This window comes from Coffea eugenioides, chromosome 2 (genome assembly GCF_003713205.1).
Source record: "Coffea eugenioides isolate CCC68of chromosome 2, Ceug_1.0, whole genome shotgun sequence".
In the NCBI taxonomy this organism is placed as follows: Eukaryota; Viridiplantae; Streptophyta; class Magnoliopsida; order Gentianales; family Rubiaceae; genus Coffea; species Coffea eugenioides.
The window spans coordinates 1,610,534-1,750,188 of NC_040036.1; the positions used below are offsets into that span (position 1 = coordinate 1,610,534).

Sequence of the window (139,655 nt, forward strand, 5' to 3'; positions counted from 1 at the left end):
TTGAGGTGGCTGGTTTTTGTGGCTGACATTTTGAGTCAATTTCCATTTTGCTTCTTTTGCTTTACTGAACCCCTCCAATCATTAGGATCTCCATCGTCTTTCTCATCACCCCATGGGTCATCTGCCGATGTTGATTATGATATCACATTATGTGTCTTCGTTTGACTTGTCTTATTTGATGTGTATTATGCGCGTTAATACATAATACATGAGATGGTAATCTAATTAATATTTTTTAGCTGTCAAATGGTAATGTAATTTATAGGAATACCATAAATAAGAACTTTGGCGTTGTTTGTTTTACCATTTTTCTTCAAAAATTTTTACGTTTTCCGGGAACAATCGCTTTTTTATCTTACATATATCGAGTCGCTATCGTAATTTTTCTTTTACAAAACTCCTAAAAATAACAATACAAATAGGGTTTTTATTATCACTCGGTATCTCTAAGATATTTGAAAATAAAGAAAAATACCAACTAGTTGAATAAGTACTTTTCCAAAGAAAAAAAAAAGTACTCTCCAAGAGTATATGTGGACATCAAGATTTTCTTTTTCTTTTAATTTTTTGGGAAAATTACATCTAATCCACAAATAGTGAACAGAATATTACAATTGACAATTCAACAATAGCATAATTGTGGTGGTAGCATAATTGTGGTACCACCACAATTAAGTCTTTGGTAACACAATTGTGATGGGTTGTTGGGACCACCAAAACATTTTAAGTCTTCATGGGGTGGGAGGTCAAGTGTTCAACCCGTCGATTTTTTCTTCATTTACATTAAGTTAAAATATGTTATACAAATGTTATTGTTGCGATAAAAAGAAAAAAATTAAACCAACTCGCCAATTGTGGGAGGTAGTAACAATAGTCCTTAAGTAGTAACAACAGATAAACTCTCCGAGTCCTTAGATTTCAAACTTGACCCCTACTAGATTTGGCTGGCCCGAGAGTGATATTTCTTGTACCTTTGAAACTTTGAAAGTAGCTTTCACTTTTTAATGCATAAAGCAGTACAAATGATTTTTTTTTTTTCGAGACACGATAAACCTACACTTACTTTATATTAAGGAGAGGGGGACCTGAAAAGACTCAAAGAGAACTCGAAAGGGACTGAACTATCACCGTCGTCTCAGATGCTGACAATATTTTCAGAAAAATCTAAATTTTATAACGTAGGTAAGAATATTTGATCGTTTAACTTACATCCAAATAAAACTTTAAAACTTTTTTTATGGTGGCCAGAAGTTGGTTTAGTACAAATGATTGTGTGGTGGTGGTAATGTTTACTTTTCTTTTGGCTTTTAGAATCAAATTGATTTTATTGGCCACCAGTCAACAACGTTTGAGTCATAAGTTTAAAAAAAAAAAAAAAAAACGAGAGATCTTGGGCCTCCGCAACTCCATAATTCATATAAAAAAAAATTAAATCACTGTTCTAGGGTCAGATTCGTATAAGGATTTAAAAGATCGTTACTTTAATTTAACCGTCTCTATCCCAAAAAATATCCTTAATAGAAGATAAAACCTCTCTTAGCTTTTTAAATTTTAATCGCACAAGCCACCAAATCTTCTCAACGCTCTTCCTTTTTCCGTGGGACAATGGTTGGGGTCACTGACACCTGTAACTTTTGAAAAAGTTACCGACGACTGTTCTCCAAATTTCCTCAATATTCACTAATCACAGAACGCGCCAGTATAACAAAACAAACCACGTTACGCGAACCTTGCCTGGCCTCCCTTCGACTGCCCCCCACCTTGCATGGTCTCCCCACTTTTAATTCAACCTCTGCCTTCATCTTTTGTCCACTTTGATGCTTTGTCATCAATCTTGCAATCTCTCTCTCTCTCTCTCTCTCTCTCTTCACATATTCCCTTCATCCTCTAGCCCCTATTAGCCACTGATGGAATTAAACTAATCTGGACTACCGACTTTTCTTTTGAAGTGTTCAATTTTTTCATGTTTCTTTATTGGCTGCAAAATTTCCTGTTGTCTCCATCGAAGAAAGGAGAAAGAATGCCAAAAAGAAAACGCCAAACGTGAATAAGCTAGTCGTCGTCTCCACGGCAGGGATCCCATGGGATTTGGACAGACTATGGCGGAGATCAGATGATTTGTGTCGGCGACTTAAGGAATCAAAATTGCATTTTTTAATATTTTAAGAATTATTAGGAGAATTAACAGGACAAGCTGGTTGACTATCTTTCCTGAAAGGCATGCATGTGTGGTCTAGAATTGTCCGTAACTCCAAAATGAGTTATGGACTGTAATAATAGTTGTATTTTCCTTTTTCATATTTTGTATCATTACTGAACATAATTTTAAAAGAATAAATTTTATATATACTGTCAGTATCAGTACATATATTATCATAATTGAATAGATGATAAATGAGTAAATTTTAAATTTTAAATTATATATATGTTATATATCTAATAATGATAGTATATTTACCAACAATGTATATATAATTAATTTATTGTAAAACATTGTAGCGATGATAAATTTTACATAAAAATATATTTTTTTGAGAACAAACTCAAGTCTCAAACCCGCATGGTATTCTCAAGAGGTAGTGGCTGGCACTCACTCTGGCTAGTCCGTACGAGCGCCACCATCTCTGACTTATGACTGATCCAAGTCCGGTTGCTCCTCGCGTCCCTATCGTTTGTGTGGCTGCTGGTTAGTGCACCAAGACGTGACTACTCAGATTGACAAAAAAATTGGGTTAATCCGGTCTACGATCCCATCTGTGGACCGAGTGGCTCGGCAATTGCCGCATCAGCTGACCGGTAAAATTCCTAACAAACAACCAATTTCATCGTAACCAATCTTCTATTTCACCTTTGTATCACTTTTTGCTTCGCCTTTTATTATATCACTGTTTTTCCTTCGTAAATATTATATTATATATATTTTTTATTTTCTTAAGATCAAAAAATTATTAATTGAGTAATATATAAAATTTAACAAACTCAAAAAATAAAAATGCATAAAAATGAGATTTTTAATGAATTTTTTGCAGTATTTTTAAATTTTTATTATATATTACTTTTTTTGAGGTTATTTTATTTATTTTTAATCAATTAATAGTTCTTAAATTTTAAAAAATAAAATAGAAATATAATATAATATTTATAAATAAAAAATAATAATATAATAAAAAGTGAAACAGATAATAGAAAGTGAAATGGAAGATTGCGAATTTCATCCGTCCCAAGCGTGCGAAACACTTGGAGAAATTCTTTCTAGGCAGAAAAACCCCCACCTTCAATCAAGAAACTCCCACTTAACAAAGCAGTGCAATTCTGATAGTGATATCATACATCAAAAGTGATGGATACCCGGACATGGGCTCATGACTTGCTAATGGGGTGTCGATTTGCCCCGGGGTATAAGGGAAGGAAAGGAATTGGTGAATTTTTTGGGGAGAATGTCAGGAAACGGTGTTGACATAAAGGTGGCGGAGGAGTTGAGTCAAAATTTGTGGAGCCGCTGGGGTAGTCAGAGGTTGTGGACTGTTTGAGGGTGAGGATGAAAAACGTTGACGTGACAAGTTTTGTACCATTCGGTCTACATGTGAGCCAGTAGACCGAGTCTACACAAGTTTTTGCCATGTTGCTGTTGTCAAGGGCTAAAAAGGAGTACTCCGGATCCACTAGTTGCTAAACTAGAAGTCTGGAGCACGGGTCATCTGTTCCCAGTTCCAACCAATGTCGGCCATCAAGAACCCACGACGCCAGACTCGAGTTTGCAGTTTCCGTCGTCTTTTCTGGCGTGCGTTTGTTCATTTCAAACAGACGAGCATATTGATCTTACGTTTTGTTCCCTCAGTTTCTTAAAACGTCCTACAACCCTTTTAAACGAAGGAGAATGTGCCCTGATGCCTGATGTTCTTCTTGCCAGCCACTGTAGTACATGGACGTAACATTAAGGGTTTTAAATCCAAGAGAGCCGACAATTATACCGTGTCAACCACGTCACGGGCGTCTAAATTTGTGGGCTTCCTACTTACGATCGAGTTAAACAATTAATGGCCGGAGCATGTTATTCAGCTAATTATTCAGAATATCGTTGAAAAAAAAAAAAAAATCGGACGTTTATGAATCTGACAAGGGTGTACTGTAAATTTATGGCCGTTCGGGCAGGCGAATCTTTTTTTTTTTTTACTCTGACATTGCTGTCAGTCCGGCAGCGGAATTTTTTTTTTTTTTTTTTTTTGTATAAAGTTGCCGGCTCTGCATCAAGCTGGCTGTCCGGCTGACAAGGCCCGGCAGCTCGCAGAATTCTGCAAAATAGGTTAAGACAAAAGCGACTTCACATAATTTGTCCGGACCATCGCCCAACCATTCATTTACAAAATACCAAAATTTTAATTGCTCCAAATGAGAAGAATGGAGAAAATGGAGGCGTCAGTCCCAGCACAGGTCTCCGTCTTAAATCGAATCGACATATACATATTTATGTTTCCATCACTTGATAATCAAACAAATTATTTTTTGTTTTTATTCTACATAAAATCGATTTTTTCTTAATTTTTTTTCTTTATGGAAGGTTAGGTCCATTTAGCTTCCCTTGGTGGACCTTTTCTTGTTTGTTTTATAATTCATTGACGCGCATTTGTTTATTTCTTTAATAACCAATTTTCAGCATGCATCTCCTGTGGATATTACTACTCGGAAGGATTTTTGCCAAATTTTGTCCAAAATCATATTTGGTTCCTTAAGTTTTATCACAATATCAATCGTACAAAAACTCAATGCACGTGAGAAAGGGTTTTCCATTGTAAATAAATTTTCCCCTCCCTTTGATTACCATTACTAAACACATTTATTCAATTTGCATCTAAATTTATTAAATAGGGAATAAAATCAAAAAAGGCTTTTTTTCACCTTAATCATTCTCCTTCATAAAGCTGCGCTTAAAGAAGGGTAATCTTCTACACGTAAATCATAACTCAATATTCAAATAAACTTTTCTTTTGTTGCCATCCTACATAAGATCATTTTATTCTTAATTTTTTATTATAGAAAGTTATGTCCATTTTGGCTATATTGGTGGACCTTTTCTTGTTTGATTTATAAGTCATTAATGATATATTTATTTGTTTCCTTAATAATAACTAATTTTCAATATACATGTATATATTGTATTTTTGGTAGGATTTTTTTTTTGGTCTTTGTTAGTATTGGTACAATAATGCCTGAATAGTACTTGTTTCCTTTTTTTTTCATATTTGCATTTCCAAATTTAATTGAATAAAAACAACCTAAGTTTGGAAATAATGAGACATAATAAATGGATGTCTTTTAAACCAAGCTGCCCGACATCATATCCATAGTAGTGTATATTCTGTTTGGAAATTTTTTTTTTTTTAAAATTGGACTGGCTGCCGGGCTGACAAGGCCCAGCAGCCGGCATTTTGCAGACTTTTGTCGGCTGCCAGGCCAGCGACTTTTTTAAAAAAAAAAAAAATTTCCACTGACACAGCCCGGCAGCGGTGTCAAAGTTAAAAAAAAAAAAAGGATTCGCCTTTTTTGTTGCCGGGTTGACACAGCCCGGCAGCCATAGATTTGCAGCGACCCCCTGTCAGACCTATAAACGTCCGACTTTTTTTTTTCTCAACGATATTCTGAGTAATTAGCCATGTTATTCAGGGTCAAATTGATAAGTATTTTTTTTATATAAATCTCAAAAAATAGTAATTTAAATGTAATCATCTTTTTATTTCACGTAAATGAAATTGCAACAGTATATTTTTGTATAAAAATTTCAAAAAATAGCAATTCAAACGCAACCTAATAAGATGTTCTCAATGGATCACTTATGAGTTATCATTCATCAAAATAGTCGCAGAATTTTTTTACAAAACTTTAAAAAAAAGTAATCCAAACATAACCTAATAATACGTTCTCAATGGATCACTTACGAGTTATCAATATGAGCATGTTAAAGTCAAATAAATAAGGTTCGCTGGCATAGCATGAAGGTCCGTGTAATATTAGAAAGTATACTGAGCGGAGGGAGAGGTGTACAGTCTACGCAACTGATTATTCCATGAAATTACAGTTCTTTGATTTTATTTTTTATTTTTTGGTTACGGTCTCATAGTATTTGAAAAAGTGGAGGTTTTAAAAAAGTGAAATCATGAAAATCTTTTTTTTTTTAAAAAAAAAAAATCATGAAAATCTTTAAATGCAGGAAGACAATAGATGTTAAGTATATACATTTCCGGGTATTGATCGAATTGCGCAGTTCTACATACAGGTGCTGTTGACATAGTTGAATCTATATATTATTGGGATAAGGTCAAAATATTTTTTGCCAAGTTGCCTAATGCACAGTCCAACATTCTTGCTAAAAAGGTTGAGTTCATGCAACCCAAAACATTGGGACTCCGCGTAAAAAAAAAAAACTCCATTTTTGAATCAGCAATTAAATTAGGTAGTGGAAGTAAAGTTGTAAAAAATCTCCACGTTTGTTGGAAAAAATAAGGTAGTGGAAGTAAAGTTGTAATACGGCTCTGTTGTCCGTCTAACTTGCTATAAAACGGAAGATAAGTGGAACTGAGAGGAGATGGCGAAAGATGGGCCGTACGGGAAAAAGGAAACGACAAATGTTGTGAGACGTGAGCCATGACGCCCTTCTGCCTCCCTCTCTTCCATAATATTAATAGGAGGGCTCTCGTAAGTAACACACGGTTACTAGAATTAAGGATAGCTGCAGCGGCCGGCATTACCCCTTTCCGGCAAGAAAACGAGCCCACAACCATTATTACTGCACCCATGTAAACATACCACGTTAATTAACCGCCAGCATCTCAAACTCTACTGTTTGTCACCAGAGTCTTCGTGCTGACAGACAACAGTCTAAACCTTAAAGAAACACAAAAAGATTCCTAAAATAATTTGGTCGGCGATATCTTCGGGTCTTGCAGGTTGTTTTGGTAGACTGTTCTTCTTTATAAAATCAATACTAACAGCATCTCTGCCGTACTAAGTGTAATTTCTACTTATGTCCTTTGAAGTGTGTCTTCTCCTTGCTAAATATAGCCTTTCTAAAGTGCATTGGGATCTCAGTGTCGTTTTTTTTTTTGGTCAAAAATAATCTGCACCTGCATTGCATGTGCCCATGTTGAGACGGCGGGGCGATAATGTGAGAAACGGGAAGAAGCGGAGAAATACGAGTAGGATTTGGATTCTATTTTCGACACATGCTTAAATAAATAAACACAAAGAAAACCGACGCACACCCCTCTGCCTCTCTTGGGAACCTGTTTCCTTTTTCATGGTTTTTTTTTTTAATTTCGAGTTGATCCAACAAATTGTACTATGCCCGAGCTATTTTATTTGTGTTAGTATTGGTTTATGATCCCCATCGTCATTTCTTTGTGTATAGGAAAGACGAAGCCCTGGAGGGTTGGTAATAGTACTCTGTTATTTGCAATCTGGAGGATTTGAGAGTTTTGAGGGCGAACGCCTTTGCCAATCCAAGGTATGTTGTCGTTGTCATGCTTGCATTTTTGCTTGTTAGTACCAATTATTTAGCAAGATTGAGATGGGTACGAGTACAATGAGATGGATGCCAACCAATAGACCATGCAGTTTTTGATCAAACGAACTCTGCCTGCAGTGACTAATTTGTCCCATTTTCTTGTCTTCAAGCAGTCCAAAGAATTTTTTGCTGATCATGTTTTTTGATGTGTTGCATAATTTATCTTGCAAGTGCATGGTCTATTGGTTGGCTCTATCTCCACATTCTTTAAGCAATAAGCTGTGCTTCTCTTGATCCTTCCACTTCCTTGATGAATTCAGAAGGATCAGAACCTCTTCTTTTTTTTTTTCCGGTGCGTCGCCTGTTTGAATGGTGTGGTAATCATTTTCTCCTGTTTATCAAACTTCAGAATCAACAGGGCAAAGACGGTTTAAGGACGAGATGGTGGATCTTTGGAGTATGTTTTGCGGGGCATCTGATTGTACTGACAGCAGTAGGAAGTTTTGCGGTGCTAATTTAGTCTCTGCAGCACTCTCCTCCTCGTGTATTAATCATGCCTTGATCACTTCCTTCGATGTTTTGCTCTTAATTGTGTTCCTAGCCATTTTTTTCTCCAGACCCTCGTCAAAATTCCCATGGACGCATGCGCAAACTCGTCGTATTTCAGGATTGCAGTTGATATCTGCCACTTTCAATGGTCTTCTTGGACTTTCATATTTGTGTGCGGGGATTTGGGTGTTGGTAAGAGAGTTACGGAAAACCCACAGTGCATTGCCTCTCCATTGGTGGTTGCTGCTAACTTTCCATGGGTTGACGTGCTTATTAGTGGGTTTAACTGTGAGCCTTAGGGGAAAGGTTTTTTCACAAGCACCTTTGAGGCTGTTGTCCATTCTTGTATTCTTGTTTTCGGGAATTGCATGTGGATTCTCTCTTGTGACTGCCATTCTCGATAAAGAGGTGTCAGTTAGGATGGGGTTATACATATTGTCTTTGATAGGAGCATGTTTACTGTTGTTGTGCACCTACAAAGGTTACAAATATGAGGATAGCACTGAAAATGATCTTAGTGCCCCCTTAAATGGCGTGGCCAGTGGAAAAGGCAAACTTGATTCTGTTGGCAGTGTCACTCCATTTGAGAAAGCTGGATTTATCAGTAAAATGTCATTTTGGTGGTTGAATCCATTGATGAAAAGGGGAAAGGAGAAGACTCTGGAGGATGAAGACATACCCAACTTGCGTGAGGAAGATCGAGCACAGTCCTGTTACTTGCTGTTTGTGGATATATATAACAAACGGAAACAAGTTGAGCCACTAGCCCAACCATCAGTGTTGAAGACAATCTTGATATGCCACTGGAGGGAGATCTTCATATCAGGGTTTTTCGCATTTCTGAAAATAGTGACCGTCTCTGCTGGTCCTCTTCTACTAAAAGCCTTCATTCAGGTTGCAGAAGGAAAAGAGAGTTTTGAATATGAAGGTTATGTCTTGGCTGTTTTGCTTTTTATCTCAAAGAACTTGGAATCTTTGTCCCAAAGACAGTGGTATTTCAGGAGCAGAGTAGTAGGTGTGAAAGTAAGGTCCTTGTTAACGGCAGCCACTTATAAGAAGCAACTAAGACTATCCAATACTGCCAAGTTGATGCACTCAAGCGGTGAGATAATGAACTATGTTACAGTGGATGCCTACCGGATTGGAGAATTTCCTTTCTGGTTTCATCAGACCTGGACAACGAGTCTCCAGCTCATCTTTGCACTTTTAATTCTCTACAGTGCTGTCGGGCTTGCTACAATTGCATCGTTGGTGGTAATAGTTCTTACCGTTCTTTGTAATACTCCCCTTGCAAAATTACAGCACAAATTCCAATCTAAGCTTATGGTGGCACAAGATGACAGGCTAAAGGCTATTTCAGAGGCACTTGTCAGTATGAAGGTTTTGAAATTATATGCCTGGGAAAGCCATTTCAAGAAGGTTATTGAGAATCTAAGGCAGGTTGAAGAAAAATGGTTGTCAGCTGTTCAGCTGCGTAAAGCATATAATAGCTTTCTTTTTTGGTCATCCCCTGTACTTGTCTCTGCTACAACATTTGGGGCTTGCTATTTCCTTGGTATTCCACTATATGCAAGCAACGTTTTCACATTTGTAGCAACATTACGACTGGTTCAGGACCCTATTAGATCTATTCCTGATGTTATTGGAGTAGTCATTCAAGCTAAGGTTTCTTTTAAGAGGATTGTGAAGTTTCTTGAGGCACCTGAATTGGATGTAGCAAATGTGAGGCAGAAATGCCTTGGAGAAAACGCAAGTCGAAACATTATTATAAGATCTGCTTGCCTCTCGTGGGAAGAGAATTCATTGAAACCCTCTCTTAGAAACATTAATCTCGAGGTTAGACGTGGTGAGAAGGTTGCTATATGTGGGGAGGTGGGCTCGGGTAAGTCAACACTTCTAGCTGCAATTCTTGGAGAGGTTCCAGTTACCTGTGGAACTGTAAGTTAATTTCTTGTTCCTTTGACGTACTTCTATTGAACTGATTTTGTCTATGCCTATGAAACTCCCTAACAATTTTTGTCATATATGGGATTCTTGTAGAAGGCTTAAACATGACCTGATCATCTCTTATATGATAAATTTATCTTCATTCTACAGGTTCGAGTGCATGGAACTATTGCCTATGTTTCCCAATCAGCATGGATTCAGACTGGAAGTATTCGAGACAATATTTTATTTGGGTCTCCAATGGATTACCAGAGATACCAACAAACATTAGAAAAATGTTCATTGGTAAAGGATTTTGAGTTGCTTCCGCATGGTGATCTCACTGAAATTGGTGAAAGGGGAGTTAATCTCAGCGGTGGACAGAAGCAACGGATTCAACTTGCACGGGCTTTATATCAGAATGCTGACATATATCTATTGGATGATCCCTTCAGTGCTGTTGATGCACACACTGCCACGAGCTTATTCAATGTTAGTACTTTCTCATCTTCTTATTTTCTGGTAGTCTGGAATCTGGGAGGGGGCATTGATTGCACGACCTCATAATTCTGAGGCTTGCTTTACATCGATTGACCTCCTCCTATTGTGGAACATGCTTAGTAACACTCTTTTGTGATGATGTACAAACTCACACCATTCTTGGCAGGATTATGTCATGGGAGCTCTGACTGGGAAGACTGTCTTACTTGTAACCCATCAAGTTGATTTTCTTCCTGCATTTGATTGTGTTCTGGTGAGTTTACCCCTGGGAAATTTTTACGCTGTAACTGTTTGTTGTTTTCATTTGCTTTGTACCTTTAGGCATTTTTTCTGGTAACTTGATTCCACTTCCTGTGATAAAGCCTGAGAAATATGTCTTTTTAGATGACTTTTCAGTTAAATTTAGGATTAACCCCCCCCCCCCCCCCCACAAACAACACAACAAAGGGAAAACCTCTTTCTACTAGATGCTATGATGTCTGAAAATCTTTGTTTTGCATTATGATTTTATTCTGCTTTCATAGGTCAATTGATTACTTGTTTTCAGATTGATCACATTTTCCTAGCAATAAAAAGTTGTTTAGCGTTGGAGGTGTTGCATATAGCCATCTATATTACTAAAAATTTGGATATCAAGATATTCACGCAGTGAGTGCTCAATTAACTTGAGCCATTAGTGGAAAGCAAAAGAGCTGGTTTCGTTACCCTGAATATTACTCCCAAGGAAACTGCCACACTAAATCTACTTGACAACAATATACTTACTTCTACCTTGTTTGACAGTTTATGTCAGATGGCGAGATTCTCAATGCAGCTCCCTATCATCAGTTACTAGCCTTTAGTAAAGAATTTCAGAGTTTGGTTGATGCACACAAAGAGACTGCAGGTTCTGAGAGGATTTCAGAAGTTACTTCCTCCCCGAGTCCTAAAGCTCCTAACAAAGAAATCCGCAAGACATACAGTGAGAAAGGTTCTAAAGCATCAGCAGGTGATCAGTTGATCAAGCAAGAAGAGAGAGAAGTCGGGGACACTGGCTTTAGGCCTTACATTCAGTATTTAAATCAGAACAAAGGCTTCTTGTTCTTTTCTTTGGCTGCTTTCTCTCATCTTACTTTCGTGATTGGTCAGATATCACAGAACTCTTGGATGGCTGCAAATGTTGACAATCCTGAAGTTAGCACGCTGAAACTGATTGTAGTCTACTTGGTGATTGGGTTTTCGTCAACATTTCTTCTGCTCAGTAGATCTCTGAGCACAGTTGTTTTGGGTCTGCAATCTTCAAAGTCATTATTTCTTCAGCTATTGAATTCTCTTTTCCGCGCGCCTATGGCATTTTATGACTCAACGCCTTTGGGAAGGATATTAAGCCGGGTAAGGATAGTAAGAGTTTCACGTATGCCAAGTTCAGTACACATCTACAGGCTTGGAACTAAAAGTAACGCCTATTGATTTTTACTTGAGCAGGTCTCGGTTGATCTGAGCATTGTTGATCTCGATGTTCCATTCAACTTGATTTTTTCTGTTGGATCAACTATAAATTTTTACTCTAGTCTTGTGGTGCTAACTGTAGTCACCTGGCAAATTTTGGTTGTCTCGATACCACTGGTCTATTTGGCTATTCGATTACAGGTAACATGCTGGCCGGCTTGTTTCATAGAAACTTTTGCTTATCAATTTAATGACAAGAAAAGATTATAGAAACTTTTGCTGTACTAATACCATCGTGGGTTTTCCTTTCAACAGAGATACTACTTTGCCTCTGCTAAAGAGTTGATGCGTATTAACGGCACAACCAAGTCTTTTGTTGCAAATCATCTTGCTGAATCTTTGGCAGGGTGCATGACAATCAGAGCTTTCGAACAAGAAGAGCGTTTCTTTGTTAAGAACCTAGAACTTGTTGACACAAATGCCAGCCCTTTCTTCCACAATTTTGCAGCTAATGAGTGGTTGATTCAACGATTGGAGACAGTCAGTGCCACAGTTCTTGCCTCCTCAGCTCTCTGCATGGTTTTACTTCCTCCTGGAACTTTTAGCTCCGGTCCGTGGTGCTCTAGTAATTGATGCTAGCAAAAATATAGATTCTTATTAACCAGGCATTTGTCCACCATACTGCTAAAGTTTGAGAATGAAAATTTTCTCTTCTAATCATTGTCCCCTGTCATTGCAGGATTTATCGGAATGGCTTTGTCCTATGGTCTTTCATTAAATATGTCCCTTGTGTTTTCCATCCAAAACCAGTGTACTCTGGCAAATTATATAATTTCTGTGGAGAGGCTTTACCAATACATGCACATACCAAGTGAAGCTCCTGAAGTCATAGAATGTAATCGACCGCCAACCAATTGGCCAATAGTGGGTAAAGTAGAGATTCAAGATTTGCAGGTACATCTATTTGACTACTTTTATATTGTATTCGATCTTTGTTTCAACCCGCTGACACCAGTTCAATTACAGATCAAGTATCGTTCTGATGGCCCGCTTGTTCTTCGTGGGATCAGCTGTACATTCGAAGGAGGGCATAAAATTGGTATTGTTGGGCGAACTGGTAGTGGGAAGACTACTCTGATTGGTGCGCTCTTTCGTCTGGTGGAGCCAGTTGGTGGAAGAATCTTAGTGGATGGAATCGACATCTGTACAATTGGACTCCATGACTTGAGGTCACGTTTTGGGATTATACCACAGGATCCTACTCTTTTCAATGGAACTGTGAGATACAACTTAGATCCTTTGGGGCAACACACTGATCCGGAAATATGGGAGGTACTTAAAATCTTGGCATATCAAAGCATGAATTTGGCATTTGCAGCTTATGTTTGGTTAAATGTCCAGCATTCCTATTGCCAGTGGCTATTGCATTTGAGAAAATTGCTTTTTTTCCTTTTTCAACTTTCAAAACAGCGTTGCTTTAACCGCTTGATAAGAACTTTTTTTCTGTTTCGAGAAGGTTCTTGAGAAGTGTCAACTCAAAGACGCTATTCGGGAGAAAGAAGAAGGCCTCGACTCCTTGGGTAAGCTGGTCCAGTTCTACCGTAGTGATGAATGATGTGCAGCTGCAGCTGCTGGTAAGATTTACTAACCTATCTCTTTCAATTTCAGTTGTGGAAGACGGATCAAACTGGAGCATGGGGCAGAGGCAATTGTTCTGTCTTGGCCGTGCTCTGCTGAGAAGAAGCAAGATATTGGTTCTTGATGAAGCAACTGCATCAATAGACAATGCTACTGACTTGATTTTACAGAAAACTATCAGGGCAGAATTTGCTGATTGCACGGTGATTACGGTGGCTCACAGAATACCAACAGTGATGGACTGCACTAAGGTTTTGGCTATTAGTGAGGGTGAGCTTCATGTCTTGAGCATTTGTTTATGCTGAACTAGTCTCTTGACCATAATCATTACGCTAAAAATTTGTCTGACAAATATGATAGGGAAACTTGTGGAGTATGATGAACCAATGGAGTTGATGAAAAGAGAAGGTTCACTGTTTGGCAAGCTCGTGAAGGAATATTGGTCTCATTATCGCTCTGCAGAATTACAGTGAAGTTAAACCGCAGAGCCATTTTGTGATCCTTTCCCCCTTTAGTGCACAGGCAGCTTACAGGACAACTGCTCAAATAGCTGACAGAAAGCCGGGATGCTTCAGCATCGGTTTGGCACTTTGTTTTCTAGTTCACCGTGGTGGCATATATACAAAATGGAAGTGTGGCTTCCAGAGCCAAATGAAGATGGAATCTCACTAGTAATGCACGGAATTGTGTCATAGCAGTACAATCAGTGAAGAAGATTCTTTGGCCATTTTGACGATGCCCCTTTGGATTGCTAATAATCATAGGGGACTTGAGTTGCTTTGGGGTTGCAAAAATATAGAGCTTCTTGATAAATGAGACGTTGCTGTATTATGAGGGATAACAGAAGAAACCCAGGCTAGAAAAATTGATCTCCAGGAATGACGCTGGCTGTAGCACTTATCGATCCGAAATGCAGCTAAATTTTTTTAAATAATATTTTGCTTGTATTTTTCAATACACTTTTTTATATTTTCAATCACATTTTTATTTCACATGTATCACATCATAAAAAAGTGTTACAATAATTGTTTCAAACAATACTCTATCCCAACACACTTTATATTTGTGAAACAAAAGCTATTTTGTATAAATCAAAAGTTCCTGAATCTAATCTCGTACCAAGGGCAACATTGCTGTACCAAACTCCGAAAATTAAGGAATATTCTAAAATCTGTTCCGAGCTCCTCACTACGAGCCTATTTACGTTTTTACATGCACTTATTTTTCCATTCAAGGAAAAATATTTTAAAAAAAAAAAACCCCCCCCAAAGGGTTGTACAAAACACAGGAAAATTATTTGACCACACCTAGTGTAAAAAAAATTAAAAAAATCAAATTATTGCATCATCAATCCTGAGAAAAAATTCTTCAACTACTGGTCAATCTGGATCCTCTAACCCTCTGAATGTGGTACAGACGGTAAAACTGGATCTGCATTTTCTCATCCTTATGGCCCTCCAAGTATGGCATTCTCAATATCCTCTCTACATAGTGCATAACTGAATCTCCTTTCAACATCTTTTTCTAAATTTCCTGGTCCACTCTTTAGGTACCTGCACTTTTACAGAAGAATCAGCGTCTGCACTTTTTTTTTTGGGTTGTTTTGGTTTGGCGGCGTTTGGGGGGGTGGGCGTTGGAAAACTGAACAAAGAAAGCGGAGGCAGTTTATACATTTAAGTGAGACAAGATATGTTGTAATGAACTTCCAGATTAAAATTCAACTCGAAAGTGAAATTCCGAATAAAGAACTCAAATTATATGATGATTTCCTAAAATCTACCAAGATATATATAATCAACCCGATTTACTTCTGTTTAAAATGCAAATGCAGCTATAATTTGCTCTCGTCTTGCCTGCTGTTGATTCGGCTGATTCCAAATCTAACACCACAAGACTAGTTTGGACACGGGAACATTCACATATTTCTCGATTCTACAACTAGAACCCGATTAAACAACTAATATAAAGGATCCAATCCTTATTAATTCCTAACCAAAAAAATACAATATTCAATGTGCCCAACGTAATTTACTTTACTGCAGTCAAATAACAAGAACAAATATATAGAGTCTCAAGAGGGATTACAGAAACCAGAACATTAACATAGCTACCTATCAAGTTGGTTACATTTCTTAAAAGTTGCAGATGAAAAATGCAATGTTGATAGGCTTTAAGCTCAAGCAAATGCACTTGCACATGGAAATGGGAATATTTTACTTTACAAACTTCCTTTCAAAAATAGATATCTTGTTTTCATCAAGGATACCAGCCCTGTGTTGACTACACTTAATAAGCCAATATATTTGAAGAGAATGAACACCTTTAGGCCTTTCTTCAGTTTCCAGTTCTTCACATATTAATGTATATGATGAGCCTTTCTAGACCAAAGTATGTTAATTATACTCAAACCAGGGTTACGCCTTCTGAAAACTGTTAAAACAATTTGCATACAAATTCGGTCACTTATGAAAACTCAACCTGAAATACAGAGAAACAAAAGCCTTAGTACACATCTAGTCATCAACGGCAGCAATAAACCGAAACAAACCCCTTTCTCTTTCATCTGTTTTTGGATACATAGAGGAAAAGGGTAGCAAGCTTCAAACCTTGCTCCTTGCACTAAAGGGTAAGGGATGTTACCATGGGAGCATTTCGCAGTACTGGCAACCCAAACTTCTTTCCCCGTAGTGAATGACAAGCAGAGTATAATTTCTTAAGTAATACTAGTACCATATTCTTATCACAAAGTCAACTGAAAAGCTTAAGTGAATCTTGCAATCAAGCAACCATCAAAATCCCAACTTTCTTCCTCAATAATGACGGGCATCACACTTGTCATTCAATACAGGCACAAACACCGAGTTCCTCCCGACCATCATTTATGACAATCAACTATAACAAATTAAGAAGAGATTCAGCTTGTAATTATTGAACAGCATGGAAAGAAAATATTCATAGAAAACAATCACTAATACAATGCCTAGGAATAACGGGGTTCTGCAGAAAATTGCTAGCTATTTGGTTATATGTTCCTGACTCTACTACAATCAGGTGAAACCAATCGCACGAAAAAGTAATGCTTAGTCAAAAAAGGGGGTTGGCAGAAATGGACCTAATGTAGAGGTCCGTGACATCAAGGGAGAGCTGGGCATGCCAATCAGGATTCTCCACAAACCAAACAGCTCTATCCTCTTTGCTCTGATGAAACCCTAAGCTCCTCAACCATGCCTCCACGCAAGGCAAGCTATGAGAGTACAAGGGCTTTTTCTTATCCGGCAGTCTCTGTAACCACTCGTCCACTTGTGTTCCACCAGAGGATACCTCTTCTTCTTCTTCTTCAGATGACTTGGAACAAACTAGGGTTCGTCTCCTCGACGGCGAGGAAGAAGACAAGGGTGGTCGACGACATGGTATTGGTGGGAACTTATTAAATAGTACAGGATGCCTCAATGAAAACGAAAACGTCGTATATGTTGCGAAAGAGGACGACGACGGGGTTGGAGAAATTAAGCAAACCCCATAATCTCTACTTATTAGCCTAGAGCTACAAACCAAAGACATTTGCCCAAGTGTATATGCGGACCAGAGGAGCTCTCAACGCCGTCGTTTGTGTTGATACAGAACGAGAGGAGAAGACGACTAGACAAGTACCAGCAAAAGTTCCAGCTGCAGAAAAAATGAAAATCGCGGAAGAAGCAGATAGGGTGCTCAACGACGTCGTGTGATAGCTGAAAATCGCCACTGGTGGATGTCACGTGGTTTTCGATCATGATCACGTGATATGATTAAAATGTTGCAGCTGCGGCCGGCGGCGCATTTTAGCAGCTCTTGCGGCTTCCTTTTTAAATCTGATTTTGAAAAGCGAATCTGACCGCCATTTCAGTTTTCCCGCCAAAACCAGTGAGCCATCTTCTTCTTCTTCTTCTACTACCGCTTTGGATTTGATTGAATTTTCAACCCAGGTATACGTGTACGCGTAGGTGAGCCTCCTACAGCTTCCTCGCCACCAAAAATTCACTCCAGTCCCCGGAATCACAACGGGGGCAGGTGCCTAACTATCATTCCACGGCGTTTACAACACATATATTCCGGTATCAAGCCGACATTCCCCTCGGCCAACAGGAGAAGACACAGATACATAGAGGGTAAATTATCACGCTTCCCGTGTCCACGATGACGGAGCCCTTAGATTTCTCAAAGACAGAACGCATCGTATTGCTCATAGATCTTCACCCACTCTTCTGTCTTGAAAACCCTAACCCCTACCTCACCGCCACTGTTGCATCCGTCACACGCCTCCTCAATTTTCCGCCTCTCTTCAAATCTCTCTTAGCCTACAAGCTCTTTTTCTCTTCTCTTTCCCCGCTTCGGTCCGCCTCTGCCGTCCACCGCTTGCTTCCCAACTCTTCCCTAACTTCTCTCTCCTTCAATGACCCCTCCCACACCCTAGCTTCTCTCTCGACTGCCCTCAATTCTCTCTCGCAGTCACCAATTGCGACCGAATTATCAAATGCCAGACCTCTAGCTTCCCATACAGCTGCCTCATTGCTTCAGTTGGTACATGATTACGCGTGGGAGTCTGAACTGGAAACTGTTGTAGGAAAAGGTAATCAGCATTTTCCTCTAGTTCGATCGAATTTGGTTCTTTTGTTTTCCTCTGTTTGTTGCTCAATTTCCAGCTTATCTGATTATTTGGATGTGGGTGTGGGTTCTCGAGTTTTGTGTGAATTGGATGAATTCTCGGTTAATTTTTGCCATCTGTTTGGTGCTGTGCATGATGCATTTGCTGGGAGGGATATTCATTTGAGTTGGATTAATGTCAAGTATGAATCACAAGGTAATTACAATGAAGTCAAAGAAAATATATTTGGAAAAGAATTAGGACTATTTGATGAAGGGATCAGAAATTTGGGTTGGGGATTTTGTTCAACTGACTCAATTATTCTGGGATCTGCTATTCTTCCTTTTAGATTGATATACCCGAAAATTGGTGTTTCATTGAACTTTGCCAATTCAAGTTGGTCATGTAAACGTAGTGACGTGCAATTATATCTTGAGATCTTCGATGTCAATGGTAAACCTTTGGAATGCAACTGTTGTCATCTTGAACTGCTGAATTTGAAGACCTTATCTGGGAAAAAATCTGATGATAGCTGGGGTTCCTTGGAGTTAAGAGACTCACAAAGCGAAAAGCTTGATAGTCGTGAAGCTTTTTGGCATCGCTTCGGTGATGGAATGATAAAGCTGAGCTTTAAGGCTGTGCAGAAGTATAATGAGGAAGAGAAGATTGAAGGGTGTTTATCTGACTGCATCCTGGTGAAAGAGTTGTCAAGAGAATCTAAGAAACAGAAAAGGAATTCTACTGATGATTTTTTTGCTGATAGGGTCCTTGACATACTATCTAGAGAAATAAATGAGGCCTGCAGTTGTAATACAATGCCCATCTGGCAGATTCTTCTGAGTTTCTTGTCTGGTGAAGGTTATTTGGCCCTGGTCTCCCTTTCAAACAAAAATGGAGATACAATTCTTGGTGTTCTCAAGCCTTTCACTGCACATTCGGCTCTTCTCTCAGTAGTAGATAGTGATTTTCTTGGGGATCATTGCCGCAGTGTATCAAATTTGGGCAGGGGGCGGTGTGAGACTTACAATTCTTATACTGATATAAGCAACTCAAATGGGTTTATTGGTTCTCAAATTGAGACTTCAACTTCTGGGGATTGTGATCCTTTTGGAGGTGGAAAGATGAAAAAACACAAAAAGCATTTGCACCAGGACCTCACATGGAGCTCCTTTTGCAAGGCAGCCTCTGAATGTTCTGATTTTGACTTGGCAGCAATTTACTTTTCTAGAAAGTTTGATAAACCGAAGAAGCTTAAGTTCTTGAAATGCTGGTTAAAACAGATTGGGAACCATAGCCAAAACTACGTAAAATCTTTTCATGTATCCAACTCCACAGAGGAATCAACCCCATCACTTAGCTTTTCATCTGAACAATCTGGAAAGCAGGAGGAAGCTGTGATATCTTCATGTCCAGAGACCTCAGAAGCCTTCTTTGGTAGTCTTAAAAAGAGAATCCAACAAGGACTTGAATCAGGAATGCACTTGCAGACATTGGCTGAACGACTTGTAAAGTCATCCATTTATTGGTTACTTAGAAGTTACAAAACATACGAAAATGCAGAAGGTCAAAATCCAATACAATTAGATGGTTCTTGCCAATCACTTGGTGCAAAACTGATTGACTTATTATTAACAGACCCCAAGGAAATGAATGATATGAGAAATTGCAGCAATCCATCCTCCAATTCTTGTGATCCAAATCCTGCCTCAGATTTAACAGTTAGAAAGTATCCTTTTCAACACTTCACTGAATGAATATATTCTACAAATCTGTGCTTTTGTTACAAGTTCTTTGAAATTGTGAAAGCTAGCTCTCATTATACATGTCATTTCCTTTACTCGCACTAGATATGAATTGCAGGTTTTACTGCGGATGGAGATTTTTCGGTCAGATATTTCAGTGAATAAGGAGCAGCCATTAAAGCAGAAGCTTTTGAAGCAGATTTGCTCCCTTTTAGACATCATTCAGTATCTCATCGATGGAGGCATCCATGGTAATGTTAGCCTGTATGAATATGTTGAGCGTACCATCAAAATGAGGTAATAACTCAATAAAGGACTCAAAGCTAGTAACATCAAATATGGTAGCTCATCTGGAAAGCAATTGATTTAAAATTGGAAAATGTGAATAGGGAGATCCGAAAATTCATAAGAAGGGTATAGGTTGTAGGAAATTTGTAGTTGTGGTGTGGGTAACCGATCACAATATATAAGAAAATTAATATTGCAGGCAAAATCATGAAATTACCCTTATGTGCAAATACTAGCACTGGATGGGCACATATTTCATATGTGCACATTTGAGTATACATATGTGTGCATGTATTGATTTTGATATGTGCACATTCTGATATATGTACACATTCGCCAAAGTGCAAAATTTTATTCATTAAGGTGGACATTGTTAAGATTTTTTCCCCACATTGTTAAGAGTTAACGAAGGGTGATTCAGTCAACTAGAAATAAATTTATTTGAACAGTAACTCATATCCCGATCACAAATAAACGAAAAGTTTCACCCAACGTATGAATTGTAAATCTTCTTATTCCCATCTTTCAAATTTTCCCTTAGTCTTATGTTCTACTGAGCCTAGCAGAGTATTACTTTCACTTCATTATCTCAGTTGCATCTAATTAAGTATCCGTCTTTTGCCTCCCTTTAGTAAATTGGCAGTAAATCTAAAAGCTATATCAACTCGATGATCATGGACTTCATGCCTTGTGCTGAGAGCATTGTATTCTACCTGCACATTGTTGTTTCCAGCTTTTGCTTTACTTCTTCATTAGCCATGCTATGATCCTTAAAGCAAGATATCTATATAATTTCGGAGCTGATTTTCCTTGTTTAGCAACATATGATGTTCAAGAGACAACTATTGAAGACCATTTATGTGGTTTTACTAGATGCAGGCTGGCACATGTGCCTCTGCTTATATTGTTCAAGCATGAATCTGGTTATATCTTTTTGGATCTAAAATGAGTATATCTTCTCGCACAGTAGAACTCCTCTCTTTTGCCCTTCACTGCCATATTTACGTGTCAGAGATTAACGTGTTGAGAAGCAGCAATTTTGCAAGCTAATACATGATGCCTGTACTTTTCAGATATTGTAACGTACTCGACGATATTGTGAAGGATCTCTACACTCAAATGGATTTGTTGCCCTTCGGTGACGAGGATGAGACCCAAGCTCTTCTCTTCAACAGTGAGGATAGTGGTCAATCTTGGAGGGATAACAAAGACACGTATGAGAAGGCTGAAAGTCACGACGTATATCAATCAGTCTCGGTAGAGGAGGAGACGTACCAGCAACAGGAGAATGTTGATGAGAGTCCTGAAGGAATTAGAAAAGATGAACAAGCACGCAAGTTAAGTGAAGCTCGTGAGAGGAGAGAGAGGGCAAGAAGATTTGTGTCTTTTACAAGTTGGATGCCTGATCTTCAAAGAGTTTGGGCACCAAAGCCACTTAAGGCAATGAATGGAAGGTCTGATTCTATGAATAAGGACTCCAAGAGGAAGGATAAAGAAAGAGCTGGTCATAGTGTTGTCTGTGAGACCCCAATGACAGAAGCGAAACGTCCGTGCTCTAGGAATACAAGTGAAGGAGATGACGAATGCAAGGATCCTGAGAACTACTCTTCTTCTGTATCCAAGGCTTTATTCCAAGATGATTGATGACTGGCATTGCTTTAGCTGCCGCAGCAAGGCCCCTGCATGGCAAATGAGGGAAGGATTTGTGTTTGAACTTTACTTTTTTTTTTTAATTTTAATGGTAAGAAGGAGGCTACCGCGTAATCATCGCTGTGTTTACACTTTGTACCATCTTAAAAATAGCTCAAATCGAAGTTCAGCAAAAGAAAATAAAAGATGGAGAAGCAAAGAGTTTGTTTGGAAAGACAAAATTTGCAAGATTTATTTCAGATTTTGTTTTGCTTGCATCATACACACAATTCCCAATCACCTTTTTATCTCACATACATCACATCACAAAAAGTACTACAGTAACTGGATCAAATAAATCATCCAAATAAATTCTTATCCAAAGACTCGCCAAACATCCGTCTGAACTGTGGTTCTTTCTGTAGATTTAGGTTGTCTCCTCTTAAAGATTATAATATATTATTGTACCATTAATTATATGTCTGGGTGCTCTTCTTGGCATCATGTGACGTGTTTTCACCCTTGCAAGACAAAGGAATGGGTAACAACTTTAACTTCCTTGGGGATGTTGACGTGCGATAACATTCTGTATCATCCTGTACTTTTATCGGGTTCTCATTCAAAGTCTCTGGCCGTTCATTCTGATAAGGCTTAATTACATATTAGTCCCTGTAATTAAAGATTGATTTCAGTTCACCAATCATATTCACGAAATATCTCTTGAATTTCAATTCCTGAAGTGATTAATTCCGCATTAAAAACTAAGGACAAATTTATTGAAGTGATTAATCCCACATTAAAATCTAAGGACAAGTTTGCCCTTATAATCGCAGGGAGCCAACATCCCCATTTTTAAGTGGTTGCTAGGGTTTAATTGTATATATAAAAGAAATAACTTGTCGTTCCTTCCTTCTCAACCTAAAAACAATTCGCTCAACTCCTCTTAAAAATTAAGCTGCTACAAAACTAATCCAATAAAAAATAAAGAAAAAAATCATTTAAAACGTCCTTCACATTTCGTTAAATGAATTTTTCCATCTTCCACTTCTAAAATATTAATTTTACGACCTTTAAAAATTCAAGTTTGCAAATTTTGGTCTCAACTTTATTTTTCAATCATTTTTTAATTTGAAATCACCACGTGACTTATATGCATTAATTTTTATATACAAAAAAGCCAGATTCCACTTTTTTAGGAGAAAAAATGAATATAATTCTAGTCAAATATTACTTTTTTAGGAATAATAATGAATATAGATCCGATCGGACCATTTGTTTAACCACAATTGGAATCTAACCTTTTTGCCTTGATAAAAATGACCATGTGTCAGTCATGTGATAAATTCGGGATGAAAAGTTGTCGAAAATTTAAATTGGAACCAAATTTTATCTACTTGATTTTGTAAATGGCAAGTAAATGACATAAAATTATCATTTTAAAAGTGATGGACGAAAAGATTCATTTAAAGTATGTAAATGAACGATTTTCCAATAAAAAATTACATCTGAAACATTTAAAACCCAAGATAGAGCAAGAAAGGCAAATAAGTAATATTTCTATGGTGAGGAAATAAGATATCAGATAACACCTCTAAACATAGATGATACAGGTTAGGCCCATTAACAATAGCCATTTTAGATTGAACCACAATCTAAGAGGCAGAGAAAATGACTTTATTTTATTTTTTTTATCGGTATTTTTTGTTCGTTTTACATTTACGTCTCTTTACTTACTTTTTGCACATAACAATATATCTCCAATGAGAGGGTAAACTTGGTATATTAATTTATCTATTGGCATCAAAACGCTAAAATCGCCAAAGGCTAAATATTTTTAATGATGTAATTATCTTTTAATAAATGAAAAAACGAACAGAATTTATTAATTTACGCTCAATAAGAATTGCACTTGTTCTATTTCGTCAACACGGGAGAGGGGGGGGGGGGGGGGTTGAACTGAAACCAATCTGTGATTATAGAGGGCAAGATGTATTTAAACCTTCTAATAATGCAATTTAACAAAGTTTTCTATCGGCTTATGGACTAAATTATTTTCTTTATTTTTTTGAATGTTAATGTAAGCGAGCATTTGTTCACTGTTTAAAAAGTTAACATTATTAATCTGGTATTTTTTTATTTTTTATTTTTTGAAGAAAGCTTCCTTGTCCCGAATGTACTGTTGATTACTTTATCTGCTGTTAATTACTGGAGTATTAATTTACTATTCCTAGTTTCAAACATCAAATTGCATTCGATTGTAGTATTTGCCCTTTTTACAACACAATATTCATCCCTGGACCCTGGCAATTGCAAATAGATGGCCGTAATCGAACTTCTTCCTAGGAGGAAGTAATTTGCATCCATGCACCGATGCACGCTTTAATTCATGAAATCCATTCCCCTTCATGTTTCCCGCCAGTTTTCAACTGCCTGTCAAAAAGCACTACTCCTGCCCACTGCCACGGTCCCTTCGGAGGCCGCTTCTTACAGTCAAGTCTTAGACAAATGGCCAGATATCAGAACCTTGAAAAAAATCCACTCCAGGATCATCTTACATCTGAACCTCAGCTCCTGCATTTCCTTTGGCATCAAGTTGATGCGGGCCTATGCTGCTCGTGGCCAAACCAGTATTACCCGCCAGATATTCGATAGAATTCCCGAGAGAAATGTCGTGATTTTTAATGTTATGATTAGAAGCTACGTCAACAACCATCTTTATCATGATGCTCTCTTCATGTTTAAGAGCATGAATTCGAGTAACACGAACCCTGATTATTATACATTCCCCTGCATTCTAAAAGCTTGCTCTGCCTCTATGGATCTGCGGGTTGGCTTGCAAGTTCATACCCAAGTTTTGAAGATGAATCTTGATGGAAATTTATATGTCGGGAATGGTTTAATAGCCATGTATGGGAAATGTGGGAGTTTGACGGGTGCTCGTTCTGTCCTAGACGAGATGCCCAGGAGGGATGTTGTCTCTTGGAACTCAATGGTCGTTGGGTATGCACAAAATGGAGCGTTTAATGATGCTTTGGAAGTTTGTAGGGAAATGCAAACGTTTGGTCTGAACCCTGATGCTGGCACCCTGGCAAGCCTGCTGCCTGCCGTTACTAATACGTCTTCCGAGAATGTTGCGTTTGTCGAGGATATGTTCATGAAGGTTAGAAGAGACGAGTTGGTTCCGTGGAATGTGATGATAGCAATATATGTGAATAATTCTATGCCTAACAAGGCGGTCGAACTTTATATGGAGATGGAAGAGAGCGGGATAGAACCAGATGCTATAACTATTTCTAGTATTCTCCCAGCTTGTGGGGATCTTTCAGCCATAATGATGGGACAGCGAATTCATAAATATGTCGAGAGGAAGCGAATTTGGCCTAATTTGTCTGTTGAGAATGCCTTAATTGATATGTATGCCAAGTGTGGATGTTTACAAGAGGCTAAGGAAGTGTTTGATAAGATGCATTTGAGGGATGTTGTGTCATGGACCTCGGTTATCTCTGCTTATGGTAAGAGTGGGAAAGGTGCCAAAGTTGTTGCACTGTTCTCAGAAATGCAGGAGTCAATTACCCCCGATGCTATAGCATTTGTCTCAATTCTCTCAGCTTGCAGCCATGCTGGTTTGTTGGAGGAAGGTCGACATTTCTATGAGTTAATGACAAAAGAATACAAGATAGTACCTAGGTTAGAACATTTCGCATGCATGGTTGATTTGCTAGGACGTGCAGGACGAGTACGTGAGGCTTATGACTTTATCAAGCAGATGCCGTTGGAGCCAAATGAGACAGTTTGGGGAGCTTTTCTGAGTGCTTGTCACGTTCACAAGGACATGGATATTGCCCTTGAAGCTGCAGATCATCTTTTCCAATTAGCTCCAAAGGTATCTGGTTATTATGTTCTCTTATCGAACATATACGCAAAGTCTGGGAGATGGAAGGAAGTGGCATCCATTAGGTCAATCATGAAGTGCAGAGGAATAAAGAAACTGCCTGGTATCAGCAATGTTGAGCTGAATAATCAGGTGCACACTTTCCTTGCTGGTGACCAGTCACATCCCCAATCAACGGAGATCTACGAGGAGTTGGATGCATTAATTGGAAAGATGAAGGATGCAGGTTATGTCCCAGAAACAGAGGATGCCCTTCATGACGTTGAGGATGAAGATAAGGAAAATCATCTGGTAGTTCACAGTGAGAAGTTGGCTATTGTGTTTGCCATGATAAACACCAAACCAGGGACCCTGATTAGGATTACTAAGAATCTACGGGTCTGCAGGGACTGCCACATTGCTGCCAAGCTCATCTCCAAGATTACTGAGCGCCAAATCATTATACGGGATGCAAACCGCTTTCATCACTTTGAGAATGGATTTTGCTCATGCGGTGATTATTGGTGAATCCACATAGGTCAGCAATACAGAATGGTATTCTTATCGTAACATTTTTGCTCTGATGTTTCTGTTCGGTCATTCGTACGAGGGATTGATCAAAGGTTTTCGAACCAAAATTTCTATTCTGTTGGCGACCTCAGAACCGACGGCGTACTGTTACATGCCTTGAGTTAATGTTGGTGGTGCGTGCAGAATCAGGGTCCTCTTTGAGCTATGGCCGAGCTTACATCTATATATGAGGGGCGTGCAGCCATGTTGAGACTGGAAGACGTAAAGAATGATGCAGCCATATCTCCAAATTTGTGGAAGGTGCTTCTTTTTCCTTAAGGAGATCGTTACATCTAAGCAAATTCGTTGTGATATCAGCCCCCTTCAGCTTAAATAATAAAAGTTTCTCAAAATTCTAAGTTATTTGAACTTCTTTTCTTGCAGCAGTCATGATCCTTGTCCACCTCTGAAGTTAAGCGCTGGTTTGTTAATTAAAATTGTTACAAATATGTCAAATGAGTGTTAACACTTGAGATCAGATATCAGCAATTGACTGGTGGTGCCTGCAAATGAGAAGATTTGTCGACGACTGCAGTTATTATATATTTTTTGTGTAGAAAGCTTAAAAGTACCACATTTGCTGCACGGACTCTTAAAATTAGTAGTAGTGAATTTTTGACGATACTAATCTGAAAGGGTTTTTCAAATCCTGTTTGGTAATTAGAACAAGGATGTGCGAGTTTTTATGTGAGAATTGGTGTGGCAAATTGGATTGGATTGAGTTTGTACGTGTGTGTGTATTTTTGTTTCTCTTCAATTGAAGTGAACCGTGTTATGTTTTCACGTCATGTAAATCGTGGAAAGGTCAAATGCAACCCTAGCTTTAACGGAATCAAAATCTCTAACAACTTAGACCCAACTGTAAACAAGAGAAGATTATTTTTTTTATTAAAAAAAAAAAAAAGGAGTGAGCAGCAGGGCAATGGCTAGTTTTCCATTCTCTCTCTGACACAACATGCTCAAACTTGTCAACAATTCCATCTCAGTAATAAAAAATGAACGGAAGTTTCCTTCCGCCTCCCTACGTCATTAAAGCCACAGTAAATTCCAAACAATTTTGCACAGCGAATTCGAGATGAAAATATGGTCACAAAATCAAATCTCATAATAATTCACCAAATTCTTGGGGTTCTTTCCTGGAACTCTTCATTTATGGGTCATCCGATGGCTAACAGACTTCCCGGTTGTTCATTGAAAGGGCTGTGTACTCACAGACTTGCCGTAGTCAAGACTCAACATGGACTGATTGGATTTAAGGCAGTCAAGACAAAACAAGCGAGACAGAGACGGATGGATCACGAACTCGAGTCTTCAACATGGACCCAGGTTGGGAGAAGGTTTACCATATCATATATGTGGCACTTGCGACTTCGTTCCTATAGATGATTATTAGGTTGTGTTTGGATTGCATTTTTTAGAATTTTTTTTTTAAAAAAAATTATTGTTGCGATTTAATATATGTCAGAAAAAAAAATAGAATAATATGATCACGGAAAACGGTGTAATTTTTCGACAAAAAATGACTGTTCAAACGAGGCGTTAGATTATCGAGTCAAGTCTAGACGGGCGTGAACAAAACATTTCTAGAGGTCTAATCTTCCTCGTAGTCTTCCATTTCATCTTTTCTTCTTCTTCCATCGTCCAAACTAGGCACGTCCTTGCTTGCATAACACATGTTGCATTCTCGCGTCTCCACGGCACATGGATGTCGGAAATTAGTTACAAGCAGGAACGTTACGTACTTTTCAAGCATGTCATTGTCCAACACTTCACACTCAGTCAATCGCTGTTGAATATTCTAAAGCAACGAATTTGGACCAGTTCAGTTGTGGCAAGGCAATCGTATGCTCGCTCTTTCAACGTCCTGTTGTCGGTACCAGAACAGTCAAAACACGCATGTTTGCATTTTTCTCATCACATCACCTGTCTGGGATTGCATTGCACGAGCACGGCCTTAAACCTATATAAGTGGATGGATCTCTAGGGCAACACAATCGACCAAGAGACGCATTCTCAAAACCTAGTAGATAGATAGATACAAACACAGTAACTGAAAACATGGCGGGTTTAACATGGTTATTATTGCCACTCTTGTCATCCTCACTGTTGATGGTATCCTTGTTCCAGTCCGCACAAGCTGCCGGAATTGCCGTCTACTGGGGTCAACACGGCGATGAAGGAAGCTTGGCCGACACATGCGCCAGTGGAAACTACCAGTTTGTGAACCTGGCATTTCTGACGACCTTCGGCGGTGGAAAAACACCAGTGTTGAACTTAGCCGGCCACTGCGACCCCCCCTCGGGCACTTGCGCCTCCTTGAGTGCTGAAATAAAAGGTTGCCAGAACCGAAACATCAAAGTGCTGCTTTCCCTCGGAGGTCAGATTGGAAACTACGGCCTTACTTCTGCCGACGATGCAGGGCAAGTCGCCAATTACCTCTGGAACACCTTCTTGGGCGGTCAATCAGGTTCCCGCCCGCTGGGAGATGCTGTTTTAGACGGTATAGACTTTGATATCGAAACCGGGACAGGCCTGTATTGGGACGATCTGGCCAGGGCGCTCTCCCGATTCAGCTCGCAGAAAAAGGTCTACTTATCCGCCGCTCCGCAATGCCCATTCCCTGATGGTCATCTAAGCACGGCTATCGGCACTGGCCTTTTCGATTACGTCTGGATACAATTTTACAACAACGGGCAGTGTCAGTATGGGGCTAATGCTGATAACCTGATAGCGAGATGGAATCAGTGGACTTCAGTTCCGTCCAATCAGATCTTCCTAGGCGTACCAGCATCCGCAGATGCTGCCGGCAGTGGTGGGTATATTCCACCTAATGTCCTCACTTCTCAGGTTCTACCATCCATCAAGTCGTCGTCTCCCAAGTACGCCGGGGTCATGATCTGGAACAAATATTTTGACCGCGGATATAGTTCAGCTATCAAGGGCAGCGTCTGAATTAGTCGCCCTTATCTTATGTCCATCCAGATTGATTCCAGAATAACACGTCTCAGAGGAGACAGTCTTCTCTTCAGGAGTAGCTATAGGATATATGCACTTCCGTCCAAATAATATCCATTGTACTTGTACCTCATCATCATCTAGAAATAAATAAATGTTTTTCGGGATCATATATATGTCAGGCCACTAATAAATAATAGTATACATGCGAACAGGGAACAAGTGAAAGTAAACTGCTACAGCTAAATTTCTAGTAATTTATTTGTCCGCCGGACTGGCTGTTGTGAGATTGTGATTAAACTGAACAACCTTAATTTAACTTCCTTCCTGCCTCCTCCATATTGCGGCAATCAGTGCCGCCATATTAGCTCCATCCATAAATCTACTTTCTGATGATCCTGTTATAAACTCCACTACTACTATAATCAAGAGCTTTTTTTCTTTTTTTTTGGGTCCACATAATTTTTTTGCCGTAACCAATCACTCACCTAAAACCATAATGTTACTACCAACAATAATTATCTGTACTTATGTCATTGTTCCGATTTAAATTTATAAATTCAAGTAACTAACAAAAAATCATTTGATTTTTGCTCCCTTTTTCTTATTGAAAAAACTACTATAACAACTCTTCATAGTATAAATTTGCTTGTCAGCAGTATGATTTACGAGAATTTATCCCCACCCTTTTTTTTTTAGATTTTTCATTTTGTCATGATATTAACTACTTTTGTTTCATTATTCTTATTAGTTGTTGGTTTTATTTTATCATTTTATTTTCTCTTAGTTTGTTAACTTGCTAATTTTTCAGTATTACTAATTTATGACAAGTTTTAGTCTCTTTTCCTACCTTTCCAAAACGAAATTTTAAATTTACACACAAAAAAATGTTAGGGGTTCAAAATTTTTGAATTAAGTTTTTATGTTAACTTTTATAGTGCTTAATTCAAATTTTTATATTCTTATTGTTCAATTATTAAATAGTATGGATAGAAAAAAAATTAGTAATTAGGCTTATTGAACATTATAAGTAAATATTTAAAACTAATGATAGGTGCAAATGGTGGTGTAAATTGATAACTTAATTTGCAACAGTGAATTTAAAAGAGTTTACAAAAAGTTAAAATAAATAGATTATAAATGGGTAATTGAGTTACTCAATTCATTTATTGACTTACCCATTTATACCTATATAATTAAATGAATATAAATAGATTGACTCATTTATACTCATTATCCATTTTAACTAATCCAAACCCGTCAAAGTCATCCATTTTGACACCTCGGATTTATACTAACGAAAATAATGGAAAGATTGGGATTATAATATGTTGATACTCGGCACCTCCTTTCTTTTCTCTTGTCTCATGGGACCCTTTTTATGGATACTACAATCAAAGTCCACAGTTTGGGGTGAGATGTACAGGGGGGCATTGGGCTGAGAATTCTGCCGGCCCAGAACAATCAATGATTGGGATGGTCATTGCAAGTAAAATATTTAGTATTTAGTACCAGTAGAAAAAAAAATTAAATAATAAATTGTTAGGCTCTCCTTGGTTGGATTTTCAAACTCTTTCTTTGCTCTTCCTTCTTTTACGCTTTTACAATTAAGTCTCTCTTAAATTGAAAAAAAAAATTATTTGTTTGCAAATGCTTCATCCCACTAAAATGACGTTGTACCAATCCATTTTCCATTTGCAATAGGTTCAGCATTATTTTATTCGTTGCAGTATGTGTTGGTTTCTAATTTTTCCTTTTTTAGTTATTTTATTAATTCCTTTTTTATAATAATTGAGACTCAAAATTTGAGTAAACGCCGCCTGGCCAACTCTAATGGACAACAAGATTGATGTGATGACAAAGGTATGTTTTTCAATTTCGCAATAGTGAAATGAAATGAACATAGAAGGGAACTCTTCCTTGCCTTTTTAATTGAACATCCAATAACTGATTACCACACCAATGAAAATTCTCTCTCTCTCTCTCTCTCTCTCTCTCTCTCTCTCTCTCTCTCTCTCCTAAGTAGATAATTAATATCAAATGAGTAGTTATGCCTTGTCTAGATTGCAAAATCTCTTAGAAATATCCTCTCGGCACATTTTTTAATTATTTTTTGAGTTAATTTTCTATATACTGATAATGTATACACTATCATGATTGGATGTATAACATATATGCAAATTTTACAGTTCAAATTCAAATTCAAATTATGTGTCATATATCCAATGGTGAAAGTGTATACATTATTCGTATATAGAAGATTAATCCTTATTTTTTTACTTCAATCCTTTTTATTCTTTAAAAACTTCAAAAACTTGAAATCTACAATCTGGGGCATTCATAAACCCCTACGGTCATCTAAAGCAAAAGAATCCTCCTGCATCATGGCTGCTTTCTTTTTAAGGTAACTTACGGACTTATTGCCTTCCCACAGAGATGTGCATTAAGAGCGGTGGCTCGGGACAAAGCCCAACAAGATCCTACAATCAGACGCAATGGAAAAGAATTCGTGAGATTTAGTGTCCAGTTTGGCAATCAAATCAATAACAAACTGAGCATCAAGTTCAATTTCCACGAGAGATATTCGGTGTGAAACAGCAAATTTGAGACCATTCCTTCAAGGCGAATGTTAGTGGCCGTCCAACCCAAGTTTCTACAAAAAGCCACCGACCAGAGTGAGAGAATTCACATACCAGTCAACTCCATCAAAAAGTTGCGGTATGATTTAGTCTTCAGCCGAGAAGCAAACACAAATAGAAAAAGATAAGATGAGGATCTTACGAGTGTGTGCAACGAATATTACGACCAGTTTACATATGCTCTTCCTTTCTTTCAGAAACTAGTATTTTGCTCGTCACTTAACATAGTTTATTTTTTAAAACTTTATTGTAATTTTATGCAAGCACAAATAATTTAAATTTTAAAAAATTAACAACACTATTATATGTTCCTTCATATTTAATTTTTAAAAATTGATGTAATCTAAATGTTTAATTATTATACTAATTTTTAAAAAACTTCTTTACATACTTTTACTATAATATACTAGCATTCATCGAATACTTAATTAAGCACAAAAAAAAAAATCCACCGAGTTTTTTTACATCAACAAATATTCAGTTTGCAGCAATATTGTAACTGTTAAAATTTTTTATATGCTAAGTTAATTCGTAAGGAGAAAATAATTATAAATATTTATCAAAAAATATGATATTGTTAGAGGAGACAAAAGCCATAAACACAAATAATTCAAATATCTAAAAAGATAAAGCTATTAAAAATAGATAAACTAAAAAAAAACTAATTATAAAAGAGTTCAACAATAAAATCCAAGAATTTAAATAACTCATTAATTTTTCTCAATTAAGCATATTATCGAGGAGAGAAAATATTGGTCTTAAAATAACAACTTCCATGTATGTGTATATATATTTTTCGTTGGGGCTCTACCGAACACATTATGGTCATCCTCTTTCCAATATTCTAGATGAAATATGAAAAATCTCTATTTATCTTTCATCCATTTCATCTCTCCTTAAATAGGAGTAGTAATAATCTTTAATAGTACAAAAAATGAAAGATTTTATTTCGAGCACTTTGTTGACCTGCCAAAACCGGCAAAAGAATCCTAAGGCCCAATTTGATAAATCAATTCAGCACTTTTAATAAATTCAAATCTTAATATGTTTAGTTGCGTTTGATAACAAAAATAAAATATTTGAATTAATTAAGTGTACTAAATTTTCTAGACCAAATTTAGTCAAAAAATAAGTGATAAGCTATTCACTTATCACTTAATATGATATACACTCAAATGTATCGAAATTAGTATTTAACTATTCAATAACTTGACGAATTCATATTTCAATTTTCAGTTATCAAACTTCAATTTTATCAAACGCGCCCTAAGCATTGTTTGGAAGGCTTAATGGGAAAAGGAAAGAGAAAATGATAGAAATATTCTTTTTTCATTGTGGATTAGATAGGAGTTCCTTATAGATTACGAGTAAGTTATATTTTGCAACATATTTAACTTTTTTTTTTCCTTTTTATGGGATCGAAAGAGCCTTCAAGTATTGTCTTTAATAAATGTTCTTAACACCTTTTTCCCTTTCTAGATTCAAGCAAAGTTCTATATCTTATAAAGAAGGACGGATAAAGAGGGGATTTGATGATTAAATCAAAGATTTCGTCATTCGCTCACCAATGTTTCTTCTAATTGAGATACGAATTTGGTACAAAAGAGAAGCTTTCGAGGGAAAATTTTTATCTTTGGAGCAAAGACAAATCGAGATAGAATGACACATCAGCGTAAATGTTGCATTAGATAAATGAGGTTGATTTAAGATGAATGATACGCGAGTTCAAACTAGTTTTGAAATGAATGTATTAAAAATATTGAAGAAGAATAAAAAAAAAATAACTTTTTCTTGAGCCATATAGTAAAAGAAATAATTTCTTTCTAAACAAGTCAATAGTTTTTCCCTATTGCTCTTTTTACATTGACGTAACGCCTTTTATGCTAAGTTTGGGAAGAGACTTTATCTGTCATTCCTATTTAGGTTCAAATTATCCCAATCTAGGGATAATTTCAGAAACCTCCCCTGAGGTTTTTGACATTTACACTTACCTCCCATGTGGTTTGAACAATTACACTGACCTCCCCTGAGGTTACTAATCCTTTACAAATTCAGTCCAAATGATTAAAATATTATTTTAGAGAGTGAAATTAGAATTTTGTACCTGATTTGTCCTTTGTACCACATGTCCAATGAATGGCAAAGTATTACAAATTAATTAACAATTAATAAACTTTAACGAGCGTAGTTTATAGGCAAATACGTATTGTCTATTTAAAGTACCAGCTCTTTACATGAATTTTATTTTCAAACATTTATTTTATCACAAATATTTATTCTCAAATACAGATTTGTATTTACTCTCAAATATTTAATTTTTGTTAAATACAAAACCTACCAGTTTTTCTTCCGTAGAAATGTTAATATAACATTTTCTCAATTTCAGTTACAAATATTTATTTATTTAACATAAATTAAATGATTCAGAATAAAATACTCATAAAGAACTAATACTTTACTCATGTAATTGATGAAAGCCATAAAAAATTAACATTTTATAGGCCATTTCTTTTTTTAAAAAAATTTTAATTTATATTAAATAGATAACCTATCAATTTTCTTTTTACAAGAATATTATTGTAACACCTTTTAATTTTTAATTACAAATATTGATATATTTATTGTAAATTAAATATTTAAAAATAAAATACCTGTAAAGAGCCGGTATTTTAAATAAGTTATGCGTATTTGCCTATAAACTACACTCCTTACTTAAATCAATAAACTACACTCCTTAACTTAAATCAATAAACTATACTCCTTACTTTAAATAGTGTAGTTTATAGGCAAATACGTATATCCTATTTAAAGTATCGGCTCTTTACAGATATTTTATTTTCAAATATTTAATTTATGATAAATATATTAACATTTGTAATTAAAAATTAAAAAGTGTTAAAGTAATATTCTTGCAAAAAAAATCAGTAGGTTATCTATTTAATATAAATTAAATATTTTTTAAAAAATAAATGGCCTCATAAACTATTAATTTTTTATGACTTTCATCCATTACATGAGTAAAGTATTGGCTCTTTATAGATATTTTATCCTGAATCATTTAATTTATGTTAAATACATAAATATTTATAACTAAAATTGAAAAAGTGTTATATTAATATTTCTACGGAAGAAAAATTGGTAGGTTTTGTGTTTAACAAAAATTAAATATTTGAGAGTAAATACAAATCTGTATTTGAGAATAAATATTTGTGATAAAGTAAATGTTTGAAAGTAAAATACATGTAAAGAGCTGGTACTTTAAATAGGCAATACGTATTTGCCTATAAACTACGCTCGTTAAAGTTTATTAATTGTTAATTAATTTGTAATACTTTGTCATTCATTAGACATGTGGCACAAAGGACAAATCAGGTACAAAATTCTAATTTCACTCTCTAAAATAATATTTTAATCATTTGGACTGAATTTGTAAAGGATGAGTAACCTCAGGGGAGGTCAGTGTAATTGTTCAAACCACAGGGGAGGTAAGTGTAAATGTCAGAAACTTCAGGGAAGGTTTCTGAAATTATCCCTTAAATCTAAGCAGAGTCTATCATGCACAATGCATAAAAACGGTAAACAAAATGAACTGTAAAATAATGCCACGTAATTTCGTCAATGCGTTTATCCTCAATAATGGGAAAACGTGTCACTCACTTGCTCAAAAAGTGGACGGTTAGAAAACCATCCTCATCAATAATCAATTGTTACAAATCCCAATTGACACATCAGTCTTCCTTGTCGGCATCATATATCGTACACATATTTTCAGATTTCAGAGTACGTCGCCTTGCCCAAATTTATCTTTTTGATACTATATGGTACTACGAAAAAAAACTTGAACTCCCACGTAGTTGACTAATGCGACGAAGTTGAGTCCATTACTCCCGTCCCAAACGCGGCGTTCGGTTGCCTCGTGTGCGCTCGGAGCAATAACTATCTGCCACTTGTCGGGTGCATTTGTCTTCTGTTCTTTATCTCTGTGTTGGGGGCGTTATTGTACCCAGGCCTAATTCTAGGTCAGATACATGATTGCCTCCAATCAAGTGGTGGCCTTCTAGAATGATTTTTTTTTTTTTGGCCTTTTTGTTTTTGGTGTAACATAAACTAATTAATACTCCATATCGTCGATTTTAGCCCATCGTCGTAATTTGGAGAACCTAATTCTACAAATTGGCAATGGAAAAAGTAATCTAGAGCCTTAGTGAAATGATAAAGGCGCAACTGAAACAGCTATGATCCAAAGCGCCTTCAGTGTCTTTACGCTTCAACCCGTTATTTTCCAAAGCTGCGAATGAACCACGCCTTCCAATTTTAAGGCAGTCGAATAAGATAACGACAAATTAAACTCGGCCGCCGGACTCTGCAAAGTGACCCCTTTTTGTGCCTCCAAACTGGGCCCAGGAGTAAGGCAGAAACAGGTGGGCCGCGTACGGGGGCAACACTGACGGTTGCGAGCTGCTGCCTACGTAGAGCCTTACGTCATTGATGACGTCGTCAAATCGGGTATCGTTCTTTCGGTACAAAAACTGACCGAGGGAAGATCTGATCCCGACGATTCCGTCTAACTTGTTTGCTTGGATTGGCAGTAATCACATTGATTCACGTTCCTATTGCCCGTCGTTGAACGCGGCCCAGCGATCACCGCACTCAACTAATCACTGAATAATACTAGTAGACCAATGCCTGTTATATAAGTAAAGTTTGAAAATTGAAAGTTAAATAAATTATACTCTCTCATACTTTTGAGTGCATATCAGATTCATTGATAGCTAAATAGCACTTAGAATGAGTTTAAATCTTTCCTACACTGACGGTGTATACACTATCATCATTGAATTCATGACATGTGTATAAAAATTAAATTTTAAATTTAAATTTTGTCTAGTTGTCATTCATCCAACGCTGATAGTGTATACACTGTCAGTGTAGAAAAGATTAATTCTTAATTAAAATTGAAATCTAAAAACTAAAATTTGAAATTTGAATATGTTAAGTTATTAAATTGTCAAGTTTTAAATATAACATATTTGAGTGTATATCGCCTTAAATAATAAGTAAGTAATTTATCACTTATTTTTTAAAGTAAATTTTGTCTAGAAAATTTAATGTCACTTAATTAATTCAAATATTTAATTTTTATTTATCAAACGCGTCTAAACATATTAAGATCTGAATCCATTAAATTTAAGTATTAAATTGGGTTATTAAATAGAGCCTTGGTTTTAGAAGTAAGTTTTGTCTAGAAAATTAAGTATCACTAAATTAACGGATGATCTTTTTTTTTCATCAAACTTTTATGAACATATTAAGGTCTGAATCCATTGAATCATCAAATAAGGCCTTAAATTTAATAGATTCACATATTAACATATTCAGACATTTTTGATAACCAAAAATATAACATATGTTAATTAAATGGTACTATATTTATTTGGTAAAACTCGCTCTAAAAAAAATGTTAAGTTATTCATTTATCACTTAATATTATATATATTGACATATATTTGATTTAGTACTTAATAATTCAGTAATTTAATGAGTTCAAATTTCAGATTTTATATTTTATATTTTAAATTTCAAATGTATCAAACGCATCTTAACTAATACCAATCCTATTCATTTACTTCACTCTTTTCTTGCTAGCAGTAAAGAGATAAATCTTATATACACTGATAGTTTATATACTATCACAGTTTGATGCATGACACATGAGTAAAATTTGAACTTAAAATCCAAGATCGCTAAATTTTGAATATGATCCTGTTCATTTACTTGCAATATGCCGAATTTGACAAATCTCCGTGTTGAGGGAAAAAAATTCTAATTTTATTACCTAATATTATCTTAGTTTTAATCATTTTTCCATTCAAAATGAGTTGATCAAGTACTTATTCAATATGTCAAAAAAAGAAGTGCATGCTTAAATAACTAGCAAGAATACCTTATTTTTATGTTACTATGATAGATTAATGTATTTGCAGTTAGTAAAATATTTTTTTATTTTTTTAGGCATATGATACGTAAATGAGTTTTTTAAGATGCAAATTGGAAACTTTGCATGTTAATTCCTGTTATTATGAGATTTGATATCACAATAATGAAACGTCAAATCAATGTTTGCATGAAAGATACAGCAAGTAAATACCCTGTGGGGTTTTCTATCCCACATCGGTTGGGGGGGTTGGGGTGTTTGGGTAGATAAGTCCCTCGCAGGACTTCAAAAGTTGCCGGCTTTTGAAGTTACTGTGGGAATTATGTTTATTTGCAAAAATATGCTTACTTTCTGGAAGACAATGTAATGGAACAAGTAAATACATTGACATATATCGCAACCACAAAAGTTAACACTAATGGCTTTGTATGCGCACGATGAGGGGCTTCATCATCTCCTGGCGCGAAGAAGTTACTTATCGCGTAGCTACCTTCAAGTTTAAATTAAGACTAATTATTACACATCAAAACCTAACATTATATACTGTAAGAAAAGTTCGCAATATTTCCGTAATCGAAGAAGTATCTATAAATCAGGGGTGAGAATATCTAAAAGATAAAAATAAAAACATAAGATAATAATGAACTTAAAAGAATTGATAGTTGAGAGTGATATGTAATTAACAGAATTACAATGTTGTAATTATCAAAATTACAATTAAACAGTCTATCGTCTTCATATTTTTTTTTCCATAACACATATTTCTATTTGAACTATTTTTAGTCCATAAACTATTTTTTTTTAAGTCTAAGTAGTCTCTAAACCATTTTTTATGGGCCAATTTAGTCCCTCGGTTTTTTTTTCTTAAGCCGAAATGGTCTGTCACCTATGTTCACGTGGATAGTTTTAGTATTTGGCGGATCCACCAAATTTATCAACATTTGGCACTGACAACCAAGAGCATAATAGGAAATTCAACCACACTCCTTTATTAAAATAATAAAAAACTGATAATTGCTAAAAAAAAAAATGGACAACACAATTGAATCGTATGCAAAGCCAAAAAAAAGAAGAAGCTATTTTCAGCTTTATTTCTCGAAGGAGTAATAATAATAATAGCACATTTTTTCCCAAATTTTAACATATTCTTATTGTGTTATTTTCCCTTTTCCCCATTTAAATAATAGCACAATTTACATATTCTTATTGAGTTAGATCCGTGTAAAATCTTAGGCATTGGCTCTTTTTTTTTTTTTTTCCCTCCATAAGAAACTCTCTATATACGCTTTTTTGGCTCTCTATATGATTCAAGTTTGTTTTCAATTTTTTTGACAAATATCCATTTTTATATCGTTTTAAAAAAGGTAATGATTGTCTAGTTATTTTATTGAATCATAATTTCAGTCCATAAAGTGGGCGGAAACATATGGAAGTGCAACTAAATTTGATTGAAATAATTTAAAATTAACTCTCAGATCTTTCTCTTCTTCATGTCAAACAAACATTCAATATTTCCATACTTACTTCAAACAAAATGGCTGAAAATTGCTTTCCTGCACTTAACTGAGTGTGTTTGGATTGTTAAATTATCTCAAATAATATTTCATTATATCATAAATACATTTCCAAATCCATCTTTTTATATTCACAACTATTTTTTTTACCTCACATACATCACGTCACAAAAAAATATTACAGTAATTATTCTAAATAATATTTTATCCAAACACTCCTATCTTGCATTGGTATCGTTTCCTTTCCCTTTCCTTCCTTTCCTTCAATCCAATCCAAACGGTACCTTAACGTGTGCCAGTGTTGGAATCCATTAAATTTTCTTACACATTTCCCCTTCCCTCCTTTTCTCCACACACTCCACAACCCCTCCTCCCCCCCTTCTCTCCGTCTGTGTCTTTATCTTCGTAGGATTTGCTGGCACCGCAAAACCCTAGTTATTTCATCAAAGCTGTGTCGGCTTATTCGATGCAATCCTGCACCGCCAAACCCCCAATCAATCTTAAGGTAATTCTGAACTTCGAATTTTCATTAAACTGTATGCTTTTAATTGAAATATAATCTTAAATTTGCCAGTTGCTAGCAGAAATCAACTTGAGGGAGGTTTTAATTACTTTGGGTGCTCTGCAAGAGCTTTTCAGTCGCGAAACTGGGTGCAATAAATTGGGAAAAAAAACAGCTGTTTTGGTTGACGCATAATAGCTATTTTAGTATCCGTCGTCTTGATTATTATCATTTATGATTCATCTAATTATTTGGCGGATGCCTAGTACGCGTTTGCTTAATTGAATTTTCCTGGTAATCTGTGGAAAATTATTTGGCTTTTTGTTCGCTACCACCTGAACATAAGTTTTCTTGCTAAAACTTTTTTTTTATTGGAAAGTTTTCTTACTTTTACGCCCTTTCCTGGTGTTGCTTGTCCTTTTCCATTTCTTGATATGGGCTCGGATTTTATGCATGATTCCTCATTTGTGGGTTTTTGTACACTAATATTGCGTGCAGAAGGCATCTTTTCTTATTTAGGCCCTGTTTTAGTCTCCCTGGCTTCATGCTTAGTTCTAGATTACTATTATTAAAATAATGTTTGCAAAATTGTGATTATCAGAAGTATGTTTACCTTATACCAATGCATTTGTCTTTTTTTATGTAACTTTTCAGAGTGTTAAAAGTAACGAGTTTGTGTAAGATGTTTCAATATGGAAGTGCTTAAATGTTCGTTTGTGATTTTTATTTTTTTATTTTTTTGGTGGACCTGAAGTTATTGTACTTTCTTTACTTTGGTACACTAACCGTGTAAATTGGGTGTGTCTTTTTGGAACAGGATGATTTGTGATCAAGAAACAAAAGCGTTTCTCAACCTATAGTTTTACAGAGGTTTTGATTAGGTCAAGTTTTATTTGAATTTTTGCAATGGATCGCCGGGACACATCAGGTTTTGTCAGCGGTGGACTATGGTCATTTCGGCAGTTTTAAAGTGACCATTTTTCTTTTCCAATTTTTTTCAGCTATTCTTTTCCATTTGTTTTAGACCCTTATAAGTCTGTAAATCCATTGCTTTGTAAATTTAAGTTGGTTTGGGCTATCTAACCGTGTGTTCATACTACATGGACAAGGCCCCTGTACATTGTAGTGCTAATTTAGCCGAAGTGTCAACTGATCTGAACAAATTTGTTAATGTTCAATCAAGTGACTTTGCAAGACCTGTATTAGGGTTGGATTCCTATGGTGTTGCAAACTCTTATTTTTCCAGGGGAAGCAAGAGAAAATGGGGAATGGTTGATGGATCTTCTTTGTTTCTTGGTTTGGGCCACTCGTCAAGTTCTTGCACTACAATGTCACCTGGGAGAGAAATGGAAGAGGATTCTTCTATTCATCTTGGTCTAAGTATTGATCTTCAGCTCGGAAATCATAGGGCAAATTATGCAAATCAGCTTCCCTATATCACTGCAAAAGCATATGAAGCGAGGAGGCCTGAAGTAGATCTGGAGTTGAGTTTGTCAACTGGACCTGCTGAATCAGATGTTACTACCATTACACAAGGATCCAGTCCTCATAAGAATAAAATAGAACCTCCAGCTTCGGTGGCTACAGTTCAACTTGTGGATGAAGGATCAACATCATCTCGATGGAAATGCGGGCCACTTGTGCCTCCTGTGCAGAGTTTGGGGACCTTTGCTCTGGGTGACCAACTCAACAGCTGTAATAATCCAACTCCGCTCACAACAAACATCTCATCTGCCTCACTGGCAACTCCTAGAAACTCAGTTTCCTGTGCTTCTGGGGCAATTCCTCAGCCACAGCGACGCATCAATGTGAAAACTTGTAGGTTTGAAGGTTGCGTAAGAGGAGCAAGAGGTGCTTCTGGCCTTTGTATTGCCCATGGGGGTGGCAGGAGGTGTCAGAGAGCTGGATGTCAGAAGGGTGCTGAAGGCAGGACTGTATTCTGTAAGGCCCATGGCGGAGGTCGGCGCTGCCAACATCTTGGATGTACTAAGAGTGCTGAGGGGCGTACTGACTTTTGCATTGGTCATGGTGGTGGTAGACGCTGCAATCATGGTGGCTGCACTCGTGCTGCAAGAGGTAAATCCGGTTTATGCATTCGTCATGGGGGTGGCAAAAGGTGCAAAATGGAAAATTGTACCAAGAGTGCTGAGGGGATTTCTGGCCTCTGCATCTCCCACGGTGGTGGCCGTCGTTGCCAGTATCCTACCTGTGCAAAAGGTGCTCAGGGCAGCACAGTGTTCTGTAAAGCACATGGTGGCGGGAAAAGGTGTACCTATTTGGGATGCACAAAAGGTGCAGAAGGGAGTACACCTTTATGTAAAGGACATGGTGGGGGTAAGAGGTGTACATTTGAAGGGTGTACCAAGAGTGTGCATGGGGGTACATTATTTTGTGTAAGTCATGGTGGGGGCAAGAGGTGTTCCATGGCTGGTTGCACAAAGAGTGCACGGGGACGCACAAACTTCTGTGTTCGTCATGGTGGTGGAAAAAGGTGTAAACATGAAGGATGTACTAAGAGTGCCCAAGGAAGCACCGACTTCTGCAAGGCACATGGGGGAGGCAAACGATGCTCCTGGGAACAAGTGGGATCTGAGTTTGGTGGTCAAGCTACTGTTCCGTGTGATAAGTTTGCTCGGGGAAAATCTGGCCTTTGTGCTGCCCACACTGCCCAGGTGCAAGAAAAACTTGTTCATGGTGATGGTGTTTTGATGGTTCCCATACTTGAAAACCGGCTTTTCAGCAAAATGGAAAGGATGAAAGGGGTATTTGCGGTTTCCAGTGGCACAGATTCTACAAATAGGGGAGCAATTTCAGTTGGCATGAGTAGTCATGGACATAAAGACGCATGCTGCCGGATGCCACCACAAGATAATTTAGATGAATTTTCTCTTCCGGAGAGTAGGGTACACGGAGGAAGCCTAATGGCCATGCTCAGAGGTGGCACATCCTTTCAAACTGGCAACAGTACTGTGCATGGTGATGAAGTGGGGAGGCGAAAAACTTATCCAATATCTGACAGCTGAGTGAAAGCAAAATTTAGCTTCCGTTATGTTCAGTATTTGCTTGAGGAAATGTTTTGTGTCATTCTTCTGCATGTCGACCTGTTACTGTGGAAGTAGATCATAATTATGTAGTACATGATGATCTTTTGAGTGGTTGTTTGTAACATGGGTAAAGTCCTTATGACCTAAGCTCAGTCGTCCGGTAGTGGGGGGTTTACAGGGTTAAGTTTATAGTACACTTTTCAAGCATGGTGGCAGTTTTAGCTTCTAGGTGTATCCTGTAAATACTCATTGTTAAACAGTAATATTGTGAATATTGTTTATATTTACTTAGTTGCATTTACTGCATGTGTGTGTCTGCTGTTTGCTCGACTTTAAAATAGCTTGTTTCCTTGTCTGGATGTTTGAGCTATGGAACTTTTTGGCCATAGCATGTTCGGGTAAAGAGAATGACCTGCTTTAGAGTGAAAAGGGGGAGGATACAAAATTGAATAGGAGAAGATAGCAGCATGTACGTACTGTGGCGCATTTCGACAAAGATGTTCTATAGCTTTCATAATTATAAGGGCATTTTCCCCTTAAACGAGCTGAATATGGTTGAATTGAAAACCATGTCAACCAAGTTATGAGTAGACGAACCTGGAAATTATATTCTTGGAATTAGATATACAATGCTATTTAAACTTATTTAACTCTATACTAATTCTGGATTTAAATTCTGGATCTGACACTTGGGGATGGGAAGGGTTGGCAGGAGGGATAGGAAGATTTGAAAAAAAAAAAGCAACAACAAATCATCGAATTCCATTGTTTAGAATCAACATCAAATTCCTGATGTAGCTGGCTATTGGTAGATGTTTTATCAGGAGCAGTTGCAGGTACAACTTGAGAAGCTGGATTTGATTGCAGAAGGGGAAACATTTTTCAAACAAATTCATCTAAAAGAATGAATCTAAACAATTTTAAGTCTCCGAAAGGTTTACTGAATTTGTGTTTCTATATGCTTTGTTTTTGTTTTGATGACTTTCATCGTTTGACAATTAACTTGATTGAATTACAGGGTTATCCAAACCCTTTCAAAGTTCTGTATTGAATTACAGGGTAAAGTCGAAGGGTAAGATACGAAACAGAAATTAAAACAAGGAGGAGGCCGGAAATGGAAGTTACAAAGTTGGTTTAAATCACGCATTCAATTTTTTATCCTTTATCTGTTATTATTTCTATACAAAACCGGATTTTTGTCCTCCTGAGTATTTTGTGATGTTTGATGTGAGGGAAGATTTCCAAGATGTTACCAATACATTCAACCGTGATTGAATAAGAAAGATCAGAAGCTTACATGGATGGATCAGAATACCCAAACACAGCATAGTTGGCTGCACCAATATTCACAGTTGCCAGTAATTTGCAATTTGTCAAAGTCAAATCAACATAGTTGGTTCTTCCTCTTGAACTGTGTGAGCACAGGGTATATGTTGTCGAAGGCTTTATAAGTGTCATCCCTCACCTTTGCTCCCGTGAGGATGATCTTCCCGGACGCAAAGATGAGAAGCGCCACATTGGGATGCTTCATCCTGTATATCAAGCCAGGAAACACTTCTGGATCATAGGTTACAAAGGCCGCATGGGCACAAGCCAAATGTTCAAGTCCGATAGGAAATTTCATATCAGTAGATCCAACAATGTTCTGGATCTTGAAATCTTTAAACTGGACTCCTTTGACCCCACACTTTTCAATGATCTTCGTGTATCTCCTGGCTGCAAGCTTAGACTGTGCTTCACTCTTGGCCCCGGTGCAGACAATCTTTCCGGTGGCAAAAATCAATGCCGTGGTTTTGGGCTCCCTAATCCTCATGATAACAGCTGCAAAGCGTCTTGGATTGTACTCTGCATTACGAGCATGCATGGCAATAGCTTTTAGGTCCAACATGCAGTTCAAGTTGACTGTTGAAACTATGTTTTGTATGGTCGGTTTAGGAATCGTCCCAGATGAGTTCTCAATGAATCCAAAATCAGCCATTCTTGATTGCCCAGTGTTCATATCACACGCAGAAAAGAAGAGAGGAGAGAGGAAAAAGAAGGGCGGCGCCGTGCATATATACATAGAGCCCAGAATCCTGAAAGCCAAGCCGTCCTACACTCCTACTGGGAATGGCGGGGAACGAACAAGAAGTCTCGTGTGTATGGCTTTGATCGAGACACTTAAAAGAGACAGGACTGTAACGAAATCGACATGCGATAATAGCTTCCCGAGTCACAAAGGGCGCATGACTACTGGTTCTGGTTCCAGGGGATCTCTTCTAAGTGAAGCGAGGTACGAAGCTATTCGTTCTCTAGAACAATTTATAGAATTCCAGTTTGGAAAAGTTTTTTTGTTTTTTTTGACTATTTTGGAAGTGCACTGCCAACCCCCGAGGGGAGGGGACCCAAATCCATGCTATGATTGGGTCAGAAGAACTTCTCAAAATTATACTACTAGAACTAGTGTACTACTAATCTTGTGAAGAACCTACTCCTTTTAAGCCTAACTTTCGTATTCTATAAAGCTTAAAAATCTCCTTTTTATGAGTCACGCAGCAGCAGAGCAAATAAATATTAAAGAAGAAAAACAAGAAAAAATCCTGGCCATGGCTTTGCTTTACCAAGACGTCGTGCTAAGGGAGCCAGATTATATCTTGAGGGAGCCTTACCTCGACATTCAGATTAGGGGTTTTCTACTTTCCCTATTTCACCATCCTATTCTGCTCCGCCAATAGCTTCTTCTTGCTCCAACCTTTGTTGTCATTCTGGCTTGCTAATGCGTACAAGTCGCCATGACAGCGGGGGAGATCGACTTCAGTAACTACCCTGCCATGATGCTCCAAGTTCCGACTGCTGCTGTTCCCAGCTTCAGTAGAATGGAGAACTCGAACTCCACCGCCGGGCACTACGATTGTAAGGATGATAATTGGCTCTGTTAAAAATGCAAGAGAAAATGTTTTTGACTCCTCAGCATCAGTACTCGGATAAGAGTCCATTATGCGGCCTGAAGTGATCGAATCCATTAAAGATCTTAGGGACTGAATCCATTTGCTCCAGTCTCACATGTACGTCTTCCAGTTGGCTGAAGAACACGGTAAGTAATTTTTCAGCACATAGCCCCTCAAGCATCGCATCACTTTGAATACTGTTTCACAGATTTAATCCGTTGAGATACATTTTATGTTCGTCCGTAAGATAATCCTAGTCGCAACAAAATCCTTCATAGGAAATGCAAGTTAATGTAGTATTACATTGGCTTCACAGATGCTAAATGCTGTGATTCACGAAATCTCCCGAGTTTTAAGAAGCGATTGTCAAACTCTCTGTCTCCCCGCTAGCCCCTCGCTCCCTCCCTCCCTCCCAAGAAAAGACTAAGTTGGGAGAGGGGGCTTCAAAACAATCACTCACTACCATAAACGCTAGTAGAAATTAACTAAGTAAACTCGGAAAAAAAATATTTCATGGATTAAAAAGTTCATAGCATCCATCTTAAATCTATAAATCCATTACAAGCTTGAAGAAACTTGCTAACAACAGATTACAAGCAACCATTTGGGGGTTCTTTATAGAGGAATCGGCAAGGACTGGTAAAAGGAAACGGAAAAATACAAGGGGCAGGAGAAGAGAAAAATATAAGTAACAAATAAAAGGAGTCTAATGCACATTTAGAACAAAGTTACGGCGCCAGCAGATGATGACTGGTACATCGCAATCTTCCCTAAGTGAAGTCATGCTTCTCGTACGAGTCATCCCATGATATCTCCTTTATCCAATCTAAACTTTCCTGACCTGAATGTTATGAGTGGAATGCAACCGCCAGATTGGTTGCGTACCACTCTGTACAAGAGCTACTTGTTCTCCTGCCTTCACCATTCCTTGTTTCTGTAAATTGACAGTGGATAGGGTGTAAATACACAAGATCATCTCCATGCATGCACATACACACGCGGGCACCCAGCACACACACACACGCGGGCACCCAGCACACACACAAATGAAGGACATTTTAACTATATGGAAACCCACAATAACATTCTACGGTTATTATATGGCTTAGGACTATTGATTGTTTCAAACCAATAAGCAAATGGAAGTTCAGATAAAGTCAAGATGAGTGGTCTGTAGAAACATGATATTGGAAGACATGGGGAATTAGGTTACACATTAACAAAAACCAATGAAAGATAAGTCTCACCTGCAACAAAGTCAATGCATTAGAGAAGGTCGTCTCAGCTTCATCCATGAACTCCATGTAAATGGGACAAACACCTTGGTACAAAGCCAACCTCTGTTGTACTCTCTTCCTGTACTCCAATTGCATGATTTGGTAAATCAACTCAACAAATGCTTTTTGAACCATATGAGCTTAACTCATTTATAAAGCTTGCACATTTGTTAATGAATACAAGTGGAAGAACATAGAAGTTGAAGCCTGCCTACAAATGTCGACAGTTGAGCATCAACCATGTTCTCTCACCCACTTAGCTCATAAAGTTCTATTCTACAAGTTTAATATCGAAAAAATGAGACTTACTCATTCGTAAACGCAAATATGGTGCCAGAAGGCCGGTAATGGCTTAGAAGGATAGCCATGAAACCAGTCCTGGTAAAGACAACGATTGAGGTTCCGAGGGTGTTGGACATCATTGTTGCATGGAATGCAAACATTTCACTCATGTGTTTCTGTTCAGAGTGGGTGTTTTAAAAAAACAATCAAATTGAGCCCAAATTAAAGCTTGATAAACTTATCAAGAGTGGCAAGCTCATGAGCATGGAAGTAGACTAACTTATGTATACAAAGTCAAACTAACCTTGAAAGCTTGACCCAGATTATGCGGTCTTTCTCCACCAACCATGGTTGCTTCAGTGCGCAATGAAACAGTGTGCATGACCTTTACTGCTTTCAAAGGAAACCTTTCATGGAAGTAAAATCATATAGGGTTTCAGGCAATGAAAGATTGCTATATAAACAGCCTAATTGGGTAAAATCAAAATATTTAGTCTCAATTGATCTGGATGCAAAACTTGTATCAGCAAACTTAAAAGGTTCACTGCTCTGCAGTAAACCCCTCGACTACATTTTACCTTGTGTGACATTCAATTTTTGTGTTAAAGCAAATTTAGTTTTCTTACTTTCCATGAGCTGTTTCTCCAGAGAGCATAACTGCATCGGCACCCTCTCTAACAGCAATGGCAATATCTGATACCTCAGCTCGGGTAGGTGTCGGGTGAACAATCATGCTTTCAAGCATATTTGTTGCCACGATAACAGCTTTCCCCATACTACGGCATATCCTGATTATTTCTTCCTGTAATGAAAAGCTTTCAGAAGCTTACCGACAAATATGTTAAAAGCTAGTAGTCTTGGAAACTTATAATTACCTGCAACAGGGGAACCTCCTCAATTGGCAACTCAGCACCGAGATCTCCTCTTGCAACCATTGCCTGAGATAAGATAAGCAGGTCTGGTAATAAAGACAATGTCCGCTTTCAATGGAAGAGACAGGAAAAAAAAAAGAGGAAAAAAAGAGAATGGGGAAGGAATGCCACCTACATGCCAAGACAAGGCACAGGGTGCAAGAGTTAAATAATACATTAGGAAAAACTCATAGTAAACTCCACATTCAACAAAACAAACCCCATCCTTGGCAAACAGGGTAGGGTTCCTTTCATTTACATGACATAGCTTCATGACATGACTCTTTTTGTAAATCTAGCAGTTGTATCCCCCAAAAAGGGCAAAAAAATCTAGCGGTAGATATACAAGACGACTATGACTATAGTCAAACATAATGACAAGGCATAATTATTTACTACATGTGAGTGCCCAAACCCAAGACCAATTTCTGCTTGCTCAAGAGCTAATATCATATTTGTTGAATCAAAAAAGGGCAAAAAACAGAGCAGAGACTTGGGTAATTACCCCATCAGATGCAGTAATAATTGAGTGCAAGTTTGGTATAGAGTCAGCACTTTCAATCTTTACAATCACGTGAATATCTGCACCAGAGCCTGGAGAGCCCAAAAGAAGATTATCAAGTATACAAATGAATGTGGAACATATTAATTACAACTTATCTTTACCAATTCTTTATCTATTTTTCTAGCACTACTCAAAGATAATATATGTAGTGTTACTTTGGAGATAATTCTTCAATTCATGGACCACTGCAGCATCCTTGACAAAGGAGACAGCATAGAAATCTACTTTATTGTCTACTCCAAACTTGATGTCATCCCAGTCCTTTTCTGCAGCAAATTACAGGACCAGATTACTTTCTTTGCAAAAGAATAACTTTCAACTCTTCTAGCAGAGATTATAATCCTGCACATCGCATATGCGGCAGCACAGACCCCCAGAAATGTGTCAAGAAAATGATTACTGGGTCTTACCAGTAATTGATGGAAGTGTAGCACTTTTTCCCCGAACGTTTAGATGCCGCCTGGATTTAAGCTCTCCACCATCAACAACTTCACATTTCACTGAATCTTCTGTCTTGGATGTTACCAGCAGTGACATCATGCCCCCTATAAATAAAGAATATTAACAAGCTGCAATTGAATCCTCCAAGATTTACGGACAGAAGTTAATACAGATGATGTGTATCATTCTGTTTAATCTTTTTGCACATAGTTCAGCGCAGTAACTGCTGCAAATAATGCACATCCCTAAGGATTTCAGGACAGTAATTGCAAGATCACTCGCATTCAATAAGATCTTTCTTAAAACCAACAGTTTGCATACCTAGAAGCATAATACAATGTAAATTGAAAACAAAGCTTCACTATTTCACATTCATTTCTTCCTTTCGGGTATGAGGCCAAAACTATTTCATTATTCTTTTGGTATTGTGGATTTCATTATTCTTTACATTCATCACTTTTTTTAGTAAATAATTCTTTGCTTCAACTTAATGACTACGTTCTTTACGGAGAGCAAAAAATTGACGAAAATAAAACATTTCTATTTACCATTTTGGACTTTTCACACTTATCTCGCTAATTGAAATTTGTGGTGAAAGATTGAAAAATTTTACTTAATAGCCAGCAGAGTGAGGTCTGCGTGTGTATAGCTTTATTTACATTATATCAATAGTAAAACAAGTTAAAGTAGAAAAAGAAAAGCTGGCATACCATCAACAAGAAGCATGTCCCCTACTTCAACGTCATTGACAAAATCGTCGTAGTTAACACTAACACAATCAGCAGTTCCCACCCCTCTCTTGATTGTAAAGGTGAACTCCTGTCCAGGTTGTAACATGATTGGCTGGGGCAAATCACCACTCCTAACCTCTGGACCCTGCCACATGTTAATCCAATTGAGCACAGGGATATCTGTAGGTGGTCAAATACATATGTCTTTTACTTCTAAACTTATAGGACCAGTTTCTTGTTCTTCTGACATTGAAAAAGTATAAGCACAAATTTCACGGTTAATAACAACAAATTATACACATATAATGGGAAAAAGATGCATGCCTGTATGCAGACATGGACTTGACAAGGATATACTTGCCTTAGTATCAAGCATAATGGCAATGACGTTGTCCTTTGCTTGGGCATTGTATTCTTTAACCAAGTCAATTACTTTTTGATGAGATGCATGGTCTCCGTGGGACATGTTCAGACGAGCAACATTCATCCCAGCCTCAGCCAACTTCCATATCATTTCCCTAGTGTTGGTGGAGGGACCAATTGTGCAAACAATTTTTGTCTTGCGTCTTACTATAGGCTTAGACCACATGCCAAGTGATGTGTCACCAAATTGCTGAATCTCATGCAAGGGTTGAATATGCTCTTCTGTCTGATAGCAACAACATATTTAAACCACAAAAAATAAAAAAACGTAAGAGAAATGGTATTTAAAGTAATGATATATTTGTAATCATCACAACAATGCAGTCAGAGGCCTAAACAGTCTATGACTTCCTCCCCAAAATCCCCAGCCCCCTGAAAAAGAAAGACAAAAATTTCCTTTCCTTTTTGATGCTTTGCATTGGCTCTAGTATCCAACCTTGTTGTTTTTAATATTTACAAATTATTGCACCTAAAGATTCCAACGGATATACATCGTGTCTCATAAAAGGATAAATCAAGGAATTTCCTCCGACAGAATTCAGGAGCACATAAGAAGTTGATAGAGCTTTTTTGGCAGAAGAAACCAGTAGATGGACAATGGTCGCTGAATGCAATTAAAATCCCTCAGAAGGCGATGCCGCAAAACTGGCAGTGTAAATTAGGTTAACCAAGAGAAAACACTAGGAAGGAAAGCATTAAAAATTGGGTTTTTTTAGTCAAGTAATTTTCTGCAGATCACGAAATTATTCTCCCACCTGACAAATGCGGTTGATATATACTAGTACTATATGTCAGGAAATACCTTTCAAATTTAAGGTACCGCCACTTGGGAATTGGAATCCAAACTTTAATTATTGGCATAATATAAAACAGGAGAAAAGCAAACGAAATTCAAGCACGTTAGCATGGACATTGCCAGCCAGGAACTCGAGGGGGGTAGAAAAGGATTACAGATTGAAGCCAAGTAAGAAATAGAAAGTAGTCAGTGAGTTTGTATGAGACCTTGTGGGAGTCTTCGGGAGTGAAGGGAAGGACTTGAGAGTCGAGGCCTGCAGATCTTCTGGCAATGACGGGGATAGCAATAGTGCGGGCGGCTGGGCGGCTGTCCCTTTGAACACGGGGCAGCAGTTTCGCAGGAAAGGCAGAGGGGGGCTTGAGCTTCTCCACTTGGGTTTGCAGAGATCCAGAGGTAGGGTTGGCCAACGAACTCTGAATTGGCTGGGTCGCCACCACATGAGCCATTCTACTGTTTCGATCGCTGTTCAGTGAACCAAAAAACAAACGAGTGTTCGAGAGAAAGAATGATGAGATTACAAGGACGAATAGAAGGCGTTGGAAGGAAAATGGTTATAGTCCGTCCAGCGATGTAAGTATAAAGCGTTGGGGAGATCGCCCTTGTATTTGGCGGAAGTTTAGAGGAGGAGGACGCAAGTACGTGAGAGATGAAAATGAGAGAAACGGAGAAAAGAAAGAATGAATGAAAGAAAGAGTCTATGGAAGCTAGCAGGCTGGCGGCTTCGTTTGTATCGAAATTGCAGTATGAAGTACTACCCTATATATGTATATGTGTATATATATATATATATATAGGTGGCGGATGGTGAGAAATAAGAGTACTACTAGTCTTACCATACGTACAAATTGTCGTATTTTGTTGGAGTAACTTCAACGTCTTCTTCTTCGAAGAGTGCAGCTACGTTGTTTTGCCTGGCACCGCAAACGAATCGAGTTGATATTTGGTCAAATCAAAATTCGACGTCGAGGTCAAATCGAGGCACGTTGAATTCATTCGAGTTTGTTAAAATAAAAAAATATATTATTATTATTATTTTTTTAAATGAATAAAATAGTGATTTTTTTGAAAAAAATAAAATGTTAAATTATATATATTCAAACAAAAAAATTATATATATAGCAAATTATTCGGATAGTCATTAAACTTTTCGAATAATCGAGTTTTGACTACTCAACAATTAATAATATATTTGTACCTACCAAACTATCAAAAATATAAATTTTGAATAATTCTGTTTTATTTCACTATTAATTTTGCCAATCTAACTATTAATCTTATGTCTCGTAAGTCATGCAAACCCTTAAATCTGGCAAAGTTAACGGTTAAATTAGATGGAATGACCTAAAATTTATACTTTTAATAATTCAGTGGGTAAAAATATATTATTAATAATTGAATAGCCAAATCTTGATCATTTAAAAAGTTTAGTGACTATTTAGGTAATTTGTTCATATATATGTATGTGTGTGTGTATGAATATATAATTGATCCAATTCGCGAGTTAACAAGTTAAATTTCTCTATATTTGAGTTCGAATTGAGCTTGATATCGATCAAACTTGAGTCGAACTTAATCGAGCTGGTTCGCTGGTGTTTGCAAGCAGCTTGCTTGATTTTTTTGCAGATCTAGTTTCATCTCAATTTTTTTTTGAAATGTTTTGGCAGACTGTGAGGCTGAGGCCCAAATCTACTGTCTTCACCAGCATTTTTTGTCCACCCATCCAAGAAGAGACTTGTCACTAAGCTGACTCAGTGTACTGGTAGTGACCGGGGGGTGCAGTTGAAGGTGTAAGATGGGATGTTTTGAAGTTGGACCGTTTGAGGAAGGAAACTAAATATTGGTGTGTTGATCGACCCAAAAACCGATAGCCCAACCCAGCAACAACCCAAATGCCATGGAGGTTGCAAGATCGCGTAATTCACGACCCCCGGCCCCCGCCCCCAAAAAAAAAAAAAGAAAAAAAAAGCGCGGGAAAATGCGAAAGACGATTAGTTTTTGCCGCCACAAACCCCAAATGCTGAACTTAAAAAAAAACAAACGGGGGTTCTCCAGTCGAGATCCAACTACCAATCTCTCGGGTCGGCCCTTGAATTGGCCTCGATTTGTCACCTCCTCCTTTGAGAACCCCTTCATTTCTGAAACCTCAACATATCCTCAACTAAGGAGGATCATGGAAGGACTATCAACTATTTGTGCTGGTATAGGAATCCTCGAAGAAGACGACCACGGCAATCGAATCGGCTACTCCAAGAGCCAGTATTGCCTAGGTATTTCTCATTATTTTTAATAATAGTTACTTATAGTAAGCAAATACTGTAACAGAATGTAATTTTCTTTATTACTTACTATCCGGCGTTAATTTTCATCTCATGGTGCAATTTATGGGTAGATAATTTGAAGGATTTGTTGAGGTTTATGAGGCGAGATGATCCACAGACGAGAGAGGTTTTTAAACAAGTTTGTAAATGGAATACCGTGGGGAAAGATTTGATACCTATTATGGAGTATTGCCAAGATGACCGTAATTTAGTGTTAAATGCAGGTAACATTTTTTTTAAACATTAGTGTTCAATGGTTAATATATATGTTTGTCTTTGGAACTTGTTTAGGGGTTGTTGGATTATTTTTTCAGTGAAGGTTCTTGTGTTTCTCACGATGCCAATTGACCCAACATCCGATGATATACCACAGCAAATAGAGTATCTTTGGGGCGTAAAATCTTCTGTAACCTTTAGTCAGATTGTTCCCGTGATACTGTCTCTTTTGGAGAAGCCGTTGGAGAATTTGGAAAGGTGAATGATTTTTTTTTTCCGCTGCTGTCTTCTACTGGACGTCATATTTTATTCTGTATTGTTCCAGGGGTTGGGTGATTAATTCAAGATTTGATTTTAGAACAAGAACTTTTTGCAGTAGTCAAATAGGAATATATTGTCAGCTCTTGTAAAGGTGGCTTTGTATGTCGCTCTGCTGGCAAAGGTGTTTATTTGTAGTTAACATGTTTTAGCATGAGATTAAGATACATTGGCTTGTTAGAACTCCTTGTGCAAGGGGCATTCTTGTTTAAGTTGCATGTTATTAGGAAACTCAGTAAGAAGCATATAAATTAGGCTTTGACATCTCCACCTGGAGCTTCTGATATTGTCAGCTTGCCATTAACAATAACCTAACTGAAAGGGTGTGAAATTAATTTCCCTATTGGCAAGATTATCCTATTCTTCTGTAGAGTCAACTGGAACATGACTATAGAAGACATGAATGTCTGGGACACTTGTTCATTTTTTTTTTCAATTAAAAACTGATATCACTAGTCTCATAGATTAATATTAGCAACTTTATATTTAATTTATATTTGAATAGAAGTTCAAAATAATAGCGTTAGTGTCGTAGGTTGATACAACCAACTTTATTATTATTATTATTAATACTTTGGCTTCATTAGGCAAATTATGGTGGAATTCCTACAAATTGAACTTGTAGTTTTATTCTTTTCTGCACAAATCCTGGTCCACCTCTCTTCTGCTTCCCTATTCTGTCAGCAAGAATTTTTCTATCTTGATTGTCTGGCATTGAACAAATTTCTAACTATGTGGTATATGAGCATAACTTCATAATTTGGCGATGGACTCTGAATATTGGAAATATGCTGGTTTTCCTGCAAATGCAGAATGGGTAAAGTGTCTCAAGCACATTTGACTCAATGGTTGTTTGACTTGGATGGCTTTCTTTTCTTTCCTATTTCACATCATTTTTGTTTTTCATACTTCTCAGTTGCTGTATGTTCATGCAATTCTCATGAAATGATTCAGCTCTTTTGCTTTTTGATGTTTGATATTTGCCTTTATCTCAATCCATTTACTAATTCCCTGTTAACCAGTGAAATGTTCATGGAAGATGACTGGAAGTTGGTTCAGCTGGTGCTTACGCTATTTAGGAACCTTCTAGCTATTCAAGAAATATCAACCCAGCAAAAAGTGGGTGGATCAGCCACACAATTTCTATCTCTCAGAGACAGGTTCTTAGAGTTGTTATTTCAAGAAAACATGATGGAAATAATACTAGTACTATCACAGCATGTTGGTGGTTCTTGTGGCTACTTGCGTCAAGACAACTTGCTTTTACTGGAAACTTTTTATTACATATTTATGAGTCAAGAGCCAGAGTTGATTGCTAAAGCCTATTTAGAAAACTCAAAGGTTTGTTTATCTTCATTGCCTCCAGTAATAGGCCTTGCATCTTTATGTTTCATGCTTTGTGTAGCAGTGTAATGTCTGAAAGTTACCATAAAAATAGAACAGTGGTCAAAACTTATATAGAAATTGGAAATTCAAATGATTTTGTTATGGTAGGCTGAGCACTTCATTTTCAATCTTTTCTGAATTCACTTCAAAGAAGAAAGTAATATGTTGGAAGCATTTTTTTTTAAAAGCTACCATTGCAGAAACTTAACCTTTTATTTTGAGTTGCTGAGCATCTTGAAGTCAAGCATCAGACAAAAGGATAGCAGTTATTCTGAAACCAGTAAACACTGACAATTATAGGGCAACTAAATTCAAACTCATCAAATTTGGCTTATGGCAATGAGACAGCTGTAATTTTCACCAAAAGCAAACACAATCAAAAGTGCTTTTGTAAGTTTTTAACAATTTGCTCTTTTACCAGTTTTTTTGCTTCATTTTCCCAGAAGGGCCTCAGACAAAATGGCTTTGTTTCCCTGAAGCTTTCTCTCTAATTTGACAAAGGGTACATTAGGACAATTATGGATATATCTATACCAAATGGAAACCTTTTTTTTCCCTTTTATGGACAACACATATCTGATGATACATAACCCTCTACAGCTTGTTATCCAGGGGGCCTGACCTTGACTAGTTAAAACTAATTGGTAAACTTGATCACCTGGAAATGATATTAGTTGCATGGTTGTGTTGCTATTGATTTTACACTTAATTCTTTTTCAATCATGTTTATGCTTTGTTTCCCCAGTGTCTGTGCTATATACACATATATGCTAACATACACAACTTTGTCTATTCATATGATTTTGATTCCTAGGAGGATGAAAATGTTGAATCCTCACTCAAGGGTCTTAGCTGCATCATGCAAGCTGAAAAAGAGAAAAGGAAGCTGAATAAGCTGCATAACTTGGGTGGTTATTCACAGTTTAGCGGAACATTTACTCGCCTCACCATGGTATGAGGTTTACTCTGCCATTTGATCCTTTTGGGTTATGCACTCCGTTAGTAACTGAACAAGTTGTTTGCAACAGGATGGTTCTAAAACGTTATTTAAGGGAAATCCCTGTTCTGCTTCTCATGATGCTTTACTGAAAGCTCACAAAAATCATCGCGGTCCATCTAAAAGAACAGTATGGGACCATGGAAAACTTCCATCAACAAAAACCAAAATTTTGCAGTTGCTTCATGATTTTATTGACCAATTTCTATCAGGGGGATATAATGGTACGCAAGCTTAATGGAGTTTTGGATCTGTTTGAATCCTCCTTGTTATGCAATTCTGCAATAGTTCTCACCATCGGAAAATTCTCGCCAGTTTTGATGCAGTCAATTCGTGAAGATATTGATAAAGAATGTCATGCAATTCAAAACAACGATGTTGTCACTTTCTTTCAGGTTGCTTGGTTTGTTACTTCGTTCCAATATCACAAGTTCCTGAATTCAAAGGTAAAATATATTTGGGGAACTGAAAATTTTGTCTTAGTGTCCATTATATAAGTGATTTTGGTATGTACTAAAAATAAAATATTTTCCTTGCCATATATTTATTATATAGATGGTTGAAGTACAAAGAGAATTTTTTTTTGGCAGCACATTGGTTTTGTATTTGGTTGCTAGAATCTTCCTTGTTAATTTTTGCTGCTTTGTGGTTGGCTGAATTGCAAATGTATTGGCAAGTTTCTGTTATCAATAAATTGAGTATTGAAATTTTGAGCATGTTGATATCATTCCATTGTTTTATTTAAAGGTAATTTTGTTGTCTCATATTTAGAGTTGTAGAACTCTTTATGCAATTTCTTTTAAATGTTTGAATGCTTTAGTCTGATTAAAGAGCATATCACATGAACAAAACTGAATGGTGTCATCTGTCTGCATTTGCCTTGTCTGTTAGTAGACTTAATATCAGGTCAATTTTTATACTTAATGGCCAGATACTGATGGACTTTATTGCTTCAAGGGAAATAATTTTAGCAGTTTTGTTATGTTGGGTATGCACATTTCTTGGGCTATGTAGTGCTTTACCTGAATTTTATTTACAGTTAAACTTGTGTTGTAGATTATACAGATTTGAAAGATATTACTTTTTGAAAGATTATACAGATTTGAAAGATATTAATTTTTGATAGATGCATAATGCCACTCTTGGTTGGATTAGCATTGACGCCTTAAAATGATTTATCTTGGTAAGATAGTAAATTTGGTTTCATGCTTCAAGTCCTTGACTTCTTATTTAGAAAATCTTGAGAGGGGATTCAAGATGAATTAGTAAACTCTAAAAAATATCAAAAGAGTCTTCAGTTGCTGCATATCTCTAGCTTCATTTTCTTTGCTAACTATTGGTTAGTGTTTTATATAATTCTTGTGTCCTTTTGGTTTTTATGCCTCGACAGCCTTGTGTTCAAGTTGACGGCAAATCATCCATTGATCAGAATGCTGATAAAACTCTATTTGGGGGTACTATGTGTGGACCAATTGCTGAATCATTAAACGAGTCCATGTTTCTAGTTCTCATTTCTAAGTGGCGCTTTGCATTTGATGGCTTGAAGGAGACAAATGACTACAAAATGCTTTCTGCAGCTGGATCTCTATTAAAAATTATGGTGACTCGTCCTTTGCTTAATTTTTTACTGTTTTAGTAGCTTACAGTCTGTGGAAATGGATATGTTATGCTTTGTCCAGTACTTTGTTCCTTCATATGCCTGCAGATGTAGTGCATTCATGTTAAATTACCTTAAGCCCTGGACAATTTTGGGACATCATCTTGCACATGTATTTGAATTTTCTAATTTGTTTATCAACTCTTTTGCATGATCCATGGCTTGAATTTTGCTTTCTAACAGATCAGTTTTGATTTTGGACAGATCCGTATACTGGATTTGGTGCTCAAGCAGTCCCTGGAAGATTCAACAGAACCTAAAACAGCACGCATCCTTCTTTACAAGTTGTTCTATAACCAAACTGAAGAAGGAATGACTCAGTTTCTCCTCAACATGATCAAATTGTTTGATACACACAAACAAGCTAAAAGGTTTTCTTTTTCAAAGTCTATGAAGTCACATAAACTTTTTGACTTGAATCTGTCATTCCAAATTGAGTGTTATCATGGAATGTCTTGAATAGAAAGACAGATCTCCTAGATTTTGTTTACTTATCCCATTTAGGATTACCTATGCAACATAGACTACAATAAGGACAAAACTTGATGAGGAAATTTCTGTTGTTGATAAGAAACATCTGTGAGATCAGTTATATGCACATTGTATTAGATAACATATTAGTTTGGGCTGCATTTACATCTGTGCTTACCTTTTTCTTGAGATGGTAGGAGAAAGCGAGTGGTGGGCGATTTAAAGTTCAGGCCTTTCTTCTCCTTTATATATGCATATACTGGAAGTACCAGTACATTAACATGTAGAAAGCTCTATTCTTAGTATAAAGGTGGAATTCAAGTACAAAGACCATAGCAATGCCTTATCACTGTTCTTCCTGAATCTTCAAAGATGATTTATTTTTAAGCTTAATTTACCTAGAACAACATAATTGGGAATTGTCTTGTTTATGTCATTAAGGTATCACTAAGGTATTTTTCCTTGGAAGTCATTGCTTGGCTTATATGGCATTAATTTTTGAGAAATCTGTAGTTATGAATGCATTTTGGTATTCAAATAGTCAAATGGAATAAAAAGCTGAAATTACTAAGTCTAATTTGCTCATTAGGTAGTCTACAGAGAAAAAGTTATTATCTTCTATGGTTGAAAAATTTTAAAGCCGTGCCTTATTTTCTTTACTTGGCAAGTTCACAGAGTGCCAAGTTGCTATTTAAATGGTTTTCCTTTTCAGCTTTTGTTAATGTTCCATTTTGTTGCTAATAATCCAACTTCTTTGTTCTTTCCAGTGATTTTGCCGATTTGGTGGAAACTTTATATGTAATTATACGGCTCCTGGAAAACCTCCAAACACGCGGCACATTGAGGGTATGTTATGGTGTACATATAATCTTGGCTGGTTCTCCTAGCTAGGACTGATGTCAAATTTCTTTTTCAAAGGGAATAGTTCAGAATTTTTCAACAGAAATTTATTTCTTGTAAACAGCTGAGCTGCTGTTTGATCTTCTGGAGGTTAATTTGCTGTTTCACTGTGCTTTCTACCTGTCACTGTAATATAACTATTTAGATTTCTAGGGCTGACGATATGATTAGTTCGATGATGTCCATGTATTCTGGTCAACCAAAATCTTAAGGACATACTGTATTTTTCATCATAAACTGATGATCAACTTAATCTTATCATGCAAAATTTATGTTGATGTTCAACTTAGTGTTGCATGTTAAATTTAAGTAGCATTTTTACTTTTATGTTTCAGATTAAGTCTTTCTGAAGTTGCTTGCCTAGAATGACATTTCACATTCCAAAGAAGCTGAAAGTTATCTGAAAATATGAAAATATTCTGTGATGGACGCTGAAATTTTACTTGTATTACAATTAAGACTTTCAAAATTTTAATGATAAAAAAATGCCATTGAGCATGCAATTCTCTGTTACAAGGAACTTCATTTCTAGAGTCAAGGAGAATATGCGGATTCTGTTCTCAGACAGAGAGCTTGAATACATAGAGTATTTTCCATTTAACTTTAAAATAGGCTGTTTCTAAATGGTTTATGCAATAATCAGCTTCTTATTAACTTTGACTTGACTTATTTTTTCTGGAATTTGTTTCATGCCAAAGGTCTCAAAAAGATCCAGAAAAAGGAAAGTGAAAAAGGATCTATTTAATGAATCAGTTGAAAAGGATGTTACTGCTCAGAATGAAGTTATTGGCCCCAGTTATGAACAATCTGAAGCTGTTGGCATTTTAGGAAAGGAAAAGGCAGTGGTTCATGATTCTGTAGGGACTACAAATGAAGATCTTAGTCAGGTTAGTCCGCATACAGAATTTGGAGCAGAGATAGTAAATTCTAAAAGCAAGCCAGAGGTGGAACAAAATGTTTGTCACGAGACTTATCAAGGAATAGATGATTCTTCTGGTGATGAGCAGCCAGTAACAGATGAAGTTGATTTTAACATATCCACTGTAGTCTCTGCTCTCAGTAACCAGACCATCATAAAAAATTTGTGTTGGTTGCTGAAATTCTATAAAAGCAATTCCCTTGGTACCAATCACTACATAATAAGCTTATTACGCAGAGTTTGTGAAGATCTGGAACTCTCTCCAATGCTATACCAGGTATCAACTAAAGATTTTGTTCTTGAATGTTGAAATGCATTTTTGTTTATTAATTTGAGACTAAGAGTGAAAATTAAGGCAATTTCATGATATTGTTTCTCTGAACATTGTTACAGTTATCATTGCTCACTACATTCTACGATATTCTGGAAGAGCAGAAGTCAAGGCCATGCAAAGAACATGAGAATATTGTTCTTTTTTTGACAAATTTAGTTAGGAGAATGCTGAGAAAAATGAAGACCCGCCCACTTCTTTTTGTTGAAGTTCTCTTTTGGAAAACACGAGGAGAATGCCACCTTATTAATGCTGAATGCATGCTGAAAGTGGTTGGCAATTTGAGAAAAGAAATTAGAAAAGGTGGATTGAATGAAGAAACTGGCTTGCCTTACGGGCAAGGATGGGTTCGGAGAAGTATAGCTGATGCACTTGGTGATGATGAGGCTGATATTATGACCTTTCATGAGGAGGTTGACGAGAAGTGAGTCATTTTTCTTGTTCACATTATGCAGCTAGTGTATTCTTATCTTTTTTTTAAATAGTGCATTCTTATCTGTTGATTCATCTTCCTCATTTCTAATTCCTTCACCATAAGAGGTATTATTTTCTTCTAAAAAATTTTAGTGCATATTTAAGAGGAATTTAAATTATTTTTCCAAATACTCTTAAGTTATACTGGGTACCTTTTAACTGCATGGACTGGCTGTATATGGAATGCGATTGCATTCGAATTTAAGTGGTGTACAGAATTCAAATTTGCATGGAATTATGAAATTTCTTGTGAAGCTAACATGAACTACAGGGACAGAAGCAAAAGAAGGTTTGCTGATGGGAAAGAAAGTATTGTTTCATTTTCAAACTATGAGGCTAGCGAGAAAGAACATGATAGCAGGTATTGATTCCACTGAGACTCTCTTTTTGTCCTTTTGATTGTTATGATCCTGTATAATTTCTAATTGTGCATTGGCTTAGGGATGGTCATTCTTTTGAGAAAGTGTCCAAAGGCTTGCAGAGAAGAAGAAAACCTCTCGTTCTTAATGATGAACTGGAAGGGAAATTTAGGGATCTTTATGAGAAGTAAGTTCACCAATGCCTATTTTTACACATACCAGAAAGTTTATTTTGGAAACATTCAAAACTGACTAATTTATTTATGCTGTATAATGTCAATTAGAAGTAGCTGATTACTCATCAGTTATTTTCTCTGGTAGGTCAAACTTACTGTTGCCCTCTGTATGTGCAATTTATTGTGAAAGACTACTAATCCTATAGCATTAATATCTGAAATATGGTCATGATAACATGAAGTCGTTACTTCCCTTTGGATTCTACTTTCTCGTTTGTTTATCTAACAAGGCTTTCTTTCTGTTTGATCTAAAACTGTTTATTTTCATCAATACTTTTCAGATATAAAAATCATGAAAATTGCTATCATCTGATTGCAAATGCCCTTGATGAATATGGGGCAAGAATCTCACCAATTCAAGTTCCTCGGACTCTTAAGAAACTAGGTTTACAACTCTTAAGAAAGAGAAGGATGTCAGTAGCCAGTTCTGCTGATGAACTTAGAGATGGTGAAATTACTCATCTGAGTGGGGATGGCAGTTCTTCATTGAGAAAACCACTGTGAGTCATTCTCCAACTTTGCGAAATTTCTGTTCACTCTTCCAGCTTTCAGCAGCTTGTGGACTGGAAGACTTGCCTTTTAGATAACTTGATATGAGATTATCTGCAAAATGTATACAAATAGGAAGATCATAATTAGGACGGGCTTTTTCTGGGCCACATGTTTAGTTGAATTTCTATTTACAAATAGGAAGAACATATGAATGCTTGAAAAATAAAAACATGTCTTCATCTTTCTCAGGCACACTAGAAAAAGAGTGCGTGCACTTAGTGAAGATCAGGAACAGAGGATCAAAGAGTTGTATGAGCAGTAAGTTGTTTTCATGTCTACACTTACAAGATGTGAAATGGTGGATTCTACAGAAGAGTTGTTCTTCTCATGGGGGTGGAGCGCAGTGGGGTGGTTGGTTGATGCATTCTAACAATGTGAGATTCTATAGTTAACATGAACTTTCTTTGGGGTTTGAAGGTTTAAAGATCATAAGAGATGCAACTACATGATTGCCAATACTTTGGATACTGAGGGGTCAGTTTCCACCGCACAAGTTTCGCGCAAACTAAAGCAGCTTGGCCTTTTTGTCCCCAGAAAGAAGAGGTCAGACACAAATTTCCATTTGAGGGATGACGATTCCAGTGAACTTTCTGCAGGCAGTGCAGATGATTCTGACAATGCAACATTAATGTCGTTGAAAAGGAGGTAACTTCTAATTTCTTTTACTGATGCCAATAGAACAATAAAACTTGGCTTCAATAACTGATTTCTGCTTGTCAAATATATGTTTTATGGTAAACTCAGTGGACATATATAATGGCCTTCATTGATATACTTACATCACTATTATCCTGCTGTATTTTACAGGCCAATTGCGTCCCTGAATTATTATTCATGCTATATATATCCTTGATGTATCAGCTATATTATTTGCTTATTTTAGTTCTGCAAGTGTCTTCGTGGAGGGTTTTGACTTTTTGGTCTCAAGAACCATATGCATAGCTATTTTTCTTTACAGAATACCGTGTTTCAGCCATTTGTCCACCTAAGCATAAAAGCTACCATGCTTGCTTTCTTTGTCCGATGCTCTTTTGCCTCCGATCCTTTAGTTTCAAACATATGTAGTACCACAATGAATATGTGCCTCCTGAACTTTTGAATTTTGTGTAACCAGTTAGAAAAGAATTTAAGAATCTTCTAGTGCAAATAGTGATGGTAACATTTGATAATTTGTCATTTCAAACTAGTTTTTACTGAGTTTATACAGTTGACAATTCAAAGACCAGTTAGGAAATAGTCAAAGTGCTAAATACTTTTTTGATGCGTAGATATGGCGGACAACTCCTGTTATGTTGTTCATCATGCTCCTGATTACCATCTTGGAGGCAAAGGAAGGAGTCATTTATCATCTATGTTAGTGTTGTAACCAAACCTGTTGTCATTTATTTACTTTTCCATTTTAAGAAAATAACATAGATATATTCTCACTGACCAATTAAATCACGAAGATTTTCATAATAACTGCATGATGAGCAAAATGAGGGACAGTTGAACCTTACTGATTATCTGCAAGGCAGGTTTTGTTTATGTTTTCACCCTAGTGCATTAGATGTGGCCAATCTTTTTATTCACTTGCTGCTTATAGGAGCAAAAGTGAAACTAAATATGCATCAAGACAGAACCCGGAGTCTGCAAGACAGCCATCACTGGATAATTCTGATGATGAAATGTTGCGGTCTTTTCTGCGGTACGTTCTCTCTGAGTTTCTCTCTTCCATTGACGTTTTGTTTACTTCATTCATTTAGATAAGATATTGAAAATGATTATAATTTCCTTCCCTTTCTCTTGTGTATCTAAATAGATGCTCATAATTTCCATCAATTCGTAGTAGCCATACAAAGTAAGATGACATTGTACAGAGCAATGATTTATAAACTTATATAATCTCTAATAAATGAGCTAATTTAGTAATGTCTTTGATTGTGAATTATTTTATGCATCTCAGCACAGATGCTAACCCCTTTTTTAATTTTTCTTCTGTTACTCCAGCAAAAGTCAGCAGACCAAAATTGAAATTACAGAAAGGCAGAACCAGGAGAATGGAGGAAAGTTGGACATTTCTGGTCATGATGAATTACTAAGGTACTCTCTCTGTCTCTCTGTTTCGATACTAGGTATTCATATTAATCAAATAAGTTACCTTCATTTTATTTGTCTTACCTTTCTGACAAGATATGTTGGGTGTTGATATGAGGTTTGAAGAGTGTATTCTTGAAGTTAGTTAGTCATTTGGGGGCTCCATGGCGGCCTCAAAAGGTTTCACATTTACTTTTGACTAATACCATCATTCTCATGCTTGGAGTTGAGTCACGTATAATACCACGTTACGCTATATTGGAGTTGGGAGGAACATGACCTTAGAAATGGGCTGGCTTTCAAATTATAGCATAGATTGGTTGTTTCTTTAAAATTGGTGCAATTTGTATCTTTTTGGGCTTAGATGAAGTCCGAGATTCAAAATTAACAACGTGAACTAAAGTCCGCGATTGAAATTTAACTATAACTTGGAACACCCATCCACCTTGTCAGGGATGCAACAGAAAAATTAGCTGAAGTGAGAACCTTAGACATGGGTTCTGGCACATCAGAACATGCTGGCTTTACTGAAACTGAAGGCCTCTGGGGGGTAAACCAATCCGTGAGCGCACTCACTAACGAGGCAAATAACAGGCAGCCTCAGAAGTTGCACGATGAATTGGCTGATTTTGAGGGTGAAGTCTCACCTGTTGAGTCCCAGAAATCCATTGTTTCAAGGAGGCACTTGAGGATGATCATGGATCTTGATGATGATGAATAACTGAAGAGTGAGAGACTGAAGGATTGCCACGTGTTGCACTTTGGATGGCTATATAATTCACATGTAGTTTTGCGTTTGAATTATCTGTCTTATAAATTTGGGGCTGTGTAAATTCCTGGCCGGCTTACAGGCGTGGGCCGAGGATGTACTTTCCACCCGCTTGTTCCTTCGCTTAACATGCTTCAGAAATCCAACCAGAAATTGTTTTGTATGCCTGTCTCGGTTTTTCTTAAAGAGTTGGTCTGACTGCTAAATGAGTCAATCGGGCTTAATTCTATTCCAATTGAACCATTGAAGTTCGATTGAGCATTTAATAACCCTTTTTTTTTTTTTGGAGAAATATCCATGCCTGTCATTAATCACATCCGCAATTCTAATAGAATTTGCATTTAAAAGAAGAGGCGGATTGAGGCTGCATAAAAATTATGAAATCTTCTCGCATCCCCTTCATCAGTTCATGCTTCTTCCCGACAAAAGAGTCGAAGTAACATCCCCCACTAAAAAACTGAAAAGACCCAAAAGAGGTCTCCACTCTTATCACTCTTGTGAGATAGGAAAGGAGAAATCTATCCCATTCGAACCTTCGAATTACAGATGACTTAAACGTATGCCTGTCCGACTGACAAGGATACGAAGATGACAGGCGTTGTGCATTCATCAAGTCCCAAACCACCCAACTCTCTCACAAAGACACAAGTTTTCTTGCTAGCGATCTAATCACACTCAATTAGACAACTCATCGTTGTTTGGAACCATTAACCAAAAGTAAAGTCACTTTCCCTACATTCAAAAGAATCTAGAACATGAACGAGCAATTGCCTACTCGAGCGTATTATAGCTGAAACAGATGGGAACTTCCACCTATTAATATTGCCAGGGAACAGATGGTTGAAACCATAAGACAACAGAATCAAGATATGGATGTGACTCGCACCGAGTTATCAGCAGATCCAGTTAAAAAGATGGGCAACGTCGGATGCCAATCTACCGTTGTTACACATGCACTGTGAGGAAGAGTTCTCATCCCAGTTGTACAATCTCGAACCTGATAACATGAAACAGTAAAAAGTGTGAGTAATTGCCCGAAAAGTTAAGGTACCATGAAATTTAATATCCAACAACCAATCACCAAATCAAAACTAAAATCAGCCGATATTCCATCATTGGAACGTTGAGTTTAACATGCAATGACTATAAGTTTATGAAGTAGCAACAGCTTAATGCATGGCCGTTACCTGATATATGGGTGCTCTTACTGAATTAGAAGTCAGCAGAAGTCTTTTCCCATTAGCATCTAAAGCCATTTCATGTCTACAGTGCAATGAGTTCTCAAAGTTGCAGAACCTACAGCACAAAAGCTCCCATCAACATATTCATTTCCATTTGTCTAAAATTTTGCCAGTATGTCATCATAATAAGCAAAATTAAGATGACAATTGTGAATCTACAAATGGGGGAAACCTGAAGTAACGGGAATGAGCGAAAGATAGAAAGAAACAACGAAAGTCATTCCAGGGATGCACAGGTAAAGGGTTCACAATACCATGGTGACTTCGTTCAACCTTAATTGGGAAGAATTGCAAAGCATCCAAAAATATTAAAATCACGTGGTCAAGCAATTGAAATACCTGCTGCAATTTCTTGACCAAAGAATTTTGCCTTGATTGTGCAAACTCCATTCAAATATCTGGCAATGAACTACTAAATTAAATTCTTATTCATAAAAAAAACTGCCATAATGTAATGAAATATCACGAAAGATGAAGGAAAATGCCAGAATAAATTTTAGCAAATGGACAAGAAGTTTTGATGTGTTACAGCACTACTTGCATATGTAAGAAGCTAACAATGAAAGGGGAGCTGATACACTGAACTCTTACCTTTCCATCTGCACCTAAGCTGAAAATGCTTGTCTCGTCAGGCCCAAAATGAACAGAGCTAATTGCAGAGTCATGAGCTGGCCACCCAGTAATTTGCAGGCCAGCAGACATATCTATACCAGTCAAGGTGAAATACCTACTAGAATTTTTAAATCACACCACCGTAAAATTTGAAAAATTATGTCAAACGCATTTAACTACATTACTTATTATCAAAAGAACATCTTAATTATTTTCTTCATCTTTTCAACATTTTCTCTAAAATTTGCTGTAGTATAATCTAGCATTAATTTATTCTTGGTCTTATGTAAAGACAGGGCTATTATAGACATTTGATACCCTCTTTCACTTCTATTTCCAATATGTTGCTGACAGGGTGGGATATGCAAACACATAAAACACACCCTCAAGGATGTTTTGGGAGGTTGGGGAATTCATTTTCCTCATGACTGAAGGATACCAAACATATGAATCATTCCATCAGTTGCTGCAGCTGCTAAAAGCTTCCCGTTGTGATTGAAACATACTGAAGTAATTGCTGGAGGATCTTTACCTAAAGGAAGGACTGTCTTCAATAAAATTGAGAAGAGGTAAGGCCTCAGGACAGTCATCCAAATTTAACATGATACAGCATAAGAAGGCTCTAGCATCAGGAAACCAACAAAGCATGTATACGAACACATACCATAGCCTTCCATGACCGCATGTTCCATACAGTCAAAGATGCAAAACCCAATTTATCAATATAATTTGTTCCATGCCTACAAAAGTGCTTTTAGTTTTTATCATTCATGATCAGACAAAACATAACGAAATCTTCCCATGCAATCTTTATGATTCCATGCACTTGGGAAAAACCATCATAAGAAGAGCAAAAAACAATGGGATCATAGACCATGATGGGTATCAAGTATAACAAAGACTTACCCTCTGGATGCTGCAGCAGAGACGAATATTGGCTCCACCGGGCTGCATTTAATATCCAAGACACTGCAATAAAAAACCAATATCATGGAAATCATCCACAGACATGAAACTCATTTTTTATCTTGCTTGAGTAAGATAGATGAACACCTTGGGAATTCTCTATTGGAGTTAAGATCACAAACAACACGCTTAGCATCAACATTCCATGCTTTAATGCATCCATCAGCAGTCCCAATAAGAAGCTTTCACCAAGATCAACAATATAAACATTTGCACTTAGATCCACTCAGGTAGCAATCAAACATCTATTCATCAAAAAGTGAAAAGAAAAACACATAGACAAAGACACATATTGTGATTGGTTATACTGCCAGCTCGTACATACCAAGCGATCAGATTTACAATCCCACTCAAGTGACAGGACCTCAGCACCACAATAGATGGTTGCATTCCTCGATGCAGGCGCTGATGAATCATACGTCCAAATCCTTCATTTAAGATTACAGAAGTCGTCATAAAACAAATAACTATAAACAAAAGGATACTTTTAAGCTAAAATGAATCCAGGAGTTTAGCTTGGTTGCATACCTGACTGTGCCATCTACAGAAGCACTTGCAATATTGTCTCCAGATGCAGAAAAACGACAACGGCTGATTGGACTCGTGTGGCCCAAAAATCTCTCCTGCCAATTAACAGTTTCAGAAGCATGATGTTACAAAGTGATAAAGATTATTAAAGATGATTTTTAAGACTTGAAACAGAGTGATCAAAAGCTTTTACCAAAAAAAAAGGCAAAAGCACTGCAAGAGGAATTTTAATGAGATTACCTGAAATTCAACTTTCACTTCTGGAAAATCTTCATCTCGATGCATTTCACCATCAGTTTCTGCAATAAAATGACCAAAAAAAATTACAAAACACCCGAACAATCATGGCACTTTAGGCAAACTTGATTTAAAACCAAATCATTAAGCACAAACTCACAACCCACTGCTTTAAAAGCCAATTTAGAGCAGACCTTCAACTATGAAATTGTAAAAAGTGGCGCTTGTAGTAACTGATGCCTAATCAACTATTCAACTAAACTTGGTATGCGAATTTGAAAAATTTTTTTCATAGGTAACCATTCAGCAATAAAAGAAGTAACTTTTTGAGTTTTTACCAAGATGTAACAATTGAACAAGAGTATCGTCTGTGATCCAAGAAGCCAGTTTGTGATTTCGAGTTATACTGCCACCTTACTATTTCTGTGGAAATGATGGACAAGATGTCCACATCAATGAGTACAGGGGTATCCATCTTTTGTGTTGTTGTACACTATTCATTTCCTTTGTGCCAAAAGATCAAATTTTACCTAATTTCGCACTTATATAAAGTAGCGTTAATGGCACACCTAACACGTATGCAATATAACAAATTGTTAAAATATTTGTAAAAAGTAATTCCTAAAAACTAAGTGGTACATTTTTGCCAATTTTAAATTTTGAATTAAAAAATAATATGGATTTTATTTCTAATTTTGTGTTTTTCCTCTAGATGTGCACTTAAGATTAGTTTTCATAACCATTGGTAGTTAGTTCCTCAAAAGTTAGTTTCACAAAGAAAGTAAAAAGAGAAAATACACTACATACCAAATTAAACAGTTTTCTCCCTCTACATTCTATATAGATATATAGGTTCTGTATCACCAATAAATTACCTTGTGCTGCTATCAAATCATGGCTTCTTTCACTCCCACTAAGATGACTATCTACCCTAGAAGTTGAATGAAAATCCTCAGCAGGCATATCACCACTTTGATCCTGAATGCTGTTGATTTTACCAAGATCAGATGTCGATTTTACCCTGCGTGAAATGCTATTTTCTTCTGCATTAGCAGCTGCAAACTTTGATGAGCTGTTTGTTGCCAGGATTCCTACTTCTGCTTGTAATAAAGCATTACTGACATAAAAACAAGGAAGTTACTATCATTGTACACTGCAAAGCATCAACATTAATCACACTCACCTCCTTGACTGACTTAATTGGGCCTCCTTTTCCTCCAACAAGGCCTGGAGTTCTGACAGTTTAAGATTTAGTTGTTTAATGTCCTTCTTGAGGTGGTTCACAGTGATCCTTTCAGAACTGATCTTCAATAGAGCTGGGATTCGTGAATCGTCAAGGAGAAGATTGGTACAATCCAATCCAAATGGGTGTAACAAGACTTAATCTTTAGCAATGATAACTGTAATAGATGCATCAGACAGACTGTTGTCTTTCAACTAATTGCATCCAACTTGTCAAGTATAGAAAGCTTCACTGAAACAGACTTATATCCATTCTTGAACATAAATGATCATGCTAAATTCAACAAATTCGAAGAAGAAATAAGTAAAGCAGACGCTAAGATATTACCAGTAAGACTTATGAATCTATAGAACCATAATCAATGAAAAAGTTTTAATACATTTGCAGGAAAAAATTGGAAAGATGAAGGACATAAATGAAAGAGATATTCTGTACTGAAGGATATGAGTACCATTAAACATCTTGCTCAAGAAATTTCTAACAGACAGATGCAGTGCATTGTACCACTCCTTTGTGAAGTACATGCGAAACTGTGGTTCCAAATGTGGGTTCTTGAGATATGGAATGGCTGCAGGAATTCATATGGCAGATGTAAATCAGGAAAAAAAACATGATTGTACTTGGTGACAACCAAGAGTCAAGATAGATAGATAGATAGACAGAGAGAAAGAGCGAGAGAAGACCCACCAAACCATGAGGCCCACTCTTGGTCGTTTTGGAGCAAGTTAGTCCCATGGGCATCAAAGAATTCCACGACTTTGTCCTTCCTTCTTGATTGTATTGCATATACTATATAATAACGTAGAATAGAGACATGCAACTTCAACAGTGCTTCAATATGTGCTGTTTCAGATGAAGAAAAGCACTGCTTGAAAAAACTCAACAGATCAACCAAACTTTCAGCCTGAAACTTGGGAATATATATGGAGAAAACCAAGTCCAATATCTTTTCGACTTGAAACCCTTTACCAACATCAGTGGCTAACTCTTTCTCGAAAGATTGGAGAGTAGTAGTGAATCCTCTGAACACAAGGAACTCTCTAACAAGCTCCTCCGCATACAGCATATTTTCCATCTTGCCCTGTTATCATCTCTCAGAAAGGCAAGCCTCTCAGTACTTCAAAGCCAAGGACCAGCATAATTTAATTCTGTGCAAAATGTACTCCAAGTTAGAAAATGTGAGAAAAATTCTAGCCTCTAATTGACCACAAAAAAATCCAGGTTTGGTATCGTAAATCAAGCTCTAAGGGCAACACAGCATGGAAAACAAATACTTGGGTATGAAAATAGAAGAGCATTTGAGTGGGTGTTAATGAATTTAACACATACACTGTGCTTTTTCTCAAGTAAGAAACTTAGACAACACTAAACACTGCATAGTTTTTTGACAGAAGAAACCTAAAATGCTCCAAATTTGAAATCATGAATTCACAAAAAAAAAAAAAATGAACCCAACTTGTTAGTGATACTGAATATGAAAATAAATAGGCTGCATTGATAAACATAGTCTACCGAGCTTAGTTGTCTCAGCTTTTAGTTTATGTTAATCAAATAAAGTAAACGTCATGTTAAAGGAATTATATAAAAGTGGCAGTAGTGTGCACTTCTCTAGAATAGCTAATAAGGATTTGGTTCGGTTGGACTTTCCTAAATTATTCAGTAGAATTTTTGCAACAATTCCTCACCTCCTCCTTAGTTTAGCTCCTTGTATATTCTCCTCAGAAACTATAAGAATTTGATCCGGTTGGACAAATCTCTCTCTCTCTCACGGGGGCATTGTGCAAGTTGATGCACAACAATTATTCAAATCCCACTAAAATAATTTTAGAGATTCTTAATCGTTTAGCACTAACTGGTCAGTACTCTTAATAAGAATTCCATGGAAAGCTAATACAGCCAAATATAGAAAATCAACAGAAATTAGTAGCATAGTAGTTGAATCAACTCGATTTGCAAAGTCAATACACAAGTAATGGATACAGCCTTAGAGCTTAGCTTATAATTTCCGAAATCAAGAACGAATGAAAATTAAATTCAAATAGAAAAAATCAGCTCCTAGAAATTGAACGGCCACTAATTTCGGGAGAGTAGAACTACCATACTCACCAAATGGAGACAAATATTTGAGTCTTACTACGGCCTTGTTTATCTCTAGCCGTTCTCAGCCCTCTCGTCCGGCGTTCCGACCGATGGTGTTCTAAATTTTCCGACAGCTCCTACAAATCTCGTTGATGCGGAGGAGGACTTGATTGATTTCTGACTTCCCTCCCTGTAGGCCGGAAACGAACAGTAATAGATACGTAAGGAGATGACTGAACCCGGGCAACGCTGTCGTTTCTTCGTATGTCCGGGTCCCCACCTCGTAATTGGCATAATAAAAACGATTTTTTATTATGACTAGTGGAAAATAGCACGCCTTATGGTGTGTAAATTTTTTTTTTTAAAAAAAATATTTTTATTAAAATCAATGGAATTATTAGAAGTCCTTTTTTCGTTGCAAACAAGAAAGAAAATAAAAGATATTGTGATTTATTTGCAAACAGAAAAAAAAGAAGAAGAAGATATCCTTAGTAAATATTTACTTTTGTGATGGTAAAATTGAAAAAAAAATTAAATATGAGAAAAAAATTCTATACCAACCCCATGCCTCATGCTTTATACTATCTAAAATGATATTTGTACAGTTAGTTACTTTTGAGTATATGATACATTCAAACTGAAATTTACTCTTCATCATTGCAGCTTCTTCAACCAATCATTACTTGGGGAAAAGATAAAAACTGTTCTACATATATAAAAGTGTAAAAAAAATATTTTTATTAAAATCAATGGAATTATTAGAAGTCCTTTTTTCGTTGCAAACAAGAAAGAAAATAAAAGATATTGTGATTTATTTGCAAACAGAAAAAAAAGAAGAAGAAGATATCCTTAGTAAATATTTACTTTTGTGATGGTAAAATTGAAAAAAAAATTAAATATGAGAAAAAAATTCTATACCAACCCCATGCCTCATGCTTTATACTATCTAAAATGATATTTGTACAGTTAGTTACTTTTGAGTATATGATACATTCAAACTGAAATTTACTCTTCATCATTGCAGCTTCTTCAACCAATCATTACTTGGGGAAAAGATAAAAACTGTTCTACATATATAAAAGTGTAGTGGTAATACTACTAGTATTATTTACTGCATCTAATTACTCGATGGAAATTGGAATTCTAAATCTGAATCACCTTGAGAACATTAACACCCCATGTACAATGAGCAAAACGGTGCTTGATTGATATGCATGGAAGTGCCTGCCTACATTTTTACATGATGTACCTGATCCATCCTAATCGATTCTTTTCCTGATTTTAATTGTCATCTAGGTGATCATCTAGGTGACATGGTGGAATAACTGCATGTAGCGCGAGACGATGGATGAGAGGTAATGGTGAAGGAGCTGAACTGGTTAAACTCTCTTTTCATGGCCTTGTACACATGATCCAACCCTTCTTCAATCAACTCTAGGACGGTCTGTGGCATTGGCGGCGTATTAATGTCGACTGTTCCTTCCAGCATCTTCACCACTTCACCCATGAAGGGTCTCGTGGAAACCTCATCTTGGATGCACCAGAATGCCGTTTTCAGAGCTCTTATCAGCTCTCCTTCTTCCACTCTTCCTTCCATTCGTCTATCTGCAACTTTCATTGCTGATCCGCTTGTCAATTCCTGGAAATACATCAGTGAGTGCTATTTGTTGTATCATTTTGCTTCTCAATAAACTAAAGGAAGAACTGAAGTCAGAAGAAATGCTTGCAAACATCCATGAAAACTCTTCAGGTATACTCATTTACCTTGAAAGCCCACCCGGGGAAAAAGAAATCCTCTGCATCAAAAGTCATATCAAGATTTCTCCGCCCCCCAATGATCTCCAGAAGAAGCATCCCATAACTGTAAACATCGGCCCTTACGGTTATGGGCCTATTGCTGACCCATTCAGGGGCTAGATAGCCTCTGGTTCCTCTGATCATGGTGACCACCTGTGAGTGCTCTCTCCCCATCATTTTTGCTAGTCCAAAATCAGACACTTTCGGACAAAAATTTTCATCCAACAGGATATTTTCCGGCTTGATGTCACAATGAATTATCCTATCCCGGCATTGCTCGTGAAAGTAGGCAATTCCCTGGGCGGTGCCGAGAGCTATATGAAAGCGCGTTGACCAATCGAGTGGCCTGTCTTGGCAATTGTTGGAGGGAAATATCCATTTGTCCAACGACCCATTTTTCATGAATTCATAAACCAAGAGCCTGTCAATGATCAAGTTTTGCAGGAGAGTTTGAGAAAATAGCGATTTTTGGAGTTGAAGGTGCTATGGGAAATTATGAATTTGAATCTCTTCTGCTGGAAAAATCTTTACCTTTGCAACGCCTCCGAGCAGTATCCGCAGAGACGAACCAAGTTCATGTGATGCATGGAACTTATGGTATTCACCTCTGTAACGAATTCTTTCTCCCCATGTGGCAGAATCCTGTCAAGCTTCTTGACTGCAATCAGCGTTCCATCACTTAGGGTTCCCTTGTATACGCTGCCAAATCCACCTGTCAAATTTGGCTACGTTAGACTCAATATAACCTTTTTTTTTTATTTCACAAATTTGTCTAATATTTTGCTTTCCCGAATAGTTTAAAGTTGCTCAGTATTTACCTGTTCCAATCAAGGTGGAAAAGTTATTGGTGCTGTACTGCAATTCCTTGTAGCTGAATTTAATTGGAGCTCCAGAGAAAATAAAAGAGTTGTCAAGGGCTCTCTTTAAGGCTCTCTTTCTATGAACACTGATGTATAGCAAGCAAACGAGCAGCACAATCAGGACCATCATGCTAAGGACAATTGGAAGCACCAGAATCTTCTTCTTTGATATCTCAGACCCATCTGAAGATGAATCTTTTGTGCTTTCAGATGAGCCATTCGACTGAACCTTCACGAACAAGGTCGAGCCTGGATCCTCAAAGCCACCAAACTCCAGGCTCCTCAGAACCCAACAGTAAGGTTTTTCCTCATTGAGCCCGTAAACAGAAGCAACACAGTCACAATCAGATAGACAAGCATCACCACACTTTGATACAGTCCCTATATCACTATAATTTGCTATAACTGATGAACCATAGAAATAGTAATTAGTTTGTTGAAGTGTTGAAATCTTAAACTGGGATGTAAGATTCTCATGATGACGGCCGCATTTCCCAGTCAGAGATGAATTTGCCCAGCAGTATCCGTCATTGCCAGCATTGGAACCTGGCAAGCATGTGCAGGATGCATTCGTCTTACTCCTGTCTAAATTACATATCCCATTCCCGCAAATACCAGCAATATCACATGGATTAGAGACGGCAGCCCATTCTGAGACCCATTGCCGTGAGCCATTAACATCATTGTCCCATCGATAAAGCCGTAAATTGCCATTCATCTCAAGCGTCAATCGCCTAAGAACAGATGGCCTGTCTGTCTGGTTTGTGGCCAAGGATAAGCCTCCATTATCACCATCATTCTTGTGGACATAGACGGCTCCATCAGAGGACGAATCATACATGATTCCAAAACTTCCTGCTTCATCCAAAATTGCAACTACATTGCCGGTCACATTGGATATGTCAGGTCCTGACCAGTAGGAGTAATTGGCATAAAGTTCAGGCATAAAACCATACTCAGGCAAGTTATATGTCAAAGCGAGGTTTAGTGAAGTGGGCTGCTGTAACATTTTCAGTGTATAAAAACCACCATATGCAGGTGATATTGAAGATGTTAATTCGAGAGAGACTGATAAGGGTTGGCCTGGTAGAAGTGTATCAGAAGGGTGTGAAAAACTTTGCCAAACAACAGTTAGGTTCCTGCTGTATAGAATGAAATTGCCGTTTTCTGACATGGATGCTGTTTCCACACCTGCATTGGACGTATTTGAAGTCCAAACTGTGGTGTGTTTATCAATAAGCAGAAGACTTCCGGTGGTGTCAAACTCCAAGATTGCATCTTTGCTGACTGGAGAGTTTCTATTCAGATGATCATTGAGAGAAAGTGAAAGGGTTGGCCAAAGATATATATACACACACACACACACACACCTGCAAATAGCTTGAAGTAAAGACTGAAGACTACTGATGGAGAGTCTTTCTTCTAATTGTAGAACCAAAAAGATCCAATCTCGTGATTTCTTTTTCTTGCATCACAACTAAGCAGGGTTTTAATGTGGAATTACAGGGAGAGTTAAGGGATTATTTTCTCACACTAGATCAAGAATGATACATTCACAAAACGCTCAAGCACTGGCAGGGTGTCAATCTGTTGATTTTCTTTTCATTTTTTTTTTCTCAAAAAAGGATAAATGAGATGGACTATTCTATATTAGCAATTCAACTAAAGTTGGTATGTCCAACCAACCATGTAATTTAAGTTGGTAAAAACAGTAACATGAACAGGAAATATATGCACCAGACTCGACAGAAATACTAATATCTTGTGTGAGCAACAAAGTATTTGGCTAGTATGCTCTCAAATCTACAGCATGCATAAAATGATACAAGTAACAACTCCATGCAATTTCAAGTTGTGCTTGTGCAAGCAGAAGCCGAAGCAATGGAATTCAGCTATAAGGTGAACTCACATGTAAGCGGACCAAACTAGTACTCGATCTCCAGGAAGTTTTGCAAACCAAATGCCCAAACGAAACTGATCATTACGCGAGTCTGCAGGGGCAAACCCGAAAGCAAATGTTCCATTGTCGGAATTCCACGTTTGGTTTTCAGAGGCTAGCAATCTGGAACCCAGGCTAATTCTCCCACCCATGCATCCATCAATGTCAGCTAAAACTAGCAAACATAAGAAGGTCCAAAGGGTGATCATTAAAGAATGGAAAGCCATGGTAATTGAGCTCTCTCAAGCTGAAAGACGCCGAGAAGAATTTTAAACCCCCAAAAAAAAGTTTTAGAAACGTCCCCCGAATTGGCTTGGTGTCTTATTTATCAAGGAAAACTACTTCTTGCGGATTGAATTAGAGAGAATGGAGGGAGAAATAACATAGCTTAGTGTTGAAAAAACAAAAAAAAGGGCAAGAAAATGGAGATGATTTAACACGTGTACAGTGGTGGTTGAGCTACAATGTTGAAAAAAAAACAAAATCCAGGAAATGGTCGGCTTGGGAAATTATTGGATTTTGCAGGTACGTGTATATCTCTTTGTGGCCTTCAAACTTTAAAGACGCCCTTTGACTATATACACTCAAAAATGCACAATGTGATTTCTTTTTTTTCTCTTTTTCACACTCGCCATTAACATCTGAAACTTCCTACTCGCCAGTTATTTCGTTTTCCATTCCTAACCATTCGTATTGACAATGGTGAAGAAAAAAAAATGCTTCAGAACAATTATTTTCTTTAATTTTTTGGATGTCTTGATCTAAAACTACAAAAATGCCTTACTGTATATAAGACGAAGGGGTTCCAACTGCCAAAGTTCGTGAATACAAAATTGCAAACTAGAACATCAAAACTGATTCAATCTACGAGCATGAATTTCTCCAAGTGTTTGTTTTAGTAATATAGCAAGGAGGAGGAGGAGGAGAACCTAAGCAGAAATAGAAAGCAGGGAGAACTTCATTGTGAAAAACAACGTCGAATTGAAACTTATTAATTGGCATCCTCAAATTTTGTCAACGTAAAACTAACCCTTCTGACTTTGTGCGTGCATGGTCAAAGTGGGGTATTCTGGCAATTACCCTTCCTATCCTGCATCTGTATTGTATTGATACGTAATGCACCATGATTGTGATATGATTTAAAGAAAACAGATATGCGTCCCACCTATTATTGTCGGGCCTCTATTGTTCAGGGCCATGACTTTTTATTCTTCTTATTTCTTTTTTCTTGTGAATCAGGCAAAAAGTAGGTTAAATTTCTCAGTTTTGATTGACAAACACAAGGGCATAACCCCAAAAAAAAAAAGAAAAAAAAGAAACACACACACACACACACAAGGGCATAAGAACAAGATTAGAGAAAACAAAAAATATTCTTTTTTTCCCCATAATTTCCCTAAAGGTAAAAGACTACGAGCTTAGATTTTGTGAAACGAATCACCTCATACAATTAGGTCGTGTTTTTCCTCTTAGAATAAAGTTTGATTCTTAATGTCATAGGCTCTTTTTTTTTGTGTCGAAATAATGGGATTGTATTGATTGGATAAAACTATAGGATCGTATTGATTGGACAAAAGGCTGGGATTGTATTAATGTCATAGTCTACACTCTTGCTTTTTTTTTGTTTGGTTCTCCCTCCTTACTAGAAACCTACAATACAATGTGTTTCATCAATAGATCAAGCTTTTTTTTTAATCAAATATAACTCCTTTTTTCAAAGGTCATTTTGTTGTGTTAATCTTTGGTCATGTGATAGGTAAAAAGAAAACAAATATTTTTTAAAGACAATTTTTAAGAATACATGATTTTTAATTAGAATGTTGATTTTAATTGAAAATAACTATGCACAACACAAACTTACACATCAAATAATTTAAAACATGATACGTACGTCTTTCAATGTCAAAGCTACATTAACCATAACAAACCATGCATTTTCTTCTTACCTAATTATGAAAGTAGGTACTCATAAATTTGAAATATTTAACTTGGATAATACTTGTGCCATGTACATAAGATTGCCGAATGCCAATTTATTTACTACTTTTTTGGGGAATGGATTTTTGGTAATTGACCTCCATAAGTAGAGCAACCCGGCTAATGGGCCATAGATTTGTTGTCCAACAAGACACGCAGAGACAAGAGGTTAATTGGCAAAATATATTGCTACAAAAAATGTTTTTGAGAGGACTCAACTAGAAACATTTAAGGTTCCATTTGATCAACCCGGTAGTACAAAGGGCCAAATCGTCAATTTCGGCTTCAGCGCGTGGTGTGTAAATTTTTTTTTTTTCCAAAAAAAAAAAAGGAGAAAAAGAATGGAATGAAAAAGCTCAAAATGGCCAGGTGACTTGCTTTCACTTTCCAGAACCGAATATTCAATTGAATCGCAAAGTTTAGGCATTGTTAGTCTGGCTCTAATTCAGCAAGTGCAACGAGCAGCAGCGTCGAACGTCTGATGCATCGCAACCCAAACAGAGCCTTAATACCTTAGCTTCCGGATTCTAGGTTCTAACCAAACCGCTGGTCCATGTCAGCCTCTCTCCTCGCGTACCATCCTTCCTCCGTTAACAGAATCCCCAATTCAACACTTGTTAGGGCTAGGGTTAGGGTTGGGGTTGTCAAGGTCCGAAAACAGGTTTTCACTTTCAATCCAATCTCATCATTCGTTGATTCTCTCGCCGGCAGGTCTCCTTCCAGCAATGTATGATTTATCTAATTTCTCATCCTCTGGTTTTCAACACATGCATTCAATAGGGGGTTATTTCCATCAGTATTGGCATTTTTATTCGAATATTTGGTCTGGAATTGATGAAGAGCTGTTTCAAGGGAGGCGGAAAAAAAGAGAGAAAAAGAAATGTGGAAGTCAATCTCGGAATCGAATGATCATTTTATAATTAATTGAAAATTTGGGTACTCGAAATAAATTAAAATGACCACTGATACATTTTATGCGATTGTTAGCCTTTTCTTTCAAATTGAATGTCTTGATCTGAACATGATCTGACATGAATTCTACAGTTGTTGATATTGCGGATGCTGTAAACTGGAAATGTATATGAAAATAATCAATATCCTCTTGTGGATGGTGTTTCAAATTCTTTTTCTGTTCATTAGTATTCTCTGAATGAGTCTTTCGGGAAATGAGACAACACAAAAGTAGCTCAAATTTTTAGAGGCTCACACCTGGCCGGCCCTGAGCCTTGCACATAGGAGCTAGCCTTTAAGAAAATTGCCTCGCGTGGTACTACTAGAGGTGCATAGCCTCGTTCACCTTTTGACAACTACTATTAAGGTGAACAAGGCTTGTACTGTAACCGGCTGGACTAATTTTGGGTTGGATAGCAATGGTTCTTTTCTTTCTTTCCCTTTATAGCTCCTACCTTGTTAGCTTTAATTCTACATTGCATGATCATTGACCGTTTTCCGGGCATGCAAATGATACTTTGTGTTAAAGTCGTCGTCTCATTTTCAGCAATTTTGGCGTGAATGTTGGAAAGAAAGTTTTTAAGTTTGTTTTTCCTCTATTGATGTTTCAGAAACTAAAGGTAAGATCCTGATATCTAATGCTTCTTTCTTGTCTTTCCTTGTTTTCAGAGGTGGAGAATTTTTTGCCTTAGGCATGAAGGCTCCCCTTCAGAGTTTTTCAAGCCTGAGGCTGGAGAGAATAACTTCTCCCAGGAAGTTCCCGCTTTCGATCAACCAAATAACGTGAATGGGATTTCAGATTTAAGGAAGGTTGGCATCATCAACCAAGTATAAGGCACTTTCTTTGACCTGTTTCTTCACAGTACTTTTGTTTGATTGTCGGATAGTACTTCATCTTTTGAAACTGAGCTCTTCTTTATTCAGTTTAGTTGACTATTATGTCCTTAGATAGTTACGTCACAGCACCTTTTACGCTGGTTTTTTTAAAGCAAAGACAAAAACCTACAATGCAGGTATGATTATGTACCTCAGCTTGCAGTAGCCTTGAGTGTTTGAAAACATAATAGTATGAGGGCTCAACAGGACATCTGATGAAATTAACAAAACTTTTAGTTGTTTATGAACATAGTTTGCTGCTATGTAGATATGAAGTAGTTTTTTTAATTTTTGATTGATCTTTTCTCAAAAAACCAGTTAACTGTTGCAGATAACATTGCATCCATTTCTAGACACAGATTATATTCATCAGAAGATTATTGCTGGGTACCTTTGAGTACTTACCTTAAAATTACCATTCACTTATTGAATTCTTGTGTATTCATGAAACAGATATAGTGCCTTGTACAAATGTTTACTATTCAAACAACTGCTCTGTTTTATTTGATGCAGCGATAAGAACAGTTTAGCTAATGGTAGGTATTGTGCACTTACTTAAAAGATCCCTGTTCCCAGCTCCTAAGCAAGAATAAGAAAAATTTAGCTGACAGTTAAAGAATGTTCTTCATTTGGATTTGCAGATCTTTTAGGGTTAAACCTCAGCAGTTCTAGTTGCTTTGGGAGCATTTTGTTGTCATCTTTCAGTCCAGATACATTTAGCGGACCTTTGATCTGGATTCCAAACTTAACGTTCATTTGACCTGTGGCTAGCTGCTTCCGTTTTTTACTTGAGCATGATATTTATTTCTGACCAATGATGCTTTGGTACTATGTTCACTTTCGCTTGGACTTTGATGTAATAGATATGTTAATTTGCAATCTCTTAAAATAAATCACTGAAGTAGCAAACTTAATTTGATTGAGTTTGAAACCTTTCACGAGCAAAAAGTTTTTGTGCTTCATTGGGTTATTCCGCTGCATTTATTTACATCTTCCATGCTGGTTGTACTTAATGATGGTTATCAGGAGACTTCCATAATTTTTTGGTTGGTGTTTGATAATTATGATAATTTTAGGCTCTTATTGCAGGCCAGAGATGCGTTTTTTAGGGCAGAGCCTTGGGTAGTGCCATGGACAGCTAAGACTGTTATACAGGTATAGTTTCTTTTATAAAACAACAGAATTGTTTATTCAAACTCTTTGACATCAAAATAATTTACTACTCTCTAGTATTGTGATGAAAAGTTGGTTACTTTTTCTTTCATTTGCTTGTAGACAAGATTTCCCATGAAAATGTCAAGAGTATAACTGCGTTAATTAAATAAAATTTTGCTTGAACCTGACTGGGATGTAGACTGCAAAGTATCTTTTTTAATCTGCCATAGAAAATTTGTCACCCTGTCATTTTCTTTTCCAAGTCCTCATTAGATAGCTATATAAGTAAAGAACCACTAGAGAATGTGAGAAATACCTTGCAATAGATGTACTTACATTGGTCAAGTAATTATACCAACCACTTGTACTGCAATCCTAATGCCTTTATTCTTTGTAGAAGGGGCATGTTTTCAGTGAGCATTCGGTTATAAGATTAACAAGAAACTTTCTGTCATTGAATGAAAAATTTTGTAAAATTTCTCAATTAGGGAGTAAGAATCTGTTTTTTTGCAGGTTATGCTCCTGTGGGTTTCTTCATTCTGGTTGGTAGGATCCTGGATTGTTCCTTTCCTGGCATATGCTTTGGGTTTCAGAAAGGAGTCATTGACGTACAGAGGGCAGGCCTTATACAGCCTTTTGACAGATGTTGCTGAAGGCCTTACTGGCATTGCAATCCTCCATCGCTGCCTTGCAAGGTTCCACCCACTTTCACCCGACTGGTTCAGGTTTAGTTTCCGAGGAAAGTGGCAAATTGATGTTGGCTTGGGCTGTCTTATGTTTCCCCTTGTTAATCAGCTGTCACAGGTCAACTTAAATTTATTTCCGTTGCTTCCCTCTTCACCTGTCACAGTCTCAAATGTTGAGCAATCTATTGTTGCAAGGGATCCAATAGCAATGACCCTGTATGCGATAGTTGTTGCAGTTTGTGCCCCCATATGGGAGGAGGTTGTCTTCAGGGGATTTCTGCTCCCTTCCTTAACTAAGTACATGCCTGTATGGTCCTCAATTTTGGTGAGTTCAGTAGCTTTTGCCTTGGCACATTTCAATGTGCAGAGAATGCTTCCACTTATATTCCTGGGAATAGTAATGGGTGTCGTTTTTGCACGAACAAGAAACTTGTTTGCATCGATCCTCTTGCATAGCCTTTGGAATGCCTTTGTATTTCTAGATCTTTTAAAGTAAAATTTCGGTTTATATGTATATACCTACTTTCAAAAATTCACGATATTCAAAAGTTGTCCATGTCTTGTTCTTCTTTGGACGTATCTATGGCAGATGAACTTTTCTTTGTTACTCAATGCAACTGAGCGTAAATTCTCTCCGCATTATGTCCGACTATGCTCTTCTTTTGCTGACGGTTATGCTGCATTAACATGTAATGATACTGATTCCAGCTCGATTGAATTAGGGTAAGATTTTCTTTTGTTATTTTGAATTTGTAAAAAGGTTTACTAAAGGTGCTTTGTAACCAGATGTAACAAAATAAATGAATAACAGATCAACGCCAACAATGTAGTCTTAGGCCACTCTGATGAATGATCTAGTGATAGACATAAGAAAATTAAGGAGATAATTGCTAGGATGCATGTCCATGAAACTAATATCTTTTAATTGTTAGCATGGCCTACCACCTTATGATGTTCATCTGAAAATTTCAATCATCATGTATTCCATGTCTCTTGCTTGTTGCTTATCTAGTCCAATGTTGCAGCAGGCAGAAAGCTTTCTTTGCTCCTCCCCCCCTCCTCTTTTTCCCCGGGGGAAAAAAGAAAGATATCCGTAGTTCTGTTGGGTGAGGATTTCAGCTTTCATTGAAATATTTCTGCAACATCAGGGTCAAAATTCTTGTCAATGACAATATTGGAAGCTTCGCCTCCGTGATTGCGTCATGGTCATGGGACTTCATTTCTTCATTTATTGATTAATTTTAATCCTTCTACCATTATTTCTTTTTTTGAGATACTGTTTGCTCATGACTCATTAGTTAGCTCTGGCATGATTGAAGACATTCTGTGGACTTTAACGATTTTTAAACATATCCGTGTACCTTTGGAATACCCTCTTGTCTTTGAAGGGGACAGCAGAGGGACCATTCGGTTTCGGGCCGCTTTCCAGTTCTGGTTTTTGTCCCCTCTGAGCTTTTCTGATGGCTCTATCTTTCTCCGACACCTGCGGGGACCTGTGTCTGGTATTTTTGTCTCTCTTCATTGTATGCAGATAATAATAATAGTACAATTATGAACGAAAATGATATGTGGCTTTCTGTGGCATAGCAACTTGGGAACTGATAAAGCGCTGCTGCTCATGTTATTGGTGGATGTAAATCCACGAATCCCCAGGAAAATTTTGAAACAGGTTTTTCTGATTTTAGATGTACATAATTTGATGCAAGTGATGTGAGTTTGGGCGCAGATTAGACGTCATTTGTGTTGTCACATAACTGTACAATTCATGCTTTCCAAGTTCTTTTACTAGTGCATGTTTTGTTGAAGTCTCTCCCTCGAAATGGTCTCTTCTGATTTGACGAGGCAAAGCCCATTGTCGAGTTTTTATTCTTTTAGTTAGTACTTGAAGCGACGTTCAGAATTTGATAATCTCATTGCAACTTTGCAATATTCAATTTTCATTCCACTCCATTCTGTCCTTGATTCCCGTCTTGCGCTCTTCAAAAATAGAGTGTCTTTGTTTTCTTTGGCTTATTCATTCCCTACATAAATACAACGTAACGAGGGTTAATAGATATCCCAATTTAGAGTTCAATCAGTTCCACAATTGCTGATTGGAGATACGCGAATTCATGAGATAATTCCCACAATTTAGAGTTTGTAAAATCAAACTAGTTTTTGAAGTTTAACATACCACATCGAACCTCGTCTTCTCCCCCCCTTTGACATGATGCTAGGCACTTCTTTTTTTCTGAGAGGACAGTAACAATTACCTACTTACTTACCTCTGATGACTCGAACCTCTAGGTTACAGGTGAAGCTCTCTATATTCTTTATTTTCTTTTAGAAGCCTTTTTTTTCCCCCGACCTTTGGCATGATGACTGAGGCTCCCCGTTCCCGCCAAAACTATCCACATTTCTATACCGTGCATGCCGTGTTTTGGAATTTGGCATCTAATATGCTTGCAGATATGAGTTTCCTTCAAATCCATGGTTTAAAAAACCTTCTAGAAATTGAGTTTCTTGCTTCTTGAAAAGTGTGTATATGGATAAATGGAGACTATGAAAAGGGAGCGAAGCAGTCCAATTTTCACCGAGAAGAATGGCGATCGGTCCTGCCCATCTGTTGAGCAGACATAGTTCGTTCGTGCACGCTTGAGGCCGCTGGAATTGGGAACCCGTTTGGCAGAGTTCTTAGCTGATTTTGCTTGCGTCCTGTAATCAGTGGTATTCCAGCGGGTCTTAGATATTTCTTTGCGTTGAGATTCTTTGATGACAACGCATGATAGGTCTCCTATTTCCCACGTAGACCATGGGTCGAATTCTAAGGCTACAAATCTTTTGTGAGCATGTAGAAACTGGGGCCTTGAAGTCGGAATTCCTGGATACCTTGTTGCATTGTGGATCGGTTTTCATGCTGAAGCTTCAGATATCATGCTAGTAATAACATGACAGAGACATTCTCCTTTCGATGTTCCTGCAGTTCTCAAAATTTTTTCCTTTCGTTTGCTTTTTTTTATCGCTTAAATTTGGTTGAAGTTCTTGTGGTTTAAAGATTTTTTGGATACAGAAATTGTAGTGGGTAGAATCTTGTTAGGGTATCAGGTCAACTATTTGAAAAAACAAAGACCAACAATTTAATAGAAAACAATATCTAACATGAACGATGAGCAACGCACAAGAATTAACGTAGTTCGACTTAATCACTAAGCCTACGTCCACGGAGAGGAAAATTTGTTCTCATTATGAGAGAAAAAACACCACAAGATTACAACTTAATTTCCAAACCCCAACTCTTGTATAAACCTCTCACTCACTAAGAACTCTCTCACTCGTTTCTTATGTGTTTTTGTAGTATGCCAACTTACCTATTTATCGAGAACATTACTTGGCAAAAAAATCAAATAACAATTGGAAACCAATACTAATTCCTAAACTCATATAGAGTAAGAAATAACATCTAATTCTAAATTAAATAGAACTTTACTTACTACTACTTCAAGTAACTGAAACCAAGTAGGAAACTAGTTACTTTTCACACCAAATAAGGATCTTGACTAAAAAAAATTAAGCTAATTTTTTAATAAATCTTAATTCGCAGCTTGTTCGTTACACTGTGGATAGCGGTACTTGATATGTTGCTGTCATAGCGCATTAATTGCTAGCCCAGTTAAGGCATGATCGTTCGTTTGTTTTAAAAAAAAAATTTAAGGCATAATTAGCCAATAAAGAAACTTTTCTTAAAAAAAAAAAAGAGAGAGAGAGAGAAAAAGAGAGAGTTGCAGACAATGACAACAAAACCAAGGCTGCAGTAAATGCTTTCTCGTTAAAAAAAAAATAATTTAGGCAATAGATCATAAATTTTGTCAAAGTAAATGCTCCTACCATGTTTGTAATGTAGTTCATATGATTTTCGCACAGTGAAATAGTTAGGTATGCTTCAATAACTTTATATCATATTCAATAGATAGATATGGTCTCTTAAGTTGAAAACTTTCGGCCAACGGTGCATATGCAACACGTAATCAATTCATTGTCGAAAAAAATCAGTGTTTGGATAACAAATTATCTCAAATAATATTTCGCTTCTATCGTAAATACATTTTTTAATTCACATTTTTATATTATTAACCATTATTTTATCTCACATGCATTACATCATAAAAAATGCTACAACAATTATTTCAATTAATATTTCAAATAATACTCTACCCAGTCCATACTTAAATTTTAGCATTCTCCGTAACGTTTATCCCCAATCACACATGTTTTGGATGTCTTACGATGATTGAGAACTCATTTTTTTTTTAAAAAAAAAAAAGGAATTCTTTTTTTAATCCCTCTCACCCTTCCCTTTACCCTTCCAACCCGCCAAGATTTAGAACTTGTCAGTTTTCATACAAGATTAAGTTGAATTCTGTGATTAGATTATATTATAAGAAAATCACTACCGCTATAAGTTGGATATGGTCATCGCATAAACCTCTTGGATTTTTTTTTTTTTTTTTTTTTACCTCTTTCTCTAATGAAATGAACTCCTAACATTACAATTGTTTTACAAAATCATAATTTTTTGGGGGTCATCAAGGTAAGAAATTAGAAAGGTTTTTAGGTCAAGTGATTCTCTTTATGGGAGAAGTATAACTGCCGGCGTCAAAAAGTGAATGATGAACGTTTTTAGCTCCGTTCATTATCCTAAAAAGTTTGCAAAGTATTCTAGGCAAGCCTTAGATTCCACTCGAAGGGTTGCTTTTCTCTTTTCCTTTTCACCCTTTTGCTTTCTTTTTCAACATAATAGTAGTAGTATTTTTGCTTTACAGTTTGAAAATCATATATCATACGTTGTTGTTGTTGTTTTTTTTTTTCCCCCTTTTCCTTTTTTTTTTTTTTTTAACCAATAGTAGTCAGGCCACCACATAAATTTGGTCGAGCAAGAACTCATACCAAGTCAGCAAGTAGTACCATATATTATTCCTAGTCCAAGTCCACGTCTGCTTAGTATAGTCTAAACGCGTATATATGCAACAATCCACCATGTATAATTCCTGCGCCAGCCAACTTAGCCAACTTAGCTTAGCAGCCAAATTCTCATTATTCTCATCCCTCCTCCTTTCCAATTTGTACCCAGAAAGAAAGAAAAAGTAAAAAGCAAAAAAAAATACTCCTATACATTCTACACTGCAGACCACCATCATTTTTTAGCGTCCATCGACCAAATGGAAAGCAGCAGCAGCCCAGCATCACTCTCCATCGAGAGCTTTTCGCATAGTTGGCTAATGAACTTAAAGCCATCTTCGTCTGAAAGCTGCCTGGACTACAGGTCATCCTGCAGCACCTCCTTTGATGCCTCCGACGAAGCTTCCTTCATTGAGATGGACCCCAAAATGCCTCCCTCCAGGAGGTTCTCCCGGGTCCCAAAAGATTTCAGCTTCGATTTTCGCAACTCACCAGCCCCTCTAACGCTTGCCGATGCCGAGGACCTCATCTCGGCCGATGGATTCCTCATGCCACTTTTCGGCAACCGACCGGTGATCATGAGCGATGAAGGTACTCATGAATCCTCGTCGTCGCCGGCGTTCATTGTTTCTTCGCTGAATGATAAAGAAGCAGTGCGTTCTTCCAGCAGGGTTCGATGTTCGTCGTTGAGGAGGTGTAAGAGATTATCCAAGAGGATTTTTCAGAAGTATATGGACTTTCTTAGGCCGCTTTGCCAGAAACTAAGAGGGCACAGATCAGGTTCTTCCAGAGTTGCGAGCATTAGTTCATCAGGAGGGTGCGAAAATGAAGGGAAGAACGCGGAGTTTTATTCCCCTGCAACATCTCCCAGGACTAGTGTTGCATGGTCCGCTGACAACTGGCGTAGATCTTGTGATTCTGAGAGCTCCATTTACGAGGCAGTCCTCCATTGCAAACGAACTCACCATGGTATGTATTATATACGTTCAATTCATTTACCTGTAGCTAGTGCTCGATCTCTTCTTTCGATCAATTGGGTTCTTTTTTTTTTTCCTTTCCATAAACAACTAGTAGTATAATACTCCTATACTTTTTTTCCTTTTCTTTTCTTTTGGGAAAAGTTTGTACCAATTGCTAAGAGATGTTGCGTTGTTATTCAGGCAAATGAGAAAGGATGAGGCTGTTGTGAAAAGATAAAAATGAAAAAGAAAAGAAGGAGAAAAGGACAGCTGCAGAATGTGACACAAGAGAGAAGAGCGGTCTCGAGGAGATGATGATCATCCGCCACCCGTTCCTTGTCCCTAGCCTGCTTCCTTTTACTTTTCTCCGGCAGGGATGGCATTTTTCATTTGTCTTGTTGGGTGGAAGTTAGAGAAATTGTGTGGAGATTGTCAACCATAGAAATTCAATGGCATTTGAGCGACGGAGAAGATATGCACTAGTGTTAGTGCATGATCTTCCTATTGGTTGTCCCATTTGCCGTCAGTCCATCTAAGAAACAATACGCAATATCTGAAGAGAACTTCTTTTCTTCTGTTTTGAATTCTAGCTAGCACTAGTAACTATAGTTTCTAGTTAATTTTCTCATTGTAATCTCCATCAACCATATGGTTTTACGTACATATAGTAGTGGCATCTCAGCTATTATTTTTTGACCTCATCTTCTGTCTCCATGTTCGGACATCCGTCAAGCATTTTAATTGCGCCTAGTCCTATGATTGTGAGATGTGTTTTTAACTTTTGGGAATTGATGAGGTAAAATTGGCGGTGAACTAGGGGAGCATGACCCTAGGTATAATTTATATAACGGAGAATAGAACATTAGGTAAGAATTTCTTTTTCTTCCTCCTCCCCTTGTTTGATTAGCATTTTGGTCATAGATTTGGGAAAGCAACTTAGCAATCATTAGAGGTGTGTGTTGTAATTATTCTTGACAGGAAGGTAAGACATGTATGCTTGATTAGGACAGGTTTAAGCCGGGAGTTGAGGTCATAATGTAAGAGGTCTTGCGGATTAATTGGTTTTATAAATACTCTTGGAAGAAGCTAAGAAGTTGGGAAGTTTGTCAAACTCTAACAACTATCGAGCCAAATATGGTGTCTGACGGATAAGGCCGGCTCAACCATCTTGCCTGTTAACTTGGGCATTTAATATGTAGAATGTAGTACTGTCGTCCAATCAGAACACGCCCCAAACTAATGTGGTCGGATTTAGAGACAGTAGTGGCTGTTGGTGTGAAAAATCATGGATAAGATAAGAAAGATTTTGCCCAGGGCACTTCCTTTTCAATTCATTCATTTGTAATATGTTTTCATCGATTCGTCAATGGTCGTGTCTCAAAAGAGTTTACATACTGTAGTAATCTTGAGTAAAGTTCTTCTCATCAAACTATGGCGGTGATAATATATAAGTGGAACCTCAAGCTGTCAGTCAGGCCTTAAATTCCCTGATTTTTTTTCAAAATTTTGCATGTCATTAAAGAGTGCATACACGTAGATGGATTGGAAGCATGCCCAATTATTTGGCCAGCCAGATAATTAATCGAAATGGGTTCGATTCTTAATAATAGTGCGTATTAATATTCCTTCCGTCCCAATTTGATAGTCCTATATTTTTTTTTTCATACAGTTTAAGAAAAAGTAGTTAACTTTGTTGGAACAATCAATTTAGGTAACTATTTTCCTAAAATACCCTCACATTAATTAGAGTACAACTTTATGGAAACTTAAATTGATGGTAAAAAAAGAATCAACTTTCATTAAATGGGGTAGGTTTATATATATAGTAACAACAACTTAATTACATTGAATAAGTGTATTTTAGAAAAATTAAAATACAACTACATTCTTCAATTGGAAAGTGAACTACAATTTGAGACAGACAAATAAGGAAAACAGGACTATCAAAGTGGGACGGAGGGAGTATTATACAAAATTGTGTACAATTAGTTATCTCATGTGTAGAATAATTAATCTTGTACAGACCAACTCATGTGTAGAATATCTCATGTAGAGACGTGCATGCAGCAAATAACACTACAAAAAAATTTATAAAAAATAATAATAATAATGTGATGCAGCAAATTGAATAGTTGTTTGGTTGGATAGGTCAAATTTGCCGTCCTAATGCCGATCTTTGCTTCATACCAAGAAGCCAATGCTAAGAATAATAATATTGCAAAACATACTATAAAGGTGGAAATGCCATAAGATACATATGATTAATGAGTACTCTGCCGTGCAATTAATGCTTTTCCTCATCCTGCCTCTTTTCCTTCTAGCTTCAACCTTTATTAACTGTAGATGCATTCTGGTATACAGACCTTAGTATTGAATCATACAATACTTGATGAAAATGTGGAGTTAAATGTGATTCGTTTTGCTGGTGATGAAGCTTGGGACAATCCATCCGTACTAGTCGAAAGCACCCAAAGACAATTATCGTCTCCATTTAATTTTGCTAACCACTTTCATTCTTCTTGCTAGCTAGCTAGTATAATCAGCATGTATATACATATATATATATATATCAATCATGGCCTATCACCTGACCTTTATGACATTGAGAATCCTTATCCCTCATCTGGTCTGGGCTTCATCTGGAACCCCACATAATCCTGCCACTCCATTCAACTCCACTAACGCAACTCAACCCTTATATATAATATGGCCATCTTCCTAAACTCATTATTATTAACTGACTAGAATATTAGTCATATATATATATATGGAATCGGAATGTGGCTCTAAATCATGGTAGGGTCCTACGAACCGGTGATGCGATCCTGCACGTTCCAACATGTGGACTTCTCCTGGCGAGTCTCTATGGTGGTGATGAGCCAGTTGACACTTTTCCTGAGTCCCAGTTCTCTCATGGCCACGCCTTACCGACTCAGGCCGGCTAGTGGCTGATGAAAATGATAACATTGTAGCACCGTATGGTATGATGGTGTAAGTTTGTCAAGTGTCCATGAGAGGAGGGGACATGGACAAAATATGCTCCTACATCTTGCCAAACTTTTGACAGTTACTTTCTTGTGATTATTTCCACTTCTCTGTCTCATGTTTTGTTGGTTTTTTTTCCAGTCTTTGTCCCTCTATATCTCTATACATGTAGAAGCAGCAGCAGCAGCAGCACCACCACCACCAGCGCAGCCACCCAAGTCATGTGCATGTTCTCATGCCTTTTCTTGTTGCAAGTTGGCGACCTACGTCCATTTAAGATTGGGGGGGGGGGGGGGGAGGGGGGACCGAAACTCAACAAGCAACTAATTTTTGCTAGTAGCAGTATTCCTCTTGCTTGATAGTCACTTACAAACATGGCATTAATTGTTTCTCTTCAATGAAATATGGCCACCACCACTGCTATCTATATACATCATGGCTTGGCTTGGTTTCTGAAAATTGAGCCCCCAGCAAAAGAACATAAATTTTGTGTGAAAGCAACGTCCTAATTATTAGAACCATCATATATGCATCATCATCTCAGGCTACTCACGTCTTCACCATCCAATAATGTCGACCCAAGTACTTTCAATCATGCATTATAAAAACTCAAGTTGAATTTCAAACTCAAATTTTACATAGCTGTCATTCATCTAAAACTGATAGTGTATACACTATATATCTGTATAGGAATGATTAATCCATAGTAAATCTTATATGCACTGACAGTGAATATACACTATCACCGTTTGATTCATGACATGTGTGCAAAAGTTGAATTTCAAATATAGTGCTTGTGCCAGATAGTCTTATAGATTACCGCCCGTGCGCTGCACAAAATCCTTGAGCTGAAATGTGAATTGGTAAAAAGCTAGCCAGTAACTTTGCAGCTTAATTAATGTTGACAGGCTAAGTAATTAGCAATTGATTTAAAGCCCTTGGAACGAAGTTTCGGATGGAAGCTAGATTAAGGAGTGGAGTCACAAGTAAGATTTGTTAGATTTGCACCTTGGCCAGAGGCCCTGCGACAATGCATTCTAGCAGAGAATAATTGTATCTTGGAAGCGGGCGGAGCAGTGAAGGGAGGAGGACAGTTTATTTGGAACGGAGGACATGCAGACAAAACTTCGAATAGAAAAAACACTCCCATTTGAACCCCAAACATATCACACATGAATCGTGGTGTCTTCTGTCGGAGGGATTTCATTAATCACCCCAAAAAAAAAAAAAAAAAAAAAAAAAAGGCTCATTCAACTTTTCGTCATTGTGCGGAAGACAATTTGTACCCAACGATGCTACAATACTATGCCCCGGATTTGGGTTGGGCTCTTCTCCGAGAAAATTTTCTCTTCGTTACACCTAAATAAACATAATTGTAATATTATTTTTTGAAAATCAAAATCATCCAAGTTATATTTCTTCTATTGTTTAAAGTACATACAAAAATTCAAATTAAATTGAATAGATTTCACTATTGGATCAAACTTTACAATTTTTGTCATAGTTTTAACCCATTTTGCACCGTCAAAACGTTTTGTGCAAATTGAATGACAAAATATTCCTAAATGAGCTTGATTTTTAGGTATGTTGATCTACTTGTGAAAATAAAATTGTTGACATAAACAACTTATTGTGAAAATTTTAGTTGTGTGCGTGTATATATATAAGAAATAGACAAATAAATGGAGAGAAAAGTAACGGAGAGAAAAATTTTACTTGTTCCTAATGAAGAAGCCTGGACCAAGTTGTCCCCTTCGTATTTACTTGTTTTCAATTGATTCTGGAGACATAAATTTAGATTATGATTTGAAAAAGCTATTTTATTGTGTTCTTAACTTTTTTTTTTTCAATCCTAATTTTGATTTTTTTTTTTTTAGCACAAAAGAAGCTTAAAAAAGGAGTATCTAATTGGTACTTTTTTTTAAACTCTGGCGTTCTAAAATCATTTTTACATGACAAGAAACAATTGAGAATAAGGCACCAACGGAGAGAAATTCAATGGAAAGAATCATAGCCGTCAAATTACTCTTGACTACTTCTCCGTAACTTTTCAGTTTTATGTTTGGACGAAACCCTGGACTGGATGGCTTCAGATCAGCCTATCCGATTGTTGAAATACGACTGGGCCTGTGTTGAACTAGAGCTAGATCAGAAAAGGGCCAACCCATTCACATCACTGTTTGACCCCAATCCACTATTCTGTTCGCGGCTTTGGTGCTCCCTAACACCAGCGACGAGACTCTTACAAAACCAACCCAAATTTCGTTGAAACCAAATACTACTGGCGGTTGTTCTTTGGGGTTGGTTCATATGATTTCGAGGTAGTCTAGTTAGATCTCGAAAACGTGTGTTCTTGGAGTCACCTTTTCACTGTTTGTGTATTCTTGGAGGTCGGGGTGCACAGGCACAGGAAAATTAGTCTAACAAAATTTGAGATACTTCCTGTGTTGAAACAAAAAAAAAAAAAATTACTAGTAGCAGTTACTCTTCTTATCTCATGATCTCCCGGGAGAAACTAATAAGCGAATGGCAGCAAGATTTAAGGACCAAATACGATCAACTCTCTTCGTTAGATAATTGTGTTAATAATGTACAAGCAATTGTTAATGTACAAGGGAAAGGGACTCTTTGTAATTGACGCTTTCCATTTATTCAGCTTTTGGACGGAACTGGACAAGTTGAACTCTCTCAATCATCTAAATTCAACTTAAATCAGGTAAATTGTTCAACCACGAGACTGATCAATCCCTCATCGCTTCTTCTTCTTCTTCTTCTTCTTCTTCTTCTTCTTCTTCTTAACAAGTAATTGTGAATAGAAGAACATCACTACTCTCTTCCCAACAAGTTTATGTTGACAAACCCCACACAACATATTGGAAAAAGGAACACTTATTCGTTTGTGGGTTTCATGCCGCACGATGCAACTTTATGGGATTTCATTCCTACCTCTTTAAGTTTTTCCGCCAATGTTTCTCATACTAACTCTGATAACTTTTTGGTGTTGTCTTATTAGTTTAACATGTTGTTGCTTCACTTTCAAGTTTTTGACCCACTTGAATGGACAGATCTCTAATACCCACTATTATTACGTTTTTTCTGTACTTGTCGCTATGGGCAATTTGCAATCTCAGTGCCGGTCGGCATCCCTCCAAAAGTAATACTTACCACCAAGTTCAGCTATTGCTTGATTAATAGGTACCGGAATGAATTGCTCTTCAGCCTTGATCATCATCGCAGCCACATCTCCGGGGCGCCAACGGGTTGAATTTGATCTTACCTTTCCTAAAGAACCCTTGTTGTCAGATTGACAGGGTGCCACTTTTCAACGTTGAAAAAGACAAACTACTTAAGAAGATTACATCCATAAAGCTCTTTAAGATCTTGCTACTAGCGGTATTAACTTTCCTAACGAGACATTTTGATTGTCACATACTTATTCTCTCCATCATTTTTTTTTCATATGTTATGCTGAGCTTTGCACTTAGTTTTAAATAAAATGAAATTCAACCAAATCACGTTATGTACCGAAACAATTCTTTTCATTATTACCCCTCAATTAAACTCTAATATTTTGTTTGTTTGTTGAGTTTGAAATTTTAAACAAGACACATTACCGTCAATATACAAATGTTTTTATCATGCACCATTGTTTATCGGGGGTACATGTCTTAAATGTTTTTTTTTTCTCGGAAATTATACGGTGATATAATAGGAAAGTTATGTATTATTCGTAGATAAATATTTCTTATACTGACGGTAACAAGAAAGAATTATGATGATACTTTTTTGTCCAACTTAATTACAAAGAATATGTATCCCCAATAAAGCATCTATTATAGTAATACAACTATTGTCGTCATGATTGTTTATCAAACAACAAATATGGGTATTAAAAACTTGACACATATTTTATTATAGTTGTGTTAAATACTTCACAATTATTTTGGAAAGTAATTTCAGCTTATAATTTTAGGGTATTCATTAAATTTTTGATCAAATATAAGGTTTGATTATTAAAAGTGTCAAATTAAGAGAAGTAAGTGTAATTCTTAAAACCTCAAAAGGAGTTCAGTGAAATTGTAATCTTTTGGTTGTTAACGGAAGATGTTAATGCGACCTATCATATTCACAACCCTATCATATTCGTTACCCTCTCCGGAGGGAGAGGGTCATGAAATTGATTTTTGACCGATCACTTTAATTGTAAACTGGAAAGCAACCGCCATTAGTTAGAGAACTTGAGAAAAATAATAATGTTGCGTGTGGTGCCTTTACTAAGCTTTCATGCACCGGTTCTTTTCTTTTTCTTGGTCGGCCGGCAAAGTTCCTACTCATTTCATTCTCAAAAGGTTGGTTTGACACTCAATAACTACTACATCATCAAAGCACACAAATTACATGTATTTCCGCCCATGTCTGAAATTCAGTAGAACCTGCGCTAAACACTGTTGGAAAGCAAGAAATTAGTCAAGGAATAAATGCTAAAAAATGAAAAATCAATAAGTCCCTTTTAAGGATAAAGTTGGTATTCCCTAATAGTAAACGCGCACACGCAACGAGCGACAATAATAAATGATTTTCAAATTCGGCACTATAGCAAAATTCTTAAAAAATATCATGTCGATCGAGTGGTGGCGCAACCGCACATTTGCCTGAATTGCATTGCATGTGGGGATGGACTTGAGATTTCTCTCCTCGTTGTTTGTCTGATTTATTTGTGCATTATTATTATTATTATTATTATGTGTCCTTCTGATTTGTCACTTTGCAAGATATTATTAGTTAAACAGTTTATATTATTTGTCACTTTGCACGAGTAGTGTTGATACTACTATTAGGCTAGCGAAATGGTACATTCGGAAAGAGAGAGCGTCTAATGAAATAAAACAATTGTAGTGCACTGCACCATAAACTTATTTTCTGGTGGTGTCATCGACTTCTTCTGATCCCCTAAATACGGATCTTTTGTTACACCTAAATGTGCAACACTCATGCTATCGTCGCACTTTATTTTGACGATGACTAGTGCCTTTTCTCGACTTCAAAAATTTTTTTAAAAAATAAAAATTTGTGTAAAATTTTCGAGGGTCTATATAGTTAATTGGTTTCTTACTTGTTCAAGGGCTTAGCAGCCTATGGCCCTATGCCTTTTGTATTGGTTCACAAGTTCAGATTAGGATGAGCAAGAACGGAAAAAAAAAAAAAAAACAGACAGAGACAACCGAAGTGAAAGAATGTCCGCCTTTGGCAAAGAAGCTAGTTTGTTGTTTCCATTTCCAAGCCAATCAAATTCCACCAAAAAAGAAGGAAAAAGTAATGAAAAGACGACAATATATATAGGACCACAAATGGGAGTAATTATTACTCCATTGTTTTTTGGCCTCGTGCACCTTACTAATTATTTTCATGAAGCTAAAAGAGTTGCTCGAAACTGTAGTATAATAGTTGCCAAAATTAAAACAGCATATGATATAGTGGAATTGCGTGTAAATCACAAAGCATGCATGTGATGCTGATCTGGAAAAGATCAGCTTGGTGACGAGGATTTCTCTCCGTCGTTTCACCAATTGATCTTTCCTAAATAAGACCCCTTGCCTTTTTCCTCTCGTCCAAAAGCCAAAGGGTTCAATTCCTTTCACATTCCAAGTCATCATGTACGGCCACTTTTTGAGGGCCACTTTTTGAGAGCTTCGTTGGTACCATACCAATACGTGGGCGTCCCCTTATTTGCACCCCTACTACAGTTTCAGCTTTCTTTAATTTGTTTCTTTCAAGTAAGTATTAGAAAGCCACCGGCCTTCCTCTCCTCTGGTGGTCACCACCAAACCTTTAGGGTTGGAGGGCAAGGGTTTATATGGCTTTCTAAAACATTCAGTCGGGTGTGTAATGCACTCGTTTGATCCGATGTTGATTTAATCTCCGTCAGTTCCCCTCATTAGTTCAGTTGAACCCCTTTAGAATAGGATAAAATAAGAGTAGAAATAGGTGTAGAGTTGACTATTGCCGATTGTCGAAAAAGAGAAAGCAAGTATTAAAAAATTTGAGGTTGAATTGAAGTCAAGACTATTAAGACTCTTATTAAGACCTGTCGCCTTTTCTTCCTATGGTGAAAGTCTCCATATTAAAAAGAAAAAAGAAATGAAAAGAAAGCAGAAGGATCCAATGGAGAGAGTGCGTTTCCTGCGGGCTTTCAACCAACACAGATGCTATTATATTATATTTATAAATAAATGCATGTCACTCAAAACTTTCTTCTTGAGTTGAAAAAGGGGGTCATGGCTGGCTGCCGCAAATGGTCCTCACCTTGCACTCTCTCCATTTCTTCCAACTAAACTTTACCTGAAAATATTGGTAGGGTATAATTAATCATAAGTACCAACTTGACCTAAATCTTTTCATTACTTTGAAAGCTTAACATTTGCCAAATTCTCAGTGGCATGGTTTCCTTTTCCCGTTGTTTAGTCCGGACATCAACCATGACCTGGAAAATCACTCGTGCTTGATTGAAAGCTTCGAAATGGTCGATAAAGTTATTATTACAGAGTATTCGGGGCAATCAAGAGTTATCATTTATATACTAGTATAATACTCCTACTGCGCTTTAATGATCTTGATTATTAGGCAAAGCTAGTGGGTACGTCCGGAGATGCATGATAATTAGAAGGGTATTTTGGCCTTCAAATTCCCCAAGCAAAAGAATCAGAACACGTGGAAACATTAAATAAATAAGCTCACTAATTATCAAAACATCATTAATTAGTGCCCTAAGAAAATGAAAATGAAAATAAAACTAAAACACCATACCTGCCTGTTTTGCAGTAGTATTTCTATTTTGTGGCTTATTGGTATTTGGCAGTCTGGGCTCTGGAGAATTTGGAAGGCGGCTAGCCTAGCCGACTCTCTTTGACAATAGAACAACTAGAAGGAGGCAATGGCGTGGAAAGCATAGATAGCATCACCAATAGAGGACGTGGAAATGGGAAAGAAAAGAAGCAAACATGTGCGAGTAACGCCTTTGGGACCGTCCACGGAAAGTCACGACGCCCAAAAAAAAAAAGAAGGGGCGGTGGTGGTGGTGGCGGCGTCTGATACGCATTCTGCACCCGAAATTGAAAAGTTGCAACGGGCCGCCAAGCAGCAAAGCCTGAGGCATGGCGGCAGTAGTCCACTTGTATATACTCTTTCTTGGGTAGATTTGACGTCACAGATTTGGTGACTCGAACCTACTGTAAGGGGGTGATTTAACTGGATTCAAGGAATCGATGGGTACTGAATCACCATCGATCAAACGGATGCATCACGCACGTGATACATTGATGAAAAGTCAAGAGTTCAATCTATATATTTTTAATATTTGAATAGATGAAATATTGTGCAAAATTTTGAACCGTCAAGTGTTTAGCTGCTCTTACTAGACAAAAAAGTTGATGATAGAGAAAGAATGGATTGTAAATGGCAATTGACAATAGGAGGGTTTGGTTAAATTTTTTTAGACAAGTGTTGAAGTTTTTATAAAATAATATAATTAATCCACAAAGTTTTATAAATATAAAAGTGTACAATAAATATATTTTAAATGTCTTGGATACTCGTTAAAAAAAATTATTAATACCGATGGCATACTCCCCACAACCGTTAAAATAAAATTTAAAAAAAAAAAAAAAACAGCTGCGGACAGCGGGAAGGAACAAGTTGTTGGGCCGTCGGGGCCATTTTGTAGCTTACCTGTCCCGTCAACTGTCGAGTTGAGTAGTATCAATTGCTACTCTCCAAGTCGTATAATTTTTAATTTTTTGACTGTCAAATAAATGAAGAAAGAAAGAATGGACCAATGTCGTCGTCTCAAGTCTCATAATAATCATTCGGGGATATACGCATTTCTCGTTCTCTTCGTCTTTGTACTGTAGCCTGTAGCCCCCCAACTTGCCAATTAAACCATTCATTATTAGGAGTAGTATACTGGTAGTCTGGTACTAGTGTATTATTTATCGGTCATCCCCTCCTCCTCCTTCCTTCCCCAACTTTCTTTCTTTCTTTCTTTGCAGGAAAAAACATCTTTTTTTCATATTACCTGTCATTGTCCATTTAAAAGTTATGTAAAAGTTAAACCTCCCCTCCCCTTCCAGCCCCCCATTCTATCTCTCCCTCTCTCTATATATATGTGTGTGTGTAAATATATAGAGGGAGGGATTCTTATCACAAGCACTCGCATTATTGCCCTCAAAACAACAAACCGATTCTTCTACGGATCGCATTCATTGCCTCTGTTGATTCTTGTCCTTGATCTTCAACTGAGATTCTTTTTTCTTCAAAAAAGGAAAAAAAAGCAATAAGAATCACAAAAGAAAAAGGAAATAAGAGAAGGTGATCGATTGAATGTATTAGTACTCCGTAATTGTTTGACAATTTTTTTTTTTGTGGTGTATGAATATATTGATGATTGAATGGTAGTGAGAGGAGGAAGTGGAAGAAGATAGAGGATGGAACAGAAGAAGCACATATTATTATCGGCAATAGGGGTGGGGGTAGGTGTGGGGCTTGGTTTGGTGTCAGGACAAACTGTTAGCAGATGGAGTGGGATCAATAATTACTGTGACAATAATGGTTGGGCCACGGCGGCGCCCGATGGCATTACCGGCGACCAAATTCAGCTCGAGCTTCTCAGGCTCATTATTCCCGGCAAAGACTCCCAAGTCTCCTTTGATGACTTCCCTTATTACCTCAGGTTCAATTCTTCACTTCGACGCCGCTTTGCAAGATTTTCCTTTCCCCTCTTTCTGGTTTTTCTTTCCTTCTCTTTTCCTTAAATAAAACTTTCTATGGATTTTTTCTTTTTCCTCCTTCCGTTTTTTTCAAAAGAATGGCGGTAAAAGTAATATAACCAACAACTTTACTGAGACCGACGTGTATACTATGCCATAGATGCAAATATTTTACTAGTAATGTTTATAGTTGCGCATTTTGAAGTTTTATTTGCTACCAGATGAGGAGATTTCTTTTCTTTTTTCTTTCTTTTTTTTGGCTATTTTCTAGATACTACATTTCATGTTTTGCTCTTAATAACAAGTGCCGTGATGGATCACCCGTATGGTTACTCTTCTTATGCTTCGATGAACTAACTCTCTGCTTAGTTTTCGAACATCCATTTATGATCGTAACTCCTCGATTACTAATCTGAGCCAGATTATTAAGTAAATTAGCTTTCCCTTTCAGTTGTATTGTATGCTCTCAATCACCATCTTTCGATGTTTGATGCCTTGGCAGTGAACGTACACGGGTGTTACTCACAAGTGCAGCCTATGTTCATCTAAGGCACTTAGATGCGATTAAGCATACCAGAAATCTTTCTCCTGCTAGTAGGGCCATATTACTTTCTGGACCTGCTGGTACAGTACACACTACATTTGATGCAGTAAAATTATGTATTTTTCTGCTAACTGTTCCACCTGAAGGTGTCTACATATCTGCTTCTTCACTTTTTGTATTATGCCTTTCCAGAACTATACCAGCAAATGCTTGCCAAGGCCCTGGCTCATCACTTTGATGCGAAGTTGCTTCTGCTGGATATTACTGATTTTTCTTTGAAGGTGAACGTGTGGGAAAGGCATTGTTTCCTAATGCATATTGCTTTCCCAGTCTTATATTATTATTATTATCATTACTATCTTAAATCTGGGTCAATTTTTGCAGATGCAGAGCAAGTACGGTACTGCAAAAAGAGAACCGGTACGTAACTTTGTATACGCTGAGAACCTGATGCATGGATTTCTTTGTTTCAATAGCGTTCAGTGGTATTCTAGGTTAAGTCTTGTTTGCGGGACTTGTAGGCACTATCCTTTTGTTTTTTTAATTTTTTTGCCTGTCCCTAATGAGAAGTTTTTTCATTTGGATCACTTTTCCTTAATGGAACATTGTTTCCTTTTTAGTCGTTCAAGAGGTCAATCTCAGAGTTGACATTGGAAAAGATGTCCAGTTTGCTTGGTTCCTTCTCAATCATTGCAAATAGTGAGGATAATCGAGGTATGAAAGGGAAGCATTTAAATTAAGGCTCTTGCATGCCATGCTGTGATAGCCTTCTTTTGGTTTCTGAATGCTTCTTCTCTTTCAGTGTTATTGCCACAGATTTTATTTTCATGTTAAAAATTTTCTATATTTATTCATTTAAATGGTGTTTTATTAAGTAATTATTTCCCTACAATAGTGATAAAGAATATTGGTACAGGAGTAACTCAACTTTTCAGTAAAAGTGATTATCTTATAGCGTAAACTGGCTGTTTATTTGCTTCCATTTTGTGGGCTCAGACAAAGAAGGGATATAGTTTGCTTCCTCTATTCATTAAAGTGAACCATCTTGGTTCCTTCATCTTTGAGATGAAAGAGGGCACCAACATGCCCTGCAGGGCTTGAACGCATTGCTAAGAATATGAATGTCTGCAAAACATGACAATTGGTTTAAAATCATACAAAATGGTATACATAATGTGCCATGAACTGTTCATGGTGGCACACTTCATTGCGTATGCTATTTGTGCTGCTCTTCCTCATTTTATGTTGGTCAGGAAAAATTTATTTGGAAAGAGTTAGAGTTAGCAACAGATGGGCTTTAAATACTAGTCACTTATTGTTCCTCAACTTAAGGCTGTATAATATTTGCCATCTTGTGGATCTTATGGAACTTGAAGTTGGAGGCTACGTGTTGGGAATCTGTTTGGTTTTTGTTTCTTAAAGTTTTATATGCATGGTCTTGCATACATCTTTCATGAGCTTCTTAAAGAATCCAAATACTGATTATTACAGGTACATTAGCTAGGCAAAGCAGTGGCTTCGACAGTAAATTAAGGTAGAGTAACACTTCTCTTGTCTTTTGCTTGCTCATTAAAGATAAGACCAATTAGGTTTATATCCACTACTTACATATTGACCATGTTTTATAGGCACACAGAAGGAGTAAACCATTCTCTAAAGCATCGCAGAAATTCCTCTGTCTCTTCAGATATGAGTAGCATTAGCTCCCAGTCATCATCTTCAAATTCAGGTAAACATGGAGCTTTCAACTTTAGCAGTAAAGGAGACTACATAAAAGAAAAGGAAAAAACATTTTGATATTTGATGGACTGACCAATTTCTTCACCCAATTGACTAAACTTTTCCCGCATTTTCTTTTCTAAACATGTCTTCCTTAATTCAGCATTTTTCTGGAGTTGCTATTCTCTCTACTTCAATCTCCGATGATGTTGCATTTAATCTTTTGTTGATACTGGGGAATTGTATCAAGTATATCATGTATTCCTTTTTTTTTTCAGTTTTTTTTCTTATCTGGATTATTGTCTGGATGGAAACTTTGAAAAGGAGGACTGAAATTGCTGCATCTCTTCTCTTGCTTTTTAAGTGCTTTGAGAGAATAGAAAGCTCTTTCTGGTAGATAATTTCCATATTGAAAACCTTTTATGTGATTGATTTTTCTATTATTAATTTTAGCTCCTCCCAAGCGCATCACCAGCTGGTGTTTTGATGAAAAGATTTTCTTACAGTCACTGCACAAGGTAAATCTTATTGTTCAAAGTCAATTCTTTGCCTACTACCAACAAAACGTTGGTTCTGTTGCTTGTTGCATTCTACTGCTATTCTGGTTCTTTAATCTTCTGATTTGATGATATATTCTAAGTAATTGTGAAATGCTGGTACTAGAATTCTTAGTGTGCTGAAAAGAAGATTTTTAATATTGCAGGTCTTGGTTTCAGTCTCTAAAAGTAGCTGCATCATTCTATACATCAGGGATGTAGAAAGGCTTCTTCTCCAGTCCTCCAGATTATACAAATTGTTTGACAGAATGTTAAAGAAATTAACAGGATCAATCGTGGTACTTGGTTCCCGCATGTTGGATCCTGAAGATGATTGTGGTGACGTGGATGAGAGAATCAGTCTTTTATTTCCCTATGATATTGAGATTAGACCTCCTGAAGACGAGACTCATCTTGTGAGCTGGAAAGCTCAATTGGAGGAGGACATGAAAAAAATCCAGATTCAGGATAATAAAAATCATATTTCTGAGGTACTTGAAGCAAATGATCTTGTGTGTGATGATCTAGGATCAATCTGCCAAGCAGATACAGTGATTCTAAGTAATTATATAGAGGAAATTGTGGTTTCTGCAATATCTTATCATCTGATGAATAACAAGGATCCAGAATATCGCAATGGGAAGCTTCTTATATCATCTAAGAGGTACCCAGTAAACTATGGCGTACTTGGTTTTGTTTAGATTTACACATCCTGTTTCTGATGCTTACACGCTCTGGTACAGTTTGTCCCATGGCATGAGTATCTTCCAGGAGGGAAAAGGTGGTAAAGACACTATCAAGCTGGAGGCAAGCGCTGAATCTTCCAAGGTCAGTTTGCGTCTTGATATCAGATATTTACTCAGGAAGTGTTCCAAGAATGTAAATATTGACAAGGTTAATAGTTCTTTTTCTCATCAATGATAGGGTCCTGAAGGGGAGGAGAATGTTGGCTTGAAGTCTGAACCAAACCCCACATCCGAAAACAAAACTGAGACTGAAAAATCAGTTCCAAAGAAGGATGGTGAAAATCCACCTGCACCGAAAGCTCCTGTAAGTCTAATCGTGTGGTATTAGATCCTTGAAAAGGGAGACAATGCCACCATTTCACGTTGGATGCTGCTCCTATATGTTTCTCCATGTCTTCTATACTTCTCTTCCATAAATTTCAAGTTTGTTGGAAAATGGGCTAGGTTTCAACCTTAGGTGGTGTTTTCTGGTCAGAGAATGCATCACTTCACGCTAAATTAATTTCACACAGCAGAGAAGTTAGAGGCATAAATAGCAATTTCAGACAGTTTAACATGAACTTTATGCCTAGTGTTCAATCCACAAACTACTCTTTCATTCATTTTCTCTTATTGAAACTTCTTGTGTACTTTAAACTACAGGATGTGCCTCCAGACAATGAATTTGAGAAACGTATAAGGCCTGAGGTTATTCCTGCAAACGAGATTGGCGTGACATTTGCAGACATTGGTGCTCTGGATGAGATTAAAGAATCACTTCAAGAGCTTGTGATGCTTCCTCTCCGAAGACCAGACCTCTTCCAAGGGGGTCTTCTAAAGCCTTGTAGAGGCATATTGCTCTTTGGGCCTCCTGGTACTGGAAAGACAATGCTGGCAAAGGCCATTGCGAATGAAGCTGGAGCAAGTTTCATAAATGTATCAATGTCAACAATTACTTCAAAATGGTTTGGTGAAGACGAAAAAAATGTCAGAGCTCTTTTCACACTTGCAGCAAAGGTTTCTCCTACCATCATTTTTGTGGATGAGGTTGATAGCATGCTTGGCCAGAGAACCAGAGTTGGGGAACATGAGGCTATGCGGAAGATTAAGAATGAGTTCATGAGCCATTGGGATGGCCTATTGACTAAGCCTGGTGAAAGAATTCTTGTTCTGGCAGCAACTAACAGGCCATTTGATCTTGATGAAGCAATAATTAGGCGGTTTGAACGCAGGTATATTCATAGTTACACCTTTTTTGGATTTCACGTTGTCAAATGTCAAAGCTGATTCTAACACTACTAACTTCATCTGGAATGTTGTTGTCCATGAAAGTGAAAGCAAGATGAGAAATTGTTTTGGTTTATGTTATATGTTGTGTGTTGTTTACCACCAGTTCTCATTGTGAAGAATGAAGACTGAGTTGTAACTTCTCATTTCATATATTCATGACGCGTTTTTGTGTATCTGGTTCTGGATTTTACTCAGTTTCTGCTTTACAGGATCATGGTTGGTCTTCCTTCTGTGGAGAGCAGAGAAATGATCTTGAGAACTCTTCTGTCAAAGGAGAAGGTAGAAGACCTAGATTTTAAGGAGCTTGCAGCCATGACTGAAGGATATAGCGGAAGTGATCTCAAGGTTTGTTTTGGTACGTATGAAGTTTCTGGATTGCAAATTTTTGTAATCTTATATGAGCTTTTCATTTTCTCCTGAAAGCAGAATTTGTGCATTACTGCGGCTTATCGACCAGTGAGAGAGCTGATTCAACAGGAGAGAAAGAAGGATATGGTAATTCTTATGCAAAGTTCTTGCACTTCGCTTCCTAAGATACAGTTTGGCTAGTATTTTTTTTTCTTAAGGTTTATGTTGATTTTCTTTTTCCTTCTTTCCCTGTGTAGGAGAAAAAACAGAAAGCTGAAGAAGGGCAGAGCTCTGAAGATGCTGATGAAGGAAATGAGGAAGCAAAAGAAGAAAGCGTTATTGCTCTGAGGCCCTTAAACATGGAAGACATAAGACAGGCCAAGAATCAGGTAATAGTACTGGCTTTCATCTTGTCATATGGAGCAAGTTTGTTTTTTAAACCATATCTGCTGTGAAAAATTTGTGTCCATTTGTTCTCCAATGTGCAAAAGTTTCTTTTCTTCTGATAGTTTTGCATTCTTGTGTAGGAAGATGAGTAGTTAAATAGTTCCCAAAGATAGGTTTAGTCGAGTGTTTCTGTCATGTCCCCATGCCAAGTAGATTGGGAGTTTTAGCATACTATATGACTGCATTTTGAGTTATCCTTGGGTCATTTATAAAATGTGTGGTGCCCTGAAATGGGAAATAGTACTCTAGGGGAACTCTGAGGATATGGGAAATCTACTCAAACGACACGGACGAGTCTGGAGGTATTCTGCGATGAGGTGAAGATGTGGCCATCCGATGTTCCTCCCATGATCTTGTAAAATACAGTTCTTACTTATTCACAACTATTAAAGGACCTACTTAAAAGTTCCAACACATGCGAAAGTAAAAAATAGGACTCATGAGCCAGCTTCATCTTTTGTTTCCCCTGGTAACTGTGCACCATTTTCTGCTCAAAGAGCATGTCCTTCGTGTCACTTTAATTTGCCAAATTTGGTAGGACTGAGGCATTCCTGTCCCTTGATCATCTTGACTTCCAGTAACAGTAGTAGGAATCTAGTTTGTCAACGCTACTCGTTTTTTGTTTCCATTTTTCACATTTTTTTTCCTTGTCTTTTGAGCATGTGACCTTTTTTTCACAGTATTACGCAAATATTTTTTTTGTCATGTAAAACCTCACGAGGATATTTTGCAATTGCAGGTGGCTGCCAGTTTTGCTTCCGAGGGTTCTATCATGGCTGAGCTGAAGCAATGGAATGATCTATATGGTGAAGGAGGTTCAAGGAAGAAGCAACAGTTGTCTTACTTCCTTTAGGTCACTGGCTGCCTGCATATACAGACGCTTGTTACTTAAATCCTTTCCTGTTTGGTGATACTCTGAATCAGCAGAAGGCTGGGGAACCAGGAAACCCCATTGTCCCAGGATAGCGCAGCATGGAAGTGGTGAAAGCTGTCACCGCAATCTGGCCGCAATGAATAACTCTTGATCGCCCCAGAAGAATTTGAATAGGCACAAAATTCTCCAAGCATTTGGGTTGCCCTTTTGAAACCACTCTTGAAAGAGGAGAAAAGAAGAAATGCTAACGACTATGTTCGATATTGGCTGAACCACGTTAGCTCTTCGGAGTGGAGGATGTTGAAGATGTTCTTGTGTGGTTTTTTTGTAGGCTTGAGACGTGGGTTTTTGGTGTTTTGGGGGGAAGGGGGGGGGGGTACGGGCATTTGTTAGTCTGTTTATTTTATTGACTCGACTGTAATAGATTCGATGAAAAGCGGATAGTCCATTCGTCGTGTAAATTTACTGTTGCATTTTGGTAGTATTCTTTTTGCATTAACTCCAAGCAAAATCAGTAGAGGAAAGCGTCATACTTCTCATGTACAAAGGATAAACTCTTTTTATCGGATTCTTGAATCACCAGAGTATTATACGAATATATGATTGGTTTTATGTGAAGCATGAAATTCAAGATGGATAAGATTATTGGTGTTTGATCTGATAGAGTGGTATTTGAGCCTTCAGGAGGGAGGGTTATCACTAGTGATAATTTCGACATCTAGCGCTGAAACGCTACCCTTACTTGTAATGATTTTAGAACTACTTCATGTGAATATTAACTTCAAATCGTGATTGCCACTATTTTTGTATTTTTTTTTTTTGATTAATAACGTAGTAGTGTTTGATTAGTCTATTACATTTAAGGCTTTTAAAGAATAAATTTATGAATGAATTTGATTTTTTTTAATGGTGTTATAACTCATATTAAATACGTTGTTGTTATTACTGGTCACTGACCAATATTTCTAGCTCCGCCACTGCAAGAACAACGGGTGAAATGAATTTACCAAAAAAAAAAAAAAAGGTGAAATAATGCCAAAATCCCAAACCTGTAATGTTAGGGGGACACCTTGCCGTCATTGCGAATTCGCCACCCAACTGCCGCGCCACCACACTCAAATGTCACCACTCTATCTCACTTCATCAAATCCCCTCGTAAAGGTCAAATTCCATTTTTCACTTGCACTTCTAAGTTATGGACACACTTTCGCTTTAATTTTTTAAATTTTAATTTTAAATATTGCATCCCTTAAAATATTAAGTTTATTCAGTTTTAGTCTTTAAGTTTTTAATTTTGTACAGTTCACCATCTGAAGTGTGAAATTCATCACACAAAATTGTGAAAATTAGAATAATGAGCGATGCTCAAAACTTTACTACTAAAAGATTGTACTCGCTAAAATTTATAAGGTTAATTCTAATAAACTCTCTTGACAAATACTCTACTCATTCCTCATCTAACAATAACTAGTATACAACTCTCCTCTCTACCTCCTCCCATCTTCTCCAACTCCTCTCTTCTTCTTTTTTTCGTTTCATTTTTTTCTAATAAAGTTTTTCTTAAGTTTTTTTAGTGACAGTTTTCTATTTCTCTTAGAGATTCTAATGAAAATTTTCTGTTCTCCTAAGGATTCTTATGGAAATTTTTGTTTTTTTTTTTGTTAAATCTAAATTTATTTCAAATCTGGTTGTTAGATTTGAAATTTTTTTTGGATCTTTAATCTATTTCAACAAATCTTATCATCATTATTGGAGATTAAAAAATCATTACTTAGTAGATCTGGCAATTACAATATGTAGCGATTTATGTATTAAAAACAACTACGAAATTTCTTGTATTTTTCAGATCTATTTTATAATTTTTCGAATATATTGTATCTGTTAAACTATAAATAGATGTTTAATTTCTAGTGAGATAGATCAAATAGCGACCGGACGATTTCCAACAATTTGTCAATGAAATTTGCTTTTTATCCAACAAAAAAAAAAAAAAAAAAAAGATTACTCCCATTGCCTTGCTAAGGATTCAATCACATCGAGACCACCCTTATGGTATTGAAAATTTTCCAAAACAAATGTAATTGGGTCGGGCAGTCCAATTTTGTAAGTGATCCGTCTCACTTGATTTCTGCAAAGTGACCAAATTAACTATACCTCCAATTTCCTCTTCTTTAACCCTAGCACTTTGCAAATCTTATTCCAAATTGGCAATTGTTTATTACATGCCACCAAGTCTATGCCTCGTCAAATTTGTCTTCAGCATTTCGTTCTCCTCGCGTATTTCAGGATCAGCATTTTCTCTCAACTTATGTACGGCAATTCTCGCGAACTCTTCGACTCATTCGCATGTCTTGTGATCAATCCACTGAAATAGCACTAATTCACAAGCCCCCATCTAAAATTTCTAAGCTTTTTGTTAATCTCTCCTCTTGACATTTAAAACCTAACAAGAAATTCTTGAATAAACATCACCTTGTAATTTCTACATCCTATGAATTTCTCCAAGGGTTTTTTGCGGTCTAAGACGTTTTTCTCTTTTTTTACTGGAGATGTCTGGCCCCAATGGCAAGTCACGGATGACTTTGATCCTATCGAAATGACTGAATTCTTCGGGATGTTCAGGTCACATTAATCAGTCTTTGGCAACTCTTGGTTACTGGTAATTGAATTTTTATTTTCAGTTCTTCCAGTTTCTCAATAGAAGAATGAGGGATTTCGCCTGAACAAGATGAAGTTTTCGTTTTGTCTGGTGTTATTTGTATTACTGTACCATTATATGTTTGACCAGGGGCATTTTAGGAATCCAAGGTGATAGAGATTTTGTGGGGTTAATTTGGCCACTTCGCAGAATATTGACGGGTGCACATGATCGAATCAACTGTACAAATTGGACTGCCGCCGAGCGCCGACTTACATGCACTAGATTGGGAATTTTTTCAATAGCACAGGGATGGATTGAACGGGTCATTGTAGGAAAAGAGTAACATCGGTGTCGGAATTCTTTAAAATTTCCCCAAAAGGACGATTCTGAGAAATAAGACAGCTGTTCAAGAGTCGGTGTGGGATGGCCGTTGGAGGAGGAGGAAAGTGGGTCTGTTTCGTCTGCTTCGCTTGACAAAATTGTAGGGCTGCTCGGTGTTTGATATTGATCGCTTAATTTTGTTGTGTTTTTGTTTTTGGCTTTGGGATTACCGAATTTCTCAAGATCAAATGGGATGTCCAAAAGAAAGATATGAAGAGCTTAAGCTACACGAGTCCTTAACAAATCAAAGCTGCTCTCGTTACCCATTGGCCTGCAAGGAGCTGGCATTTATCCTCAGAAAAGCCTACTCTAAAGCCCCAAAAAATCTGCAATCTTTGCTCTTCCAGGACACCCTCGATGCCTTCCGCCTCCTCCCACAGTAATTAAATCTCCTTGCACTATTATTACCTTTTGTTTCCCCATTACCTACTCGAACATTCAACTCAGTTTTCGTCTCTTCTTTTGTGCTTTTGCTATTCCAGATTCTGTTTTGGTTTTGTTAGTGATTTGAATTGATTGCTACTTGTACCAGATATAAATTGGGCCCTTTTTCAAATTTTGATTCTGAAGGTGATGTCACTGCATATTTGGCTGAAACTCGGAGAAATTAAAATCATCCGTTCTCAATATAGGCACTAAGGATGAAAGTTTGTGGTTTTTTTTTTTTATATTTTTCTACAGTAGCATTTTCATTCTGAACAGGTGTCAAGAGAGAAGTTAGAGGCTAATGGCTTATCATATTGCTGTGCACAATAAGATAGTAGCTGTTACATGGATTTCTGGGTGGCAGTATTTGATAACTTTCCAATGCAATTTTGCACAAGTCAAAAACTATCTCATAGAATCATCGTGTTGCATTTTCAGAAATGAAAAAGCAAAAACAGAGGGATGGCCTTGAATTGGACGCTGATTTATAGCAAGTACAGAGGAGTTTAGGGATCATTGTTTGTCATGGTAATATTTTTGTGTGAACTACCAAGACATAATCAAGCCCTCTTACCCGCAGTTAGGTTGATCTGGGAGTTCCCTTGCTGCACATGAATTAGTACTTAGGATTGAAGAGCAACATTTCTTATGTGAATAATTTGTTTAAACTATAGGGTACAGTCGCAAAATGCCATCTCAGCAGCTAATCTCCTCCTCCAGAATGCCGAGTCTACTCTTCCAAAACAAAAGAAGGTGTTGGCAGTCACAGAATTCAAACATGCCATCGTATCTTCTAAGAGGCGTAATAAAGCCCAACAAGAGGAAGAAGGTATTTTTAACTGAGAATATACTGTGTTGTGTGAGAAACATAAACATAGTGAATCTTTTTCTTGAGAAAGAAAACAATCTTGAAATTTGTTATTAATTGTTGTCGTGTTCATTTTTTCAAAGATGCCTGGAATTTTGTCCAGCTAGTGAACATAATTCCCATCACTGACCTGTATAACAAGTTAATGACATGCATCTCGTTGCTGAGATATTGTACAACCATGTACTTGTACATTGTTTTCCTGCAAGACTCTCGTTGCTTGTTCATCATAGGCTCGTATACCTGTGTTGAATGCTGTGTCAATGTGTAGTTGAGGAAAGTGGCAGAAAAGTGACCTGTAGGTAACAATAAATAAATAAATTATTTGTGCTTCTTGGACATCCTACGCTAAAATAGGTAGGATCTTCCATTGTAGACATCCAATCACACCAAATTTTTGCTTAGTAGCCGATGGTTATATAAATCTTGCAAATTCTTTTATTGGCTCATATTGGTTTGCCATTTTACTAATTTTGTGGTGCTGTTTCAGGCCCATGCCAGTTTCCTGAAGATATCCTTATACATGTCTTCAGTTACTTAGATTTGCAGTCTTTAGTTTCAGCTGCAATGGTCTGCAGGTACTTTCCCTTTAGGCCGTGACATTTTCTTTGTGACCAAGAACTTAGGTTCACATATTTGGTATTTGATGTTACACATGATTTCAGTTATGATCCATCATTTGACAGTTACTCCGCGGTATGGTCAATTTGCAGGTCATGGAGTTCTGCAGCATGTGACAACCATCTATGGGAGTCACTGTATGTCAACTTCTTTGGTGGTTCTGATAAATACACTGATACGGTAACTGGAAGTGACATCTGTATCAGAGAAAACTTCAAGAGAGTGTATCAAGGTAGGTCTGAACTTTTTGTAAAAAGGAGAACGATGTTCTGGCTCATGTTTTGTTTGACAAGAAGAGAATTTTAAGGTGCTTGAAAGTAATTGAAATCCTAGTTAGGCTTGAAGTATTTTATCTCTAATGTCCTCTGGTGAATTATGATCTGTGTTATTTGGTTCCAACAATTATTGGCGTTGCTCACAATCACAATGAATATACTCTTTCATGAGTTCCAAGGTGCTGTACGAGCCTGTCCCAGCAGTCCCCACATACGGGTGTGCAGTGTGATCGTGAAGGCCATGTTTTACAGCACTGTTTTTGTTTCCCAGTTGGTTTTCCTATATGCATTTTCTCTTTAGAAGTCACAACCATGTTTTTCATTTCAGAAGTATCGTCGAAGAAAGTTGCACCATACAGGGGCTACTGTTGGCACTGTAGTTCAATAGTGTGGCTCACCGACACTAGATGTTATAATACACATATTGGACGAGATTGCACAAATCCCAAAGTTATTCCAGTTTCAATGGCTCAGGTAATTATAGATGCCTAAGTTTGCTCTGTGTTCTTTGACTGTCACCCACCATAGCATGTTGCAAAACTTAAGGGCCCCTATGGGTTGGGTGTTTTTGGAGCTTCGAAACTTTACTGTAGATCTACATTGTGAAAAACTTTATGTGATATGTTTTGGGGGTGTTTTTAAAGTTTCAAAATTTTTGGGGAATTTTTAAAATTTAGTTTTCCCCTCCCACTGTCTCAACCCTCCCTACCAGCTACCAGCCCTCTCCTCCAATCTAGAGAATGGGTGAAGATGTGTGCATGTCAGTGTGTGTTTTGCGCTTTTTTGGGGTTATTTTTGCCTAAGTTTGCTCTGTGTTCTTTGACTGTCACCCACCATAGCATGTTGCAAAACTTAAGGGCCCCTATGGGTTGGGTGTTTTTGGAGCTTCGAAACTTTACTGTAGATCTACATTGTGAAAAACTTTATGTGATATGTTTTGGGGGTGTTTTTAAAGTTTCAAAATTTTTGGGGAATTTTTAAAATTTAGTTTTCCCCTCCCACTGTCTCAACCCTCCCTACCAGCTACCAGCCCTCTCCTCCAATCTAGAGAATGGGTGAAGATGTGTGCATGTCAGTGTGTGTTTTGCGCTTTTTTGGGGTTATTTTTGGGCATGTTTGTTAGGTGTATTAGGGTTGTTTTTGGTGCATTTATTAGGTATTTTTAGAGATGATACCGTAGAAAAATTAGTTTTTCCCAAAAAAGGTTATGATTCTATGCAATAACTCTATTTGTTTATGAGCATTACTAAATGTCATTACCCTCCGATGTACAAGATATTTTGCTTAAGTTGGAGAGGTTTTGTAAAATGCAGATTGTTGACTACGTATTGTACGATTCTCTTCCATCAGAGTCTTCTTCAGACAGTAGTGATACTGATATAGATGACCTGTGTGTTCTTAAGATGTGGGCGTATGCCAAGTAAATCGGCCAACCTCTTCTGTGGCAGTACAGACATAATAGAAGGTGAATGTATATTTTTTGACAACAGAATGGTGAATAATTAAATTCTTAATCCCATTCGTACCTTCATACTAGGACCTTCGTTGCTATATTGGGTCTGTAAATGGAACATTATCAGATTGTGGTGCATGTGATTAGTAATACATGATCTCTCAGTTCCTTCATACTCTCTACTTTATCAGCTTGGTTCTTGATGCTTTCAACTATCCGCCTTACCCCTGGTCTCACTTATCCGAATCCCTTTGATAATTATTCCATCGTAAACACACTTCAAATGTGAAGTAATTGCTCAATAACTTGAGACCCTTCAGCATCAAGTGGCATGTATCAACCGTACAATTTCAGCTTTTTAAGTTCCATCGGCACCCAGAGTCTTTCCTCAAACGTAAATGCACAAGCATTTCGAACGCAGAATGCAATTGTGAAAACCACTTTGAATTTGCATCTTAAAATTCTAGGAGAAACATTTATTGAGTGGCGAATATTTGTGTAGAGGAAAGGAGTTAGCCAAGTCATATAAATGATTTTATGACTTCTTTTGTTGATATGGTACGGTAGTTGAAACTTGAGAGTAGATAAAAGAGTTTCAGAAGGCATAAGCAGAATTGCAAACCTCGCTTTGACGTTTAACCTTTTCTGACCTACCTTGTAAGCGTTCCCCTGACAGGTCCAATGTCAGTCGAAATTTACCATTGGAAAAATGATAGATTGATTATGCGTTGCATCCGCGAAGACTACAGTAATTTGAAACGAAATGCATGCCATCCTAAGAACAGAGTAGAACGTTTCTTCTAAAATGGTCTCTCTGTCTCTCGGCTTGGATATGGTTCGAACTTTCATTCGCTTATTATCCTAATGCCATCCCCAGCCAGCTCTCTTTTGTTTTTCACGCCAAAATCGAGCAGGCATTCCATTGCTTAAAGGCCATTTTTGTCAAACCAAAGGTCCAGCGAAATTGTCTTTCGATACAGTCAGCCACTTGCATCAGTACATCAACAGACGCTACCGCATTTGAACGACAGCAATAAAATGAAAAACCTAAAAAAAAATTTAAATTAATTTATATACACTATCAGTATGTACATTTTACTATGATTAAATATATGACACACATGTAAAATTTAAATTTTATACATCTAACAATAATAATACATATACCATCAATGTGCATAAAAAATTAATTCAGTTTTTTTAATTGTAAAATATTTTCGAAATGGCGGGAATTCACAATAGAATGGCAAAACAAGGCTATTTTTCAAAACATCTTCCAGAAAAGAAACATGGGCCCCGGCCCATGTCACAAAATACAAGAACATCCAAACGGTACCGAAGAGATTTAAGTGGTTCATTTCGGAAGGGAACCGTCAAGATGAGCACAGATCAAAACTTTCGCCACTCATTTGTCCAAGTATGTATAATAAAGCAACAGAAAAAAAACTATCTAAAAGGGGAACCAATTTAAAACATAATTTACTCTCAGTATGCACGGCGAACAATCCATGGAAACGGCTGTGGCAAAAACAATATTTTAGAACTCAACTACCAACCATACCATATTCTTTAGAACTATTAAGAGCGCGTAAGCATATGCTCTAAAGATTGTAACAGGTCACAACAACATGTAGAGAAACACTTCAATTGGATGGCATCACCATTCGCCACCTCAACACGTCTAGACAAACTTTTTGTCTTTCAGGGGACCTCTTGGAATTTTGCTCAATACCTTGGCGTTGAAAACAGCATACTGCTTCTTGATCTCTGCCTCAGCTTTCTCAGCAAAGGAATCAACTTGATCCTCATATTTCTCATAGAGGACAGGCACTGTGTGCAGCAGAATGAATGCTGTTTTGAACAAAAGGGAAACAGAACCGGATCAGAACAACAAGTAAATAACAAAACCAGACAGACAAGTGTAAATGAAGTGCTACTTAAGAAACTATTACTTACATATGTAAAACAAGGTCAGGAAATTGCAGCAACTCCCAAGAATTGAAAATACCCACAAGCCAGCAATCACCTGAAACATAAAAGGTTCCATTCAGCAAAAAGATTTATAATATTGCACTCCGGTTGGTGGAGGGCCTAAATTTCCATCCCCATTAAAATGAATCTTCTCCCTCCAATTTGTTCCAAGGTTTGGTTCTGTGGGAGTCACATTCAGTCCTAACACTAATGAATCCAAATATTAGTTAAAACACAAACAATGGAAGATAACATACTGCAAGGAATTTTTTCAAATCTCTCCCAGATGCAATTTCACGTAGGGCAGCAAGTGCTCTATTGACTTCAATTCTAAGAGCAGAAGCCACACCCAGAACTATGTCTTCAGGAAGAATGACTTCTGGAAATTGTGGTGGTGACCTAATAAGTGAAAGATCAAGTTAATTCTCTGACAAACCCAAATAGAAACAGTAGAAAGTATGATAAATGTCTACAAACATACTTGTTAATGAAGGTGGAAGCATTTGACCAAAGAAACAGGACTGCTAGTGCAAGAATCAGAATGTGGCAAAATAGAGTAAGCAAGTGGTATTCAAGCAATTCAAAAAGCACCCAAATTGCTGTCACAACACCGAGCACACTAGCAGAAATCTTCTTATCCCTCCAAAGGAAAACATCAGCAGCTGTCAGATAAGAATATTCCCACGTCAGAATCTATGAGAACATGATTGTGCTTTTGCATATAAACATTTGAAATACATGCAGAAGAGAAGCTACAACATGAGAAAAAAGAAAAAAAAAATAGAAAGCAGGGGGAAAAAGTTCCACCCGAAATAATCAACCACATTGCAACAAAATGCTATTACCACTTCCTTTTTCTTGCATGAAGGAATGAACCACCTTCAAATGCTTGATATCGAAATCATGTAATGAACCATGTGGGCTAAGAAAAAAGCACTTCCACAGTCTATATGCTTAAAATGTAAAACTCTAAATAAAAACACATTTGCAGGTGGACTACATGCAAGCTGTATAAACAAAGGAGAATGCTATTGACGCACGATAACATCTCATTATGTCATCTATAATGTATGAAGAGGGTCGCAAACATAGATCTATCATCCTATTTTCACTCATCAGGCATTCTTGTAATTCAAATTTGAATCTGTAAGATTGCATTTGCACCAATTGAAACTTTAAAGTTAATAAGAAGAATCTGATCCAGGAATTTGTTTGCAGATTTTCAAAACAAAAATGATGCAGGATATGAGCATAAGCCAAATGACGATAAAAATTGGTACTAGTCAAAGTCTTCGCACAAAGCATTAAATCGAACAAATTGGAGCGGTATTTTACAATAAGAACAAAACCACGACATAGCTCTTAATCATCTGAAAATCGGCGATTCTCAATCAACCAATATAATTAGCAGTATTATACGCATAAAATAAGATACAGTAAATCGTGGGCCAATGTAGGGAAAAACTACGTAGATTTGAACGATCCAATAAAACCAGGTATGCCCAAACCCTGGGCACATCCTCTCTCTTATTTAAACCCAATTCTCAAATTCACGTAATTAAATGTGTAGATACAAAAATTTAGAGAGTTATAAGATGAATAGGATAATTCCGTACGTTTACCGCCGCCTAGGACCTTATGAACGGGCTTCTCACGGCCGAAAAGGCGATAGATCTTGGCCTTGATATCTTTGGACGGCGGCTTCTTATCCTTACTATCGTCATCGGAATCTGAGGAGGAAGAATCGTGACTGTGAAATTTCTCAGTGATCTTCTCCTTCACAGTTTCGACTACTGAATCGTGTTCACCAGCATGTTCGGCCATTGCTTCGATGGATCACCGATTCTGCTGTAGTCGCCGGTGTGGAGATCTCTCGATCAGTGCCTTTTGCCCTCCCGCAGGGCTGTGTGCTCTTTTCAGTGAGACTGCGGTTTTCCGGCTTTTGATTTGCTTTTGAATATCCGGTTGTGTGATATTGCGGGGGGCTAAAAATGGGAAAATCTCCGAGCCTGAGGTTCGGGTTTTGAAACGAACCTGGTGGTTCGGAAAAATCGTTAATCGATGAAGATCGGGCATTAGAAAAATAGAAAGATATCAGTTGCTTTCTTCGAGGATAGCCTAACGACGTTAGGTGTTGAGCACAACGGCCTTTGTAACCCGACTTTTTTCTTGTGTGTACTTTTCATCCTCTATTGGGTTTTTTTTTTTTTTGGATAAAAGTTTCAAACTCAAATCGACGTATTTTTTATGCAGCTTATATATATTTTTTGAACAGAATTCAGTTTATATATTAATATAATAAAATATACACAACTTTAGCAACCAGTATACAGGAACAACAATTATTATATATTTCTAATATTTGTTTGTATTAATAGATTTGAATTATTTTATACTTATCGATAATTCATATTGTAACAATTATTTTTAACTTAAAAAAGACACAATCATTAAATTAGATATTACATTGCAATCATGTGAAACTTGTTTCTTGACAAGATTATAAATATTAAAAAAAGAAAGAAAAAAGCATTTATGAGAACCAAAAAAAAAAAGAGAAAATGGAGATGAGCATAGGCAGCAAACGTACCATCTAATACCGTGATAAACAACAAAATATTTTTTTAAAAAATAGAAAGCACAGTAGTCTTTAAAAAGAAATTAAATGCATAGAAGTAAATTGTCAAACGGCGTCAAAGTGCGGTTTGTCGGGACGTGTATGCTCCGAGCCATTGGTTTACGCAGGGTAGTATCCAACCGTGTCAGGATTTTGCGAGGCCCAAATCAAAGTTGCAGTTCTGCGGAAGCAGGTCAATGAGGAGGGGTGGACCGATTTGCAAAGCATTTGGGCCTCAAGATTGGGATTAACAGTGGAAAACCCAAAAAAAAAAAGTGGACATCATTCGTCTGAAGATTTTTTTTTTTGGAAGGATCATTCATCTAAAGTTCAATTCCATTTTCTGTCTGTCTGAAAATTACAAGTAATTGTCTTGATGAATAAGAAGTTGAAACTATTCAATTATAATAACGAAAAAAAAAACATAAAGTTACTATTTGATAGTGGAATTTTTATCGTTACATTTTTACTACTAATAAAACTAACACACGGATGTCTTCACCATCTTCCAATTGTTCTGCACATATATTTTTTTAATATTTTCCGTAACCACTTTATGTAACTAAATTGAATTAAATCATTCTTAAATTGTTGAGATTTATAAAATATGAAGTGTATAACTTGTTCTACAACCAACAATTCCTTTTTGGGTTTTCCACTATTAATTTTGGGGTCATCCAAAGTTAGAAAAAAAAAAAAAAAAGAAGAGTAGTTTTTATAGTATCAAGAATGAAGATGATTTTCAAACCTTGGTCTTCCAATTGAGTGTTGAAAGAGAAAGTTGTAATCTTTAAATTTTAGAAATTAGATAGTAATTTTAAATATGAAACCCGGCCCATATCAGCTGTTTTACTCGGAGCAACCTTCATCCCAAGAATGCTTATATGCTGCTACCAGTTAGGCACAAAGTAGAACAGCTGCGGTTTAGGAAATATAAGAGAAAAAAAGATGAAAATTCAGGATTTTTTCCTCGTTTAGGAGTTTTAATTGGAAAGAAAAGAGAGATGAATTGGGCACCAAATTTGGAAAGGAAAGGAATATCTGATCATCCTTGAGCAGAGTAACCTAAAGCATTCTCAATAGTTTCCTATACTAATTCAATTTACCCACAGTACAGGCCAATTATAATCAATTTACTATACACACGTGCCTCTATTTGTCCCCAAAAAAAAAAAAAAAAAAATTGTGCCTCTGTACGTGTAAATTTCATTCCTGAAAAGAAGATCAAGAAAAGGAAGAGTATAGAAATTACCGCAGAAAATCGGATGTTAACTATTGCTGGAGCCATTGCCAAGACACTTTCTTTACCCAGAAGCACGAAGAACAGCGCATTCAAAAAAATCAATCAGCAGGTACCTGAGGTGGAAGCACTTCCGAATGGAATACTCAGTGGCTTGGAAAACAAAAAAGAAGGCATTTCCCACAATTTTATTCGGGCATATCCCCATTTTTGTGCACTAGCCACAAGGAACATTTTCGAGAATATGCTTTGGAATAGAATTTAGGGATAATATCAGAAACCTCCCCTGAGGTTTCTAGCAATTTCACTGAGCTCCTCTAAGATTTAAAAAATTACACATACCTCTCTTGTCATTTAAAATGATAATTTTACCCTTACATATTTTAATGAAATTCTCTTATTTGATATGCTTATACTTAGAACGAGTTTTAAAATTTTTTTTATTTTTTTTCCTTCTTATTCTTTTTTTTTTAAAAAAAATTTCGCCAATAAAACTGTATAACTATCACTATTGCCCCTAGATTTCTATTATAACCAAATGTCGAACTAGTAATTTTCTTTTGACGAGTTAATTTTCTATGTAATCCAATATTTTGCTGATATTTGTTTTCTATTTTTTTGGTATTAAATTAACAATAAATCAAAAAGAATTTGCCCAAAAGCACTACTAAATTATGATAATCTCATTACTCCAAAAATTTATAAACTCTAAATAAATTATTTCAACATTTTCTTTTCTATCTTATAAATCTAAATCCATAAAAAAATATCATAAAAAAATCATATCATAGTAATAAAATTAGTATTATAGTTATTTATCAAATAGTAGATATGAATATGAAAAATTTGGCACCTTTTCCTTATAATTATACTAAATAATCTTATAATTGTACAGGAAAATAAATTAAAACTCATTCCACAAGGACATTTTTTGGTATTGATTTAAAAAATTGTCCAAGTCAATATTATTTTAATGTTTTATTACTAAAACTATCAAATCAAGGGAGGTAAGTGTAATTTTTCAAACCCTAGGGGAGTTAAGTGAAATTGTCAGAAACCTCAAGGAAGGTTTCTGAAATTATTCCTAGAATTTATTCAAAGTAGGAGTAGATATAAAATATGCTTTCGAGGTCAATAGTATAAATAGATGTAAAATAGAATATATCGTATAAACAAGAAAAAAAAAAAGAATATGCTTTGGAAGAGTGTCAAAGGTCGCTTAGTTGTATTAAATTGGGAAAGTTTCCGTCCATAGCTAGGCTAGAGTCTAGACCATTCCAGTCTGCTATGGTCCATGTAAATCGCTTGCCTAAAAGTAGTTATACATCGGGATTCATGACCCAAAAAAATTATCCTTATCCAGTCCTTGATGGCGGAGAAACTTGTGTATTAAAGTACCGGATTTTCCAATCAAATCCACTGGGCTCGTATCCATTCTTTGCCCTCATTAGTTTAAGCCCAATTATTACCAAGTCCGAATTGCAAATGATTGGCGGTTCATCGTTGTCATGCATGTATGGACTACCAGCATTTGGATCCATCGGGTTTATAATATAGTTGTTATTATTATTATGAACTTGTGTAAGTATAAATAATTTGAATAAAGAAATTAATAACGACTCTATATGTTTATTCATATTAATTTTAAAAAATTTATGTATTCTAAATGTTAACCATCATAGTAATTTTTTTAAAATAAACTTCTTTACGTATTTTTACTATTATACAGTAGGTTTTATCAAATATTATAACACATGTCAAAAAATTGACAGATATTCCTTTTTTTTATAGATATTCTTTTTTAAAATTAAAAATTTTATAATGATCATAAAACCTAGTTATGTATTCGTACTTAATTAAGGACAAAAGATCTAGCATTTTGTTTTCTACGTCAATAAATATTGAGTTTTCAATAATATTAATAAATCGATCCGTGTAACAATTAAAGTTAATCCATATGGATAGAAATTTATATGAATTTTGTCACAGAAATGATTTCATTGGAAGAGAGAGGAAGCATAAGAATAAATAATTCAATCAAGTTATGGTATTACTCATCGAAATTTTAAATTTTGATAACCCTTTTCAAAAAAAATTTTATATGTATATCTTTTTTTTTTTGGGTTGTAGACACAGTTTTATAATTGATACACAATTTGGCATTGCAATCACACGTGATTGAAACTAAAAATTAGAAATACTGGATTCAAATCCATCTTCTCTCTCATCGCTTCTTAAATTCCTATCCCTCCCTGATAAAATTTTTATAAATAGAATAAAAAAGATTGAAACGTCAACTTGTACTCTTTGACCCATACAAAGTGCTCGTTCTCATTTGCTTAAGATTTTTGTCAAAGTCAGATTATGGAAAGTGATTATAAAGTATAATCAGAATAAGTAAAAATTATTCTTTGCTAAATTATGAATTTTAGCTTTTTTTTTGCTATAAAAAATATATAATCTAAAACAAAAATAACAAAAAATTGATTATCCGTAATCAGAATTTATAACCAACTAAAATAATTGACCCAGAACGAGCTAATCTATTAGCATAATCTGTATGTGATTTTCTAGAAGCACCAAAATTCAGAGATTAGGACCTTTCAAATTTGAACGAACAAAAGATGAGAAAGCACTCAAATCAATCCAACATCAAGTGGAATGAATGATTGCTTAAAAATTGGAATTCAAAAGAATAAAACAAAGCGGCTGTTCTGTCGTCAATAAAAACTCAATACATTACATTACTCTCAGAATTTATTCCCGCAAGACATGATCCATTTCCATTTGAATTTCGCCTCAGGAGCCAACCAAGACCACTAAATTGGGGACTATATATCGGAAGGTCCTTTTCCTGTTCCTGTTCCTGTTCTTTTGTTTGATTGTGGTGTCTTTATTTCTTTTACGTTGGTCTTGTTCAATACTATAAATTTGTCTTACGTGCATGGGAGGACCCGCCATCACTACCAAATGAAGTCACCCTATGTGGGCTGTCTTCATTGATTTTTTTCCGATTTTCTCCGTGGAGTTTCTACTCCCGTCTATTTCCTCTTCCCTCCTAAATTAAAATAAATTATGATATAAAAATATTATCGTTGCGAGAAAAAAAAAAAAGCACGGAAGGACCCCGGGAGCTTCTTCATCTATAGATATTACCCTTGGGTTGACGTTTTGATATTTTGATTGAACAGTGTCCACAAAATCTCCATGGAGCTGTTTACTTCCTAAGCCTGTAGGGCGTACACAATTTTACCAGGCGACGCATATTTTTCTACCAAGGCGTATTTAAGTTGTTATACACATTGCTTCAAAACCTAGCCAAATGTATCAAAGCCTTTTTTTGTGTTGCAGAAAAAATTTGGTATCAGTGACCACTCAAAACATGATAACTACTGTATGTGTTTGCTGCACAAGGAACTGAGTAGAGTGTTGGGGAAGGCGACGTTTCGGGAGGAAGAAAAGGACCACGAAAAAAATAGAAAATTATTTTCGTTCAGGAGTCTTTTTTTTTTTTTTTTTCAAGAACGACAACATTTCATTTATAGACTAACTCAGATTACAATTCTTGGAGCAACTGCCCCTACAATCTGCTTGTACCAACTCAAGCAACCAGCCTGGGAAGTCTGACTTCCATTCAGCAGTTTCTTTCAAATTTGTAGCAAATTTAGCTACCTGATGACTAACAGAGTTACTTTTCCTTCTAGTGAAGGAGAAGCAACATTCATAAAAACTGACCCTCAGCTTTTCTATATCTGAAAGTACAGTTGCAATATCTACATCATTTTCTCCACTATTTATCCTATCAACAACTTGCTTACAATCTGTCTCAAACTCAACCCTTCTCCACCCTTGTCGTTTGGCCACAAGCATAGCTTCTCTTAGAGCCAGCGCCTCCTCCATTTTTGGACTGGAACAACTTATACCTGGCACTGCCCAAGCTCCAATCAGCTCCTTCTGCCAAGACCTCGCAACCAGTCCCCAACCAGCTCTATCCTTGTTCTGATGAACAGCTGCATCTGAGTTTATCTTGACCCATGCCACCTTTGGTTCCTTCCATTCACTCAACTCCTCCTCCCCCACCCTACTACCTCTAATTTGTTCCCCCTCTTTCACCTGAGCATCCTGATACTCCCTCCATTCCACAACAGCTTTCTGGACAACTGTCATAGGGTCCCTCACCTTAGCTTCAAACTGCCTCGCATTCCTAGACTTCCATATCTGCCACAACAGATTTATTGTCAAGGCAATCCGCTCCTGTCCTTTCTCCTTATGCACTGCATCTTTCAACTCCTCCCACCAATGCCAAAACTTATCTCTGTGATTCACCAGACCCTCCCAGCTTACAGGTGCCACTCCCCAAATAACCTTCGCATGGTCACAAAAAAACAGCAGATGTTCAACAGTCTCTGGATGCTCCCCACAGCACCTGCACATATGATCCCCCTTAGCACACCTTGCCTTTATGCTTGCATTCACTGGTAGGATATTTTGTAGGCATTTCCAAATGAAGTGCTTCAACTTTTGCTTCAAATCTAATCCCCACAGAAAGCTCCAGCTCTGAGCTGAACACTTCCGGCTGCTACTTGACTCAGCATTGCTCCTGTCATAAACCACTTCCTTCCTAATACATTTTGCCAGCTTATAACCTGACTTGACAGTATATTCACCCGTACTAGACTTACTCCAATATATCCTATCTTTCATATTACATACACTCAGAGGTATCCTCATTATATCCTTCCCCTCATTTTCTTCAAACACCTTCGCAATTAGCTCCCTATCCCACTCCCCATCTTTAATGAGCTCACTCACCCACTGGACAGTCATCCCTTCAGTCCTTGGAGTTTTAACTTCCCCATTCCCAGTATTTGGCAACCACCTATCCTTCCAAATATCAATTGACTTCCCATCCCCCACCCTTTTCCTAATCCCCACCTCCAGTAATTCCCTTGCCTTTAGTAAACTCCTCCAATACCAGGAATCCATACTCTGACTTTCCATTGCCCATAATGAAGTTCCCTTAAAATACCTTGCCCTCATAACCTTACTCATCAGCAAGTTTGGCCTAGTTAAGATCCTCCAGAGTTGTTTTGCCAGTAAGGCCAGATTAAACTCATGCAACTCCCTAAATCCTAATCCCCCTTCTGCCTTCCCATCAGCCAACCTTCCCCAACTCAACCAGTGGATTTTGTGCTCCTTTTCCTTTTGACCCCACCAGAACCTTGCCATCTCAGAGCTAATTTTCCTACACAAATCCTTTGGAATCATACAACATGACATTACATAGATAGGTAATGCCATGATAACTGACTTGAGCAACACCTCCTTCCCAGCCTGGCTCAAAAGCTTCTCTTTCCACCCATTCAATCTGCCTACTGTTTTCTGCTTGATAAAATCAAAAGTCTGCCTCTTGGACCTTCCAATGACCAAAGGCAGTCCTAAGTACCTACTCTGTTGAACCTGCTTCATCCCTTGCAGCTCCCTCATGACTCCTGCCTTATGTCTACTCATCACATTCCTGCTAAAAAACAAAGAAGACTTCTCAATATTGATCAATTGTCCCGAAGCTTCCATGTATACCTCCAGAATTCTCATTAGCTGTCCAGCTTCCATAGCAGTTGCTTTACAGAAGATCAAGGAGTCATCTGCAAAAAATAGATGGGATAGCCTAGGAGCTTCCTGTGCAATCCTCACCCCAGTCAGCTTCCCCTGCACAACTGCTTGCTTCAACAGTGAAGAAAAACCTTCAGCACATATCAGGAATAGATAAGGAGACAAAGGATCATCCTGCCTCAATCCTCTTGTTGGCCTAACAAAACCTCTCTTCTCTCCATTGAAATTTATGGCATAAGTGACACTAGAGAGACACTGCATCACCCACTGAATCCACTTTGGACAGAAACCCATTCTCAACATGACTTTAGCCAAAAATTCCCATTCTACTCTATCATAGGCCTTAGACATATCAAGTTTGACCGCCATATACCCCTCCCTCCCAGTCCTTTTATTCTTAAGGAAATGAATATACTCATGAGCTATCAGTACATTATCCAAAATCTGCCTCCCAGGAACAAAGGCAGACTGAGAATAGCTAATACAATAGTTCAGGACATGCTTGAACCTATTGGTGATTACTTTGGAGATAATTTTGTACAACACATTACACAGGCTTATAGGTCTAAGATCTGCAATAGTGCTAGGTGATGCAGTTTTGGGTATAAGACTAATAAGAGTCTCATTAATAGACTTTAGGATGAATCCAGAATCAAAGAAGCTATTAACAGCACGAATGATATCAAATTTTAAAATTGACCAGAATTTTTGAAAAAAGATTGGTGACATACCATCTGGTCCAGGAGACTTATTAGGATGCATCGAAAACACTGCCTGACAAATCTCCTGCTCTGAGACCTTCCTGGTAAGCTCCCTGTTCATCTCAGCAGTGATGGTCTGTGGAATTCCATCTAGAATCTCAGAAAACCCCTCAGGTCTCTCAGACGTATATATCTGCTGAAAATAAGCAACTATCTCCTGGCATGTTTCCTCATCATCCTTACACCACACTCCATTCCTATTTTTCAGCACACTGATCCTATTCATCCTCCTCCTCCCTACCACCTTAGCATGAAAATAGCTCGTATTTTTATCCCCTTCCTGCAACCACTTCACCCTAGCCTTCTGGCTCCAATATGTCTCCTCCAGTTTATACGCCTCTGCCAGCTTCCTTTTCAGACTTGCTAGCTTAATTCTGTAACCATCACCTCTAACCTCTTTTACCTCCTTGATCTCCTGCTTTACCTTTTGAATCAAACTTTTTGAGTTACAACACTTCTGCTTACTCCAACTCAGCAAGTCCACTCTGACTTTCCTGATCTTGGATTGAACCATATACATCCTTGACCCCCCCTGCTGCTTCTCCCAAGCTCCTTCTATAACCTTTTCAATATCTCCATGTTGTAACCACCTCTTATCAAACATGAACCTCCTCTTCCACCTTCCCCTTTCAGGCTTAGTATCCAATATCAGAATACAGTGGTCAGAAGCCTCAGTTTCTAAGTGTGTGCATTTTGCCTTCTCAAACCTCCTAATCCACCCTTTATTTCCCAGAATCCTATCAATCCTTTCCTTCACCTCCCCCTCACTCTTCCAGTTGTTACACCAGGTCCAAGGAACACCTTCAAACCCAATATCTACCAGCTCATTGCCATTGATAAAAGAGGTAAAATCATGAAAACTTGCATCCCCTCTCTCCCTGCCTCCCCACTTTTCAGCATTTGAAGTAATATCATTCAAGTCCCCCATTACTGCCCAGGACTCCCCCCAAATGCATCTTCTTCTATTTAAGACCTCCCACTGCTCTCTCCTCACACTAGCATTTGCACTCGCATAGACACAAATACACCACCATGCAGCACCAACCTCACAATCATCAATGAGTAGTTCTATAGTGAAACTGGTAAAAAGCACCTTTTTCACCTTCAGTTCCTGTTTCCATAGTACAGCCAAACCGCCAGCCAATCCTACTGGATCAACCACAAAAACATTATCAAATTTAATCCATTGTTTAACACTGTTTAAGAAACTTTTTTTCTTTTTTGTTTCTGACAAAAAAACCAAAGATGGAGAGTGGAGTCGTATGACCTCCCTCAGCTGGGGAACTGTCAAGGGGCTCCCCACACCTCGACAGTTCCACACCATAGCTCTCATTTATCACTTGAAGCCCCAATAAGGGTGGACTCCAAACCCTCAGCTATTTCCATCCCCACACAGCTCTCCCCATCTGCCCTTATCTTCTTTTTATTCTCCTTTCCCTCCTGTTCCCCTCCCTCCTCCCAATCTATAGTCTCTATCTTCCTTTTCCCCCTCTCACTCCCCCCCTCCACCTCATTAACTTCGACTAGAGGCCTTCTCCTACTGACTTCCAGAACCAACCTTTTCCATTTTTTGCTTGCCTTATACACTCCTTTCTCTTTTCCCCCCTGCTTTCCCAGCTTCTTCTTATCCTCCATTACCCCCTTACTGCCTTTGCCCTCCTTCCCTTCCCCCAACCCCCTGTTCTCATTCCTCAACCTATCAATCCACATAAAATCAGTCATCTCTTCCACTGGTCTCTCACCCTGACTCACTCCCTGGTGCAGCTTCTGATTCTTTTCCACCCTTAACCTACTCTGCCCCTCCACACCCCCACTTCCTACTTTGCCATCACCATCCTCCCCCAGCCTCCTCTCCATTCCCATCCTCACTCCACCCTCAAAGCCCCCCTCCTTTCCAATATTCTGCTCAATCAGTAGTTCCATTTCCCCCATATGACCCTTACAGCTCCCCACTCCCTCACTGCTAGATCCTACACCCTCATTCTCATGAAAAGCTGCTGTATAAGTCAACAGCAACTTTTTATCCTTAACCGTATCCTCTCTCTTAGTCTGACCTTGGGAATCCTCCCTTTCAGCCTCCTTCCGTTCATTCCCATTTCTGCTTTTCCTGTTAGGACTTCTAGGATAGCTAGCCCTCAGCCAATTCCCATACTGAGGTTCTCTCTCCTTGTCCAAACCTTTCCTCCCATAGCTTTTCTCATTATGCCCAACTATACCACAGCAAAAACAGAAATCAGGACATTTTTCATACTTAAACTCTATCCACTTCACCATTCCATTACTCTTAACCATAATTCCCCTTGGCAACGGAACCTTCAGATCAATTTCAGCAAGAATTTTTAAATGTTTACCATCTTTTCCCCCTCCCTGGGGAATTATCACATCCTCCACCCTTGCAAAAATGCTTCCAACCTTCCTACCAACCTCCTTAGTGACCCAATGGATGGGGATATTCCAGAGCTGAATCCATATCAAAGTTTTACTAAAAGCCTCTCCATCCTCTTCCAGGCCAGCTCTCCACCGCAATAGGATCAGAGGTTGACCGTCATAGATCCACGGTCTCTTATTCAAAACCAGTTCCATATCCTTTTCCTTTTCAAAAAGGAATTGAAACAGATTGCGTCCAATCTCCACCACTCTCATATTCCTCACCTGAGGCCACATAACCCCTACAAAACTCCTAATACCTCCAATGTTTGCTAGTTTATCCCCCCAGACTTTCCCAATCAGACACAGCTCACACTCCCGGACATCGTGCGCCACCTCCTCCTCCTCCAAGCATACTCCATCTAGTTCCTCCTCAGATAGCTTAAACTTCCTTAAAACCTCCTCTATACTGTCCATACCTCCTTCCACAGACCATACACCCGAGAATTCCAATAGCTACCAGTCCAGCACAAAACCAGAGTTCGTACGAGTCCTTCGATGCTTCCTTATTATCTCCCAGCACCAGCAAACACTGCCACACAAAGGAGCCAAAGAGATCAGAATAAAAAGAAGAAAAATGCGAACAGAACCGAGAAACGAAAAACAGGAGCTGATCAATTAGATGCAGGTAGACCACATCTCATCGCAGAAGATCAAACAAAACCAGAAAAGCTATCACCAACAAAATCCACTACGTGATCAGATTCAATAAAAGGAATTTTTAAGTTTCCTAGAATAGAAAGCTTTTAAAATTGGCGCCGAAACCTAGAGATTTGAACTTTCCTAACCGAGAACCCACCCACAAGGGGGACTTTCTCTCTCTAGACCAGAGAGAATTTTCCTCTCATAGTGAGAGAATCACAAAATTATGCTTCAGGAGTCTTTTGCTTTCTGAGACTTTTTCACTTTTTTAATGTTTTGGAAAGGAATGGGTTGAAAGTTAGTTTAAGTTGGTTACCAATATTATTATCTTCCGACTTGTAAAGTTTTCTCTAGTCTAATGATAAACGTACGGTGTTTTAAGTGTACACATTGTAACTTATAAGCTGAATACACGTTATTGATTAACTTTAAGTTCCTTCTTCCAAGCTCCTCCGAAAAAAGCAAACACAATACTAAAATGGCTAAAGCTAACCCCCCCTCCCCGCCTCTTTCAAGTTCCAAGTTCCAACCTCTCTTTGTTTAAAGTAGTAAAACTCCAAACCTTACATGGGTGGAAAGCAATTTTCCAAAAAAAAAATTGTTACGTTTTTTGTTAACACATTTTTCAATCAAATTTTTATCTCGCATACATTAAATCGCTACAGTATATTTTCTTTAAAAAAAATCCTAAAAATAACAATCCAAACAGGACTGAAATATGGAGAGTTTTAAAATCAACTAAAGAATCTCATAATCACCTGATTAATTCCCCCATCAACTAAATAGTATTGTGAAGACATGTTAAAAGTTGAATTGAGCAAGGAAGTTTGCTTTGACTGGTCATTTTTGGGAAAATTTTGAAATATATATATATAATATTTTTTTTGCTAGAGAACTTTGTTCAATTATCTCTTTCTTTCACGTACTTGACCATCTACTGTTATTGTACTGCGTCTCAGAAACTGTTTCCAAAAACTGAAAACCAAATGCAGCTAATAGTAGTGTTGGAAAGTGTTAGACCGGGTTTCTAAGCAAAATCCTTTTGGTAGAAAAAAATTCGTGATATCGCCAGCCAGACCTAACATGAAACGCACTTTTTTTCCCATTGCTTTAAATTTTAAACTAATGTATTGATGGTCAAAGGCTATATATATTCCGTTCCTGGTTTTGAGACTCTATTATCTTTAAGACGGACACACTTTAAAATCTGGCACACGCAAGCACAAAGGTAACAGTAGTAAATAAATAAGGTCTGTATTCTGTAATTACTTTGGTTTACGTATGGCAGCAGCTAGAGGCAGTCGCAACACAAAGTAAGCAGTCGTAGCTTTGCAGATTGCAGCATACATTCAAAGGAAGACGACCTTCTTCACCCCCCCCCCCGGGGGGTCCCTCTCTCTCTTTCTCTCGCTTGTTTGTAAGAATGGAAGAAGTTGTTCATGAAGTAGCATGTACAGACATTAGGCGTTAGCAAGGTAGGATCTCCTTCCCAACGCGACTTTATTTCTTTTTTTCTCCTTTTGCTTCTCTGGCGCTGTCTGTCTGGGACTTTATCATACAGGAGTTGCATAAAATTACTCTTTTGATATATATTTTTCTCTTTTTGAAAAGCTTTTTGGATTTCAAGAAGATCATAATAATTTTTGATTATCAAATCAGGTCCGTTGAAACCTGCAAGTCAAACCTTTAAGGCTTCGAATGGAATGTGTCTCAGGCTCTCAAGTCTGAAGACTCTGAACTACTTTAAAAAACGCAAAAGAGTCGGTCCCAAGAAGAAGAAGAAGCGTGCCCACATCTGCAACCAATGACCGCGTTTTGAAAAGAACCCGATGTCCGACTCGTCAGACTTATTAGCAAAGGCTGGAAAAAAGCAAACATTCCCCCTCTCATAACAAAGACTTAACCTCTTCCCCCCGTCTCAAAAGAAAACGAAAGGCCTCGCATGTTCATCTTTCCAAATCTTTTCTTTTTGGCTCTTTACTCTTTTCTTTTTGGAAGTTTCTCGTCGCCCTTCAAGTACGCCCAGCAAATCCTTCATGGATTGGCTTAGGACCCATTGCGCGATTGATGGTTCTCTTTCGAAGAAATCAGACGTATTCTATGCATAATTAGACGATTTCTATGAGGATGGGAGTTTGAGATTCTTTATCTAACACTCACAAGTAGCTTGAGAGAATATCCCAATTTGTGAATCACCTATTTTTTAAATTGCTTTGAGCAGTATATGAATCATGTTTTGCCCTTTATGGAGGAAAGCAATTCGCTTATACCTTTATCAAAGGACTAAATCTAAATGCAGAAGAGAAGGATTAAGGAGCTGAATTAACGTCAATTATCTTTATGTTGAAGAGGAAATGATTGAGCAAGTTTTTCCACTTCACTTAAAAGAGCGCCGGCATTTACAGTTGGGAGTATTAACATAAGAGTATTTTTTTTAATTAATCATCAATTTTTACTCTTGCTCTCTCACCGTAACTTATATCAAGATAAGGCCCAACTACTGGTCTAAAGGAACAGAATCTTAGCTCTAAACTATACAAGTGCACATTCTCTGGACTCTTGACTTGCAACTAAACTTACACAACAATTGTGTACTTTGCTAGTAGCCAACTCGCTTAGGAAGTAACCAACTCGCTTATTATTTAGACGTAACCAAGAATTGATTTGCCCCAGAAAAAGTAAAAAGAAAAAAAAAAGTTAACTTGGACAAGTAGGAAAAGTGAGTCCAAGGGGCGTTTGAGCAGTGTGAGGCCGGCCCCAATTCGAATCAAAAGTGTGAGAGAGCCTGTGCAGCAGTGGTCAGTCTGTATTTTGTACCATTTGCAACGTAACCCTCCCTCTGCCTCTGAACCTATTATTCCTGCCTCAGTATCATTTGCAGTTGCAGCACTCCCTTCCTTCCTTCCTTACGGATGCTGCACTCTCTATTATCAACTTTCCTCCTGTGTCTCACATGATAGTCCTTTACCTCAGCCCAATCCCCAAGATATTTTTGTAAAAAAAAAAAAAAAAAAAATCTCTCCATTCATCTCACCACCGATTATAGTAACAGTAGTGAAAGACCCTTTTCTCTTCTCTCTCCGTTCCTCGGAGAGAAGAAAAAATCTCTCTGCTTTCACGAAACACCAACCACGACTGCCCACTGCCCGCTCTATTTTTAATTTTGTCAGAGCCTAAGGCAATTAAAGTAGAGTCGCCCCTTTCCACTCCTCCATCCCAGCTGTAATTATGTCCCTCACGAAATCAATTTCCCTCTCTCTTTACTTCCCTACTACTATTGGTTAAGTTAGTATATATAATAGAAAGAAGTTCCGCCCCCCGCAAAAATTCTCAACAAACTAGAAACTACCGCCCAAGTAGTAGTAACCATCGTTGTGCTGTCCTTCTCCTTCAACCATGGAACCGTTTAGCTTACTCAAGTTCTGGCGTAGCGCCGGGACTGACCTCAACTCCGACCTCGATTCCTTGAGCAGCAACAAGAAGACTAACGTGGACGTCCGGAATCGAGCCCCCGAGACTGATGATCAGGAAGAGAGCGACGAGTACGACGACATCAGCGACAACGACGACCGAGATTCACAATCAGATTCTTTCTTCGATTTGGTCTTCACAGCTCCCGATTGCTACAATAAACAAGCTATAGCAAACGACGCTAACTGCACTCTCCCCCACGATTCTTCCAAAGGCGACCGCCACGAGGGCAGCATTCATAGCTTAATAGAGCTGGAGTCTCCCCTGAAATCGAAAGTCTTTCCAGTGGACGTAGTCGACCCCAACTCCAAGCCTCACTCTCCAATCTCATTGCTGAAATCCGCACCCAAGTTCAGAGTCTTGTTGCTAGGCTTTAGGAAGTCTAAATCAGACAAGCCCCAATCTAACCCAGCTTCTTCGGAACCCAAACGTCGTCAGTTCCATAAACCAGCACAGAATACTAATCGAGAGAGCAAGCGTTTGGCCGCCGTCAAGTACAAAGTAGAACAAGTTCCGATCGGATCATTGTTCTCCCGAGACAACAGCTTGAGAAGTAAGCTGCAGCGGGAGCGCACCTTTGATTTTTCCATAGACGACTCCTCCAAGCCGATGCCCAAAGACGTCCCAATGTACTTGAAGCTGATCAGGCCGCTGTACATCAGAGCTTCGAAGCGGTACAGCGACAAAATGAGGTTCCCTTGGGAACATCAGTCATCGAGGGTTTCTCCGATGTCATCTCCGGCGGGGGAATCGAGGCGAGGGGTAGATCGCGGCGGAGGAGGCTTTAGAGCAGTGAGCAAGCACCTGGGGAGGAGTCGATCGGCTGCGTCGTCGACGGCAGGCATGACGGCGTCGCCGGCCAACAGGAGAGATGATTCGCTGTTGCTGCACAATGACGGAATCCAAAGTGCTATTCTTCATTGCAAGAGATCGTACAACTCACCAGCTAAAGGTACCCCAAAAAAAAAATAAACTAAGAAAAAATTCAACGTGACTCCCAAAAAACAAAGATACTAGCACTGTATATATTTAGTACCGGGTGCTTATAAATTTTTTTTTTTTTTTGGGTGGCAGAATGTTCGGGTGAATTGCGCTTATGTCAGGGGAAATCAACGAATTTATCCAGTGAACAACGGAACCGGTGCAGCAGCATTTGAGATTATTTCGGATATACTACTACTCCTAGTCTCTTGTGAGCCAAGTAAAGCGGAATGGGGTGGTACTGCTGCTAGAATGGTAGTAGTATTTTGAAAGAAGGGGAGATAGCGGGAAAAAATGTGACGATTGCTAAAAGAAAGAAGAGGAGAAAATTGCCATGCAAGTTGAGGAGGTCCGACGTGACGTTCAATTGACGCAAGCATTAGCCAATGAAAAGAGAGGATATTGGGAGGGGAAGGGGGGCGGTGTGCGTACTGTGTGTATCCCCAGTAAGTACATTGCACAGTAAAAAGTTTTTACTCCACCAGTAGTGAGTAGTTGCTGAAGTGCCGAGTTCTTTTTCTCCTCTTCTTTTTTTTTTTTTTTGTTTTGGTTATATTTATGGGGGGCTTGTCTTGACCCTTGTGTAAAGCGAAGCCACTACTGATGTTTTAATTATGCGGCAGTACATTGGCAGTTGGTACGACGGCCTACGGGCGTATCATTTCATGGAATGGAATGTGGGTTGTGTATGTAGAAACTGGAAAATAATCTGCCCGTAAATAGAAACTGGAAACGTCTTCGGTGTAAAGCTAAATTCAGACGCTTGTTTCAACGGACATCGTTTTACAGCTGCTTCTATCTGCCATCATGGAATGGTGATGTATATACCTTCACGCTTTCATTTTATTCACTCTTAAAACTCCTTTTCCTCTTCCTGTGTAAGTTTTTTTTTTAAATTTCTTTTTCTGTAATATTTCTCAACATCGGATGCAAGCCACGTTTTAAAAATGATGACTAGGTACTTTCGTGCCCCACATTTATTATTAATTTTTTGGGATAATTTCAGAAACCTCCCCTGAGGTTTCTGACATTTACACTCACCTCCCCTGTAGTTTGAACAATTACACTAACCTCCCCTGAGGTTACTAATCCTTTACAAATTCAGTCCAAATGATTAAAATATTGTTTTAGAAAGTGAAATTAGAATTTTGTACCTGATTTGCCCTTTGTGCTACATGTCCAATGCTACATGTCCAATGAATGACAAAGTATTACAAATTAATTAATAATTAATAAATTTTAAGGAGCGTAGTTTATAGGCAAATACGTATTACTTATTTAAAGTACCAGCTCTTTACGGGTATTTTACTTTCAAACATTTACTTTATTACAAATATTTATTCTCAAATACAGATTTGTATTTACTCTCAAATATTTAATTTTTGTTAAATAAAAAACCTACCAGTTTTTCTTCCGTAGAAATATTAATATAACACTTTTTCAATTTTAGTTATAAATATTTATGTATTTAGCATAAATTAAATGATTCAGGATAAAATACTCATAAAGAGCTAATACTTTACTCATGTAATAGATGAAAATCATAAAAAATTAATACTTTATGGGCCATTTCTTTTTTTAAAAAATATTTAATTTATATTAAATAGATAACCTACTGATTTTCTTTTTGCGAGAATATTACTGTAACACTTTTTAATTTTTAATCACAAACGTTAATATATTTATCATAAATTAAATATTTGAAAATAAAATATCTGTAAAGGGCGGGTACTTTAAAGATATTATCCCTAATTTTTTTTTATCGATATGATAGAATTCCTATACTCCCTCCCTTTTTTTATAACTGACGTTTAAGGTTTTGCATACCAATTAAGAAAAGTTTTTCATTGTTTAAATCTATACACTACTTTCCTTTTGTACCCTCATTAATTGTCCAATTCACCCATATTTTCTCTCACTAGAGTACTAAATGGTGCTGTTTTACTAGGCCAAAAGCAATGCAAACTAACTAGGAGTAGTAATTAAGAACCCTGTATTGGAAAAGAGAGATAAAAGGGTAAAATTGTGAAAAAATAATTAATGCTGCATGGGGATAGTAAAACGACAGATAAAAGTACTTAAGAGCAAATTTCTTAAACGTCAGTTATAAAAAAAGGGAGGGAGTAATAAACTAGCCTATTCAAGAGGGGAAGGGAGGGAGAATTCGATGTGAGTAGAAATTTCATCAAAACTGGTCAGACCGTCACACACATTGTGACAACTTTTGTGGGAGGCAAGGTCCGAACTTGATCTTCCTCGCCACCAAGCCTACCTAAGAAAGTTTGGGATGACCAATGAGCCCCCACATTTACTACTTGCTACTCGTGCAAGGAATGCATTTCGACGGGCAAATGTTTTCAATTAGAATGCCGGCTGACGTTGTGGACTGCACTCCTGTGATGCATTTCTTTGAATCCAGATGCTGCAACTGATAGGGATCGATGGAGACGATGCCGGAGCCACGATTTTTTCCTTGGAGAGTCCAAAATTTTTTCTAACAAAATTATTTTAATATGTTATGTTCAAAATAATATTCATTCATTTAAATATATGTTATCTTAAAATATTAAATATTAATTTTTTAAATTATAAAAGTATGTCTATTTCATAAACATGCAGTATAGTCATAATAAAAATTAAGACATAAAATGTTTGATTAAATATCTTATAACAACACAAATCAATTACACATTATAAGAAGATGTTCTAATATGTCACTTGTGCAAAAATAAAAATATAACTATTTTTAATTAAAAAAAGGATAAAAGCTATGTTAACATACCTCAAAATTTTAATTTCTTTTCTTAAAAGTAAATTGAATTTTACGTTCTTTCATAGAACTAAATTCATCCATGGTTGAATCAATGCAAAATTTTCAAACAACTTCCTTATTTATGTGCACAATTAAGCAAACATTCAAAAAAAATTATCTTTGTAAGTTATTTTGGAGTTTTGTTTTATTTTTTTTAATTAAATATGCTCGTTCTATAGTTACAGTTGATACAGAAAAAAATGAGAAACAAGTCTAATGAATTTGTCAATAAGAGAAATAGATCATTGAATTTCTTATTTTCACCGAGCCTTTAAGTAATTATTTATACATTTGAATATGGGTCAACAAAATAATAAATCACCGGACGTCAAGAGGCATTAAGCTTTTTAAAATGAGAAGTATTAAGCTTTTTATCATCCTGGCGTCGAGCTATTTTTCCGCAGGTCTTTCCTTACAGTATCGTCATTGCAGTAGAGTTTAACTACTAAGTTTGAGATGGATTAATGTGATTCCTCTACGCCTAGGGCACCACATGTACGTATATATAGCTGAGAGAGTGATTATGCTTCTCATGCAAGGGAGAGGAGAAATTTGGGGTGTAATAGATGTAGTCTTATTAGGGCGGACAAAATGTTATGTGAGAGACTGGTAGTACTGTTCAAAGAATTCTATAAACGTTTCGTTGAGAGCTAAATTAAATATGTAGTCTATATGCCGTCTCACTGCTAAGGCGCGTTTTAGAGGGTAAGCTTGCAGAACTCCACCAATCAAATTGCATCTACATAATGATCAAATAGGTAAAAAATTTTTTTTTGTCTTCCCTACTAATTAAAATCTAACATTCCAATATGTAGATTTAAAGCATTTATTTTAATATTTATGTATCTTGATGATCATTTAAAGGTTCATATAATGCTTACAAATGTCAACTTCATTTCAAACTCAATAGCTAACCCATTAAAATACAAAAAAAAAAAAAAATCAACTTAATTTACAAAATGTATATATTTTTTATATTTCAAAAGAAAATTTAAATAAAATTTTTAGTTATCAGTAGAAATAAAATATAATAAAACTCAGTATCAATTAATTGTTAATAATGAAAAATATTAAGTATATAGTACCAAATCTGAGACTATGTAAAAAGGAAAGAAACATATGGGATATCATTGACATAAATAAATAGCATAAAAATAAAAAAAATATAAATTTAATTAGAATTCCTATTACTCATATAATTTGCATCTCAATTCATGTGAAAACCCTTAACATCACAATTTAAAATTTAAGAAAATAGATAATCATTTAAAATCAAAACATTGTGGATTAAAAGTACAAAGTTATAGTTGTTAACTAACGCCAATTTAATATTGACCATTAGTCAATTGTTTTGTTTCCATTAATTGTTCTAAATCTACTTAAAATTATAAATTTTGGGGACAAATTTTGTTTTGATCAAAATATTGAAGACCAATTTGATACACAAATCAAACATTGAAAACCAAAATTGCAATTCCCCCTTTGAGAAATTCAAAGGATAAGCATACTACTACTACTACAAAAAAAAAACCATCTCATACCTCTCTGGATATGAACAGCACAAATTGAGCTGCCTCAAAGCTTTAACTTCCTCCGTCAAAGTTTAAGCATGAAAATTATAAAACACCGTACAAACTGCAAAATTCTGCTTATCTAATTTACTTGGACCAAAGTTACCATGTAAATGGACGTCCGTCCTGTTGCTCACGAGCTTTCACTTACCACACCAAAAAAAATAAAAAAAAAATATATATACATACATATATATATATATGTCTACATTGTCAAGGATAACAATTGAAACAGATACTCTCGATTATCGATGGGGCTGGGAGAGGGTGGGATGGGGGTCATTTTCTCTATCCGTTAAAGAACGGGACTGGAGATGAGGGAGTATATCCTTGTTCTGTCATCCACCTAAAAAAATAAGTAATATTATATAACATATTTAATATTAGTAGTTATAAATATCATATTATGTATATGTAATATAATTAATATTGTTAATTATATTAATAATAATTTATTTATATTAATACAAATTATTGATTAGTACATATATATTAAAATATTAATTACGCTTTTTGCTAATTATATATCTTTAAATAATAATACACTTCTTTTCCCCGCGGATGCAAGCGGGGCTGGGGGTGCGGGTGTCTTGCCATCCCCAAGTCACTGGGTAATGCCTCTTGCAAGGGGAAAGAAAAGGGCCAAAAACAAGGAAAAAAGACTCGATTATGCTGACTGAAGATTGGCCCTTCATCCAATGGGAGGTGGCTCGGTTCTCCATGTTCTGATACATTTACGTGGTGATGTTTGAAGAACAGCAAAAAGCTGAACACAAATATCCCAAAGGAGATTCGGTTCAATGGGGGTTAACCCTAAGACAAGCTATTCATCTGGCAAATGATCAACGACAAAGGCTTACAGTATTGAAAACAGAAAACCAGTAGTCATTCATGCACCAACCAACGCATCGAATACCGCTAAAGTTTAGGGCCTCTGGCACCATTCCTCATCCAAAAGGGGTCTTTGATCCGCTCTGATCCCTCGGTTGATCTCCCTAGGCTTACCGGGCGCCTAGATTATGTCTTCCACTGTTTTGCGAGTCCCCGCTACTGGCTAACATTTCCGCCCTTAATGAATGTTTTTCCACAGTTAAGTATGCACTACTATTTGTTTTTTCAGATGATGCAAAAGCCAAGCGAGAATAAGGCGCGGAGTACAAAGGAATGAAGGATGGTGGAATCTTGTTTGGACAGCAATTTTTCACATTTTTCAATCAGCTTTTTATTTCACATTTATTAAATCGTTACAGTAATTTTTCTACAAAAAAATTCAGAAAAATGCAATCCAAACAAGATCTGTTTCTAAAATGCAATCCGATAGTGTATTATTTGAAATATTATTTGGAATAATTACTGTAGCACTTTTTGTGATGTGATGTATGTGAGATAAAAAGGTGATTAGAAATATAAAAAGGTAGGTTGAGAAATGTGTTTGTGATGCAAGCAAAATATTATTTGAAATAATTGAGGTATCTAAACACTCCAAATTTAGAGCACCAAATTCTGATTTCTGTATTTGTTGAAAAGTTCTCATTTATTTTCTTTTTCAAAATCGAAATTATTTAACACGAAATGTTAATGATAAAGGTTGTGTTTGGATTGCATTTTTCTAGATTTTTTGTAGAAAAATTATTGTAACGATTTAATATATGTGAGGTAAAAAGATGATTGAAAAATATATTCGTGAAAAACGTAACAATTTTCCTTTGATTACGAGATGCCAACCTTGAACCTTGTTATGTATATTAGATCAAGACAGTGCGACCAAGCCACACGATTAATAGTCGGGTACATAATATATCAAGATCCTCGAACACACAAACAATTATTGGCACAATTGTTTGGCTGCTTTTTTTAAAAAAATTTAAATAAATCGAGGAGATGCCGAAGGAATCCAGTTATCATACCATGAATCAGGACAGACCAAAAAAGCAAGCCGTCGACAGAATCCTATATCCATGGACGATAGATACAGTTATGTCCCTCTTGCTGCTGATACTTTGTCTCCTCTATTCTTGTGTCTAACCATTACCATTAGACATTATAAGTGATCTATAATTATTTCTACAACAAAGTCGCACAAAAGGAAACAAATTTTTCGAATGCGACTGCGTTCGGTGAACCTGATTCCCTCGCACGATCAACACGTGCCTATGAACGATGGAGTTACTTGAATCTTTCAACAGTAAGGGGCAAAATAAAAAATAATAAACCTGTTTTTTAAGCGAATGAAAAATGGGGGAATTTTTTTTTTTTTTTGGGGGTAGATGGGCTTGAAGTTAAACTGGGAGGGTTCTGAGATTTTGAAAAGGGTCTCTACGTTTTCGTGAATACATTTTTCAATTATTTTTTATCTTATATATATCAAATGGTTATAATACATTTTCTATAAAAACTCCAGTAATCCAAACACAACCGTACTTTTTTTAAT

At 37.1% G+C, this 139,655-nt stretch overlaps 17 protein-coding genes across 22 annotated transcripts; 11 read left to right on the plus strand and 6 right to left on the minus strand.

Annotated features, from left to right (window-relative positions):
- Positions 1-6,721: 6,721 nt before the first annotated feature.
- LOC113762518 (ABC transporter C family member 10-like) lies at positions 6,722-14,495 on the plus strand. The gene is made up of 13 exons (XM_027306002.1): positions 6,722-6,941; positions 7,403-7,498; positions 7,908-9,985; positions 10,145-10,465; positions 10,641-10,727; positions 11,258-11,845; positions 11,939-12,103; positions 12,218-12,512; positions 12,642-12,856; positions 12,929-13,234; positions 13,419-13,482; positions 13,571-13,810; positions 13,901-14,495. The coding sequence occupies exons 3-13, from the start codon at positions 7,940-7,942 to the stop codon at positions 14,011-14,013; spliced, it is 4,440 nt and encodes a 1,479-aa protein (XP_027161803.1). The 5' UTR covers positions 6,722-6,941; positions 7,403-7,498; positions 7,908-7,939; the 3' UTR covers positions 14,014-14,495.
- Positions 14,496-14,578: 83 nt separating this feature from the next.
- Positions 14,579-17,246, minus strand: LOC113762519. 2 transcript variants are annotated; one of them, XM_027306004.1, is made up of 2 exons: positions 16,653-17,245; positions 14,579-15,093 (listed from the first exon to the last, which is right to left on the minus strand). In XM_027306004.1, exons 1-2 carry the CDS (start codon positions 17,099-17,101, stop codon positions 14,988-14,990), a joined length of 555 nt encoding a protein of 184 aa, XP_027161805.1. In that variant the 5' UTR covers positions 17,102-17,245; the 3' UTR covers positions 14,579-14,987. The 2 variants fall into 2 exon arrangements, with proteins under 2 accessions (XP_027161805.1, XP_027161806.1); XM_027306005.1 differs by lacking the exon at positions 14,579-15,093 and adding an exon at positions 15,360-16,432 and having other exon boundaries at positions 16,653-17,246.
- Positions 17,247-17,537: 291 nt separating this feature from the next.
- Positions 17,538-22,036, plus strand: LOC113763171. The gene is made up of 3 exons (XM_027306906.1): positions 17,538-19,887; positions 20,009-20,200; positions 21,265-22,036. The coding sequence occupies exons 1-3, from the start codon at positions 17,714-17,716 to the stop codon at positions 21,833-21,835; spliced, it is 2,937 nt and encodes a 978-aa protein (XP_027162707.1). The 5' UTR covers positions 17,538-17,713; the 3' UTR covers positions 21,836-22,036.
- Positions 22,037-24,206: 2,170 nt separating this feature from the next.
- On the plus strand, positions 24,207-26,746 carry LOC113762364 (putative pentatricopeptide repeat-containing protein At3g49142). Its single transcript, XM_027305785.1, has 2 exons — positions 24,207-26,522; positions 26,646-26,746. Exon 1 carries the CDS (start codon positions 24,207-24,209, stop codon positions 26,217-26,219), a length of 2,013 nt encoding a protein of 670 aa, XP_027161586.1. The 3' UTR covers positions 26,220-26,522; positions 26,646-26,746.
- Positions 26,747-28,232: 1,486 nt separating this feature from the next.
- LOC113764027 (acidic endochitinase SE2-like) lies at positions 28,233-29,388 on the plus strand. Its single transcript, XM_027308060.1, has one exon. It carries the CDS (start codon positions 28,320-28,322, stop codon positions 29,211-29,213), a length of 894 nt encoding a protein of 297 aa, XP_027163861.1. The 5' UTR covers positions 28,233-28,319; the 3' UTR covers positions 29,214-29,388.
- A 10,265-nt stretch (positions 29,389-39,653) lies between these two features.
- Positions 39,654-43,151, plus strand: LOC113761203. The gene is made up of 2 exons (XM_027304074.1): positions 39,654-39,809; positions 40,624-43,151. Exon 2 carries the CDS (start codon positions 40,907-40,909, stop codon positions 42,827-42,829), a length of 1,923 nt encoding a protein of 640 aa, XP_027159875.1. The 5' UTR covers positions 39,654-39,809; positions 40,624-40,906; the 3' UTR covers positions 42,830-43,151.
- A 1,031-nt stretch (positions 43,152-44,182) lies between these two features.
- Positions 44,183-44,897, minus strand: LOC113763848 (TATA-box-binding protein-like). Its single transcript, XM_027307815.1, has one exon. It carries the CDS (start codon positions 44,847-44,849, stop codon positions 44,235-44,237), a length of 615 nt encoding a protein of 204 aa, XP_027163616.1. The 5' UTR covers positions 44,850-44,897; the 3' UTR covers positions 44,183-44,234.
- Positions 44,898-46,272: 1,375 nt separating this feature from the next.
- Positions 46,273-51,946, minus strand: LOC113760742 (plastidial pyruvate kinase 2). Its single transcript, XM_027303440.1, has 12 exons — positions 51,410-51,946; positions 50,346-50,633; positions 49,964-50,129; positions 49,223-49,357; positions 48,968-49,078; positions 48,753-48,841; positions 48,212-48,274; positions 47,963-48,138; positions 47,641-47,743; positions 47,364-47,512; positions 47,025-47,133; positions 46,273-46,711 (listed from the first exon to the last, which is right to left on the minus strand). Exons 1-12 carry the CDS (start codon positions 51,647-51,649, stop codon positions 46,604-46,606), a joined length of 1,737 nt encoding a protein of 578 aa, XP_027159241.1. The 5' UTR covers positions 51,650-51,946; the 3' UTR covers positions 46,273-46,603.
- A 1,348-nt stretch (positions 51,947-53,294) lies between these two features.
- Positions 53,295-65,390, plus strand: LOC113760601 (protein timeless homolog). 3 transcript variants are annotated; one of them, XM_027303244.1, is made up of 20 exons: positions 53,295-53,470; positions 53,593-53,745; positions 53,836-53,995; positions 55,078-55,396; positions 56,256-56,393; positions 56,470-56,662; positions 56,754-56,884; positions 57,829-58,038; positions 58,300-58,466; positions 59,334-59,412; positions 60,165-60,662; positions 60,779-61,140; positions 61,462-61,551; positions 61,632-61,736; positions 62,067-62,285; positions 62,527-62,595; positions 62,755-62,982; positions 63,923-64,024; positions 64,327-64,419; positions 64,867-65,390. In XM_027303244.1, exons 1-20 carry the CDS (start codon positions 53,374-53,376, stop codon positions 65,132-65,134), a joined length of 3,681 nt encoding a protein of 1,226 aa, XP_027159045.1. In that variant the 5' UTR covers positions 53,295-53,373; the 3' UTR covers positions 65,135-65,390. The 3 variants fall into 3 exon arrangements, with proteins under 3 accessions (XP_027159045.1, XP_027159046.1, XP_027159047.1); XM_027303245.1 differs by having other exon boundaries at positions 61,468-61,551; XM_027303246.1 differs by lacking the exon at positions 63,923-64,024.
- A 157-nt stretch (positions 65,391-65,547) lies between these two features.
- LOC113763549 (WD repeat-containing protein 91 homolog) lies at positions 65,548-72,352 on the minus strand. The gene is made up of 16 exons (XM_027307383.1): positions 72,116-72,352; positions 70,697-71,157; positions 70,455-70,577; positions 69,950-70,091; positions 69,642-69,883; positions 68,770-68,828; positions 68,530-68,624; positions 68,327-68,429; positions 68,089-68,183; positions 67,942-68,004; positions 67,700-67,775; positions 67,475-67,583; positions 67,015-67,127; positions 66,763-66,821; positions 66,370-66,478; positions 65,548-66,179 (listed from the first exon to the last, which is right to left on the minus strand). Exons 2-16 carry the CDS (start codon positions 71,082-71,084, stop codon positions 66,045-66,047), a joined length of 1,911 nt encoding a protein of 636 aa, XP_027163184.1. The 5' UTR covers positions 71,085-71,157; positions 72,116-72,352; the 3' UTR covers positions 65,548-66,044.
- Positions 72,353-73,388: 1,036 nt separating this feature from the next.
- Positions 73,389-75,934, minus strand: LOC113760674 (G-type lectin S-receptor-like serine/threonine-protein kinase At5g24080). Its single transcript, XM_027303350.1, has 4 exons — positions 74,704-75,934; positions 74,417-74,597; positions 73,853-74,306; positions 73,389-73,727 (listed from the first exon to the last, which is right to left on the minus strand). Exons 1-4 carry the CDS (start codon positions 75,917-75,919, stop codon positions 73,389-73,391), a joined length of 2,190 nt encoding a protein of 729 aa, XP_027159151.1. The 5' UTR covers positions 75,920-75,934.
- A 3,127-nt stretch (positions 75,935-79,061) lies between these two features.
- LOC113760677 lies at positions 79,062-82,941 on the plus strand. 2 transcript variants are annotated; one of them, XM_027303353.1, is made up of 4 exons: positions 79,062-79,388; positions 80,282-80,440; positions 81,578-81,643; positions 82,157-82,941. In XM_027303353.1, the coding sequence occupies exons 1-4, from the start codon at positions 79,215-79,217 to the stop codon at positions 82,823-82,825; spliced, it is 1,068 nt and encodes a 355-aa protein (XP_027159154.1). In that variant the 5' UTR covers positions 79,062-79,214; the 3' UTR covers positions 82,826-82,941. The 2 variants fall into 2 exon arrangements, with proteins under 2 accessions (XP_027159154.1, XP_027159155.1); XM_027303354.1 differs by having other exon boundaries at positions 80,282-80,422.
- Positions 82,942-87,362: 4,421 nt separating this feature from the next.
- LOC113760680 (probable membrane-associated kinase regulator 6) lies at positions 87,363-88,924 on the plus strand. Its single transcript, XM_027303358.1, has 2 exons — positions 87,363-88,233; positions 88,425-88,924. Exons 1-2 carry the CDS (start codon positions 87,525-87,527, stop codon positions 88,430-88,432), a joined length of 717 nt encoding a protein of 238 aa, XP_027159159.1. The 5' UTR covers positions 87,363-87,524; the 3' UTR covers positions 88,433-88,924.
- Positions 88,925-99,378: 10,454 nt separating this feature from the next.
- Positions 99,379-106,808, plus strand: LOC113760675 (spastin). 2 transcript variants are annotated; one of them, XM_027303351.1, is made up of 16 exons: positions 99,379-99,933; positions 100,473-100,594; positions 100,707-100,795; positions 100,899-100,934; positions 101,135-101,228; positions 102,006-102,048; positions 102,143-102,243; positions 102,687-102,751; positions 102,937-103,433; positions 103,513-103,597; positions 103,694-103,819; positions 104,158-104,726; positions 104,994-105,129; positions 105,211-105,279; positions 105,390-105,521; positions 106,319-106,808. In XM_027303351.1, the coding sequence occupies exons 1-16, from the start codon at positions 99,689-99,691 to the stop codon at positions 106,430-106,432; spliced, it is 2,523 nt and encodes an 840-aa protein (XP_027159152.1). In that variant the 5' UTR covers positions 99,379-99,688; the 3' UTR covers positions 106,433-106,808. The 2 variants fall into 2 exon arrangements, with proteins under 2 accessions (XP_027159152.1, XP_027159153.1); XM_027303352.1 differs by lacking the exon at positions 99,379-99,933 and adding an exon at positions 100,322-100,362.
- A 2,490-nt stretch (positions 106,809-109,298) lies between these two features.
- Positions 109,299-113,291, plus strand: LOC113760678 (F-box protein At5g52880). The gene is made up of 6 exons (XM_027303356.1): positions 109,299-109,854; positions 110,576-110,730; positions 111,260-111,347; positions 111,483-111,622; positions 111,994-112,139; positions 112,979-113,291. The coding sequence occupies exons 1-6, from the start codon at positions 109,664-109,666 to the stop codon at positions 113,087-113,089; spliced, it is 831 nt and encodes a 276-aa protein (XP_027159157.1). The 5' UTR covers positions 109,299-109,663; the 3' UTR covers positions 113,090-113,291.
- Positions 113,292-114,357: 1,066 nt separating this feature from the next.
- Positions 114,358-117,123, minus strand: LOC113760679 (reticulon-like protein B2). The gene is made up of 5 exons (XM_027303357.1): positions 116,706-117,123; positions 115,571-115,751; positions 115,347-115,488; positions 115,075-115,144; positions 114,358-114,969 (listed from the first exon to the last, which is right to left on the minus strand). Exons 1-5 carry the CDS (start codon positions 116,911-116,913, stop codon positions 114,800-114,802), a joined length of 771 nt encoding a protein of 256 aa, XP_027159158.1. The 5' UTR covers positions 116,914-117,123; the 3' UTR covers positions 114,358-114,799.
- A 14,321-nt stretch (positions 117,124-131,444) lies between these two features.
- Positions 131,445-133,617, plus strand: LOC113762979 (probable membrane-associated kinase regulator 2). The gene is made up of 2 exons (XM_027306648.1): positions 131,445-132,812; positions 132,935-133,617. Exons 1-2 carry the CDS (start codon positions 131,786-131,788, stop codon positions 133,015-133,017), a joined length of 1,110 nt encoding a protein of 369 aa, XP_027162449.1. The 5' UTR covers positions 131,445-131,785; the 3' UTR covers positions 133,018-133,617.
- Positions 133,618-139,655: the final 6,038 nt, after the last annotated feature.

Coding starts and splice junctions, on each gene's coding strand:
- LOC113762518 (XM_027306002.1), top strand. CDS start 7,940: ATGGTGGATCTTTGGAGTATGTTTTGCGGGGCATCTGATTGTACTGAC. Junction 10,466..10,640: donor CTGCCACGAGCTTATTCAAT/GTTAGTACTTTC, acceptor CATTCTTGGCAG/GATTATGTCATGGGAGCTCT. Junction 12,104..12,217: donor ATTTGGCTATTCGATTACAG/GTAACATGCTGG, acceptor TCCTTTCAACAG/AGATACTACTTTGCCTCTGC.
- LOC113762519 (XM_027306004.1), bottom strand. CDS start 17,101: ATGTCTTTGGTTTGTAGCTCTAGGCTAATAAGTAGAGATTATGGGGTT. Junction 15,094..16,652: donor GTCACGGACCTCTACATTAG/GTCCATTTCTGC, acceptor GTAAAAGTGCAG/GTACCTAAAGAGTGGACCAG.
- LOC113763171 (XM_027306906.1), top strand. CDS start 17,714: ATGACGGAGCCCTTAGATTTCTCAAAGACAGAACGCATCGTATTGCTC. Junction 19,888..20,008: donor TCAGATTTAACAGTTAGAAA/GTATCCTTTTCA, acceptor TACTCGCACTAG/ATATGAATTGCAGGTTTTAC. Junction 20,201..21,264: donor GAGCGTACCATCAAAATGAG/GTAATAACTCAA, acceptor TGTACTTTTCAG/ATATTGTAACGTACTCGACG.
- LOC113762364 (XM_027305785.1), top strand. CDS start 24,207: ATGAAATCCATTCCCCTTCATGTTTCCCGCCAGTTTTCAACTGCCTGT.
- LOC113764027 (XM_027308060.1), top strand. CDS start 28,320: ATGGCGGGTTTAACATGGTTATTATTGCCACTCTTGTCATCCTCACTG.
- LOC113761203 (XM_027304074.1), top strand. CDS start 40,907: ATGGACAAGGCCCCTGTACATTGTAGTGCTAATTTAGCCGAAGTGTCA.
- LOC113763848 (XM_027307815.1), bottom strand. CDS start 44,849: ATGAACACTGGGCAATCAAGAATGGCTGATTTTGGATTCATTGAGAAC.
- LOC113760742 (XM_027303440.1), bottom strand. CDS start 51,649: ATGGCTCATGTGGTGGCGACCCAGCCAATTCAGAGTTCGTTGGCCAAC. Junction 50,634..51,409: donor CTCCCGAAGACTCCCACAAG/GTCTCATACAAA, acceptor TGTTGCTATCAG/ACAGAAGAGCATATTCAACC. Junction 48,842..48,967: donor ATTGAAGAATTATCTCCAAA/GTAACACTACAT, acceptor TGGGCTCTCCAG/GCTCTGGTGCAGATATTCAC.
- LOC113760601 (XM_027303244.1), top strand. CDS start 53,374: ATGGAAGGACTATCAACTATTTGTGCTGGTATAGGAATCCTCGAAGAA. Junction 55,397..56,255: donor CCTATTTAGAAAACTCAAAG/GTTTGTTTATCT, acceptor TTTGATTCCTAG/GAGGATGAAAATGTTGAATC. Junction 56,394..56,469: donor CATTTACTCGCCTCACCATG/GTATGAGGTTTA, acceptor TGTTTGCAACAG/GATGGTTCTAAAACGTTATT.
- LOC113763549 (XM_027307383.1), bottom strand. CDS start 71,084: ATGGAAAATATGCTGTATGCGGAGGAGCTTGTTAGAGAGTTCCTTGTG. Junction 68,430..68,529: donor TCTGTAGATGGCACAGTCAG/GTATGCAACCAA, acceptor TCTTAAATGAAG/GATTTGGACGTATGATTCAT. Junction 67,128..67,474: donor TGGAATGATTCATATGTTTG/GTATCCTTCAGT, acceptor TGACTGGTATAG/ATATGTCTGCTGGCCTGCAA.
- LOC113760674 (XM_027303350.1), bottom strand. CDS start 75,919: ATGTCAGAAAACGGCAATTTCATTCTATACAGCAGGAACCTAACTGTT. Junction 74,598..74,703: donor TTCCACCTTGATTGGAACAG/GTAAATACTGAG, acceptor CAAATTTGACAG/GTGGATTTGGCAGCGTATAC. Junction 74,307..74,416: donor TGCTCGGAGGCGTTGCAAAG/GTAAAGATTTTT, acceptor GATCATTGACAG/GCTCTTGGTTTATGAATTCA.
- LOC113760677 (XM_027303353.1), top strand. CDS start 79,215: ATGTCAGCCTCTCTCCTCGCGTACCATCCTTCCTCCGTTAACAGAATC. Junction 79,389..80,281: donor GCAGGTCTCCTTCCAGCAAT/GTATGATTTATC, acceptor CCTTGTTTTCAG/AGGTGGAGAATTTTTTGCCT. Junction 81,644..82,156: donor CAGCTAAGACTGTTATACAG/GTATAGTTTCTT, acceptor GTTTTTTTGCAG/GTTATGCTCCTGTGGGTTTC.
- LOC113760680 (XM_027303358.1), top strand. CDS start 87,525: ATGGAAAGCAGCAGCAGCCCAGCATCACTCTCCATCGAGAGCTTTTCG.
- LOC113760675 (XM_027303351.1), top strand. CDS start 99,689: ATGGAACAGAAGAAGCACATATTATTATCGGCAATAGGGGTGGGGGTA. Junction 100,796..100,898: donor TTACTGATTTTTCTTTGAAG/GTGAACGTGTGG, acceptor CAATTTTTGCAG/ATGCAGAGCAAGTACGGTAC. Junction 105,130..105,210: donor ATAGCGGAAGTGATCTCAAG/GTTTGTTTTGGT, acceptor TCCTGAAAGCAG/AATTTGTGCATTACTGCGGC.
- LOC113760678 (XM_027303356.1), top strand. CDS start 109,664: ATGGGATGTCCAAAAGAAAGATATGAAGAGCTTAAGCTACACGAGTCC. Junction 111,348..111,482: donor TCAGCTGCAATGGTCTGCAG/GTACTTTCCCTT, acceptor GTCAATTTGCAG/GTCATGGAGTTCTGCAGCAT. Junction 111,623..111,993: donor CTTCAAGAGAGTGTATCAAG/GTAGGTCTGAAC, acceptor TTTTCATTTCAG/AAGTATCGTCGAAGAAAGTT.
- LOC113760679 (XM_027303357.1), bottom strand. CDS start 116,913: ATGGCCGAACATGCTGGTGAACACGATTCAGTAGTCGAAACTGTGAAG. Junction 115,489..115,570: donor GCTTCCACCTTCATTAACAA/GTATGTTTGTAG, acceptor TTCACTTATTAG/GTCACCACCACAATTTCCAG. Junction 115,145..115,346: donor ATTTGAAAAAATTCCTTGCA/GTATGTTATCTT, acceptor TTTATGTTTCAG/GTGATTGCTGGCTTGTGGGT.
- LOC113762979 (XM_027306648.1), top strand. CDS start 131,786: ATGGAACCGTTTAGCTTACTCAAGTTCTGGCGTAGCGCCGGGACTGAC. Junction 132,813..132,934: donor GTACAACTCACCAGCTAAAG/GTACCCCAAAAA, acceptor TTTGGGTGGCAG/AATGTTCGGGTGAATTGCGC.